The sequence below is a fragment of the Eleutherodactylus coqui genome, chromosome 5, assembly GCF_035609145.1.
Source record: "Eleutherodactylus coqui strain aEleCoq1 chromosome 5, aEleCoq1.hap1, whole genome shotgun sequence".
NCBI lineage: Eukaryota > Metazoa > Chordata > Amphibia > Anura > Eleutherodactylidae > Eleutherodactylus > Eleutherodactylus coqui.
This window is the reverse complement of record NC_089841.1, coordinates 59,185,645-59,300,379: the sequence shown is the minus strand read 5'-3', so window position 1 is coordinate 59,300,379 and position 114,735 is coordinate 59,185,645. Positions and strand designations below refer to the sequence as shown.

The 114,735-nt window shown below is 45.7% G+C and overlaps 3 protein-coding genes and 1 non-coding gene across 4 annotated transcripts; 1 reads left to right on the top strand and 3 right to left on the bottom strand.

Annotated features, from left to right (window-relative positions):
• The first annotated feature begins 6,719 nt into the window (after positions 1-6,719).
• KATNAL2 (katanin catalytic subunit A1 like 2) lies at positions 6,720-41,743 on the top strand. Its single transcript, XM_066602597.1, has 16 exons — positions 6,720-6,809; positions 16,814-16,884; positions 18,014-18,180; positions 21,363-21,408; positions 22,531-22,654; positions 24,377-24,472; positions 25,597-25,695; positions 26,267-26,344; positions 27,539-27,637; positions 27,728-27,791; positions 29,630-29,748; positions 30,066-30,157; positions 32,006-32,116; positions 34,921-35,083; positions 37,956-38,058; positions 41,293-41,743. The coding sequence occupies exons 1-16, from the start codon at positions 6,759-6,761 to the stop codon at positions 41,430-41,432; spliced, it is 1,623 nt and encodes a 540-aa protein (XP_066458694.1). The 5' UTR covers positions 6,720-6,758; the 3' UTR covers positions 41,433-41,743.
• Positions 41,744-43,646: 1,903 nt separating this feature from the next.
• On the bottom strand, positions 43,647-70,098 carry HDHD2 (haloacid dehalogenase like hydrolase domain containing 2). Its single transcript, XM_066602595.1, has 7 exons — positions 70,061-70,098; positions 63,903-64,004; positions 63,117-63,325; positions 55,546-55,630; positions 48,404-48,620; positions 45,760-45,823; positions 43,647-45,154 (listed from the first exon to the last, which is right to left on the bottom strand). The coding sequence occupies exons 2-7, from the start codon at positions 64,001-64,003 to the stop codon at positions 45,051-45,053; spliced, it is 780 nt and encodes a 259-aa protein (XP_066458692.1). The 5' UTR covers position 64,004; positions 70,061-70,098; the 3' UTR covers positions 43,647-45,050.
• Positions 61,418-61,524, bottom strand: LOC136630963 (U6 spliceosomal RNA). Its single transcript, XR_010792967.1, has one exon. It is a non-coding gene; the product is annotated as a U6 spliceosomal RNA (small nuclear RNA).
• Positions 70,099-75,242: 5,144 nt separating the features above from the next.
• Positions 75,243-82,786, bottom strand: IER3IP1 (immediate early response 3 interacting protein 1). Its single transcript, XM_066602596.1, has 3 exons — positions 82,633-82,786; positions 80,367-80,468; positions 75,243-77,537 (listed from the first exon to the last, which is right to left on the bottom strand). Exons 1-3 carry the CDS (start codon positions 82,721-82,723, stop codon positions 77,482-77,484), a joined length of 249 nt encoding a protein of 82 aa, XP_066458693.1. The 5' UTR covers positions 82,724-82,786; the 3' UTR covers positions 75,243-77,481.
• Between the last annotated feature and the right edge of the window lie 31,949 nt (positions 82,787-114,735).

The following is a 114,735-nucleotide window of genomic DNA, read 5'->3' as shown; positions in this document are numbered from 1 at the left end:
ACTTCTGCAACAATGTTGGGAAGAAATTTCTAAATACTATCTGAATGCAATTGTGAAAATAATGCCTCGATTGTGTAAAGCTGTTATGTCAGCTAGAGGGACCTACTTTGAAGAGTCAAAAATTTCTATTTATTTTGGTGAAACAAAGTTAATCCATTATTTTTACTCATTTTGTTTATTCGTTCTATGAAAAATTTGTTCTTGAAAAACTGAGATGTACTAAAACGTTTGCCTGGTGGTATATGCGTGACCAGCGGCTCTGTTCCCTTCCAGTCTACCACTGGGACATATGGCCATGGTGAGCATGGACCCAATATGGAAGTGCAAGGGTGTCTCAGGCACCATCAAATGAAGATTAATCACAGCCGTCGTCCTCCTTATTACAATATATGACTGTGAGCCGTGGACTTGGAGGATAGCAGGCAGAAGAAAACTTGCAGCTTTCGAGCTGTGGTGTTGGAGAAAACTTCTATGAATCCCCCCAGACAGCTAGGGTCACCAACAAAGCTGTCCTGGACCGTATCACCCCAGAGGTGTCCCTGGAAGACAAGATTACCAGACAGAGACTGACAGAGAAGTGTGGAGAGGACTGGCCTACAGAGTATCCAAGAGTCGAACACGACTGAACGGATAGAATTGGAAATTGGAATTATGTAAAGCTACCACTAGAGGACCACCCATATAGAACTGATGAAGCAGACATCATTGGACATGCTTACCACTAGATGGCAGCCGTCTACCACTTATGAATCACCTAGTCACATGTAAGTGCTTAGGACTACTGTTAGAGGGCGCTTTTGCATGATTATTGTCACATGTAATTGAATAAAACTATGAATAGATGTCACGGATGCATCACCTATCATGTGGAACTGTATAAAACTACCTCTAGGTGTCGGACATCATATATGAAGTAACGTATAAAATTCTGTCTTTCGTCAGGACTGCGCCCTCTCTATATGACACGCCCCTCTTCTGTCTTATGTAGAGCGGGACGTCAAATATCTCCTTCCTGTGCTGTGATATCTCTTTTATCCCCGCTACTGCAGTGATGTCAGTGGAGGTTATGCCCTCCCCAGGCTCGGTGTTCTCCATGCCCATCTTGCCCATATCACATCTTGTATCTAAGCTAGAGGTGGTACAACAGGGTACTAGAGCCTTCATGCCCACCCGTATCACATCTTGTATCTAAGCTAGAGGTGGTACAACAGGGTACTAGAGCCTCCATGCCCATCTGTTTCACATCTTGTATCCAAGCTACAGGTGGTACAACAGGGTACTAGAGCCTCCATACCCATCTGTTTCACATCTTGTATCCAAGCTACAGGTGGTACAACAGGGTACTAGAGCCTCCCTTCATTTTTCCGCAATAAATGACCCTTTAGCTCTGATATTGTAATCACTTATATCAACGTTACAATCACACAGAGAACGTTTCATTCGATTCCGACAACTCCTTTTAGGGGAGGGATTGGTTTCGACAATAAGTGTATAATCACTGCATGGAGGCAGTATTTAATCACCATATGGTGGTAATATTTGGTCCTAGTATTTGATAACTAAACATGTCTTCCTGCCATGGCCATACATGGACTCTACGCTCTCCCTGTGTGAACCCTTTACATGCCGCGATCTACACTGGTGTCTTTCTGCCATTGCAACCCATCGGCCCTCCGATCTCCCTGTGTGAACCCTTTACATGCCGCAATCTACACTTCAATTATAAAGTGATGGCATATCCTAGAGGTTGGACCCCCACCGATCATAACATGATAACATATACTTGAGGTCGGACTCCATTGATCATAAAGTTACAGCATGTCCTAATGATGTCATCACTTTATGAGAATGAAATGCCCTTTAATGTTTGAAGACATGGACAATTGTATTGGTGCAGGTAGAATGTATCAGCCTGGAGTCCCAGTTGGATTTTCAAAGTGCTTTCAAGTTCTGAGGTCTAATTATTATTATTATTATTTTTAATTACTGGCCCCAGAAAGCTTAAAGTATTCACACTTCTCAGCATAATCTCCCTCTTGATGTGCACATTTTTCACAACGTTGACACCATTATTACATTTTGAACTTTTCTTCAGGGATCTATTTCGCTTACTGGAAAATTGCTGAAGTAAGATTGGCACGATTGTAAAATGCGCAACCAAGGAAGGGCGTCCTTCATCCACGTTTCATCCATTGTGACAGTTGACAGAATGGAGGCAGCATTCATGCCCTCATGACTTGTCAAGGTCACCTGACACATTGCCACGCGCGCAGCCTTGTGATCTTTGGTCAACATTTGCTGTACCCACCTGAAGGAAACTTTCCTTATCTTCAGGTCTTCACACAAGATGGTGCGCACAGATCCTACAGAAATGTTGACTTTGCAGCCAATCTCTTCCACTCTTGACCAGGAGACCTCCATAACCACTCGCTCCACTCGTGCAATCATGTTGTCAGACCGGCTGGTGGGTGGCCAAGGCTCCTTTGCTTCGTTCTCATGATCTTTGGACTGTCGCACCCAGGAGCACACATTTTTTACGTCCATAACACCTTCATCGCATGTCTCACTCAACTAAGGGAGGAATGTCAATGGGTGTCATTCTACTCAATTGAAGAAAACAGATGATTGCACGCTGTTCTTCGAATATAGATGTCACCATTTTAATACTGAAGACGCTTCTAACTCTAGCCGCTGACCTTGTATTTGTTCTCGCCGCTTCCAATCTCCCTTGGTAAGAGATCAGGACGGCGCGGCCGTGTGACCGCAGATCCGCAGCCTCTCAGATCAGCAGAAAGGGCCTTAGTTTTGCTTAAAACATTTAAAGATTAATTGTGAGCTCTTCCCCGTAATGTTTATTCCTGGGAGTAAAATATAATCTTTAATAACCTCGCGGCGGCCATATGCCAGTATTTACCGAGCCTCCTCCAACTTTACAGCCAAGTTATTTACTACGGTTTAGCTGAGAAGGGTTTTAACTTCCAAGTGTAAAGTACTTAAAGCTGCAGAAGTCCGAGCTAAATGTAGCCGGGGGCGGCGGGCGATGTAATCTGATTTATAGCATGTACATATGTGAGATCTGATCTTCTCCTGCCAGCAGGGGACGGGGGCTCAGCCGCCCCACAACCCTCATCATCTCGCTGTGATCTTATGTGACAGATATGCCTCCTATATGTTGGTAATGGGGGGGTTCCCTGAAGCCCCTATTGAGTAATACAGCTGGTGGTGACTGCGTATAAGGGCCCTCTTACACAGGATGACTTGTCGGGTGCAGATGTCCAACAGGCCGTCCCCGTGATAATCATTCCTGGCCTTTTACACAGGAACCATCATTGCCAGTGAATGGAGGCAGAGCGGGACCGGGGATCGTTCTGGTCTGCCCGCCCGCCTCCATTCACAGTAAACAGGCAGTCATTCATAAGTGAACGACTGCCTGTTCACACGGCCGATCCGTTGTTTAGTTCTCTGTATGCAGAAGCTGAGCGATAAACAAGAAGCGAACAAATTCTAGTTTGTCGTTTAGTTGGGGCGTGCATTCGCACTGAGCGATAATCGTACAGATTGTCCCTGGGTGCCGGAACATCAGTTATGTTGAAGAAGGAAATAACTTTGAAAGCCCAACTTTCAATAACCAATTCCTGCGCTTATAGCGCCCTGCAACGCACCGGTATATCACCAAGTAGTTTATCAGCTGAGTCTAAAGTCGTATCAGCGGTGATCATTCTTGTTGCTTCACAACTTCCTGCGCAATATGCATTGAATAGAACCCATTGATTTCAATGTGTTTGTTCAGATGAGCGTATTTTGCACAGGCATTTCGTTTGCGCAAAAATATACACGGCATATTTCAGTTTTGTGTGTACTGCTTACAAAAATAGCCCATATTAAACTATTTAAACTTAATTGGCCATTGAAATCAATGGGAGCGTGCTTGCGTGTTTTTTTGCACAAATATGCAAAGCATGCGTGCGCAAAAAACACAATAAAAAAAAATACGCACAGGCAACGCCCATTGCGCAAATGCGCATCACCTACGCCCGTGTGAAGCCGGCTTAAACAGGCAGTCGCTCATAGATAAATGACTGCCTGTTCACACGATCCAATTGTCTTCAGTTTTTCTGTCTGCATAAAGTGAACAGCGAATGATAAGCAAACGATTATCATTCGCCGTCCATTCGGTGCATGCACTTAAACTGTGCAAATACATTGCGCTGAAGCGTGCGCAATTGTGCATATGGCCGTCTGAAGTCACGCTAAGTGAGTGGAGTTTGTTAAGACCCCATTCAAGTACATTGTATTGTATATTGTTGCTAAGGGCGGCTTCAGACGACCTTATTTGCGCACGGTTTTGCTCACATTTCGCCTGTGCAAAAAAGAAAAAGGAAAGGCTAGTGTGCACCCAATTCCAGGGGACTAATTAGGTTGTACAGCCTTTTTAATCACAGTGTGGGTGTGTCCTGCGCCAATGTGAACGGTCCCGGCGTGATTTTTACAGTGCTAAAAGTTGCGCTATTGCAAGCATATCTGCGCGTATTGCGCACGCAAATACACCCGTGCGAAGGTGCCCTGAATATTACAGATTATCAATGCTGATTTTTCCGTTTCCGAAAACCCCTAGTTAGGCCTTATTCACACATGGAGTTTTTCATAAGTATTTTGTGACAAAACGATAAACAGGTCCAAAATACAGAAGACGTGCAAATCTCTCCATTTCTAGTTTTGGCTCACAAAATGCTGATGAAAATTCGCCGTGTGAATAAGGCCTAGGGGTTTTCGGAAACGGAAAAATCAGCATTGAAATCTGTAATATTCACACGGGTGTATTTGCGCGCGCAATACGCAGAGAATTAAACCCATTGAATTTATTAGATTCGTTCACATTTCCGTATTTTGTCTGCACATTTCGGTCACGCAAAAAAAAGCAGAGTGCTCTACTTTTCAGCGCATTTGTGCACCAAAAGTCCCCATAAAACGCAATATGCAAGGAGATGCGTAATACGCAGTGTAATTCCGCTGGAAAAAGAACACATCTGGAACTCATTACACGAATTCGCCATTCAGCGAGGTTTCAAACTCTGCGCTGACTTTCATGGCTGCAAAATGGGACAAAATCATGGCCACGTGTTTAAGCCCTAAGATGTCAATTTTGATTTTGACATGGTTTTTATCCCCCCAGGGCTCCTGCACACGAACATATGCGCAAATACACTCGCGAGAGGATGACATCATTGGGCTCTGAATGGACTGCATTCCAGGGCGTTTTACTGCACATTTTTGCGCTGCCAGGCCCGCTCACATCGGCATGGGAGACACCCGCTCCGGTTTTGAACCCGGCTCAGCAGCCTAATTTGTCCCAGGTGTTCGCAATTAACACAGAGAAATCGCGCAGTTACGCACGTGATTTCGTGTAGACGGGATGCGCATGGATTCCGATTGAGGCTCGGGTGCACAAATTCACACATAAATACAGCGTGTTGTGTATTTTTTCACCCAACGGAAATGCGGACGCAAAATCGCTCAATGAAAAGGAATCTATTGAAATCAATGGGCTCCATTGACTGCAACTTGCGCAAGCAATTTTGCGTGTGTGAAAACGCGCACAAAATTGACTGTGTGCAGGAGCTCTCAATCAAAGAATTCTCACAGCGGAACCCGACCCCAGGCCCTGCAGGGACCAGTGGGGCGCTCACCTCTCCCGCGATTTGTTTTCTGTGTGTGATTTCACGCGGACCGTCTGCCTAGGATTGCGTTTTTTAATGTAATCCCATGGCAGCTTCCAGGGGTGGAAATTCTGTGGGAAATCCGGTAGCAGAATTTCCGCCCGTGTGCACGGGGCCAAAGAGGTGAAATCCACACATAAATTAACATGCTCGGCGCTTTTTCAAATGACCGTGTGTGCGAAAATGTTCGACACAGTGCAACATATTTACACACGAACAAGGTTGATTCGCGCGTGTTTTTGCACATATCATTGCACTTTTGCGCATGCAGGGTCAGTTCACACACGCGCACATAACACATTCTCCATGGATTTTATGCCTATTTAGCCTATAGAGGTCGAGATGTTTTCTTTTTTTCCACGTTTTGCACAGTGTTTCACGCTTCCCCTTACGTATGTGTGCGCCTCCCATAGATGTCTATGGGAGCCTTTGCTGCTTGTCCTGTAAAATCCTACAGCGATCCTACAGCCAAGTCCGCGGAGGAAAAATCCTTAAAAACTGCGTGCATAATGCGTAGTGAACATACGCTTGTGTCAGTCAACCTGAAAACGCACATATTGAACTCATTACACTAATTGGGCACAACAATGGCTGGAAGCATTTTTGCGTTTTTTTTGCGCGAGCAAATAGTACAGTAAAAACCGTCCTTTTATGCACAAATATGTAACGTCCATTCTGCCACCAGTGAGCACGCGTGAATACATATACAAAATACAGATCATCCCAGCCAAACAATCACGCCAGCTACGCCAACGGAAAAAGGAAAGAATTTTTCTTTAAGCGTGGAGGCGAAAAACAACAATTTTAAAAAAATCCTCAAGGGGTTAATGGCACACTTTTATTTATTTAGTTATTATAGAATGGAAAATATTTCAGCAATGAACGGGTTAATGTCCCCCTCAGTGGGGGATCCGTTCTCTGATTGGCTAGTTAGTCTCTCACATCTCCAGCATGCTTCGCTCCTATTGGTTAGCTGGCTTGTCGCTCTTCAGTGGGCTCCTCCCTGTCTATGAATGATTCCTAGTGCGGACAGCACACAACATGGAGCTCTCCTACCAGGCGCTCAGGACCGCCACCCAGACCCGAGAGGCGGTAAGACTGTGTGACTAGCCGGGGGCTGTCAGGGCAGGCTGAGACTTGTGGTCCCATATGTGGTCTGTGGGCTTATTTTTTTTTTTTAAGAAAACCCAGTGTCACGTTATGCTTTCTGTTTAGTTTCGTCTGGTTGTCATGGTGACGGCTCCCGCGGAGGCGCTGTGCGCATGCGCGTTGGTGTTACACGACCCTTGGAGGAGTCCCTGAGCTTGCGGCTCTGCCAGGACGTAGTGCAGTACGGCTGCGGCACCACTTGTGGCTTCACCTTAGTAATTTGCAGAAAAGCCTTTTTTCTTTATTTCTTTTTTTTTTTTTAATCAACTGTTTTGTTTCTGGCCGGATATTACATGGAAATGTGTAGGATAACAATGACCTATTAAAGGGGTGTCATGGCAACGGGACATTTTTCTTCAGTTTTCATCCTGAGATGGGGGACCGCTGCACCCCTTGCTTTAGTTTGATGCCGCAGCTGAGCAACGACTTCTCTCCTGCGATTCACACAGAACTAATGCGAATATGAACTGGGGCTCGTATGGACGCCCCAGCTACAGGGAAAAGTGTGAAAAAAAGACCATGTGAATGACCCCCAGAGGTCTTATATGACGTCATAGATTGTAAAAAAAAAATAGTTACATAAATAAGGGAAAAAATTACAGAATAAAATAAAAATATATAGAAAATAACCCAAAGCCGACACCAACCAAAGCTGTAGCCGTTTGCGCCCTGTAATCCCAAACCACACATATTATATATCACAACGCCCGAAACAAAATGAGGAACCGATCCCCATACTTTATTTTAGTGTAAATGTACTAATTTAATTAATTAAAAAAAAAATAACTATAAATGTTAAAATATATATTTTTTTAGCTTTTTACTCCCAATAAAACAAAAAAAAGGGGGAAAAGATATTTTAAAAAATCGCCCTGTGTGTCACGGGAAAAAAACTCAGCAAAAATCATTTTAGTGGCTGAAAGGGAAAAAAAAATAGGGCAGTAAAACCACCATATGGGTAAAATCCCTAAACAGGGTCTGGTCCTTAAGGGGTTAAAGACATTGCACGCACTCGCAGCCTGAGGTTCGTGCCGTTGGCTTTTTCCAGGGCAGCGCTGCCCCCCGCACTAAACAGACCACCAAGGGTCACTGACGACCTGGGGGCTGAAGAAGCCACAACCATGGCAGAGCAGCCAGATTAACCGGGGTGAAATGGCGATGCAGGAGGATCCAGCGACGCGGGGTGTTGTATTGATATGAGACGACCAGGATAGTCATTCGTTTAGTCGGCTTGGTAAATAAGGCCCGATGTGTATCCGGTCTTCTGGTCAGTGACGCTTGGGGCTCATTCACATGGCTGGGATTTTGGCACGTTTTACGCACACGGTTGTCTGAATAAGGCCTGGGGCTGGATTCACTAGAGCACATGCGTATTTGTGCGCAGAACTGCGTTTTTCTTACAGTCCTTTTTGTGTGCGCAACTTTTGGGCATTGGCACGCACCCAAAAAAAAAACCATGCAGTCACAGCCATTGCACAGCAAAATAGAACATGGGGCATATTTTATTGCGCGATGGCATTGTGAAAGAAGCCATTGAAATCAAATAGGTTCTATTCACTGTGTATCATGCGTGTAAATACGGCCGGAGGCCTTTTTCACACGGGCGATAAGATGGTGAGTAAAAACACAGAATTAGGCTCTTCAATGGTTTCCTTCACATTTACGATGTTTTCACTCATGCGAGGAAAAAAACATGGCGGCCTGCCCTATCTTTCTGCGTCCTATGTTTTTTTTTCCTATGGAGCCTTCTTTTTATCGCATTGCAAAGCACAAACTTACGATTTTCTTGCATTTGTGTTTTTCACATTAGAAAGTCCTGTTGACGTTCACGCTAAAAAATCACGTGAGAAAGTCGCAAGCGGCAGCGATGGTTTTGCGAGTAAAAGCATAGCTGACGCTCAAAAATAGCAGGAAAAAAGGCGCGATTTTCTCGCAGCGATATCGCCTGTGTCAACCTCTTTCGCACAAACGTCATTTTGACGCAGAGTAGGCGCGTCGAAAAATTGCATCCAAAAGAACCAACGGTTTCCTAAGGGCTCTTTAAGACAAAAAATTTTTGGGCGCGCCTAAAAAAAATCCCGCGTAAAAAGATAGGACTTATTTTTTTTATGCCAATGTTCCTCTCCGTCAAAAGATAGGATTGTTCTATCCTTTGTAGACTCCTATTGGAGGGCCGGCAAAGGCAGGGGGAGGGAGTTTAGCCGTGCCTAGCGCTGCTAGACACTAACAAGGGCCTCCCGCTGATAAACTCCCTCCCCACTGGCAAAAAAAAAAGGGAGGGAGGGGGAGGGAGTAAAACAGTGGGGAGCGCTGCTAACCAATGACAGGTGCCTCTAGTGAGGCATTTCATGTCATTGTACATTGTTCTGGCGGCCGAGGGGTTTCAGGGCTGCGATGTCATCGCACTGCAAGATGCTGCAGCCAGTTGGGTAAAATCATGAAAAATAGTTGTGACTATTCTTCGTTCACGCAATTTAGCGCTCCGGTAGCCTGATTTTTTTTTTTTTTTTAGTGCAGCTATCGGAGTGCTGAAATTACGTTCATGTGAATACAGTCTTAGGGCTCCTGTCCACGGGCATATTTTCACTGCCTCCCCTGCCGCGATAATCCAGCCGCAGGGAACGCAGTGAATGCTTTCCATAGCATTGATATGGAACGCACAGCCCCCCTGTCCAACAGCGGAGAATCCTAGCGATGCTCCACTCGTGGCCGGCAAATCACAGCATGCTGCAAATTGCCCCTGTTCTTCGCGGTCAGCCTATCTGTCAGATAGGCTCATTGTGGAGATCCGTCTGCCGGCTTCTGCTCCTGTGCGGTAGCTCCCGCAGCGGAGATCCACCCAGGCTATCGCATCGTCCGTGGACAGGGGGCCTTTTGGTCAGTGAAAAACTGACTTCTGTAATCAATTATTATTTTTTTTTTTTTTCCCATATTTTTTTTTTTCATTGGACCTTATTTTGTGGGTTTTTTTTCCTGCTCTGCACTTTATTGTCCCATTTTTATGTGGTCCCTATAGTAACCTGCGTTAAAAACACATCGCACTCACATGAATCCTCGCCGTCACCTCCTCTACTGCGCTAGGACTGCAGAGGCTTCTTTTGCCTTTTCACAAGGGTGGGGGGTGGGGGGGGTGAAGTTACTTGTCGTCTTGTTAGACGGTCGCCTGGTTACGAGAACGTGGTCTGTATTGTGTCGTGCGAACGCCGTGGGCCGCCGGTAATCCCTGACATTTGGAAGTGTCGTGTTTTTATTGATTCTACCATTAGAGACCAGTAACGTTCTAACAGTTACTTGTAAGCCAGAACATCAGGAACAAAGGATACAAGGTAATCGGCAAACACCGTGCAGGAATAGCGGACGTACACGGCTCATTGCCGGTATAAGTGCCAGCCCTGAACGTTTAGGGCAACCCCCAAAAAACGGCATCCAATGTCAATTTATTGCTGATTCAGCGGAACAGGAGCTGCACTGCAATGGGGTATTTCAGTGTAAGGGCGGGCTCACACGGCCGTAACTTCATCACGTATGACGCGGTGCATGATATTAATACTACTGCATACAAGTACATTTTATACAACAGTCTCTTCTCACTCTGTGGTAACCGTTTGGGGAAGACTCTTTCCTGTCCCAGCATGACTGTGTCCGCAGCAAACTTCATAAAGGCCTGAAGTGATGAGGAACTCAAGTGGCTGCACAGAGCTTGGACATCCACCACCTATGGACTGCAGATCATGGGCCAGACCTTCTTCTCCAACATCAGTACCTTGTGTAGCGCAGAGTGTTACGGCAGCAGAAATGCAACCTTAACACTCTTGCTCATTACCTGAAGGTTGTGGGTTCAATCCCTTCATGGTTCAGGTAGCCGGCTCAAGGTTGACTCAGCCTTTCATTCTTCTGAGGTCGATAAAATAAGTACCCAGCTTGAAAGTGCTGCGGAATAAGTTGTCGCTATATAAGTTGGCGTAAACAAGATTTAACCAGCGTAGTAGCTGACCGTATAAATATTCTTTTTGGTTGAACGGGCACGAAATCCCACAGACTCACTACAAAATCCTTCCCAGAGTGTGAAGGCTGCTGTAGGGGGTAGCAGAGTGTTATGAGCACTTTGTGGTTATTTGCGCTTTATTAATTTCACAGGAATTGGCATGCAGTAGTAAAACTGAATGGAGTAATATAATGCATGCATGATTTATATGAATGTGATCTTTTGGTGCCACCTAGTGGTTACTACAGGGAATGACAGGGAAAATGCTGTTTTGCATGGTTAATTCATGGATTGGCAGGGCAGGTATTATGTCCCTGGTAGAGGAAACAGGAAAAGAAGTCTTAGCCCAGGTTCTGAGTGTGCTGTGTCACAGAGAGTGAGCAAGTGTGGAGCGCTGCAAGACTGAGGCCTGGCAGAGGGAAGCTACTGCCGGGGAACTGTTGCTAAGTGCCGTCATAGGGGCCAGATGAGCAGCAAAGGACACTGTGCAGCCGCATGAGACAAGGGATAAATGAGTGACTGTGGGTGCTGTTTGTCTCTACAGAGGAGTCACAACTGGAGCAACGAGAAAATGCTGCAGTGTACTGCAACAGTGATAAACCAGAACCAGGAAAGTTAGTTAGATGTAAGTGAGGACGGTTCCTAATAAAAACAAAGTATGTGCACATTAGTAAGCAGGCCTGCTAGATAGAGACATATAGCGCAATACAATTGGATATGAGTGCATTTGTTGGCTATTATACCTTGCTGGAGATAAGACTGAGCTTTACTGGAACTTTGTACCAAAAGCACATCTGTTTGCCTTCTGCGGACAAAGTCCTCATAGAGTTTTGTTGTTAAATACAGACTGTGTGCGGCATACTGCCACCTCATGAGTTGGATCTTTTTGTGGAAACGTGATAGAGCTCGCTGTACAGAGAACGTGTTGATTCACCATAAATTGCCTAATGTAGACACTAAGTCTTGTGGTAGTTAGCTAGCTATAGTCGGGACTACACGGAACGTTCGTTATTCAACATTTACCCACTGTTTATTATCCCTGTCATTATAAGTTGTAGTAAAAGTCTCTTTGTTCGTATATCAGTTGACCGCTTCGTATCCTGAACCGTGTGTCTCCCGCAACGCTGTTATAACTGCAGAATAGGCCCAACTCCATATTAAGGCCCATCGTTAACGTCCATCAAGATCATAAAGGTGTGATAGTCAGGCATCCACATGCCTTTGGCCATACAGTATCCATAGGTCTGCATAGATGCTGTATACACATAACGGTAGGAGGTTTCTAATGAAGACAAGTTGCATTACTTCCATTGTGATAGGTTTTCTCAGTTAATAAGCACTGCTCAGTGACTGCTGCACTTAACGGCGTTAATTGCTTTTTTTTTTTTTCTTTCTACATTTCTCGCCCCATTCAGTCTATATTTTGTGTACTAATTATTTGTAGCAGTTTTGTTTAATGGATTCATTCTCCGTCATTAGTTTTTCTACATATTATCTTAGTTAACACTCAACGCCTTTTAACATCTATTTGCGGAGTAATAATTACAGCTCTCGTCACGCTGATTAAACAGTCTGATTATACAGTAGCTCAAATGGGTTCCTTACAGTTATGGCAAAACGGAGATCGGAGCTGAAAGGATTCCTGTCGCCGACTGCAGCTAGAATAAAAACTTCTGAGAAGTAGAAGCCCCGGAGTTGTATGCTTTACTCAGCCGTTTGTTCTGCATGGGTTGGGAGGGGTATTCTTTCTTCTTGTGGAGAGCACCAAATAGGCACTAGGAGACTCATAGTCCGTACAATGCTCCTCTGGGAAATTGGGTATGCAAATGGATAATTGTATAATAGCTTGGGAGCACCACCTATGGGAAACTCACTTTCCAATAAGTCAACAAGTCAGACATTGCCTTATAGGGAAGTTAACTTTCAATAGGTGGCATTGTAAAAGCTCTATAGCATCTCCCATTAGCCTGACCAGGGTAGAGCATTCCAGAGAAGTCGTGCATCTCAGGGAAAATCTTGGAGACAGAAGTGGTTTGGACTACAGCAGAACTAAAGCCCCAGTTACACGCAATGATTATCGCTCAAAATCCATTCGACCTATGACTTTTGAGTAATTATCGTTGTGTGTAAACGCTTTCATCTTTCACTCTTCGGCTGAATGAAGATTTTTAGTTGAGCATAAAATCCACCTTTTAGCCGGAGAGAGAGATAGCAGGGACCGTATGCTGTGTTCTCCATGGGGAACGCTGATTTCATTGTATTTATCTGACAGCACACGGCAGCCCATGTGAAGACAATGCAGCTGAGTGCAAAGTCCAGACCAAATGCTAGAATTTGCAAACAGCTGCTGGAGGCTCATTTACATGCAAATGAAGCTGATAAAGTTCTAATGGACATTAGTGCCCATTAGTACTTTATGCAAAATGATCGCTACGGCTGTCAATCTTTTAATAGTTTGAAAGATTGTCTTTGTGTGTAAATGAGCCTTTAGTATAAAGGCCCATTTATACGGAGCAATGATCGCTCAAAGATCATTCAAACGCCAGTTTGAGTGACAACTTTAAGTGATCATTTTGCATAAACTATTAAATGGCTACTTAATAGCTTACTAGCGTGCAAATGAAGCTTTTAGCTGAATGCAGTTAATAGCCCGAGGGCTCTTATCGCCATTCAGCTCCTTTGTTCTCTGACGGGAAACAATGCTATCAGCACTACCCGCGGAGGACTCGGCGTGCGGTCCACGATGATTTTTAGGTTGGCCTGAATTTAACAATCAGCCAGCAGCGCACGATGGCTGTGTGTTTAGACGCAACGATTATCGCTCAAATGATCGCTTTTTAGCGATTCTTTTTTTTCTTTTTTCAGCGATCGTCAGTCTGTGTAAATGGGCCTTATGCTATTAGCAGAACGGAGAACACAGACAGGGTGGTAGACAGAAAAGATGAAGGAGATCTAGGGAGGTGCAGCATCGTAGAGAGATTTATGGTTGACAGAGATGACTATAAGGGCTCCTTCACACGGACGTACTTGCGTGTGCAATGCACAGAGAATAGAATCCATTGATTTCAATGGGTCCCTTCCTATTACACTTTTTTTTGCTCGGTGGGAAAAAAACTCAGCATGTTCTATTTTTGTGCACATTTGCGAACCAAAGGTCCCCATAAAAATCTACAGGAGGTGCACAATTGTGCGCTCAATATGTGTGCAAAATCACGCTACGCAATTCTGTGAAAATACGAACACCTCTGGACCTCATTAGGCTAAATAGCCTTTTAAGTCGGGGAGTGTTGGTGTCTGGTGTGCAAATAACCCTGCGCTGCGTGTGCAAAAAGGACAGTAAAATGTGCCAATATGCGCGCAAATTACCTCGTTAATAGCTCAAATACGTTGCACTGAAGCGTGCATAATTGCGCATACGCTCCTGTGAAGCCACCCTGAAGGTGCATTTAGACGTAACTATTAAATCGTTAAAATGAGTCAAAGTGAATGATAATCGTTCGATTTAATTAAACGCGAGCCAGCGACTGAATGATTAACGAGAATCATTCACTTTTCGCATGTCCAGTTTAAGCTAGCATAAAATCATTGTTGTCTTGTTCACTCGTCGTTGCGCTTATGATGGTTTCGCATCGGCGTTGGACCTCCGGGCCGGAGGTTCTATCACAGATCCAGCTCATAGCACAGGAAGGAGAAGCGCTTCATGCATGCGAACCTAGGAGGTGAGTGAGGAGACTTCTAAGGCCATGCAAGCTCCTCTGGGAAATCTATGTAAATAAGGAAGATGGAACAATACCTCTGCAGCGCTACCTATTGGTTAGCAGCAATAGGTGGCGCTGCAGAGGTATTGTTCCATCTTCCTTATTTGCATACATAGGAATGAGGAACACTGAATGAGAAGTGACCGATTCTCAATGATGATCCGCCTGTCTAAACGGGCTGGACGAGTGCAAACGAGTTAGCGGCGACGTCACTTGCTCATTAAACGAGAATCTGGCCGTCTAAAAGGGGCATACATTGTATTCCATGGTGGATGGGCAACCAGTGCAGTGACCGATCAGTGTAGATGTCTAGTAAAAGAAACTGAGAGGGAGACGGGAAGTTTGGGTTGTCAATGAGGGTTGGAATATATAATTTGCACAGTGGCTGTCACTCAGCTTTTCTGTATTCCTGAAAGGCAAATCTACTGAGTTATGCCTCCATAAACCCTTCTATCCCATATCGCTCCTTGACCAGGCGCGTTCTTCATTCTGGCGTCTAGGTAAGGCTTCTTTCACACAAGCGCATATTGGCCGGCGTTTTAACGGCCGACCAGTATACGCTTCCATCTGGGGCGTAGCAGCTCGTGAACGGGTGCACAAATCAAACGTTTGTGCGCCCGTTCACACAGCATGGGGCCTGGTGCATATGCACCGAGCTCACCATGTCGTCACCCATTTCCACTCCCTCCCCATTGCAGGCTCACCTCTTGTCTCCTCCCCGCTCGTTCTTTGCAATGGGAAGACGAGGCAGGGGGTGGAGCTAAGTGGCGGCCCACCCCGCCTCCTCCCATTGACAGCTATGCACATGGGGCGGGGGGGAGGTTGGTAGCTTAGCTCCACCTATGTCCCACCCCTTGTCCATGGCCATCAATGGGAGGAGGCGGGACGGGATGGCGCTTAGCTCTGCCCTCACCCCGCCCCCTTCCATTGTACAGAACGAGCGGGGAGGAGAAGAGAGGTGAGCCTGCACGGGGAGGGAGGGAGTTTAGCAGCCATGCCCATGCAGCGGCAGACGTATTCCGGCTCAAAAGATAGTTCCAGGACTATCTTTTGGGTCCGACGTAAAAACACCCAGCGCTATATTGGCAATGCCGGGTGCTTTTACGGCTCAGTAAGGCCTTAGTCACACGGGCGTTTTTTTGCGCGATTTGCGCATGCGTCCGGCGTTTGTTTTTTTTTGTTTTTTTTTTTAAAACCATTGCTTTGCAATGGTATCGGACACATGAGCGCTTTTTATGCGCTCGTCGGATAAATTATAGAACAGAAATCGCAGATCGCTCCTATCTGCGATTCCTGTTCTCTTCTCTATATGCACTCAATGGGGCCGGCGGCAGCAGCGCCGACCCCATTGAGAACATATAGAAGACAAATCATTCTTCTCTGCCACAGCTGTAACAGAGAAGAACGATGTTTGCCCATTGAATTCAATGGAGCCGGCAATACAGCCAGTTCCATTGAAAGCAATGGGCTGCCGGCGAGCGCAGGATGAATTGTCGGGAAGGGCTTAAATATATAAGCCCTTCCCTGCAATTCATCCAGAAAAGTGTTAAAATAAAAAATATATATATACTCACCTGCTCCCGGCAGCCGGAGTTCCGCGCGGCCGGCCTGCAGTGGGTGTGAAGGGGGTGTGAGTCAGACCTGCCCCCTGATTGGCTCAGCGCTGAGTCTGACTCACACCCCCTTCACACCCACTGCAGGCCGGCTGCGCGGAACTCCGGCTGCCGGGAGCAGGTGAGTATGTATATATTTTTTATTTTAACACTTTTCTGGATGAATTGCAGGGAAGGGCTTATATATTTAAGCCCTTCCCGACAATTCATCCTGCGCTCGCCGGCAGCCCATTGCTTTCAATGGAGCTGGCTGTATTGCCGGTTCCATTGAATGCAATGCGCTGGACAGCTCCAGCCCGTTTCTAATGAAACGCGGCTAGGAGCAGATTTTCGGGCACCGGTCACGCGATTTGCGGATGCGCATCCGTCATGCGATCCGCAAATCCCGCGAAAAAACGCCCGTCTGACTAAGGCCTAATACACTTGTGTGATCTGATGCATTGGAATCCAATGCATCAGATCACAACGCATATCAGCCGGCCGTGAAAAAGGCCAGTCGATATGCGCTTGTGTGAAAGAAGCTTAAGTTGGATGAGGTGTGTTTTTCTCTCCTGGACCCTGTTATATAACTATGGATCTGTGTTCTTCTAGGATGAACAGCGGACTGAGGCGCGGAGGAAGAACCTGCTCATACTCATCATGCATTACATGCTGGAGGAGGGGTGAGTATTCGGCGTTATTCACACAGCGGAATTTGCTGCCAGTTCTGTACCAAATCCGTGTGTTTTCTGCATCGTTTTTCTTTCAATGTGAATCCATTGTGTCGTGGGAAAAACAAAGCTTTGCCATCAGTCCGTGGTTTCTGTGTGCAGATCTGTGGCAGTGTAAAATGCAAATCTGTACAGTATTTTTTGAAAACCCAGATTATGTCATGTGAACACGGCCTTAGGCCTATTTATACGGAAGATTTTGCCACAGATTTGGAGCAGAATCTGTGTCATTCTGCACCATTTCCACATCCTAAGGCTGGGTTCACACGGGACTTATTTGCCGCGGAATTTCTGTGCGGCAAATCCGCCTGCGGCTACTTATCCCGAGATTAGCCAGCCATGTGAATGAGATTTTGCAAAAAATCTCGTCCACACGGGACAGCCAATCCGTCGCGGCAAAGCCGGGCGGAACCGGCGATGCAGCACGGAATTGACATCCACAGCATCTCAATTATTATTTTTTTTTTCTCCGTTGCGGCCTCACTCCTCTCTATGGGGAGAAAGCCGCAATGGAATGCCGGCGGCCGAACCGTTCCAAAACCCGCAGTAAATTGCTGTGGGTTTTGAAGCTGCGGCTCTACCGCTGAAATCTCGCAGCTTTTCGGTACAGCCAGGCCACGGGATTTCCGTCCCGTGGGAACCCAGCCTAAAGTCTTCCATTGACTGTAGTGAAATTCTGTACCGTAGCCAACACAGCACTGATTTTTTTAATTTATTTATTTATTTTTTTAAATCTGCATATGGAAAAAAAAAATCTCATGTCACTCCTGATAGCGGATTAGTACCACTTAAAGGGGTTAAATCTACATGCGGATCTACAGTAAACTCAATCGCAAATCCACAAACTTTGAGGTGGAATCCACCATGTAAACGTGACCAATCGGGGTGACAACCAATATGGCTGCCATGTCAGGAGTTTCCACCTAACCTTATATTTTTTATAGCTTTAATTTTCTATATCAGCATGTAAATCAGCAGCTGCATCACTCCGTATGTATCATAACCCGTGGAGATATTCTAAGTCAGTGTTCTACAGCACCTTCTAATATAGAACTCTATTGTCTGATTTCATTGTTTCCAGTTACGTTGACTCGGCGAACGCTCTGGAACACGAAACCAAATTACACCTGAGAAGATTTGAAGTGTGCGATAACATCGACTTGGAAACCATCCTTATGGAGTATGAAAGCTACTATTATATTAAATTCCAGAAATACCCCAAGATCACCAAGAAGGTTGTGGATAACGGTGAGTTCTGTGGATGAGGACTACAATGGCTGGGCTCATGCTCAATAAGTGATGCACTGTTTGTCAGCCCCTAGGAAAAGTTGCCATTTTGCTGCAAAACTAGCCATGCAGTTACATCTTTTTTCTACTGGCAAGATTAACAAAATCTGTAATTCTGGCATGTTTTTTATTTTTATTTTCCACTGCATTCTCTGAGCAGTATAAATAATGTATTGAAGTAATTCTACAGGCCAGTACGATTATGCCAATATGAAATTGTAATAGTTTTTTTTTCTTTTTCATGACTTTTTCACACTTTAAAAAGAAAAAAAGATAATAAAAGTTTAAATCACCCCCCCTTTTGCCATATCTATAATAAAATCTAAATCATAAAAGAAAAATACATATTTTGTATCGTCGCGTCCGTAAATGTCCGATCTATCAAAATAGTGCATTATTTACTCCACACGGTGAACGTAGTCCGAAAAAAAAAAATAAAGAACGCCACAAATGCACTTTTTCAGTCACCCTGTCTCCCAGAAAAATGCAATAAATGCAATAAAAAAGTCGTATGTATTCCGAATTAGCGCTAACGTAAACTACAGGACATCCCGCAAAAAATGAACCCTTGCTCAAGTACGTTGACGGAAAAATAAAAAAGTTATTGTGCGCAGAAGATGCAGCAGAAAATAATTTAAAAAAATTAAATGTCTTTGAAAAAAAAATACAAGTACTATAGCAAAAAAAAAAAAAAACTATACAAGTTTGGTATGGTAGTAATCGTACTGACCCATAGAATAAAGTTATCATGTCATTTTTGTTGCAGTTTGTGCGCTGTAGAAACAAAACGCACTTAAAGATGGCGGAATGTAATTTTTTATTTTTTTTTCATTTTACTCCACTTAGAACTTTGTAAAAGTTTTTTTAACTACATTATATGGTACTTTAAATCGCACCATTGAAAAATACAACTTGTCCCGCAAAAAATGACTTCATACAGCGACGTTGATGGATAAATAAAGGAGTTATGATTTTTTAAACGGGGGGAGGAAAAAAAGAAATGGGGGGAAAAAAGAAAAAAAGGGGTCGTGTCCTTAACCCCTTGAGTGGCACGCCCGGAAATTTTCCGGGACGAGCTCCACTGCCCATAGCGATAAAGCCCGGAAGATTTCCGGGCTATGTATCACTATGGGAGCTGCAGCGCACAATGCCACAAGCTGTGACAGTGTGCTCTGCCTGCACAGACCCACAGAGAACAAAGCAAGGGCTTTGAAAAACCAGCAGAAGATATTGCCGATCTGCTGGCAATCTCCCTGCTTTGTTTACAGGTTGCCATAGAGACCATCGGCTTGTCAGAAGCAAGCCGATGGTCTCTGTGGCAGGGAGAGCTGGTGCTTGGCTGTCAGAGGACAGCTAGGTACCAGCTCTTACAGCAGAGATCAGAGAAAACCTCCGATCTCTGCTGTGTTAACCCTTTACATGCTGCAGTCTATGTGACTGCAGCATGTAAAGGGCTGTCACTGCAGCATGTAAAGGGCTGTCACCATCGGACCCCCGGAATGTGATCAGGGGGTCCTGATGGGTCCCTGTGGAAGTCCCCTAAAGGGACAAAAAAAAAAAAAAATTAAAATAAAAAAAAAAGTTAAAAATTATAAAAAAATTTATAAAAACACTTGTCTCCCTTTACTTTGTAAAAAATCAAAAATACAATCACACATGTGGTATCCATGCGTCGTAATGACCCAGAGAAGGAAGTTAATACATTATTTAACCCCTTAATGACATGGCCCCTTTATTTCTTTTTTCCCCATTTCTTTTTTTCCTCCCCCCTGTTTAAAAAATCACAAGTTGTCCCGCAAAAAACAAGCCCTTATATGGCCATCTCAATGGAAAAATGAAAAAGTTATGGCTCTTGAGACGCAACTGCAAAATTAGTTGAAATGCAATGATTAGACCATTTTAAAAAACCTGCCCTGGTGGGCACGACAGGGTGGTAGGAAACCCGCCACTCAAGGGGTTAAGGGGTTAAATAATGTACTAACTTCCTTCTCTGGGTCATTACAACGCAGGGATACCACATGTATAATTTTATTTTTAATTTTTTACAAAGTAAAGGAAGACAAGTGGTTTTATTTATTTAATAATTTTTAAACTTTTTTTTATTTTTGTCCCTTTAGGGGACTTCCACGGAGACCCATCAGGACCCCCTGATCACATTCCGGGGGTCCGATGGTGACAGCACTTTACATGCTGCAGTCGCATAGACTGCAGCATTTAAAGGGTTAACACAGCAGAGATGGGAGGTTTTCTCTGATCTCTGCTGTAAGAGCTGGTGCCTGGCTGTCCTCTGACAGCCAAGCACCAGCTCTCCCTGCCACAGAGACCATCGGCTTGCTTCTGACAAGCCAATGGTCTCTATGGCAACCTGTAAACAAAGCAGTGCAGGACTTTGAATTTAGAAGCGGGAGATTGCTGGCAGATCGGCAATATCTTCCTGCTTCTGTTTTTCAAAGTCCTGCACTGTTCTGTGTGGGTCTGTGCAGGCAGAGCACACTGCCACAGCTTGTGGCATTGTGTTCTGCAGCTCCCATAGTGAAACATAGCCCGGAAATCTTCCGGGCTTTATCACTATGGGCAGTGGAGCTCGTCCTGGAAGATTTCCGGGCGTGCCACTCAAGGGGTTAAAGGGAACCTGTCAGCACTTTTCAGCCCCATAACCTACATTATGGGGTTCAAAAGGTGGAGGGACTGTGAGTCAGGGAAGCTGTTTTATTATACTCGCTGGATCCTCCGTTCCAGTGCTGTACCCTCGAAAAATTAGCACACGCACACATAGTGACTCTTTTCAGAAAGTTATGTACACACTCCGGTAGAGATCAATGATAGAGCTGCATGCACATAGCCTTCTTAAAAGACTCGCGCTGTGTGCCCGTCATGATTTCTCGGGAACACATGGAATAAGGGACCCAGTGAGTATAAAAAAAAAACAAACAACTCTCTGGGCTCCCTGTTCCCTTTGAACCCCATAACGTAGTAATGTCCCGATAACAATAGTAACTCTTCAGCTCCTCTACTGTTATCAGGAGTATACAAATGTGGAAGAAGTGTACCCTACCGATTTGATCAGATGATATAGAATATGCTGCCGTCTAGTGAAGTGTATATATTTATACATCAATCTCATAATTATTTTTATCTTGTAGATGGAAAGCTGTACCCGAAGCCTCGAAGTGCTGGAAAACTGAGAAGGTAAATCTGCTTGTCAATCAGTCCTGTATGACAGAAAGAGCTATATCTTCTCACCCTGTATTTGTATTATAAAGCTACCTTGACCACAGATATATAGTGAATGTGTATGTACCGTGTTTCCCCCCCTAAAATTAGGCCTACCCTAAGAATAAGCCTTAGCCTATTTTTTTGAGGATTTTCAGGGAGGCTTGAAATATAAGCCCTTCCTTGAAAATAAGCCCTAGCTAAATTACATTAAAAAAAAAGAAATACATTACCTAGCAGGCACGGTTCAGGTCCTTCCCGCTGCTCTCCAGAGTTCCAACGTGGTTCCCGCAGTCCTCAGCCGGCCACACAAGATCACTTCCTGGTTACGGGATTCATAAATCTCACCTCCACGAAGTAGTAGCTGTGATTTGTTATTTGAGTGCTGCACTGATTCGCTGAGCATGCTTGAAGAACCAATCACAGCCATCATTTCAAGGAGGCGGAATTTATGAATTGGCTGAGCCGCCAATAAAACATACACAGGGGATGGATGAAAACATAGAAACACCATACAAAATGCATGGGATTTAACCATTTGCACTGAGCTGCCCCTTTGACCCCTGCTTGGCTGAGAGCTTTCAACCCGAATTTGTGTTTACTTCACATCTGGCCCTGCTCTGGGTGGTTTTGGGAGCCAGCTGGTAACAGCAGCTAATTGGCTCCAATCCCTGACCAATGGAGCCTTGTTGCTCGGGCAGATGTTCACTTCAGCCCAGAAGAATCTGTGTTATATTACCTCCACTTAAATTACATGGGATTATAAATCATATTTCAATACAACACGTAAAGACCGATTTTAAGGCATGCATTTTGTACGGTGTCTTCATATTTTTGTCCACTTCCCTGTATATATCCCATCAAAGGCAGAATACTCTGTGCTGCCTGATATCTAGATGTCCTGTGCTGCCTGATATCTAGATGGGAACTTGGCCTTTCCACTCATGTGCTAATAGTAAGGAGTAGGGTCCTCCAAACAGCACAGGGTATTTCAGGAGAGGAGTAATCCCCAACCTCACAGTAATAATACAAACCTCCTCTCAGACTTTACAGTGCTATAGTAAATTGGATATAAACATTTCTCCGTTCTTTCCGCAGAACAGCCAGTAACTCTTCCCAGGGACTTCCAAGAATCAACAACCATAATATCGTCCAACGCCCCGTGTCCAGAACATACCCAAGGACGGCGGAGAGGGCATCAAACAGAGATAACTGCAGACAGGTGCGGGCATGTAAAATCACAAGGGGGCGCTCTGTAGATCTGTCCCTCTAAGGTGTGTTCATCACTCTGTGCCTTTATTAGGGCTGACATTTCACTCCGTCTTTATTGTTGGTGCCGTCTCTGAAGCGCAAAGAACTACTAGGAGAAAGCAAACAATTCAGATTGGATTTTTTAAGGAATTTTTACAATCAATCTGCAGCTTCCATGTAATTAAAGGGGTTTTCTGAACAGCCATACACATTCGTGGCAGTGGGAGAGAAGTGGCATCAAAAAAGATTTTTAAAAACCCCTCCTAAGCACACGCTGCAGCTCTGTCCTCGCTGCCGGTCTTTGTATACATTTAAGTGCTGCAGTGGTGTGTGTGTGTGTGTGTGTGTGTGTGTGTGTGTGTGTGTGTGTGTGTGTGTGTGTGTGTGTGTGTGTGTGTGTGTGTGCGCCCCCACTGCAGCCAACCGCCTCCCTGTATGGGGTACCATCAGTGACATCCTGTGAGCATATCTATAGGTTTGGTCATAGGCTTATATACGGGATGTCACTAGGCCGGGAGCCAGCGGTTTCATCACTGGTCATATGACTCACTGCCACAACGACAACTATGCCATTGCCAGACAGATAAGTACCGTATATACCGGCGTATAAGGCGACGGGGCGTATAAGACGACCCCCCAACTTTCACCTTATACGCCGGGAATACAGTGGAGCAAAAAAAAAAATCATTACTCACCTCCCCCGGCGTTCTGCGGCGCTGCTGCAGGATGTCACTCCCTCCTGGTCCCCGGCGAAGCATTGCTTTCTGGACGCAGGGCTTGAAATCCCCGCCTCCAGAAAACACACGTGCCTTCAGCCAATCACAGCCATTCAATGATGTCATTGAATGGCTGTGATTGGCTGACGGCGTGTGTTAGCTAATCACAGTATTAGCTTTCTGGAGGCGGGGATTTCAAGCCCTGCGTCCAGAAAGCAATGCTCTGCCGGGGACCAGGAGGGAGCGACAGCCTGCAGCAGCGCCGCAGAACGCCGGGGGAGGTCAGTAATGATTTTTTTTTTTGACACTTTCTTTTTTTTGTATTACCGGCGTATAAGACGACCCCCGACTTCAGAGCAGATTTTTCGGGGTTCAAAAGTCGTCTTATACGCCAGTATATACGGTATATTACAAAAGGGCTCTGACCAAAATAAAAATTAAATGGGTAAGCCCTTGAATTTTTTAAAGTCAGTTTGTAAATCCATTACTTATCCTGTACTGATACTGAGTTACAAAAAGAGAGTGTAGGAACTCGTGGTGTGAAGGCGCAACACTCTAAGCTAGTAGAAGATTAAGGTCCAATATGCGATAGCGACAGCACTTCTTTATTATTATTTAACAACATAAAAAACCAGCAAGTGAAAACGCGTTTCGGGGACGAGCCCCTTCGTCAGTTCAGCTGGATTAAACACGACAGGATGCCTTGGGGTGACACAATTCAAAAGGTTTTTGGATGTGCCAGAGGTCCTGTATGTGGCAGGGAGACAGTGAGGGAAGAAGTGCTTCAACTCTTCCTGTGGGTTATATGTGTGAACAGTATCATATAGATGTAATATGGTGTACAAAGGGGGACAAACTAATCCTAACAACAAACATGCTAGATCATAGTCTAGAAGTTAAGCATAGACCTTTCTGAATATTTTTTTTTATTATCGTACATTTTCTGGTTGTTAAGCTAGTTCTGTCCTGTTTTGCAGGAGAATGGTAATCACAGTCCTCCGGAGGTCCCAGAATTTGGATTGAATGTTTCTGCTCTAAATAAAAATGGGGGAGAAGGTGTTCCACAAAAAAGGGTCAGTACAAATTCCCAGAAACAAACCAGTCTGCTAAACCAACAAACACAGGAAGACCATAAACCCCATAATCTAAAAAAGAAATGATCTGATTTATATTCTCAGTTCTAATGCTGGACACGTCACCAGTATTCGAGTGGTGGCGGTCTAACTGCCGTGTCCCAGGCTGGACTCTAGAACAGAGTGATATGGCAGCCTGTTCTAGTCAATAGTCTGATATTATGAGGTAACCTAAAGGACGATCCTCATCTGAGCCCTTAAAAAGGGGTATTGTGGCCTTTTTCTAACTAATGACCTACCGTTTGAATAGATCACCAGTGGTTGATGGATGGGGGTCCACCGTTCAGGATCCCCGTCCATCGGCTGATCGTCCGGCCTTCTGTCACTACAGGATGTCCTCCTGAGCGGACAGTGAAGGAAGTTGGAACGTCGGCTTCACTCCCATTAAAATCAACGAGAGTTCTGCGCTTCTATTTCAGTTTTTGCTCCTTGTTACTTACTTCCGGTCCTGATTGTTACAGGAGTGGAAAGTGCAATAGAAGCGCGGCACTACCGTTGATTTCAGTAGGAGTGAAGCTGGCGCTCCCACTTCCTGCTCCTGTCTGCTGATGACAACATCTGGCCTGCTGCACTTACAGCAGGCTGAATATCAGCTGATAAATGGGGATCTCGAGCTGAGGACTTGTCATCAATCACTGATGCCCTTTGCAGTCAATAGGTCAACGGTTGAAAAAAAAAAAAAAAAGGCCAGAATACACATTTATAGAGCTTGTCCATTTGCAGACTATTGATAGGCCACAGGCCCTCATTGCTGGGGCTCCAGGACCCCTGATCATTAGCTGTTCACAAAGCTTCAGTGCTCATACACTGAGCTGTCTGCAGGAAGCAGACAGCTCCATTCCCACTGCAGTGGCCAAGGTTGGTATTGCAGGCAAAGGAGCAGTCTTCTTCCTGCATAAATCAACTTGGCGCACAAGCACAGCGGTCTAGAAAACAGTTGATTGATAGGCATTATGCGCGTTAGACCCTCGCTGATCTACTATTGATTGCCTATTCTGTGGAAAATATGTAAACGGAGAGAGGGCATTTTTTTACTGTTTTTATGTTTTGTTTAATTTGCACAGGGCCAAATAATTGACTTTCGTGGAATGATCCAAGACGCCATAAAGGGCGCATCTAATGAAATCACTATGAATACTCTGAACTACAATCCCGACCCTTCAGTAAGTTGAATAAGCAAAATTTAGGCAGGGTGGTATAGTACATATTCGAGGCGGATGTGGTAAAAACTCTTATAACATCAAATTATAGATTATTCTGGCCAATTAATAGGACTTGTCCTCTGCAATGTCTTATTTTATGGTTGGAAAGTAACATATGGTTTTAGACCCACTATCACTAAAGGCCCCTTGATGCCCACTACATGTGTGTCATCTGCTCCCTACAAAGCTTCATCACCTCTTGAACACGAGACTCAGACTGATTTCCCAGTTTCATAATAAATGATGTTTTTTGAGTGTTTGGGTAAATAAAACAACTGCAGAAAACCCAACTAACACGAGAACAGACAGTATTTCCCTGGTCGGTTTGTGTGCCTGTCACATGACCAGGTCAGACTTTTAAATAAAAGAACCAACCTATGAGCATTTCTATTCAATGAATGCAAGCAGAGATTTTGAAAATAGTAAGGAAATGTTACATAAGTATTTTTAGCAAAACTGAAAAAATTTTATTTGTTGAAGCCAGAATATGACTTTATTTGTTCTTCATAGTTCAGGACTTTTTATTTCTCAGGAAAGATTACTCAAGCCGGTCAGCGCTTTTCTTGGTGCCAATAATGAAATGAGAGAACTGGCTGCGGTGATAAGTCGGGTGAGATTCTTCTTATTCTCTATTTAGTGTGTGTGTGTATGTGTGTGTTAACTGAACCCCCACTTTATTGGAGCTCCCGACCCTTTTACAATTGGAGCTTCCCTGTATGGAAATGATCCCTCTAACCCCGAAGTGCAGCATAAAATCACGCGACGAGTTGATCGGTTTCAATGTCAATCCACATCAGATGGGAAAATCCACTGCTAACCACGTGGGGTTTTCTCGTGCAGCGGAGTGGTGAGTATACCGAGAATGGTGTGCTTGAGGAAAAGCATCCAGTGAAACACTTCATCCACGAAAGGGGTCCTTCGAGTGTATCAGGATTAATTCTGATGAACAGCTGTTTGGTACACTGAAGCAAATTGCAGCCAACTACAATGCTGGAGCTTCAAATAACATGCCCAAATGCACAACTCCTTGTCCCTTAGCACGGATGGGCTATAACCCGGTCTAATGAATCCAGATTGCACCATGCTGATGGAAGGTCAGAATTTGGCACAAGCAGCATGAATCAGTGACCCCTTCCTGTCAGCTGTCAACAGTTCAGACTCTAAAAAAAGTGGCTATTCTATTTGTGTGTGCATGTATAATAAATATATAACATATCTGATATATATTACACACATTATATAAAATAAATATATATCTCAGCCCGGTGCAACAGTAATCTGGTTTTGTCAGACCAAGTAATGTTTTTCCACTGCTCAATGATACCGTTTTTGTGCTCTTTAGCCCCCTGAAGCCTTGCCTTTCTGTTAGGCACGATGGCACTGGAACTGGTTGTCTGCTGTTATAGCTCATCCGTTATATACTCTGCTTTGCCTAATGCAGGGTCTGGGGGGTGGAACATGACATATGGATTCAAAGAGCACCAAAGACAGACGTCATGCCTTCCCCTTCCTTACGCTCTGCGCTAGGTATAATGCAATGTAGTCATTTTGCCTGAAGTTTCCCTGTAAGAAGTAAGTGAGTATTTCCACTTTAGACAGGATGTACTATAAATGTCTGATAATTGCAGGAGCCTCCTCTAACGCAGATGTCAAACCTGCATCTATCAGACATTTATGAATGGCCATGGTGTGACTACTACTTTCATATCTCTTTGTGCAGCCTTTGCAGACAACCTCCGCAGTACTAGGATGATTGTGTAGTCGAAAGTATTAAATCATTTTTTTTTTTTTTTTTAATTTTCAGGACATTTATCTTCAAAACCCTAATGTAAGGTGGGACGACATCATCGGACTCGATGCAGCTAAGCGATTAGTGAAGGAGGCAGTGGTGTATCCTATTAGGGTGAGACAAGACACAATCTAGTTTTACTAATGGCAAGCAATTATAATATCATTAACTTAAGATGCCCTTTGTTTATGATCTTGTCCATAGTATCCGCAGCTTTTTACTGGAATTCTGTCTCCTTGGAAGGGACTCTTGCTCTATGGGCCGCCGGGTAAAGTATAAGTTGTTCATTGGCATATAATGATTGAACACCTTGCAGCACCCCCACAGGAAAAAATGCAGATCTAGCCAACTTTAATCCTTTGCAATCCAATTTTGGATTTAGGGTTTCCTAGGGGGCTTGCTCTTTCTGCCATTATACAATGGCACCATCTTCTGGCTTGAGCCAGTACTGTGGTATGGGACATGCTGGAGAGGCCCCCGACAACAGAGCGTCCGGCAGTATACAGTAAGAATACCTTGCCGGACGTCTTCCGACATCAGAGCTGCACAGGCTTCAATCAGAATGTCTTCAGACGTCAGACAGTGGATTGGAAACGGTTAATGGGATCTGACCAATGTAAGGTTTATGGAATGTCATAAACAGTAGATTGTCTGCTTGTCCCACAATGACTCGCTGCATCTGCACATGGTTTGCTGTTTCTGAATGTGACAATTGTTGATAAATACTGGGCCTTTTAGGAAGAATCACAAGCCTAAACCCCCTTAAACCCTATGCCTTCATTGTATAGCATGCCCTAAAACACTAACGTGACAAAGGGATTGCTTGTATAACAGAAAGTTATTAAGGGTTCATTCACACTAATGCTATGGATTCCATATTCATGCACCTTTATGGAAGCAGAAAAACTGATTCCCCAGCTGAACAGATCCATCTTATGACAGAACCGAATGGCGCCAAATGGACTCTATTGACTATAATGGAGTCCATTTGGTTTCTGTCCATCTATCCAACATTTTCACAGATGGAATAGCACAGCAGCTGATGTGATGATGATAATGTCAACACTGCTTAAATTAGGTATGTAATTCTTAAAGGGAATGTGTCCTATAATGTTTAAATCACGTTTACATTTTTTAAAGAATTGGATGTTCTTTCAGTTTTCCATGTCGATGATCTATAATTTACAAAAAATCCTGAAATCTTGAAGTTCTCACACTGACCTCTGAACCTCATAACAGTCTGACACTTCCTGTTCTGTGGAGAAAACCTCTCAGCCGTTATCTCTTTATCATCCCAGGCAGGATTACAATGAGAGGTGACACTTTTATATATAGCTAAAGGCTAAAGGCCCATTTAAACACAACGATTATCACTCAAAATTCGCTCAAAAGCAGTCTTTTGAGCGATAATCGTTGCGTGTAAATGGGCCTTTAGCTATATATAAAAGTGTCACCTCTCATTGTAATCCTGCGCCCATCGTGCAGATTTCATTAAGCCGTCGCTCATCGTTGTCTTTTTAGCGTGCTGAAAGACGTCGATGAGCCCTATCAGGGATTCATAGCGGGATACAGCTGATACTATTGTTTCAGCGGTATCCCGCTCCCTGATGACAGGCTGGGTATGAAGAACAGAGCGGTCTAGCTCTGTGCTCCATACCCCACACGGAGCGCTCGGCTGTATAACAGCTGGGCTCTCCGTGCAGAAGACAAGCAGGGACATCCCGCTTGTCTTCTGCATCCTCCGCTCCCAGCGCTCGGTTGTATAACAGCCGGGCGCTGGAGCGGGGGAACAGCTGTATGCAGAAGACAAGCCCACAGCACTCTCCCATAGAAGTTAATGGGGTCGGCTTATGTCTATTGTATCTATGACCTATGTGAAAATTGTAAAGCATCTCTCTGACTGCACCTCAGACAAGATGGGCGCTGCCATAGTCCTGTACAGACAATAGTATAAATAGGATAAATATACAATCAGAAAACAAGACTGATATGGAAAATGTTTTATTAGTAAAAAAAAAAAAATCTAGGTCATACATCTCCTTTAAATCTGGGAGCCTAATATTTGTAATTTCATTTTATAGGTATATTTTGTGTGTTGTGTTTTAGGCACCGGAAAGACCTTGCTGGCTAAAGCCGTGGCCACAGAATGTAACACCACGTTTTTCAACATTTCTGCCTCTACAATTGTTAGCAAGTGGAGAGGGGATTCTGAGAAACTCGTCCGGGTAGGAATGGAGCCCTCCATAAATCGTGCTGCTCTTCTTCATATTTGGCAATACAGAAATATATGCTGTTGTAACAGTATATTCACAGTGCTGTACATATAGTTATAAGTCCCTGCACCAGGACCTAGCAATCTAACCCTGTATTTTGTCTGACCCCGTGTTCTGTAGCTTATACACACTAGGAAGAGTTAACCTATTTGTATGCTTCGCGGTGTGGCAGGAACTCACTAGACCATAAAACACAACACATTTACGATACAAAACTGCATTAACTTGCCTCTGATTTACTAAAGTATCTGGAGATTTTTTTTGTTTAGGTGTTATTTGAACTTGCCCGATACCACGCTCCGTCCACCATTTTCCTTGATGAACTTGAATCTGTGATGAGTCAGAGAGGAGCAGGACCAGGGTAAGGAGTCCTAGGGTGCCTACACACAGGCCGTAAATGCTGTCTGCAGCGGAATCTGCAGTGCAAGCTATGTGGACAAGATTTAAAGGGATTTTCCAGGCTTTTATTATTGATGACTTATCCTTTCCTGAAAACCCCCCCTCTTCTCTCCATCTGTTTGCAATAGAAGGGGGTGGAGCTAAACTCCGTCCCTTCCATTGCTGACTGTGGGGAGGGGGCGGGAGCTTAGCTCCATCCCCGCTCCGCCCCCTCCCATTACACACAGTCGGACAGGAGGAGAGAGAAGCTGAGCCGGGAGGGGAGGCCTAACACCATTGCGGGCTCGAGGTGTATGCTCCAGGACCATGCTGTTTGAACGGGTGCATAAACGTTAGATTTGTGCGCCTGTTCACACATTTTTACGGACGCGTGAAAGAGCCACAAGGCGCATACAAAACACTGAAGCTTTTCATCAGAAAGGTTTTCAACAGAGGCCTAAATTTTTCAAGAGGTTTCATGCGTGACTGGGAAGTATGAGAAATTTATAGCACAGATAACACTCTGGCCTGGTGACCCCCAATCTGCCCTAACACTAATTCAGAGACCATAAAACTTTCACATCTTTATCAGTGAACTATTTAAGTATTTATTTCTTTACTCCTCCTGGTAAAAAAAAATGTAAGTGTAAATTAATCACATCCATGTCTGTGCCTTGTCATATGTATGTGTGTGTATATAAATGTATGCTTCTTTGGAACTATTTCATTAAGCCTGAGGAAGAACCCTGAGTAGATCCGAAAGCTCGCTATTACATCATGTATTTTTATTAGCCATTAAAAGGTATCACATCTACAAGATTACTTGGTTTCTCTTACTGAGAACAATCACCTTGAACTTCAATATGTACATCTCTACTGACCCAAAAGCATAAGAAGAGTTCCAGTATGCTGAAAACCATATAAATAAGCCACAGATGTTTTGGGATTCTGTTCTGTAAAGCGATGAAACAAACGGGGAACTTTTGGGGTTTACGGATCAGTAGTATGTCTGAAGGAGGAAGCATGTTCGCTAGCTTAACATCGGCCCATTGCCTGACCAATGTCAGTTCGAGGAAGGGCCCACCCACGCTCCAACATGCCCCCTCCCTCACAGTCAATAGCAACATCACTCAGACAGGGCTGCTATGGCTGCATGATGACTCAAATTTGCCTCATACTTGATAGTAACAATCAAAGCCAAGCAGACACCATTTCCCTTCTCCAGGCACTGCTTTTATCTTGCCTGAAGGCTCATACCTACTTTTGTCGCCTAGGGCCCTGCTCCCTTCTCTCTGCTGGCCCCTTGAATCGCCCTCTTGGCTCAAAACAAAGGGTTGTAAATTCTACCCCCACTGATGTGTGAGCCATCTTCCCTGCTTAGTCGAAGTGTCCCTCATGTTTCCCCTCACCTTGCTATTCCAGCTGACACCATGCCTAACGCTACTTGTACCCTAAGCCAAGCCTAGTGAGCCCGCAGTGCCCCCTATAGCTCCTCGCATCTACTGTTCTCTCCGGTCCTTTTCCTAGCAGGTCATAAGAGCCAAAGGAGCATCTACGAAGTACTAAAGACGCCTGTCATGAAAGGACTGAATAATTCTGGGACTGCGGTGGTTATTAAAAGTGGCATTTTGTGACAAGTTTGGAAAAACTACTTGCTATATTAGTTGTGTTGAGCCATATAAATAGTCCTCATTTGCTGTTTTGTTTTTGTTTTTTAAATTCCCTGAAATTTGGTGGGATTGAATAATTTTCATTGCAACCATCTATTTATCTGAACTGTTTGTGTCGCACACTCACAAAACCTTTTCCATCTCCCATTTTCTGCTGGCAGAGGCGAGCACGAGGGAAGCCGCAGGATGAAGACAGAACTGCTGGTTCAGATGGACGGCTTGTCCCGATCGGATGACCTTGTATTTGTTCTCGCCGCTTCCAATCTCCCTTGGTAAGAGATCAGGACGGCGCGGCCGTGTGACCGCAGATCTGCAGCCTCTCAGATCAGCAGAAAGGGCCTTAGTTTTGCTTAAAACATTTAAAGATTAATTGTGAGCTCTTCCCCGTAATGTTTATTCCTGGGAGTAAAATATAATCTTTAATAACCTCGCGGCGGCCATATGCCAGTATTTACCGAGCCTCCTCCAACTTTACAGCCAAGTTATTTACTACGGTTTAGCTGAGAAGGGTTTTAACTTCCAAGTGTAAAGTACTTAAAGCTGCAGAAGTCCGAGCTAAATGTAGCCGGGGGCGGCGGGCGATGTAATCTGATTTATAGCATGTACATATGTGAGATCTGATCTTCTCCTGCCAGCAGGGGACGGGGGCTCAGCCGCCCCACAACCCTCATCATCTCGCTGTAATCTTATGTGACAGATATGCCTCCTATAAGCTCCGGGAGGATGCCATTTCTAAATACAGACTTGATCTTCTGCTAACAACTTTACAGAAATTCACTCTGAGAACCGTTACGAAAGATTTTGAGCATCAGCATTTCTAACATTTTTCTGCCCCCTGCTCTGTTTAAAAATTAAAACCATTTTTTATTGATACATCCAGACTTTTGACTATTCTGCTGGCCACGGTTCTATACATGTACAAAAAACGGAATAGCGCAATTCTGACTTCATGGATATAATAGTGCAAGGTCATCGCTAAGAGCTGTTGCCCCTTAGTCCAGAGCAGTGTTTTCTAACCCCTTAAAGGGGTATTTCGGGCACGTATTATTGATGACCGAATACACTTCCGCTTCTGACCGCACTGAGGAGTCAGAAGTGTAATAGGAGGCAACCCTGATTTCAGTGGGAGTGAACATCTATTACACTTCCGACTGACCAGTGATGTGGAAATGCGGCCCCACTTTTTCAATAATACTATTCAATATACCATATAACACAATGGAAAACTTTAAAAAAATTTCTAAGAGAGGAGTGAAGGTGATCTTGTGGGGAAGATGCTGTTTTTATGGTGTACACACTACGGAAAAAATGACATAACTTAATTCTGTGGGTCAGAACTATTATGATGTTACCAGATTTTAGGGTTTTTTTCTTTTTTGCTGTAATACTCTTAAAAAATCTTTGAAAAGAAAAAATTTCTGCCACTATCTTCCAACCTCTGTAACTTTTTTCTATATTTTTTTGTTATTGTTGATATAGCTGTGTGGGCTTATGTGTTTTTTTGTTTTTGTTTTTTTTTGTACCATATTGAAGTGCGTGTGACTTTTTGATAACATTTTTTTCATGTAGCTTGGGTGACCAAGAAAAGTGCAATTCTGGCATTGTTTTATTTTTCTTTTTCTGACTATATTCACTGTGCTGATAAATAAAAGTTACTTTAATAGATTGGACTTTTACGGATGCGGTGATACTAAATGGGTTTTTTTAAATTACATTATAAATACAAGAAAAGGGAGGAGTTAAAATTTTAATATCCTTGATTTTTACAAAAATAAAACTTTCCTTTTAAGTCCCCATAGTAGACTTGAACTTGTGATCATTTATAGCATATACTGCAATACTACGGTATTGCAGCATCTATTATTTCTGCCAGCATTCTATTAGGACAGGCCATAGGCTCGTTTTAATAGGTAGAAAGCCCCTGGTTGCACCTCGTGTTACACCTTCTGTATATGGAGTAGGCTCTACTTCAAATCCGGCTCCATACAATCCTGCACTAAGAGGTCGAATTTGCTTGTGTGAATAGATCCTAATACTACATATATAGCACAGATAATATTAATACAGTATATTGATCAGCAGAGAGCAAGGGACGGAGGACTGCGGCTGTGACTTCTGTCTGTGGTTGGGGACACTACTTGTAACTGAGCGCTCTGCATTCTACATGGAATTGACTGGACTGCTTGTGATTGTTACTTTGTCACAAGCCTGCCAGTAAAAACAAAGGGTGAAATTTATTATCTGCTGTGCAGGACTTTTCAGTCATCAAGAATTTCCAAATTTTTGCACAAATGGGGTTTTAATCAAAGATGTTAAACTTTTTGCCGTTTTATGTTTCTCATTCCAATTTTCTAGTGGCGAGAGGGGGCGGGGTTTTACTTGAGTAATGTTTTTAGGCAGATTTAAGAATTGCGACTTTTCAAAATTGCCAAATTTCTTACAGTGTCACTCTAGACATATTTAAAGGGGTATACCAGTTGTAAAGTGAATTTTCAAAAATTCCAGATATGAAAGGTGTTTGCGCACAGCTGGTTATGGGTATAAATTGAGCAGCCATTACCTTCTTATTCTGCTCTCCATTTCTGATGTTTACCTGCATCACTATTTTCCAAGATGACTGCAGCTTGAAACTATATTTCACACAATTCACCACTCTGTGCGTCCTTCCTGTGTGTGATCCCGCTAAGCGCTGCCCTACTATTGGTCAGCAATCCAATCCTGAGAGCTTAATAGGGGGGAAAAAGCCGTCCTTTGTTGTTCCTACTAAGTGAGCCCGACCCGTAGTGCTGGACTGCCTACAGGACGTATCCATGGCAACTTGGGAATAAACACTTCCCATGTGTCGGGAGAAGGTGATGGTTTATAGAGCTACAGACACAAAATCCAAAGCAGAAGCACATTATAAACTTTAATAACCTTTGATTGGCGTTCATTTCACAGCAACTTTGCGGAATCAGAATATCCCTTTAAAGACGCAACAAATTTATTGTATCGTTGCAAACAATGGCAACGCGGCCTCCCGAAAATCTGATTTAAAAAAACCTACATAATAAATTCCCTCCATGTCTTATGTTAGGGAGCTGGATTATGCCATGTTAAGGCGGCTGGAGAAGAGGATTTTGGTGGATTTACCCAGTAAAGAAGCACGAGAGTCCATGATCCAGCACTGGCTGCCACCAGTGAGCAATACTGGAGGAGTGGAACTGAGAACTGAGCTGGAATACAGCGTGTTGGGAGAGGTAAATACATAATATCTACAACTCCTGTAGTCCGAACCAGAGGGACTGTAGTCACAAAGGAGAACTTCACCCCCAAAAAGCACAAATTCATGTCATCCCTCTCCTGGGACAGGGAGATTTACAGGAGAATTACAGATGTTCTCTGCTTCTGCCTCCCCCCCCCCCCTCTGCCCCCCCTCCGCTGTACACACTTACTGAAAACGACCGCTGTAGATTTAGTATTCCCGGCTAAACTTCAAATGGCTGTAACTCCGGTTCTGTAGGGGCTATGGATATGCTTCTGGTGTCATTTTAAAACCAGGACTCTTAGCTTTAAAATGACACTGTGTCAGTAGCCCTGATAGAACTGGAGCTACAGCTGTTTAAATAGAACGAACTCTGTTCATTCAAAACTGTAATATCCTTTTCTTTCAGAATGAACAGAGCTAGTCCTAAACTCCAGGGGGTTAGGTCTCTTCAGGATAGGTCACCAATAGTTGACTGATGGGGTTCCATCGTTCTGGATCCCTGCTGTCAGTGCAGCGGGGCCAGACGTCCACATCGGTGGTCAGGGGCAGAAGTGTAATACACAGTTTAACTCCCATCGAAATCAATGGAAGGGGATAGCTTCTATTACACGTCAGATCCTCACTGTGATCAGTGGAGGAAGTGTAATAGAAGGCATCGCTCCCATTGATTGTAGTAGGAGTGAAGCTGTCGATTTCACTTCCAACCCTGACCACGGATGCGGACTTCCAGCCCGCTGTGGCAGACCCCAGCGCATCATCTGTTGAGGACCTATCCACCAAGGCTAGGTCATCAATAGTGAATGCCTGGAACACCCCTTTTAAATAGTTTCCATTATATTTTACTACTATTCAACAATAAAAGCATTAAAAAAAAAATTGTATTTGCACGGTCGCATTCAAAGACACATTTATATCTTTCCATTGACTGAACTGTAAAAAGGGCTTATTTTTTTGTGGTAAGAGTTGTAGTTTTTACTATCACTATTTTGGGGTACATCTGACTTTTCGATCACCTTTATTTTCTTTGTAAGGCAGATAAGCAAAAAAAAAAAACCTTTTAGCCTTTAAAGGGGTATTCCCAAAATTGACTTTTATCATATATCCATAGGATACGTTATAAATATCTGATTGGTTGGGGTCTCAGCCGTGAGATCCCCACCAATCCCAATAAGGGGGTTCCTTGTTCACCTTCTCGCCTGACTGCAACCACATGGAGAGTGAATGGCACAGCGATTGCACATTTGCGATGCTACTCCATTAATTTCAGTGGAGCTGACGGAAATAGGAGAGCGCTGGTACACTCCTATCTCCAACAGTAGCATTGAAGATGAATTGAGCGGCACTGTCCATGCTTGACTGATGCTGCATTCACTCTTTTCACTGCTGGGGGTGCATTCAGCTCTAAGTGAGGGGGGCACGTGTTCCCCCCTTCCCACTTTCCCTTTCAGATTGGTGGGGATCTAATCAGTGACACACCCACCAATCAAAGTTATTAGCTATCCTAGGTGAAATTTTTGGGAATACCCCTTTAACTTTATTTTTTTCAGCAATCAGCATGCAGGATAAATAAGAATCATTGCATAGCTTGGGTTATTACGAACACGGAGATAACAATTATCTTTTATTTCCTCCATAACAAACGCATTTCATAAGGAAAAAAAGTGTCTTCTTTTACACTTATTAGTCTCATAAGGGGACATAAAATGTGATGTTTCGTTCTTCTTACGTAGTGCAGTGGCCTTTGTTACACCTCTGATTGTCACGGCAGCTCATCGCGAGGGCTGTTTGGGATAAAGAGGGAACCCTCTGTAAATCACTTTGTTACTCACCATGGCATTTAAGTAGTTAACTGGTCAGGATCATTCATGGACAGCAGGCAAGAAACCTTAAAATAGTGAGAAATGGAGATACAAAGTACAGCAGAAAGTTGCAAAATCCTCTTTAAGGTTTTCCAGCACTGCATTATCGATGACCTACCCTAAGGATAGGTAATCCATAGCTGATGGACCAAGGTCCACCATTTGGGATCCCCAGCTCTAAGTGCTGCTGTAATTCCAGTCTATACCAAGCACAGCACTGTACATTGTATACTGGTAGTGCCCGGTATTGGATCCCATTCACTTGAATGAAACTAAGCCACTCTGAGCCCATGTGACCGATGTAAGTGACAATGTCACAGGTATGAGAATCAGTCAGCTGCTTGATTAGGATCCCGAAAGGGGGACCCTGGCAATCAACTAATGAAAAGGTATACTGATGATAGGTCATCAATAGTGCAGTGCCGGAAAGCCCCTCTAACATTGTGGCTACTGCGATTAAGGCCTCATTCACACAAGTGATGCGCTTTTCGGCCAACCGCATCGCAGGTGAAAAAACGCATGATTGGGAGAAAGTCGCGGCTAAGTCTCGCGTTTACTCGCCCATTCACACGGCCAGGTGCAGCGTATAGATGCTGCAGCCCAGAATTCTGTTGGCCGGGGAGAAATTTGCTAAACTCTCCAAACCCTTTGCCGGCAGCTCCCATAGGCTTCTATGGGAGCTTCAGGCTGATCGCGGCCTATAGATAGGGTAAGACCTATCTTTTCTGGTTACTTGCAAAATCAGCCACCGGATTCTGCAGCGTTTGTGCTATCTTTTCTGGTCTGACGATTTTATGCGGTTAAGCATCGTCCATCTGAACGAATGCATTTGAAATCCAATGATTCAGATGGTCGCGATTTTCACCCAGCGTTTATCACGGCAAAATAAAACATCTGTGTGAAGACCTGTTATGCCATACGGCACGGTTTCTACCAGTCATTGGTGCAGTAATATGTACAATATAGTGCAGGACAATTATTACTTACTCTTCCGCCTTTGTGTAGGAGACTGAAGGTTACTCAGGATCAGATATTAAGCTGGTGTGTAAAGAAGCCGCCATGAGGCCGGTGAGGAAAGTGTTCCACGCACTAGAAAATCACCAACAAGGTAAGAGGAATCAGAGGCATAACTTTAAGCTGCTGGGCCCCAGTGCAGAATCTAGAACTGGGCCCCCAACTATAAAGCTTCATTGATAGTATTGGTTTGCAATATGGGAAAGAGAGACTTTGAGCCCCTTAGAGTTCCTGGGCCGCAGTGCGACCGCACCCTCCGCACCCCATATACTTACACCGCTGAGGGGAATCATTGACAACATTTTTGCTTTTTAATTTTTCTTTTCCCTCTTTCAAACAACTTTTTTATGTTTCGACGTCGCTGTCTGAGGGCTTTTCTTTGCGGGGCGAGTTGTATTTTTCAATGGTACCATTTATATGCCATAGAATTTTTAAGTGGAGTTAAATGTAAAAACACTTGGGACCATTTTTGGGTGGTCTTGTTTTTACAGCGTACACACTGCGGCAAAAATAACCACTTTATTCTGTGGGTCAGCATGATTACGACGCTGACTAACCTTTTCTGTCGATGCAGTTGTGTGAAGGCTTGTTCGGGAGACGACCTATGGTTTCTATTATTACCATTTTGTGGTACATGTGACTTTTTGTTTTGCTTTTTCTAAAAAAAAATTTGGGACAAGGTTACCAAAAAACGCAATTCTGAAGTTGTAAACATTTTTTTCTGACAGCGTTTGAACAGCACCCCAAAGGGAAGAGTGGGGAGGGCATTTGGGACAATTTAAATGCTTGTCTAGATATTTAAATACCGCTGTCAGAGACATTTCAATAGTTAACAACCACGATTGGCGTTATCTCTAGAGATGAGCGAGTATACTCTGTAAGGCACATTACTTGAGCGAGTAGTGCCTTAGCCAAGTATCTCCCCGCTCGTCTCTAAAGACTCGGGGGCCGGCGCCGGTGACAGGTGAGTTGCGACGGGGAGCGGGGGGGGAGAGAGAGATCTCCTCTCCGTTTCTCCCCGCCGCTCCCCGCCCCCCGAATCTTTAGAGACGAGTCGGGAGATACTCGGCTAAGGCACTACTCGCTCGAGTAATGTGCCTTAGGGCTCGTTCAGACGAGTGTGTTTTGGTGCGTGCATACACACGCAAAAAAACACGCTTGTATTTACAACACTGCATTCCCTGTGGTGTGTGCACATGTCCGTACTTTGCGTGTGCGTGCCTGCAAAGATAGGACATGCGTGCACCATAGGGAATGCACGCATTGTTTTCAATGGAGCCGCGGCTGCTGCCGGCGGCTCCATTGAAAACAATGACGTGCTGGCTCCTTTCATTCCTTTTCAGGGAAGGACTTTACATATAAGACCTTCCCTGAAAAAGAAAGATTTTAGTGTAAAAAAAAATTAAAAATGCAGCCATTCTCTTCAATGCAGCCGCTTCTGCTGCCGGCGGCTCCATTGAAGACAACGGTCTGCTGGCACCACCAAATTTTTTTTCAGGGAAGAGCTTAACATATAGGCTCTTAACTGAAAAGGAAAAATTTTGGTGAAAAAAAAAAATAAAAAAATGCAGCCATTCACTTCAATGGAGCCGCTGCTGCTGGCGGCGGCTCCATTGAAGACAATGGTCTGTGGCACACCTGAATTGTTTTTCAGGGAAGGGCTTTACATATAAGCCCTTCTCTGGAAATCAGCTGCAGGGGCACAGCGGCATCTTCTCCTGCTGTCCCCTGCACTGTGGTGCTGAACTGCTCATCTATCAGCAGCAGGGGATTTAAAATCCCGGGCTGCTGAAAGAGCTGAATGTGATTGGCTGAGGTTAGCCAATCACAGGCAGCTCTCCCCGAATGAATGACAGGTGAGAGCTGCCTGTGATTGGCTGAGCACCTCAGCCAATTACATTCAGCTCTTTCAGCAGGCGGGGATTTTAAATCCCCGGCTGCTAATAGATCAGCTGTTCAGCAACGCAGTGCAGGGGACAGCAGGAGAAGACGCGGCTGTGCCGCGGCAGCTGAAGGGAGGTGAGTACCTATTTTTTTTTCTTTTTTTTACTATTTTAAAAGGCTTTTCAGGGAAGGGCTTATGAAGCCCTTCCCTGCAAAGCCACTAACAGCTGCCGGGGCTCAGCGGGGGCTTCTGCCGCTGTCCCCGCCTCTGTAGCGCTGCTGAGCTATCAGCAGCTGGGGATTTAAAATCCCCTCCTGCTGGTAGCTCTGATTGTGATTGGCTGAGGCAATTCAGCCAACCACAACCAGAGCTACCAGCAGGCGGGGATTTTAAATCCCCGGCTGCTGATAGCTCAGAACTACAGAGCCTGGGACAGCGCTAGAAGTCGCGGCTGAGCCCCGGCAGCCGAAGGGAGGTGAGAATTGTTTTTTTTTTTTTTTTTATATTTTGCACTATTTTAAATGGCTTTTCAGGGAAGGGCTTATGAAGCCCTTCCCTGAAAAGCCATTGACAGGATGCTGGCAGCAGGATTCTCTACCACAGCTGTCATGTGTGACAGCTGCGGTTAAGAATTGAAGAATTCCTTTTGCTGCATCTGCCACAGATGTGGCAGATGTAGCAGCAGGGAATTCTTTTAACTAGCGGGGGTGAAGGATACATCTGCCGCATGCGGCAGATGTGTTCTTCATGCCCACGGGGGTCACAGCAGCGGCGGACAGGTAAGTTTTTTTTTAATTCTTTTTTTGTTTTGCACTAAAATGTTTTTTTTCAGGGAAGGGCTTATATGTAAAGCCCTTCCCTGGAAAAGAATGCAGAGGACCGGCAGAGCATTGTTTTCAATGGAGCCGCCGGCAGCCGCGGCTCCATTGACAACAAGCACGCAGCTGTGTTCACGCGTGCTTTTGCTCGTACCTAAGTGCGGACGTATGTACGCACCTAAGTACGCACCAAAACACGCTCGTCTGAACGAGCCCTTAGCGAGTATACTCTCTCATCTCTAGTTATCTCAAATCCTGGCTACTGTGACCATATGTAGAGAAAAACCTAAGGCCAGGGAAAAATTTCTAAAACCCCTTAAAGGGGTTGTCCTACAAGACTAAGTATACCCTGCCCACAGGATAGGTGATAACTAAGCTAATCAAACTGCAAGGGCCACCGCCAATTGGTAGAACGGGGGTCCAGAGCATCCCAAAATGAATGGAATGATAGTTGCACACATGCACCACCGTTCCATTTATTTCTATGGGACTGTGGGAGATGTTCCAGCGCCTTGCTATCTGCGGTGGTCCCATTAAGACTTCAAAAAAACTCATCTACATGCTGCAGAGAAAATGAACACCACACAGCTACAGATTTGCTCAGTAGGTCTGTCACTTCTTCCAGGGACACGGGACTTGCCCATCATTCGATTGGACACAGTGACCACATTCGATTTTCTGGATGTTTTAGCACACACAAAGCCATCAGCAAAAAGTCTGGCCGAAAAATATAGCGCCTGGCAGAAAGAGTTTGAGTCTGTGTGAGAGAACGACGGAGACGCCAACGGAAACCACTACTGCTGCACCTCGCAGAGAACAAACTGCCCTCAGAGCTGGAGCCCAACGGGGAATTTTGCACTAAATGAACTATTTAATAAAAAAAAATAAAACATTTTCCTGATAAATCAGAGTTGGTATGCCAGCTGGAAATGAGTTGCAGCTGGATTTGGTCCCAGACTGCCACAAGATTTCATGGCAGAGGTATAAAATGTGGCTGCACACATGCATGTTAACCCTTTCCAATTCAATTTGTATCCTCGTTTTCCTAGGGGGCTTACTCTTTTTCTGCCGTTATACAACAGCGCTATCTGCTGGCTAAAGCCAGTACTGTAGGAGGTGACACGTTGGGTAGGCTCCGACAGCAAAGTGGCTGTCAATATACAGTAAGAGAACCCTGACGGAAGTCTTCCAACATTGGTGCTGTACAGGCTTAAATCATAATGTCTTAAGACGTCAGACAGTGGATTGGAAAGGGTTAAATGATTCATGTAGAAATTTGAAATGAAGGTTGTGCCCACTACATGACCCCCTTTAAGTGCCCATTTAAGGGTCACAACCTGCAATGCTTTATTCACAAGAATGTTTTTACGCAGCTATTTAACCGTGTTTTCACGCCAGCTGAAAATCGCGACCATCTAAGGCATTGGCTTCCAATGCATTCGTTCACATGGGCGATTTTGCAGCGTAAAAACGTTGCGACAGAAAAAAAAATAGCACATACGTGACCGAAATCGGTGATAGAAATTATACGCTCCTGGAAAAGGTAGGTCTGGATCTGTTTTTCGACTGATATACGCTGGCAGATCTTATAGACGCCTATGGGAGCTGAAAAAATAGGGAAGGGGAAGCAGTTTAGCAGCGTCCAATGCAGGGCAAAGATTGCAGGTGCCTCTATTTAAACATTTGAAGTCATTCCGAGGATTTATGCCGAGCGAGGGATGTCTGACATCTGAAGACTTTATGATTTAAGGCTGTACAGCTCCGATGTTGGAAGACGTCCGTCGGGGTTCTCTTCCTGTATATTGCCAGCCTATCTGCTGTTGGAGCCTATCCAACGTGTCACCTCATGCAGTACTGGCTTTAGCCAGCAGATAGCGCCGTTATATAACGGCAGAAAAAGAGTAGGCTCCCTAGGAAAACCAGGTTACAAATTGGATTGGAAAGGATTAAAACCACCAGACTTGAGTCCAGTTGAGAGTATTTGGCATGAATTGGACCACAGAGTGAAGGAAAAGCGGCCAACAAGTGCACAACACCTCTGGCAGCTCATTCAGGACTGTTGGAAAAGCATTTCAGCTGACTACCTCATGTAGCCGATTGAGAAAATGCCAGGAGTGTGCAAAGCTGTCATCAAAGCAAAAGGCGACTACTTTGAAGAATCTAAAATATAAAACATATCCTACTTTAACATTTTGTTTCCTATTTAATTCCACGTGTTCCTTCAGAGTTTTTAATATGAATCTACAATATATATAAAAAAAAAAATAGCACAAACTGAAAAGGTGTGTCCAAACTTTTGACTATATGAAAAAAAAGTGTTGGTGCCGTGTTAGAAAGTAAAGGAAAGTAATTGTTTCCAGCAAGAGAAAACAGGTAATCTTGTAGATATGATACCTTTTATTGGCTAACAAAAATACATGAGGTTATAGCAAGCTTTCGGATTCTTCTCATCTACCCTTCATTAGGCTATGAGACAGGTTTGGATGGGACATAAATATAGCATACAAATACAGAGTGGGGGGGGGGGGGGGCACCGCTATTGATCTAAATAACTGTTTACGCACACAAATTTGAGACTTAGAATAACACCAGACAAACTGAGCAAAGAGAAATACTTAATCAGTCCACTGAGCTGAAAAATGTGACAATTCTAAGGTGTCTGTTATCTATACTTTATAAGCTGAACATAGAAGGAGATGGAAACACTACCTCTGCAGCACCACCTATTGGATGGCAACATTTTTACAATCAATTTCTGAATTTTTATGGTAAAAAAAATCCTCAGCTCAGTGCATCTGTATGCTATATTTGTGTCCTATCGAAACCTTTTTCATTAGCCTGATGAAGGGTCAATAAGAAGAACCCGAAAGCTCGCTGTAACATCATGTATTTTGTTAGCCATTAAAAGGTATATCTACAAGATTACCTGGTTTCTCAAACTTTTGACTGGCACTGTATATATTGTACCTTGTCCAGGCAGTGAGGAGAAGGAGGAGGCAAATGACACGGGCATTCTCTCTCTCTTTGATGTGCTTGAATTCCGGTGTCATGCATCGCCCTGTTAGGCCCTGTGCTAGGCATAACACAGCATATTAGGTTTTATGAAGCATTCCTTCAAACAACAAAAAGCCCTGGCATCTAAATATGATGAAAATCAGCAGCAGCCACTTCACACATTGCTTCTGGATTGTTTTCTGCTTCATTTAATTTTTAAACATACCGCTTGTAATCTACTGATAAACCTCTAAGGATGTACATTTCAGAGTGTAAATTCAAGTTTCTATCTCAGAATTTATTTCAGTAGATGAGAGAGAAGGAGGAGACATGAATTACTACCTCACTGCTGAGACATAAGAAATTTCTAGCTAATGAAGTCCTGTGATTACAGCAGTATCAGCACGGATTCAAGCAAGCTGTCTCTCCTCTGCAGTGCGAAAGGGTAGTTAGGAGAAGAACAAAGTGTTATGTGAACAGGTAGGCTTGTAACCGGAGTGGCCATGGCCGGGCTACAGCTCCACTATTTGTAACATGGCAGAGTGTCCCAAAACATGTATGTATACACACTTCAATAATGGTTATCTATGCCCTTTTTTTAAAATCTGAACTTGAAATATGGCAGCAATATGTAGTATTATATTGTCTCCAAAGATGCTTGATTGCTAAAGCCACCATGTGACCGACAGGAAAAATAAAATGGTTGAGGCATACTTGGATTTTGAACACCAATGTTGTTCGTGCTTCAGTTTGTGTCTAGATGTAAATGGTGATCACCTAATGCGATTGCAGAAGTCAAACATATCTTACAGCTATGTGTTGATATCTATACAAATCTAGTACTAAAGCCTGTGTGCAAATATTTTTCATGTTGAAGTGTGTATACATTTTTGGGACACCCCTGTATGATAAAGTAGGAGAAAACTTGAATTATTTCCTCACTGCTGTTATAAATAAGAACTTGCTAGCTAATGAAGTCCTGTGATTATAGCAGCATCAGCGGCCTTTCCTTCTCTGCAATGTAAAAGGGATTTAGGAGTACAACAAAATGTTACATGAGCTAGATGGCTTGTAGTTTGAGTGACCAGGACTAGGCTGCTGTTCCACTATTTAACACGAAAAACAATGATAACTTCCTGTTAGTGAATTAGGAAGGAGGAGGACAGGGCTGAAGCACCCATGAGTGTAAAGACTTCACCTGGGTGCTGTACATGAGGTGTAAAAGCACGAGGGAGTGTTTATTTTTCAGTGAAGAACCACTTTAATGCCACGCAGCCTTTGTCCACCGCCAAGTGCGTATGTGAAATGACAATCAAAAAAAACCCTCTTGAACTGAAGCCATGTCTCTGAATTAGTTGTGACTACGGACAGAGTAGACTCATCACATTCTCACAGCAGGTTCTTCAGGATGTGGTCCACGGCCTCAGGAAAACTGGCGCAGGTCAGATGAGGCGCGGGATTGATTTTGGCCTCATCGCCTGCCCTGTACTTTCCTGTTAAGGATAGAAGATAATATTCAAGTTACTTTACATCATGTGCTCTACCAGATAACGCCAAATTACACTTCCCATCGGAGCTTGTCACAAAAGACTACAGCTCTGGCGGCATCACCCCATCTAAAGCTTTTGCTGAAATGTCCCTTCCTCTTATAACCTGCAGTCAGGGGACATGGCAGCCCTCCGACTACGCCCTCCACCTCAGGCCCTGATCTGCCGGCCATGCAATCTCTCTGGGGCCTCATCTTGCTGCTATAGTGGATATTGCTCTCCTGCCCGAACCCTAGAGTAGGTCCATCATAGGAGGATTCAGTGGAGAGTGTATGTCAATACCAATGCTACCAGTCCTAGAGTGGCGCTGGATGACTCGTGTCTCAACAAAAGCTTCCCCCTCACATTAGTGTAATTTATATCTTGTCTAAGAAATCTGACTTCCTGGCAGGCGCGTGCTTGCACACAATTGCTGCAGTGTAAAGCATGCGGGAGGCCTATAGGGTCAAACTAAGACTCCGATGGAAGAAGAGGTGGATTACAAAAGACTCCATTTAGATGTAGCCTTGTTCTTATGAAGCAGTCGTAAAAAGCATTTGATAGATACGTACCAGTTTTCACTAGTATCCCCAACATGCCAGTGTCCTGCGCACCCCCAATATCATCCCGGCAGTCCTGTATGAGAGGGAAGAAACATCCTAATATATAAAAAATATATATATTTCTGCAGATAAATAGTAAGTCTCGTCTCAGCAGAGGTCCACAGAGGCCAACTGGAAAAACCATACCCAGTATTGGATATGGGCCCAATCATAACGGACCGGAATGAAAGTCAAAATCAGACTTGTCATGATGATACAATGTCAGGTCAATATGGCGCATCATCACGCACTTGTGTAGGCCTGAGCATGGCTGCCGGATCTTAACCTGGCCAGACAGCTGACTCCATAAATCGGCTCGTTCACCATTAGTAGGCTTGGATAAGAGGTTATTACCAAGTGAGTCCACAAGAGGGCAGTGCAGCATTTCAAATGCTTTGACAAGGTAGTATACACACACAAATATAGCAGATTTCACAGAATTCTGGCTGCACAATGCACACTGAAATTCATAAACCAGATAGAGAACAATGTAAGTGAATGGGATTTTAACGAACTCTATTCATTCGCAGCGGAAAATAGTCACGCTGCAGATCTGATGAGCTGGAGCATGCTCTGTTGCAGAAAAAAAAAGTGATGGATTTTCAACGTGGATTTAATTTACTGCAATAAAAAGAGAAATGTACGTCCGTGTGCGGATTGTGGTGTGGAGACGTTATGATACATCGTTCATACCCTTGGATGGTCCACAGTATCATAATGCATTACCAGCAGGTTTACACAATAGCGCAGGTCAATCTACTGTTCTTCGTTGCCCAGTAAGTTGTAGTATTCCAGAAGAGTAAAGCGCTTTCACACGGTTGGAATTTTTCCGGATTCTCTACTATATGCTGCGGTAATATCTGCACGCTGGAAAGAAAACCTGCTGACGACTCCACATCAAAATCTGCAATCAGACTTGTGTATTTTGGTGCAGAATTTGCAGCTGTGGATTAATGTGTGGATCTGCAGTACGAAATGTGGAAAATTCCGCTTGTGTGAAGGGTCTCTACAGGGCTTATTCACAAGGGCATATATTTTTTGTGCGGGTGTTGCCCATGTAAAAAAAAACAACAACAAAAAAAAAACCGGTTACATCCTATTTTAGTCCCTTTTAATGGACCAGAATCGCCCATTCAAGTCAATGGGTGATGATTGTGCAAAGCTAACTGTAAAAACTGTAGATGAAGGACATCCATGAGTGCTCCGTTTTTTTGACTTTTTTTTCCTATTTTTCGTGAGTTAAAAAAAAAAAAAATGGCTGACACACGGATCATGCATGGACAAAAAAGACAGAAGCAAGCAAAATGTAGGGATGTAACATGTGCATTAACATCGGTCCTTTTTTTGTTATTTTACGCACCAGAATCAGACACACTCCTCTGAATAAGGCCTTAAAAGGAACATGGCACCAGGTTTCACCCTCCTACATTGTTGGCAGGCCACTATTGGTCATGAAGAAACCCCCCAAACATGTGGCTATTATTGCTCATCAGCCCGGCATATCTTACAAATTGGAGTTTTAAAAAGTCCTGTATTGTATACAAATGACTTTTAGAGAGTCCGGTGGGCGTTCCTAGGCTGTGCCAACCACCTGAAGAGTTTGTTGGAAGCCAGAAGCAGCCCCCTCACTTCGACTGCTGTGTATTAAGACCCCCTTCGTCAACCACAAGCAGTTCTTAGTCTCACATATGGGCCGCACATCCTGCAACTGGCGCTTACATGGTTTGTTTCGCTGTGCTGCCGGCAGACCCATCGGACTCCCCTCTGCACGCGCCTCTTGCTCTAATGTCCGCAATATCAGCTTCTTCTTGTGGATTACGTATGGGACATCATCTATGCCAGTGATAGGCAGAGGGGATGGCTTACAAAGAATTCTTTGGGTGATTGGCACGTTCTGGGCATGAACGGAGTGGAAGGAAGTCATTGGCATAAAGCGCAGAAGTTTTAAAAACTATTTCAAAAGTTCTGTGAGGCTAATGAACAATAATAGCCACATGTTAGAGGCATTTCTTCATGACTCATAGTGTCCTGCAAATACTTGAGAAGCGTCACACCTAGTGCCAGGTTCTCAGTAAGTGGCAAACCCAGTTCTGCTATTTCTCCAGGTAGAAGAACAATTTCATACAAGTTATCAGCAAGGGAGTTGTCCTTAAAAGGGGTTGTACCAAGATTGCACTGTGGAGACTCCCGCCAAGCTAGAGATCGGGGCTCCCATGATCCCCGGCCTCCTCACTACAGGGTTACTGCACCTTTCGCAGTGACGATGAGACTGAATGGAGTGCTGGCCGTGCAAGAGCACCATTCACTTTCAATGGGGCTGCAGAGATACACCAGAGCGGCACCCACTTGGGTATTTCCATCAGCCTCATTGAAATGAATGGAGCGCTGACCACAATTACTTGTCTAACGCTCCCCTTCATGCCGACGTCACTGCAGGGGAAGAAACCACCCCGCAGTACAGGCACAAGGAGTCTAGTTCTGGAGATCCGTGGGGGTTTCGATTTAGTGTCTCAGACTACCACCAATGCATAGTGTCCATCTGGAAGACAGAGAAGCGGTACGGCCATCTTGCTTTGGCCAGGACCAGAGGATTGCTTTAAACTATGTCACTTACATCCCCTATCATGACAGCTTCTTCTGGGCAGCAGCCTGTGCCCCTCAGGGCTTCAAGGAAAAAAGTCTTTGCAGGTTTCCCCACCACTGTGGCTTTTGTGTCTGTTGCATATTCCAAAGCTGTGACGAATGGTCCGGGACCCAACGCTAAGCCGTCTTTCTTCTTGTAATACCTGGCCTTGTGTATGGCTATGATGGGAGCGCCATCCAGCACCAGTCTGGAAAGGAATGATGGAGAAGGTTAAAGGGGCATTGCCGAGGCAAATATATTTCATAGTCTTCTAGGCTAAAATCGGATATTGGCAGTAATGCTTTATTCTCCCTGCAGTGGGCGCTAAAGGAAAAATCAAACACTTGCTGCCAGATTACTCAACAGACCATAGCTTATAACTGGGGGTTTTAGCAGTCAAGGACCCGTCTAACAGGAAGGCATTGTGCAAACTAGACGTTATAAGAATCACAGATGGACATCCTGGGAGCTGCAGGGTTGAAGCAGAAGCCTGATAAGATGGCAGCGCCCGAGAATACAGACATTGTACGCGCTAATCTTTATGATCCCGGCGCACATCAGATCTCACAATACAGCTGAGATAAAAACCATGTGCCTATCTGCTCAATTACGTGCAGCAACTCATGTAGATCAGTAGCTGCCAACTGTCTGTATATACACTGGTAGAGTCTGAGATTAGTAGCGCATGGTACCTAAGAAAACACAACAAGTGAATATAGATATAGCAACTCCAGTGAAATAATGAACCCCCACACTTAGGTAAAAAAAAGATAAAAGTATGAAAACTGCCGCAAAAGGAAAAATGAAAATCGTATTCCCCCTCACTTGAGAAACAAATCTTCTTTCCCTTTGCACCACTTCTGCCCCGCGCCTCCCTTTCACCCTCATTTATAATACTAGTAATTATTAGGAAATAATAGTACCAGTGTTTCTGGTGGCGCAATGCGCCACACAGCTCTGCTACATGCACGTTACACACACAGCACTGCTACATACATTGTTCATCCCATACAACAGGGATCAGAAGCAGCACCGCAGAGATGAAGGCTCCGCCATGCTCCGTCCCCGATCACATGACGGTGATCCTCATCCCGAGTGAATGACTTACATGCTCAACCCCTGATCACATGACAGTGACATCATCACGTCCTGCATCCTTGTGCAGATTACGGCTGGACTACAACCCCTCTGCGGCCTTAGTTGCTATGGAATACTAACGAACACCTAGCCGGACAGCAGCCATGCCCTTACAGGACCTGTGATGATGTGGCCATCATGTGATCGGGGGTAGAACATGTAACTCCCTCACTGGGAATGAAGGACCTTTGATGACATCACCATCATGTGATCAGGGGCGGAGCATGCAAGTCACTCACAAACCCACTCACGCACGGACGGACGGACAGGTCGTCATTAATAGTTTGATATGTTACGTGCCATTTTTAACTTGAAACATAAGGACTACTGGAAAGTTTAGTTCTACAGCATCAGAAGTTGCTGCTTCTCCTTCTATTTAGGCTTCTATAGAAACTAGCTGCAGGCTGAGAGTTAACTGCATGAAAGTAAAGATGAGATGTTAACAAGTAAATGCAGCAGTTTTATTGTCTACCAGGAGATAAAATGGATGAAATTGCTTCAATAATATGTTTTACTAATTTTAGTGTCAATAAATCTAAATTTGGTCAACGTTACATTATTCCATCCCACAGAGTCCAGTAAAAAAAGTATATGTTACGCTATACTTTTTTAAAAATATGGTAGCCTATGGATGACGGATGGCATTCTATGGTATCTATCACAAGCATCCGTTAAATGTATACATCATGAGCTTTTCATGACTTATCAATTAAAAGGTTGCTGTTTTAGCCTATGGGTAATGGATGTGTAAAATAGATGTCTAACAGTGGCATCCAAATGATATATTGGCATCTGTTTAATGGACAAGTCCTGAAAAGCTATTAAAAACTTATGATGTACAACCCCAAATCTAATTACCGTATATACTCGGGTATTAGCCGACCCGAGTACAAGCCGAGTCAATAGGTTTACCGTTTTTTTTTGTGGTAAAACCTATTGACTTGAGTATAAGCCTAGCTATACTCAAGTAAATACTAGGTAAAGAAAAAATGCAATACTCACCTCCCAGCCTGCGTCTGTGTCCCCGGCACGATGGTCTCCCCGGCGGTGCGGCAAGCTGCTTGAGACTTCTCCCTGCTCGGCTTTGAATTCCCCCTCCGTCAGTGCTGTGTAAGTAAACTCTGTGATTGGATCGAGCGCCAGCCAATCACAGCCGACGCTCAAAAAAACAATCACAGCCATTCAGTGATGTCATTCATTGAATGGCTGTAAACGATCGAGCGCTTACTTACACAGCGATGACGGCGGGGAATTCAAAGCCGAGCAGAGAGATGACAGCGGGGACAATTCTCAAGCAGCTTGCAGCACCGCCTGGGAGACCATTGCGCCGGGGACACAGACGCTGGCTGGGAGGTGAGTATTGCGGTTTTGTTTTTTATTTGTTTTTTTTACCTCACTCGAGTATAAGCCGAGGGGGGCTTTTTCAGCAAAAAAAAAATGTGCTGAAAAACTCGGCTTATACTCGAGTATATACGGTAAGTTGGGGCGCTGTGTAAAATGTAAATAAATTATGGAAAACAAAAAAGCAATGATTTGGAGATCTCATTTAACCATATTTTATTCACAGTACAACATAGAACATATCGGAAGGGGAACGGAAAACATTTTTCCATTTCATTTTAAAAAAACGAACTCCTATTTAAATTGATGGCAGCGACACATCTCACAAAAGTGGGCCAGGACTATGTCTACCATTGTGTAGCATCCCCTCTTCTGTTTACAACAGTCTGTAAGCATTTGCGAAGAGAGGAAACCAAATTTGGGGGATGAATGTTGTCCCATTCTTGTCTGATGTAGGATTCTAGCTGCTCCAACAGTTCTGGGTCGTTTTTGTCTGATTTGTTTCATAATGTGCCAAATGTTTATTATTGATGAAAGGTCCAAACTGCAGGCGGCCAGTTCAGCATACGCCATACTGTAGTGATGGATGCAGTATGTGGTTTAGCCTTGTCTTGCTGAAATATGCAAGGCCTTCCCTGAAAGTGATGTTCTTTGGACGGGACCATATGTTGTTCTAAAACCCCTATATACGGCTCAGCATTGATAGTGCCTTTCAAGAGGTATAAGCTGCTCGTGCCATAGGCAATAATGCAAACCCATACCATCAGAGAGGCAGGCTTTTGAACTGTGCACTGATAACAAGCTAGATGGTCCCTCTCATCTTGAGTCCGCAGGACCCGACGTCCATGGTTTCAAAAAAGCAATAAAGTTTTGATTCATCGGACCACAGAACAGTTTTCCATTTTGCCTCAGTCCATTTTAAATGAGCTTTGGCCCAGAGAAGACGCCGGCGTTTCTGGATTGTGTTGCTATATGCCTTCTTCTTTGCATGATACAGCTTTAACTTGCATTCGTGGATTGCACGGCGAACTCTGTTCACAGATGATGATTTCTGGAAGTATTGCTGACCCCATGCAGTGATTTGAGTTGTAGATTCACGCCTGTTTTAAATGCAGTACCGCCTGAGGATCCATAGATCTTCAGCATCCAATATTGACCATCGGTCTTGTCCCTTGTGCATAAGAATTTCTACAGATTCTTTGAATCTTTTGATGATATTATGTACTGTGTATGATGGGATATTCCAAGTCTTCACTATTTTACATTTTGGAGCATTTTTCTGAAATTGTGCCACAATTTTTAGATGCAGTTATTCACAGATAGGTGAACCTCTGACCATCTTTGCTTCTAAGAGACTCCGCCTCTCTAACGTGCTCTTTTTATACACAGTCATGTGACTTAGTAGAAAATTGACCCTCCAGCTGTTTTTATATTAGTAGCACTTATTTTTTTAGCCTCGTTTCACCTTTCCAAACTTTTCTGAGATGTGTTGCTGCCATCAATTTTTAAATGAGTTAATTTTTTAATGAAATGGATAAATGTCTCCCGTTCACCTTCTGATATATGTTATATTGTAAATAAAATATGGTTATATGTAGAGATGAGCGAACGTACTCGGTAAAGCACTACTCGTCCGAGTACCTCCCCGCTCGTCCTGAAAGATTCGGGGAGCGCCGCTGCTGACAGGTGAGTTGCGGCGGGGAGCAGGGGAGAGCGGGCGGGAGAGAAGGAGAGAAAGATCTCCCCTCCGTTCCTCCCCGCTCTCCCCTGCAGCTCCCCGCTCCGCGGCGCTCCCCGAATCTTTCAGGACGAGCGGGGAGGTACTCGGATAAAGCACATTACTCGGACGAGTAGTGCTTTACCGAGTACGTTCGCTCATCTCTAGTTATATGAGATTTCCAAATCATTGCATTCTTTTTGCTTTACAACCATTTACATTTTACACAGCGTCCCAACTTTTTTGGAATTGGGGTTGTATATTAAAAGGTAAAGTTCCCTGGTGCAAGCACCGAGTCATGACTGACTCCCAGGGTGACGTTTTTGTTGAAGACTGTTTTTGCGGGGTGGTTTGCCATTGCCTTCCTCAGTCATCTTTTACCTTCAGCTAGCTGGGTACTCATTTTACAGACCTCGGAAGGATGGAAGACTGAGTCAACCTTGAGTCGGCTACCTGAACCAAACGGGGATCGAACCTGCAACCCTGTATTTCTATTGCTCTAACACTCTGTGCTACACGCGGCCCATATTAAAAGGATCCTATATTAGAGTACTTATACACTGAGCATCTATCGTTCAGATAAATGCTCAGAAAAAGTATTACTTTTACACAAGGCGATGATTGTTCATTAGTTCGCCGACATGTTACTTTTAGGTGAAAATCCCCATGCTAATATGTTCGCAAGTTGTTTAATTACCAAAAATACAAACGACTGTGACTTTATGCCAGAAGACTTTCCATCAACCAGCGACTATTTTTTAGATAAGCTGGAATGAAAGGACTAGCGACTAGTGAGCAAGATATAGTTCATGACCGTGTTGGTGGTCGGGTTTACACAGAATCGTTTACACTCTTTCAAGCAATTATTTGTCCGTCTCGTCAGAAAGGTAGGGCACCAATAAGGTGATGGAGGAAGCATGGAGGTTATTACACAGGTAGATGGCAGTAAGACCATTGACCCGGGCAAGACTGGGGTTCACTCTGCCCTCATAGAGGAAGGAAAAGATGTGCATGATGCAGCATATAAATTATAGACCATGGCAATGTAACTGCGAACAAGGTTTTATCTCACCTGCAGATATGGGGATGATAAGATAAGAGCAGCAGGCAGATTAGATAGAACTAGGCCTGATGTCCCTGCCCTGCATACTGATGACCTCCCTTACTACACACTGTACGGGCACACTAAGAAGTGTGTAGTTAGTCAAGAAGAAAGCATTTGCGGTTATGACAATAAAAAAATGAAAACAAAAAAGTGGTAAAAAAATAAAGCGGTTTGTGCCAAGAAGTTAACGCTTCCTCATATTTAGGTATACATACATCATAGAGCAGAACCCTCTGCACAGGGCCCCCTTCTTTCCTAGACCGAAGAGCCAATCTGTAAGAGGGGCTCCCCTCCAGTGGTCCTTGGATATACCAACTGCTATTCATCTATAATATTATATGTCCACTGCAGGGAAGATGCCTGGCTGGCTATGGCTACTTCACTCAGCCGTTGGCCAACAAGAATCGGGGCGATTAGCTATTTGCCCCACTCTGATAAGGAGTTGGGTATGTATGGCCACAGCTCAGTCCGTTATGACATCACTGTAGGTTGGAGAAGCATCCCTGCAGTGACGAATAAAATGGTACACAGGACCCCCGTTTTTGGGATTCTCAGCATGAGACCTCCACTGACCAGCTGAGTAAAAGAAGTTCAGAATCGTACAGGCAGTAGGATATACAACATCGATTACAAAGCAAGACACAAAGTCTCACACTTGATGGTCAATAAAGGATCTGTCAGTTAGAGAACTTTATAACATCATCTCATTAATTGGTTCCACCTCTAAAGCTAAACACTCACACGGGCGAGCACGATATCATTCCATGAAACCCGGCCTAATGTTGCGCATTTTACCTGCAGATGCAATGCACATGCACATGCAGAAACGCCTTGCATCACTTCAGAAAAGCAAATAAAAGAAAAAAAGAAGCATGCCCTATTCTGCTGAGATTCTTAGACCAGAATCCTCCATTCAATTCGATGGGTGCATAAAAAAAAACAAAAAAACGTAACGTACCTCGGATGGCATGCGAATGCGTTCCCTTTTTTTAACATGTACCTATTGACTTCTGTGAGCGTTTTAAATTACATCAGTTGGGCTATCTTCCATTTTTTCAAGCACATGAAAAACAGATTGCGTTCGGATGACATTCGCGTGTTAAACGCACAAACTAGTATAAAATGCACATCTTACATGTAAAGAGCAAAATCTGTTTGTTTGTGTTGTATATAAATCCACAGTTCTGTCCGATTTGAGTGACATGTCGCATGAGCGTTCTTCAGCCCCAGGCGACGAATACTGGCGGAATTAAAAATCGAAAGCTCATCGACTTCTTCTGTCATGTTGGTTGCTAATAACAACCAATCACAGCTCAGCTTTCATTTCTTATACTGCGGAGGTTAAATGAAAGCTGCGCTGTGCTTGTGATTTTCTTTTGGACAGCTTTCATAAGGCCTCATGTCCACGGGCGGATTGGATTCTGCATGGAGGAGCCCGCAGCGGAATCCGCCCCTGCCTTCCGGCCGAGGTTTGTGGATGTGTGCAGAAGAACAGTACGTTTTTTTTTAACTCCTGCTTTCCCATGGAATCCGCGGCCTGTCCACAGTGAACCCTTAACCGTTCAACTATTCCAGAAAGGCCTCAGTAACTCACTCAGCTCTGCTACATCTGTCCCCTTTAAGTGAAAAAAAAAATGAAGTAAAGCGTCTGTACAGCTGACAGATAATTGGGGCATGGCCGTCGTCTTTATGTGTGTTCCTTATTAAAGTCGCAGCGCGGATGGAGCCGCTTTCCGCACGTTAGCGAGTCCCTCTGGAGCAAGGAGGATTAATCTGTTAAGAAGTAACCAGCCAATTACACGAGCCATAAAACGCAATCAGGCCAGGACTCACCTGAAGGCCTGATTCATGCGCTGGTAGTTGAAGTGTTCTGGAGCTAATCCTATCAGCACCGCGTTGGGACTGTCGGTGGCGATTCCTGCGAGCGGAGAAGAGAGAGGTCACAGCCGGAAGACTCCGCCATAATTGAATTGTACGCTGCGTCTAGAATTTAGTCATGCTTCGATACGAAGCCCAAGGAGGAAATTCTCATCAATGCAAAACCTTTAATTCTCGCTATTAAAATACCTGTCCTCTCTTCTATCTGTACGGCCGCCATTACATGACAGGATGCGGCAGAGGTTCGGGAACGCTTTCCTTCCCGCTTCTCAGATGAATTTACCCCGTTTACAGATTTATGGGATGGATTTTTTTTGCCGTGTGTAGATTTGCCCCTAAATGGTAACTGAAGCGCATTCTCCATACGTGTGCCGCCCGGACTAGATTCCGACAGCACATCGATTCACAGTAGTCAAGGTTCCCAATTCTCAGAGTTTTTCCAGGTGGACGCACGGGTTGTATGAAAAAATAAAATAAAAGAATTAGTATATTTACGCTTAAATGACAGGAATTAGGTCCTACCTGTTAATTCCTTTTCTTGAAGTCATCCTGACAGCATACACTTGGAGGTTGCCTGCTGGACACCTGTTGGGACAGGAAGCGGAAACTACAAAAGGCAACTCCCACCACCGGCTGACCAGTGTGTGCCAAATAACTACAGTGACCCGGCTTTGCTTAACCAATCATTTCTAATATGGAAATCATAGTACAATACGTTACTTCATGTAAAATATAACCGAAGGGGAGGGAAAAGCCCCTATGCTGTCAGGATGACTTCAAGAAAAGGAATTAACAGGTAGGACCTAATTCCTGTCTTCCCCTCGTTATCCTGACAGCATACACATGGAGGAATACCAACGACCAAGGGCTTTAGGGAGGGACCACTGCCTGTAGCACCTTCCGCCCAAAGGCCATATCCCGGTTGGCCCCCAAATCCAGGCGATAGTGTTTAACGAAAGTATGTGTGCTCGACCCGTGGCGGCTCTGCAGATCTGGTCGGTTGTCGCCTGGGCTCTCTCCGCCCAGGAACAGGCGACCGCCCTAGTGGAATGGGCTCTAACGTCGCCCGGGAGTGGGATCCCCTGGGATCTGTACGCCTCTTCTATGGCCCTCCTGACCCAACGCGCTAAGGAGTCCTTAGTAGCGGCCCCTCCTCTGCGTGGACCTTGAAATTGAATGAAGAGGTTGTTAGACTTCCTGAAGGAATGTGTGAATTCCAAATACTTCAGGACTGCTCGTCTAACATCTAAATTATGGAACCTCTGTTCCGTGGTATTACGGGGTTCCTGGCAGAAGGAGGGAAGTACTATACGCTGTTCTCTGTGAAAGTCTGTGAGAACTTTTGGTTGAAAGAAGGGGTCAGGCCTGAACTCTATTTTATCTGGGAAGGTGGTCATGTATGGGGTCCTAATCGAGAGGGATTGGATCTCCCCGATCCGTTTGGCGGATGTGATGGCCACTAAAAAGGCAACTTTGTGGGGGAGGATCTTTACTGATAGATCTTCCAGGGGCTCAAAGGGGTGTGCGCAGAGGGCCTGCAAAACAAGGTTCAGGTCCAATGGGGGCATGGTTTCTCTTATAAAGGGATGGAGTCTGACTGCCCCTTTCAGATATTTCTTAATTAGCCTATGGTCGCCTAAGGGGAAGTCGAAGAAGGCCCCAAGGGCGGCCACCTGGACCTTAAGGGTACCAGGTCTTAGCCCCATGTCCAAACCATCCTGTAGGAACTCCAATATTTTGTTAATGTCGGGCTGTTGGAGGTCATGTATACTATGCCCCAACCACCTAGAGAAGGTATCCCACACCCTGGAGTATATTTTTCAGGTGGATGTTTTGAGGCTCTCACATAACGTAGTGGTCACCCCCTCTGATAGGCCCCGGCTCAGGTATTTTACCCGCTCAACTTCCAGGCCGCCAGTCTGAACTGTCGGACCTTTGGGCATATCAGGGGACCCTGCTGAAGGAGGTCGTCTCTCTGCGGCAGATGTAGAGGCGATCCTGTGTCGAGAGAGCGGCCAGGAGCGGGAACCAGGGTCTCTTGGGCCAGAATGGGGCCACCAGGATAACGGAGCCTGGGGACTCCTGAATTTTCCTTAGGACTCGAGGAATCAGGGGGATAGGTGGGAAGGCGTATGCAAGGTCCCAATCCCAGGCCTGGGATAGTGCATCTATTCCCAGGGAGCCCCCGTCTGCTCCCATGGAGAAAAACCGGGGACACTTGGTGTTCTCCCGAGAGGTGAACAAGTCCACCTTGGGTGTCCCCCATCTCTCTAAATTTAGCTGGAACGCGTGTGGATGTAGAGTCCACTCCCCGGGGTCTATCTTCCTGCGGCTGAGATGGTCCGCCATGGAGTTCTCTGAGCCCCTTACGTGGTACGCTGTGACGGAAGGTGTCCGCTGCTCTATCCACCCGAGAACTTTTGCCGCCAGGTCTTGGAGTCGGGGGTTCCGCGTGGATCCCTGGTGGCGGATGAGGGACACAGTTGTTATGTTATCTGAAAAGATCTTAAAGGGGTTGTCCCGCGCCGAAACGTTTTTTTTTTTTTCAACCCCCCCCCCCGTTCGGCGCGAGACAACCCCGATGCAGGGGTTAAAAAAGAACACCGGACAGCGCTTACCTGAATCCCCGCGCTCCGGTGACTTCTTACTTACCCGGTGGACCGCAGGGCTTCTGTGCGGTCCATTGCCGATTCCAGCCTCCTGATTGGCTGGAATCGGCACGTGACGGGGCGGAGCTACACGGAGCTACACGGAGCCCCATTGAGAAAGCAGAAGACCCGGACTGCGCAAGCGCGTCTAATTTGGCCATTAGACGGCGAAAATTAGACGGCAACCATGGAGACGAGGACGCCAGCAACGGAGCAGGTAAGTGAATAACTTCTGTATGGCTCATAATTAATGCACAATGTACATTACAAAGTGCATTAATATGGCCATACAGAAGTGTATAGACCCACTTGCTGCCGCGGGACAACCCCTTTAATGTGTCTACCCCTGATCTCTGTCTCGAGGCCCCGAATGGCCTTCCAGACAGCGCAAAGTTCTTTGTAGTTGGAGGATTGAGCAGCTTCCTCCCGGTTCCAGCCCCCTTGGACGTAATGATGGCCTAAGTGGGCCCCCCAACCAGTTGCACTTGCGTCAGTAAAGATGGATACTGGGGATGCGGGGTACCAAGCCGTGGCTCTGGCAAGGTTAGAGATAGACATCCACCATTCCATGGAGGATTTTATCTTGTAGGTAAGGACGACTTTCCGATCCAGGGAGGCGGGGGATTTATCCCAGTTGTTTAGGATAAAGTCTTGGAGGGTTTTACAATGTAACTGGGCCCAAGGGACTACCTGATGCAAGAGGTCATGAGGCCGAGGACCCTCATGCCTCTCCTAAGGGAGACTTTAGTGGTTAGAGAAAGTGCCCGACACTCATCCTGGATCGTTTTTTGCCTTTCTAGGGGAAGGGATGAGCACTGATGGTGTGAGTCCAGAATCACTCCCAGAAATTTTATTTATTTATTTTTTTTCTTTCTGCTCGGGCAGAAGACTGGATTTAGAGGAGTTGATGATCCAGCCTAATGACTCGAACAGACGGAGTGTGAGGTTGACCTGGAACTGGAGTTCTGAAGCCGATCCTGTTATGATCAGGAAATCGTCGAGGTATGGGACAATCAACACCTTGTCAGTGCCGCCACCATCTCTAACACCAGTTTGGAGAACACCCGGGGTGCGGAGAAAATCCCGAACGGCAGGCACGTAAATTGAAAGTGAGAGACAGAGCCATCTATCACCAGGGCAAACCGCAGAAACCGCTGGGAATCTATGTGTATACGGACATGGTAATATGTGTCCTTTAAGTCCACGGTGGCCATGACACTATCCGGCGCAATTAAGGGGATTGCTTACCGCACCGATTCCATTTTAAATCTTTGATACGTGATAGATTTATTCAGGAATTTCAGATTAATTATAGTTCTATAGGATCCATTGTTTTTTGATTAGGAACAAGGGGGAGTAGCACCCCTTGAATAATCCTTCTGCGGGAACCCGAGTGATGGCCCCTAGGGACAACAGCTCTTGCACCCCCAACTAGAGGGCCTGAGCAGACGCAGGTGACTGGCAGGGGGTGACTATGAACTTCCGGGGAGGAAATTTCAATTTTGTAGCCATCCGAGACTAGGCGTAAGGCCCAGGGATTGGAGGTCGCCTCGTTCCATCTAAGGGCGAACCCTTTCAGTCTACCCCCTACTTGTAGGATCCGGGAAGGCAGATTCTCACCCTTTCCGCCTTTGGGATAGGACCAGCGTCCGGTTTTCCCTTTCCCCTTGTATGCTCTAGAGGGAACAAAAGGAGGAGGATAGGAGGAGGAAGCCGCTTAAACGATTTCTCCGATGGTAGTCCCTGGCTCTTATCCGATGCCTTCTCTAGGAGAGTATCCAAGGAAGGCCCGAAGATTCTGTGTTCTTGGGAGGGCAGGGAACAGAGTCTATTCTTGGAGGCGTTATCTCCTGTCCAGGCCTTAACCCAGACAGCCCTCCTGCTGTGTTCGAGAGGGCTGCTGAACAGGCCCTGAACCTCACTGACTCCATAGAGGCGTCTGCCAGGAAGCCGGCTGCCTCTGGAGGAGGGGAAGGCAGCTGGAGATGTCCTCCCTAGAGCCCCTCTGAGAAATCAGCGTCTGGAGTTGGTCTAACCAGACTGACATAGATCTCGCCACAGATGTGGCCGTGATGTTGGCTTTGACGGTCAGGGCCGCGGTCTCCCAGGCCTTTTCCATCGCAGAATCCACTCTGGTGTCTAGTGGATCCCGCAGTTGGGAAATGTCCTCAAAGGGGAGGGCTGCTTTTTGAGACCCTGGCGACCGCCAGATCCCCCTTAGGGACGGTTTCTAGGAACTCGATATCTTCTGGTGTGAAGACCATCCGATCCTTGAATTCCTTGGACAGGAAGAATTTCTGATCTCCCTGTTTCCACTCTGTCAGGATCAGCTGTTTTAAAGTGTCATTAACTGGAAATGACGGTTTTGGCTGTGGTAGGAGTCCCCGGAACAGGCAATCCTGAAAGGATGGCTGCTGCGGCACCTCTTCCTCCACCTGCATGGTGCGCCGGACTGCAGTTAACAGCTGACCCAAGTCCGCCGATGAAAAGAAATACTTCCTTGTATCCTTCATGGGCGGCATGAATTCTGAAGGAGAATCGTCTAGGACCTCCTCAGAGTCTGACTCTTCCATTCGTGCCCGGGCGGCAGAGAAAGAGAGGAGAGCGAGGCTTCAATCTCCTCGCGGATCATGGATCGGATGTCCGACATGCCCGAGGAGCCCTCTTTGCGGATCACCTTCTCCGTAGGGTTCGCGCATAGTGGCTTGGTGTGGCCCTCTTCTAGCCGCCGCAAGCCAACTGGACATTTGCGCACTCGCTTTTTGGCCTCTCTAACCTTTTGTGCATCTCTGTCCTAAGAGACGGAGACAGCAAAAAGGACTTCCAGCACCAGATCCTGATGTCTCAATCCTCCCTCCCCGGTACTCCCAAAGCAGTCTACTCACCAGCAGGCTGCTTTCAGTGTCCTCTCTGGCTGACATCTTCAGTAAGGTGCAGCCAGGAGAGATGCAGAGGAATCCAGTCCTTTTAAATTTTCAAATTTGGCGCCGACACGCCCCCTTTAAGTGAGGCCCCGCCCCCCGTGATGCGGCCGCGCTGACGTCACGCCGCCGTGCCGGACCCGGGGGATACACCGCATACACTGGGACACCGCCAACGAGCACACTCGTGGGGACGCACGCCGACCAGTACACATGTGGGGACGCCGACCGGACCCGCCGCCTAGGAGACACACATGGCGCTATATGGAACGCTTCACGAATTTGCATGTCATCCTTGCGCAGGGGCCATGCTAATCTTCTCTGTATCGTTCCAATTTTAGTATATGTGCTGCCGAAGCGAGCACTTTTTTTTTTTTTTTTTTTTTCCAGCGCTGCTGGCATACCTCTCTAGACGTGGATCCCTGGAGACACCGGCGTCCGAGCCTGCAGGTACCGGGGCTGCTTCCTACCGGTACGACAACGCCACTGGGCAGCGTACCAGGGGAGGATTTTCCCACTGGGGGAACATTGCTGGGTAGATCCTGCGGGTGAGGGTCCCCTCGTAGGGTCTCACCCGCGCAAGCCCTGCCAGCCCGAACAGAGAGTCGTCCCCCCACGGGCGGACAGGCTGCATGGGAGTCTTCTTTCTTCATTCACCTCCAGGATACACCTGGAGGCCCGCTTGGACTGTCCTGTAGGGACAGGAAGACACTGGTGAGCCGGTGGTGGGAGTTGCCTTTTGTAGTTTCCGCTTCCTGTCCCAACAGGTGTCCAGCAGGCAACCTCCATGTGTATGCTGTCAGGATGACGAGGGGAAAAAGTATTAGAACGGGTTCCTTATTTTGTTTTGGACGTTTTGAGATATAATTTGTATCGTTTTGGATTGCAGGGCGCAGACAGTTTTGGTTGGCAGAGGGCAATTTTCTTATATTATTATTTTAATTTTGCTCAATTTTTTTTAAACTTATTTTTGTAACTTTTTTAACCATCTATGTACCATGATGTCACATCAGACCTCTGGGGGCCATTTAAATTGTGGGTTTTTTTTTCTAATATTTCACTCTTTCCCACTGTAGCTGGGGCATCTATAGGAGCCGCATCCATAGGAGCCCCAGTTAAAGGGGAAAGCATTCCCCTGTAGTGACAGTAGTCACTATTAGAGCTGATCTGTGTCTACTAAGACCCTGCATATCTGCTGTGGTATGGGGCACCCAGCAGTCATGTGATTGCTGGGTCGAATAGCAGAAATAACACTTCCACTTTCAACCTTCACTACATAGTGTTCATTGAGCGCTATGTAGCCTGCAAGACAGGTGGTTACGAACCGCTTTTACCTTCTCCTCTGGGTCCTCGGCTGTGACCAACAGTCAAGGATCCAACCTGCTACACTGCAGGAGATTTAATCCCATGCCGTATTTTTGCTATCGGGTGGGGTTAAAGCCCAGGACCAAGCACTGTAAATTTACGGTGCTTGATCCTTAATGGGTTAAACGCTCATGTGAATGTGCCCTAAGGACTCCTTCACATGAGTGTATTTGCGGCAGCATCTTGTGGAGCTCCACGAATCATCCTTCTCCTGGCTCTGCCTCCTCCCCTCTGATGTTCTAAAGTGCTGCTGTCAGCCCATTGGCACCACCACAACACAATTGCTGAGTTCTGCTACTGTATTTATGCTATGAGCTTGGTTCTGGGCAGTATTTATTTTATGAGTTTAATTTTGGTACTGTATGTACTGAGGCTAGTTCTGGTATTGCATTTATGTACTGAGCTTGGCTCAGGGGCTGTATTTATGTTATGAGCTTGGTTCTGGTATTGTATCTATGTACTGAGCTTGGTCCTGGTTCTGTTTTTATTCACTGAGCTGTTCTAGTGTTGGATCACACTGCTTAGGCAGCCATACTTTTGTGATCCAGCTTTACCAAAAGCAAATATAACTACAAAATGGCTGAATAATTACCTTCAAAATCCGGCAGTGCGCTATTGTCCACCAGCAACATGGGACGGACATTTTTTAGCTCCAGCAGGTTCCTCGCTGCAGTCAGAGATGTGAAGATCTCGTCCTCACTGATGTCAAACTGCAGCCTCCTAAGTCTCTCCAGCAGCGTCCTCTTACATTCCTTAGTTGTATTGGTGACAAACCGTATGGTGACCGGAGCGCTCCGCAATCTAGGCCAAAGAACATGGCAACATCACAGGATTACAAAAATATGGCCATTTTCTTTCAGAAACAGCTGCACGCCTGTCCAGTGGTTGTGTATGGTACTGCAGCTCAGCTCCAGTGAAGAAAATGGGCTGAGCGGCAATACCACACACAACCTGTGCACAAGTGTGGCACTGTTTTTGTAAGAAAACCACCATGTTTTTTTAATCCCTGTAACATAATATAACTTTACAATGGATGTTGAGTAACTTTGCAAATACTTTACTATTCTTGTGCCAGTTTTGAGTAACGGCATTTCTTCTCCGTTCACATTCAAAGCCCCTTTCAAAAAAGTTTGTGGCTGCCATTGGTGTATCTGAATTCAATATACAGTCATGTGACCTAAAAGCTAAGCTCTGATTGGTCAGCTGTCATCTCAGCCCCCACAATGCACTGCTCCTCAGCAACAAGAAAGCAGCTCAATTCTGAATGCGCCTTAGATTTAATTGGAGAAGAAAACATTATATAACTCAAAAGTAGAAAAGCAAAGAATTTAACGAGCAGCTGGACATTTTAGGTAGTTACATAGTGAGACCCCCTTACCTCTTCAGAGCCTCCTGAGCTCCAGGTATTGCAGTGTCCTCAATATGTAGGGTGCCACTGAGATCTACCAGCACAGCCTTAAGGGCACGTCGGGCAGCCATGCTACAAGATTAAGGGACAGATTTATACTTTATTTTTTTAGTTTTAATACGTATAATATTCCCATATATTACCCACATTATACCCAAATAACAGTACAGTACTACAAATAATGCAACTATTCCGTGCCCAAATATAAGAAGCAGCCATAACACTCCCGTATACATTAGTGCCAGTCAGTGTATATATACTCACATACCAAGACTCCTGGGATAGCCGTATGTAGGTTGGTTATGAAGTGGGGTCACCTCATGGAACAGCTTGGGACCGCCCACATCTGTATAAGTGGGAGGGGTTATCTTGTGACGGTGAACACCGGCCGGCGTGCTCATAGCAAGGCGACGGCGTCTGAACGAGGCGTGATAGTGGGAGCCAGACGGCTGGGAAGTTGTAGTTCCGAAGTTATGCAGACATTTAACATTCCTTGATCTGCAGTGTCATGTATGAACTGGGAATAAGTCATAGAAGACATTACCACCCGCAGTGGACAAAGCAATGGCCGCCCATGGGTGCTTAATGGTAGTGACCGGTCGGGTCTGGCTAGAATTGTCCATGCGAACAAACAAGTGACTGGCAGAAATCACATCCACATTCAGTGCAGGAGGCCCCGCGCACACATCCCGCAGTGCAGTGCAGGAGGCCCCGCGCACACATCCCTCAGTGCAGTGCAGGAGGCCCCGCGCACACATCCCTCAGTGCAGTGCAGGAGGCCCCGCGCACACATCCCTCAGTGCAGTGCAGGAGGCCCCGCGCACACATCCCGCAGTGCAGTGCAGGAGGCCCCGCGCACACATCCCGCAGTGCAGTGCAGGAGGCCCCGCGCACACATTCCGCAGTGCAGTGCAGGAGGCCCCGCGCACACATCCCGCAGCGCGGTGCAGGAGGCCCCGCGCACACATCCCGCAGCGCAGTGCAGGAGGCCCCGCGCACACATCCCGCAGCGCAGTGCAGGAGGCCCCGCGCACACATCCCGCAGCGCAGTGCAGGAGGCCCCGCGCACACATCCCGCAGCGCAGTGCAGGAGGCCCCGCGCACATATCCCGCAGCGCAGTGCAGGAGGCCCCGCGCACACATCCCGCAGCGCAGTGCAGGAGGCCCCGCGCACACATCCCGCAGCGCAGTGCAGGAGGCCCCGCGCACACATCCCGCAGCGCAGTGCAGGAGGCCCCGCGCACACATCCCGCAGCGCAGTGCAGGAGGCCCCGCGCACACATCCCGCAGCGCAGTGCAGGAGGCCCCGCGCACACATCCTGCAGGTCATTGCTTGGTTCTTTAGCTTTCATTGGATATGGAAGTAGAAGACCCACCAGAGGCCTCTGTTATCACCATGATACTGGAAACAGCACCTCAGCTCGGCTTGTGAGGTTACTAACTGGACCCTAGAGGAATTGTCAACATGAGTCACGGTAGAAGTTGTTTTAGACTGATGGTAGGGTTTATGTGTGTTGCAGACCCCATGAATCCATGGACCCCAGTTGTCAACAAAGCACTGTGCAGGCTGGTGGTGGTTCCATACTGGTGTGGGGTGCATTCTCATGGTATGGATTGGGTCCCCTGGTCTGCCTAAATAAGTCATTGATCGAGAGCCACTACGTTTCATTGCTTGGTGAGCATTTGTAGCCCTTCATGTACCCCACAATGATAGGATAATCCAGCAGAATAATACACCATGCCATTGGGTCAAAGCTGTCCAGAATTGTTTCGAAAAGTATTCTGGAGAGTTCCTACGAATGGTCTGGCTGCATGTTCACCTGACATGAGTCCAATCAAGCATTTATGGGATGTGGTGGAGAGGTCCATTGGCACCTGAGATCCTGCACCGAAAATACCACGGAGCACGGGTGGCCGAAAGAGATCATTGGCCCGCTCTACCTCCATTCACTGGACAACTACTGCTCGTGTGAAAGCTCAGCAGCGATAAGTCTTTGGACGACTGTCACCCTTATGGCCTTTTCAGACACACATATTGCGTATTTGCGCTCCTCCCATTGACTTCTATGCAGAAAGATAGAGCAGGTCCTAATTTTTGTGCATGACATCGATGGGTTCCATTCTCTGCGTATTGTACGTGTATAGTTTATGCACGCAAATCCTCCAATTGAAGAAGCCCTTACACCGAGCGAGAACTCGCTTACTAGTGATCTTGTTCCAGTGAATTGAATCAAAGAAACAAGCAACTACTGAGCCCAGTATCCTACAGGGGTCACGCGGGCCAGCTATGGCTAAAAAGAAAAAAAATAAATAAAAAAAAATAAAAAAAAATAAAAAAAAAAAATTCTCTCCTTTGAGTGTTTTTTTGGCTGATCATTGTCCCGTGTAAAGCCAACCAAAAAGGTGCTTTTAGATGTAACAAATAACATTCAAAAAATCATTCAAACGAGCGAAAGTGAATGATCAACATTCACTCTAAACACAAGCCAAAGATCAAACGCCGACAGATATAATTACTCACTTTTCATTCGTTGTTCATTTTATGCAGTCATATAAACCGTTGTTGCTCATTCACTAAACGTTCAGTTTAAACACCAATCATTCAATCTCTCTCATTCACTTATACAGCAAATGTGAAAGACTGAATGATTCTCGACGATGTATCTGCCTGTCTAAACAGGCTGCACAAGAGCAAACGAGCTAGCAGCGATATCATTCGCTCGTTCGAACGATATAATTGGCTCGTCTAAAAGGACACTAAAGGTTCGTTTAGAAGGATTGATTACTCTGCTCAACAGCATTTGTGCATCTGGCGTGCGATATATCAATTCTTATGGATTTTTGGGTGTAGAATCCAAATTTACCTTTACAGTCAGCTTAAAAACCATCACTGGATTGTGGGCTTGTCATTCTGTGTAAACGCTCCCGACTCAGCGCTTTACATAGGAGCTGAAGTGCTGAGCGAGAAGCCCGCGGTTTAGCGGTAAAGTCTTTCAGTGTAAACACTCTGCATGAGTGCCGCTGACCTTAGCGGTGACGTCAGCACTTGTGCAGTCGTTTACCCGACTTTTGGCTTGTGTAAAAGAGCCATAAGAGGGCCCTTAAGCCCCATTTACACGCAAAGATGATCACTCAAAATTTGTTCAAAAGTTAGGGAGAATAACAGTTTGAGCGATCATTTTGCATAAGCTGCTAATGGGGACTAATGCCCATTAGCAGCTTATTAGCTTCATTTGTATGTAAGTGAGCCTCCCTGAGCTGTATGCAGATAACAGCAGGTGGTCTGTTATCTGCATACATCCCCTTTGTTCTGCCATGGGACTGCAGCTGAAAACAATGTTATCAGCGCTCCCATGGAGAATCACAGCATGCGCTCCCTGCCATCAGCTCTCCGGCCGAACTATGGATTTTAAACTCAACTAAAAATCCTTGTTCGAATTAAAAGCAAACGACGGTAGCATTTATACGCAACAATTATCGCTCAAAAGCCACCGTTTGAGCGAATTTCGAGCGATCATCGTTGCATGTAAATGGGGTTTTAGAATGGACATGTAGCAGGACAAGATAACAGGCTACCTCCATTTTTATTGTGAGGGGGCTGAATGCAATTAATCTTTTTCCCTCAAACAATGACTACACATTCTTTTCTGACAAGGATCTGATACAAAGTATCCCTGTGATTGTTACATTGTTTCTTCCTCCATTGCTGGACATTAATTAGATTCCTTTGTTGTCCAGATAAGAAACCTTTCCCTGTAATTTGTGCAGAGATTCTTGTGACTATCTTATCAGCGCTGATTAGGAGCCCCAGTTATCTGTCTGCGTCATCTTCCTTATCTTCAGTGTGACCTTGAGAGGCTGCACAGAGCATAAAGGGTTAATAAGCTGTCACCCATCAGCCATTGTGACAAGTGCCTTATCGCCAAAGCTTAAAGAATGTCAAGGTGAAGGCTGCATTCTTGTCCTTGAGAGCATGTGATCCCGATGCCAATCTCACCGCACCCGCCGCCTACAGAGACTTCCATCCTGTTGGTATTTGATGTCGCTACATTCTTGGACCAGATCATTAGGTGCGCAAAATTGTATTCGAAATAAGATGCATTGTAGCTCGTGGGGTCTTAGGAGGTTTCATTTTTTAGGATTATTGCAGAAATTACATTACAGCCCTATTGTGCCACCAAACACTCACATACGGCACGTAAGTGTGCACTGTGAGCTCACAAGATCATATAGCACAATACGGGCTCATTCACATGGACATATGCCATTTTGGTCCGTGAGAAGTGGACTGATTTCACTGCCTGTGTACGTTGCATGCATTTTGTTGCACATGTATTTTTCTTTATATCTGTGTAAGGGCTCACTCAGACAAGCGTTTTTCTTTGCGCACCTATGTACGCAAAAAAAAAACCACAGCAAGACCACAGCTCCGTGCCCATTGCTTTCAACCCCTGCAATGATTTTCGGGGAAGGGCTTTGAAATGTAAGCCCTTCCCTGAAAATCATCCCTAGCTGCTGGAAAAAAAATACATCACCTCTCCGCTGCTGTCGGGGCTCTGGTGCGTCTTCTAACTGGCCTCCCCGACACTCTTCTGAAGCTTCTTCTCCTTCCGGGGATTTAAATATCCCCGCCTCCTGAAAGGTCTGTGTCTGATTGGCTGAGTGCTCAGCCATTCATTGAATGACAGCTGAACGCTGCATATGATTGGTCATAGTGCTCAGCTAATCATTGAATTCAACGAAAATTGCCCACCAGTAGTCTGGCGCAACTGAAAGAAATAGACCTTAATTTTTTTTTTTCATTAAATGGGTATTCTGGTTACGGGAAGTTTTTTTCCCACCACTGAATGGGTGAAGACTGATAGATCATTAGGGGTCTGACTGCTGGGCCCCCCACTGATCCAAGCAATAAGGGTTCCATTTTTCCCGTCCTCCTCACATCTGGGTGGCTTCTCCCACCCGCTGAAAAATCTGGTAAACCTTTTTGAAAAACACAGCGCACACTTAAGACTCTGGTGACGACCGCACTCAGGGTATATCATAGGGACAGAAAAAGACAAAGACTTTAGTGTAATCTCCCATTGATTTCAGTGGGCTTTTCAGAATTCTGTTAGTTTCAGCTCATTTCCGTCTGGTTTCGTTTTTTTCACTGAAATATTAGTGTAGTCTGCTGCGCTTTTTTCCATCCAAAACGCAGAAACCTGACAGAACGTAGCCCGTTTTTGTTTTTTTTAACATTTTAAATGGAGACCAGATGCAACTAGAAAGCCTTCTGTCTGTATCCATTTGGGCTCATTCACATTCCGTTCTAGCATTTTATCCGCTTAGGCCGCTCTCACATTAACCACTTCTTACAGCGCTGAGCGCGGCGTTTCAAGTACCGTGCTACACACCTCCATTGATTTCAATGGGGCCTCGCCGACCAGCATTCAAATGTGGCGTTTCTAATACTGCGATATTCGAACACTGTCTGTTCTATTTAATGGGTTTTAGCGTTAAACGCACCTCATCACCCATTGTCATGATGGGTGCATAAAAAAAAAATCGCTGTCAAATGTGTTCGAAACTTCTGTAAAACGCAGCCTTTGGACCGCGGTGTTTTACTGATGGTATATACGCGAGTGGCCTTAAGACTCATTCACACAGCGTATTGTGCAAGCAACATGCAGTGAATAGCGCATTGGTTTCAAGGAGTTTTTTCACTTGCCCTTTTTTTCATGCGATGTACGATCATGTGATAAATGCATGGCATGTCCTATCTTGGCGCGCATCACACATTGTAGACGCCAACTGAAATCAATGGGCATATTAAATTTGCACAATTTTGTGTTTTCACAATCGGTGTGATTTTGTGTATTTATTGCAACTCCTAGGCTGATCCAACACTCCCCAATTTATGCTTTGCAGAGTATGGATCATCAACTAACAAGATAATGGAACTACAAGTCCCAGAATGCTGCCTTCTAGATCTTGCATTTTTTACCCATCCCTTCCCATTTCTCTTTTTTTTAATGCAATCAGCAAATGCACTGGAATAAATACACCTGCATGTTATAAAGTAGCAGTGCAAACTGATAATGCATGGAAGCGAAGCTGGACGGCACACAAGTCATACAACTGTGCCTTACCTCCTCCCCTCTGCCACTGGAGCCCGTGTGCTGGCAATACGCAGGTGTCCTTAATAAAGCCTGTTCTCTTGTAATGATGCTTTACCACTTTCTACAATCAGGCAATCATTAGGGCAGCCTAATTCAAAGAGGCCCCAGGGCCTTGTGATACAGGAAGTTACTGCTGTGCGTTCCACGCCTCCATGCTGCAGTCATTGCTGTGTATATGGGGAAGGGAAGCGTGGAACGCATAGATTAATAACAAGCTATGTCTATTCAGAAAGTGTAGAACTACTATTACCAGCATTCCCTGTGAGGAAACACGGGTATTTTTAGCTTTACACCTCTTGGAGAGCCATAGAATTTGCATCAGTGACATGATAGTTCAATAATATAGTATACACCTAATATATATTATACACCGAGCAGGAGAGGTGGATAACACCAGACATCTCATTACAATGGCGTTCGCTCATTTGACTGCTATTACACGAGCGGCAGCGGCTGACGCTAGTCCTCACGGTTTCCAGACAATTACTGGGCTAACCCTGCAAACGCAGCCCAGCAATCATGTAATAGCACCCTTAGGCCTCCATCACATGAGAATATGCAAATTTGTGCGCACATAACGTTACATTTTGGCCGAACGAGCAGTACTTTTTTGTGCGCACTGATTTAAATGGCTAATTCACCTAATGAGTTCTAGAGGTGTTCCTTTTCAAGCGGAATTACGCTTTTCCCTCTGTATTGAGTGCGCATTTACACCCTCCCACCCATTGACATCTAATGGGCCCTTTAATGCGCAAATGCACGGAAAAGTAGAAAATGCTGCGTTTTTTTGCGTGACTGAAATGCGCAGGAAAACAAACACGTGAATGAACTCATTGAAATAAATGGGTTCTATCCTTTGCGTATTGCGAGCGCAAATACCTCCGTGTGAATCCGGTCTTAGGGTCCATTTAGAAGAGCAGATATCTCGTTGGAACGAGCAAATACAATCAGAGTTCGCTCGGGCTCGCTGCTCATACCGGCAGATGCATCGTTGGCTCGCTCAAACGAGAAATTGATCACATTCGCTGTATGAGTGACCGGGAACGACTGAAGGATCGGTAGTTAAACCGTACGATTAGTGAACGAGCCGACGACGGGTTTTATGCCAGTATAAAGATAAACGATGAATGAAAAGTGAACAATTATCGTTTGTCGTTCGGTCATTAGATATGTTTAGACTAAACAATTAGCGTTCCCTCTCGCTGCATGTTCTATTTTTCTGCAGGTCCGCAGAAACCCTGCCGATTTTTTCCAAAGGGTGAGAAAAAATGGTGCTTTTTTGCATGCATATAGGCGTGTTCTACTTTGATCTTTAGGCCTGCAGGGCAGGCTCACTTGCGCACGGCAAACGAACACACCGATTGGAATGGTTAATTAGTTCCATGTGCGTTCCTTTTCTGGTGGAATTACGTAGTGTTTCACACATCTCAAGTATTGCGCACCCCATATAGACTTGTATGTGGGACCGTTGGTGCGCAAACGGGCAGAAAATGAAGAGAATTCCATCATTTTTTGTGCTGCCAAAAAATGCGCATGCAAAATTCGTGCGTGTGAACAAATCAATTGAAATGAATGAATTCTATTCACTGCATATTGCGTACGCGTGTGTGAAGGAGCCCTACGTACTACAGAGGATACCTCTCATCATGACAGACCAATCACAGGCTTATAATTTATCTAATTTTAGCAGAATTACCTGGCTTTGCACAGGTCTATTTTGTATAAGGGTAGTTTCATCACGAGAAAGTCGCAATAGAAACACCGCAATAGCGCCAATTTCCTCCACTGCATGTCCTGCACTCCTCAGCCACCGACAGAACAGCATGGGATTCATAAATCCTGCCTCAAGTAAACGATGGCTCTGATTGGTTACAGCTATTGCGTTGGTTCAGCGAGCGCTGCATTGATTGGCTGAGAGCAGTGCTCGCTGAACCAGTCAGAGCCATCGCTTCCTGGAGGCGGGATTTATGAACCCTGCAACCAGCAAGTGATATTCTGTAATCGGCCGATGAGTGCAGGACTTCGGAGAGCAGCAGGAGCGACCCGGACCGCAGCTGTTAGGCAATGTATTTTTTTTTTTTTTTAAATGTAGTCTAGCTAGGGCTTATTTTCAGGGAAACAGTATATATACGAGATAGATTCTTCCTATATACATACATATACATTTTTGTACTTGACAAATGAGCAGGTAAGCCCAGAAACGCGTTGCACACCCTACTTTTGTTGAATTTTTGGTGTTCCTTTTGGTTTTTATTTTGAATGCTTTTTTCTTGTCCTTATTTTGAAAATGTATGCTGCCCCAGGTATTTAATAAAATGCATCTCCTCTATGATGAATACTGACTGGCTCTCTTGGACTGGCTTTACACATCACCTGACTACAGGGAGGTGTCTTTTTGGATTTTCATAGCTTTCCTTCAAACGTAAGTGACTATTTTGCCTGCAATGTTTTTGCATATGTCTTACTTCAGTGTATTGGGCTAGACGTCTGAGCGCAGGGGACTTTTTATTATTCTTCATTTTGGTTTCCTCAATACATACATATATGTATGAGGCTAAATTCACATGGGCGAGAGCGATATGGGGCCATGAACCCCGCCCCCATGTCGCGCTCCCCATCTGTGTGAATTCCCCGGGCATGCAAGGCGGTTTCATGTCAAAACAGCCTTGCATCACTTCGGCGATGAAGGGAACCTCCGCCACAGCTAGGTTAGCGGAATTTCTCTCACTGTCTGTAATGGGAGACATCGCATCATGTACACCTAGCACTGCAGCAAGATAGAACATGCCGCAATTTGTTTCCAGCAAAGCATTGCATCACTCATGTGTATGACCCCACGCAAAAGAATGGGGCTCATATTTGTGTATCTCACAACACACAAATCTCACACAATTTTCTCGCCCGTGTGAAGCCGGCCTGAGGTGTATATTTAGATGTGTTCATTTACTCCAGTACACAGAGCCCCTGTACAGGAGCTATATTCTCCTCAGTATATACACCTATAGGTGAGGTATAGTCTCCTCGCTATAAATACGTACATGTGTGAGGTGTATATTTAGATATTTAGGTTGGCTGCAGTACAGAGAGCCCCTGTGCCAGTCATGGTTTGGAGGACAGCAGGGTCTGAGCAGTTACCCAGCAACCAGTACAGTTATTAGATTGGTTTATTACTAAGTACACAGAGAGGGTCCTAACCAATCAGAGGCTGTATTCAAATCCTGACATTTAGTTAGAGTCTTAGCCAATCAGAGAGCAGTGAGGAAAGCACTGAGGCATCACAGGTACTGGTGCATCTTGTCTCCACCAGCAGACTTACAAACAACACCCACAACTTGATTGGCTGGGCAGGAGAATGAATGCCCATCATCTCCGCTCCCGCCTCATGTCACTCACCCATCTGCTGCTCTCCCTTGTTTCCTTCCCAGCTGCTGCGCTGTCAGTCTCCTTGCTGCCCTCCCATCTGCGCTGCAAACAGTGCTCCGGTCCTCCTCCTGTGCCCCTCTCCGTTGCAGGGACAGTGACAGTGGGGACGGCAGCTACGGTGGAGGGGGTTGGGGGGAAAAGACCGCAGCTGGGAACTTACATGGACGACAGCAAAGGCAGCAAGGAAAGTGCCAGCGGGACCGGCGTCTGGCGATAGCAGCAGGGAGACCAGAGCGGAGAGTTGACATGTCAGTCAGCGCAACGTCGGGGGCTACGAGCCAGGCAATCAAAGGTTGGGGGGGAAGGGGGGGGGGGTGCAGTTTGCCTTCCCCCTTTCTCCTGGACAGCCAATCAAGCTGTGGGTGTTTGTGGGTGTGCAGTTTGTCTCCACCCATTCTTCTGATCGAGACAAAATGCACCAGTACCGGCGTCACCTTCATGCCTTCTCTTTTATACTGTGCCTTAGTCTGCTGGTGAGTTTCTGCATCCGATTTTTGCAAATATGGCGCAAAGGGTAGATTCTAGAGCTGAAACCTGGTAATAATAATCTTTATTTATCTAGCGCCAACATATTCTGCAGCGCTTACAGAACAGGGGGAATAGAAACAAAACCTTGTTTACATGTAGTAATCAGTTGATGGGAGACAGTAGGGGTGAGGGTCCTGCTCCAAGGAGCTTACATACTACAAATAATGGGGTGATACAGAAGGTAAAGGGGCTGGAGATGTGCACGGTATGGCGAGGTGGAGAGTGCAGGATGCCATACCCATAGATAATGGACTTAAGCCATATAGTGGTTGAATCGGTATGACTGCAGGGGGCGGTTGATGGCGGCTAGCAGGGAGTGCAGTCAGTAGGACAGGGAGCATGTTATCAAGTGGGGTACAGAGGGGTTTGGTTTAGGGGATATGGTATGCCTCCCTAAAGAGGTGCATTTTTAGAGCACACCTGAAGTTTAGTGTGTCAGTGATTGCCTGGGTAGTCCGTTCCAGAGAACTGGTGCAGCTCTGGAGAAGTCTTGGAGGTGGGAATGAGAGGTTCGTGTTAAAGGGGCGCCTAATCGGATTTTGTTAGAGGGGAGGGCATCGGCTGGGTGGTGGATTGAGATGAGGTAAGCAAAATAGGACAAAAGCCAGGAGCAGTGCTCTGAGCTCCCGCCCCCTCTCTGCCCCTCTGCACTATTTGCAATGGGGAGAGGCAGGACGGGGGCGGGGCTAATTCCCAGAACTTAGTCCCACCCCCATGCCACCTCCTTTCATTGCAAATAGTGCAGTGGGGCAGAGAGGGGGTGGAGAGGAGGCAGGAGCTCAGTTCCTGCTCCTGGCTCTTCCATCCTCCACCCCCCTGCAGACGAGGACGACGTATATCGGCTCGGCGTGAAAACCGAGCCGATATACGTTCGTGTGAATCCAGCCTAAGGGTGTATTTACAAGAGCGACCGCCATGTAGGTCAGTGAAAATCTGACCTACATCACACTCATTAACATTTAACGTTTGGAGTTAAAAATGCGCAGTTCACAGATGCACCTGGAAAATAAAAACACAAAAAGGCTTATTCATCCTCAGGATGAGCGAATTCTTTTCACTTTCAGAGGATTAAGAAATTGCACAATGATTTTTTGTAAAAGTCTGCAATCTCCTTCGGTCCACCAATAAGCGGATCTGCACTGTAGTCACTTCACACTTGCAGCAGCGCCTTTGTTGAATAACCCAACAGAGTTCAGACAAGTTTGAGACACATTTTTATTCTTCTTCTTCCAAGATGGACATATAAAAACAGGATGAAATACAAAGTCAGTTTGCTGCTGTAGTTTGGATAGAGGAACACCCTGTAATGAAGGCGTTTATACCCTTTACATTCAATTCACCATCCACATAGTCTGGTCTCTACAAAAGTCAGTGGTGGCCACCTTTTATACCTCAGAGGAACATCCCTCAATACCGAGAGGCAATTTGCAGGGCGGGCGTCATAAAGACTGATCCAGCAATATCTCAATATTGGTGTGCTATAATTCCCGTGGGACCGCTATGCTGTGGCCACCTTCAATGTGTGGCCGCCCTGGACTCGGTCACCTAACAATGCTTCCGGTGTCTCACAAACACCTTACAACTCACAGTACAGAAGCATGTGTGGCTCACGGAGCCTGCAGAAAGCAACACATGAGCAAATCACAAGACAATGCAAATTTTTGGTTACTTCTGCAATGAGTGTGTCAGCCTTAACTGGACCGTCTAACGGCTCCCTATGCTTGTATCATAGCAGAAGGACAACTCTCCAAGTAGGCCTTCTCATAGGCCATCTTACCAGTAGTTACGTTTCTGTACTTCAGTCATGGCAGTGGTCCCACGAGGCTTAGTGAGATGCTCCTCTTCAACTTTGCAATTGGGGTTCTCTCTCTTACAGGGGCCACAACATCAAACTAAAGTCTGTGTTCTGGGGCCTCAGGGTCTTGTGTGCCATACCATTGTGTAGAGCATCCATGCCTTCCTATTCAAGGACACTGTTATTTCACTATAGGACACCAGTATTGGGATATATAGCGCTCAATTCGTCTTTCTGATGCCACCATGTATAAATCCATGGAAAAATTTACAGGCTTGGGACCTTCCCAACACACACAACCCACAAAGTAAGATCATATTTACAGAGCCGATTAGAGTCGAGCTTCTCGGGCATGACTCACATTGCACAGAACATGGACCTGCACATTTGCTTGTACTATTCTCAAACACAAGACTTGCACGAAAATAGGACAGGCTGGGACTTTTCCGTCTGGCAGCATTGCTGTGAGAGAAATTGCCCATGCATCTAGACCCATTGGAAAAATGGTATCTATTTTTGTGCGTCTCAGAAAGCACAGCAACCTGTGTGAAAATATCAGCCTTGTAAATACGGATGGACATTGGCCATATTCCGTGTTTAATGGGTCGCCCAGGAAACAATTAGTCTCCACATCTTAGTGCTCTGTAGACAACGGTAGATTCATCAACAAGCACCGTGTACTTTTGGCCTATACCCCATGCATCAAGGCCCCAGCTTATAGAACCCCACCGATGTATCAAAAGATAGCTAGAATTGTAGGCGCTCTTTATAATCAGGCAGAGCTGTCCAAGGTGGACAAGTCCTATAGGCAGCGGGTCCTTCAGGTCTCAGGTGCTTCCATCCTGTTCCTCCATGGCTTGGAACGTACATTGGTTTTATGGCAAATATTCACTTGTGCCATCTCTTCTATAGCGGTGATGTGTTCATTGCAGCCTGGTCAACCATATTGTTGGCTATGCCCTCTAAGAAAGCTCTGCCCGATTTTAGCTTTCTTGAGGTACAGCACTGCATTATTAAGGCCATTTGATGGTGGCTTATGACATGCAATGGCCAGTAACAATCCCATAAACCAAGGAAAGATGGTACACTGATGACCTAAGACTACAGGGAGGTGACAAAAATGTGTACAGGCTGGAGACCAACTGCAAATGTCCATGATGGCTTTGAAAAGAATAAATGAAACCACTGACTGGTGGGGTGCAACCTGTGGCTCTTTAACTGTAGCCAAAAACTACTCCTCTAAGCATGCTCAGAGTTGTAGCTTCGCAAACCTCTGGAGAGCCACGGGTTGTAAACCACTGCCACAGATTATAAATGGTACGAAGAGACTTCCCGTTGATTTGGTCACGGTCATCAGAAGACATAATTTATTACAAGTCTGAACCAATCCCTACAAGATGGACATACAGGAGTGTGGTAGATGCCAATCATTCTATCAGCGGTGGACACAGACACATGGAGATCCCACTGATCAGTCTTCAGCATGGGTGCATATTGTTAGGAGAATTTACAAAAATGCATCACATCAGTTTTTGGAAACGCTCCAGAGTCCTCATAGCTCAACATTGGGGAGGTGGGAATATTGAGTCTGAGATGGTGGAGCCATAAGTGTGGTTGGTCTTCCCAAGAGGTGGCAAACAAATCGTTATCCGAATAAAAGCAGCAGCACAATTGTTATCGAGTTGATGATTATCAGAGGAACTGCAAAAACAGAAAGAGAAAGTGCTTCAGTCTTAAAGCAAAGGTGTCATCGGAAAGTGACAGATTGTTTAAAGGGATATTCTGGGAATGTAGCTCCTCATGATAGACCAACAATAGTTGATCAGCATTGGTCTGCTGCTCAGGATCCCAGGCGATCAGCTGATCTCAGTCCCCGCACTCACTGCAATGGACTGGATGTTCACAGCTCCGTCCGCATACAAGTGTAGTAGAAGACTTCACTCACTTTGAAATCAATGGGAGCTACACCTTCTATTGCATTTCCAGCTCAGACTACAATGCGGATATAAGGCTCCCCCTGCAGTAAGTGCAGGGGCTAAGAGCAGCTGGGCCCCAGGGTTCCCAAGTGGCAGACTTCCACCGATTAACTATTTATGACGTATGCTGAGGATAGCTCACCAATACTGTAAGGGGTTAAATACCCAGAACAGACCTTTAAACTTTTATGTTTCACATTATTAGACATTTATTAGTGTTTTATTTTTGAGTTCACCACATCATTATCTATATTACAAAATAATCCTAAAAAACTTGCTGTTATAACACTGACCACTAAGCCTAAAGGCCCTTATGCACGAGACGACTGTAGGGCAAACGCTGCTAGACACTAGTCCCGTGTATACTCGCTCCCGTGCTGTTACACAGGAGAGAGTATCCCTGGAACGCTCACAGCGCGGCCAGCATGGAGTCAGGGCGGCTAGAGCAGAGTTCTCTCCCAGCTCCTCTCCATTTACTGTAAGCAGCGGCTGCTGTAAACTGAAGTTCATGCAAGATAGACATCCCCATAGTCATGTACAGAAAATAAAAACACTTACAAAAATTAAATTCAAAAAGTTACAGTATCTTGTCTTGACAAGAAAAAAAACAAAACAGTAGGCCAGATATAAAAAACGGTTCTACTATTCGCCACTGGTAAATCATGGCAGCTAAATACTAACAATGTGGCTGTGGATCACCCAGAAAGCCCCATCCATGTTTATTATACTATAAACTGCTGCAGAATCCGCACCATGACTACCACGGCTGGAACCAGACAGAGCGCTTTCACATACTGGAATTGGCTGCAGGTTTCAAAATGATTTAAAGGGTTATTCTGGCAATGGGACTATTTTTTTCTCCCGTTTGCACCAATCCATTGGATAAACTGCTAAGATCAGTGGGGTCTGACCACTGGGACCCTCACTGATCCTGAGAATGGGGATCCCATGTCCTCTCTATTTCACAGTTTAAGATACATTGTCCAATTTCTGTAGTGAAGTGCAGAATGAAGACGTTGGTTGCCCTTGTGCAGCAGCTCCATTCCTCTCAATGGAGCAGGCAGGCACATCGTTCCAATTTGGTAATCTATCTTGAACTGTGAAATAGGGGGGACACGGGTCCCCATTCTCAGAATTGGTGTGAGTCCCAATAGTCATACTCCCACCGATCTATCAGTTTGCACCCATCAAGTGGATGAGTGAAAACGGAGAATAGCATCTAATGGCCAGAATAGCCAAGTCTACATGAATACATTTGGAGTTTCGAAGCGGCACATTCCGCGGCAGGTTGCGTAAATATTCCAGTTCGTATCAAAGCACCACAAAGGTTCAGAATCCTTCAAATGGACAGAAAAAGACTCCTATAACATAAGTCTTCTGAATTTAGCACATTTTTTATGGACAGAACTAGAGATGAGCGAGCATACGCAATAAGGCAAACTACTCGAGCGAGTAGTGCCTTATTCGAGTACCTGCCCGCTCGTCTCTAAAGATTCGGGTGCCGTCAGGGGGCGGGGAGGAACGGAGGGGAGATCTCTCTCTCCCTCTCTCCCCTCCGCAACTCACCTGTCACCCGTGCCGGCAGCCGAATCTTTAGAGACGAGCGGGCAGGTACTCGAATAAGGCACTACTCGCTCAAGTAGTTTGCCTTATCGAGTATGCTCGCTCATCTCTAGACAGAACACCTAAGGGCTCACACAAGTCTATTTCTGCTGCACATAATGCGCAAAGCACGCAGTATTCAGACCCCATTGATTTGCATTGGAGTAATCAAAGATATGTTGGCACATAATACATGTATTCTAGCCTATGGGTGTATAAAATATGCAGTAAATATGTACGTTACATGCGTATTCGCTGCATATTTTAACTGGTGCTAAGAAACCTGAGGGACAGTTCTCACATCCTTTAGGACCGTCTCCTTTTTTTGGTAAAATACGAAGTATATATGCAGGCAATATGTGTGCGAAAAAAAAACAAAAAAACACATACGTGTTAAATATGCTGCAAAGATGTTTGTCCACCGTTACTAAAAATGCTATGCATTTTGCACAACAAGTACACAATGCTCATGCGAGTGAGCCCTAAGGGTACGTCCACACAGTGGATTTTGGTGCGGATCCACACTTAAATCTGCAACATATTTTGCGCTGTGGATTTTGGTATGGAAGCTCACCCTAATCAGCACCATTTGATGCGGATTCACAGCATCATTTCACCATTTCAATTGAAGGGGTAAAGCCTGCTGTGATTCCATGGAAAAATCTGCCCCACTTCTGCTATTTGTGCACATAACCCAAGACCAGCCCTCAGGGTTCATGCATACTGCGATGGGCACACACTGTACTTCTGCATGCATCATGTGCCCATTTGTATCATGGCACGCTCCACCATGCAATATGGAGAGTCCCCTACTGGCATTGCTTCCAGCAGAAAATACAGTGGTACATGAAAGAATCAGCGTGCCATCTACATATGCCAACTCCCCTGGGTACAACAATCAGGGTGCTCACCTCTGAGGCACTACTCTCTCCATTAGGCAGCGGACACTTACCTCTCATCACTGTCCGTACGGAGCGCACGAGGTTCATCATCTGTGACTTGACTCCAGGATCTTCTCCAAAACCTCCGATCCCCTGATCAGGCCCCCATCCGACTGAAGATGAGAGACAGAAGAGTCAGCACAACAGGCCACATTACAGACAACAGCTGCATCAGTGCTGCGATACAGCAGCAGTGACAGCGGCACAACACGACCGGCTTTGGGTGTATTACGGGGCATTTCACTCAAGGCACAGCCCTTATTTCGGCTGGTAGTTTGTGTACGACTGTCTCCATTTGCAGGAGTCTAGTGTTTATTGATGACTCGTGTCCATTTGGTGCAGCTTTTGATGCGGAAGTCACCCCCCTATTGAGAAGAGGCGGACTCCGCAAGCGTAAATGGCGATAAAATTGACATGCCGCAGATTTAAATTCCGTACCGCATGTCAATTGCTGCGGCCTGTGGATGAGATTTTGAAAATCTCAACCATTCTGCTGCTAGTGCAAATGCAGCGGATTTTCCGTGAGGAGGGTCCGCCCCGCAAATCCACCTTGTGTGAACGTGGCGCAAATTTTGCCCTCTCGATGGTCAAAATCTGTGTGTGGAATCTCGGGTGAAATATGATATTATGCATCAGAATTCTGCCCATTGACAGGGACCATCTGTACGCGGATCCACGCCAAAAGCCATGGCAGAAAGCTACGGATTCCGAGAATTCTGCGGAAGAGCGCGTCCTCCTGGCAAGCATGTACTGGGTGACTGGTTCATTCGTGAAATGTCAGCTGCAATTTTGGTCCGAGTTTCGAGGATGCCAACCAACCATTTGACGACGAGCAAGCAGACTGGAACGACAGTGACATTGGGAGTAAATCAGGGAGGGCGGATAAAGATGTCAGCGGCCGCAGTCCGGGACATCCGTAGCTACATACCAGAGGGCAGCTAAGCAAGCGTAGCTGAAACCCTACCGCGTCACAATTAAGACGCTGCAGTTGCGCCATATGATGAAGCGTATGAAGTACATGGAGCGGTTCCAGCGCAATTTAGGCCAACATCAAATTATGGTTTGACATGACGTGGTTCACTGATAGAGCATGGTTCCATCTGTGCGGCCATGTGCCATCTGTGCGGCCATGTGAATAGTCAACGCACACGGATTTGGGCCACAACTAACCTGCGGGAAATCTACTGCATCCTGTAAAGGTTGGCGTGTGGTGTGCCCCGTCCCGCCGCTGGATCATTGGCCAGATCTTCACCATCAATACCGAACGTTACCCGACAATATTCACAAGCTTTTTGGGTACATTATTTTTAGTCTAGTGGCTACATTTTTATGCAATTAAAGGTTTTGGCCAATTCTAAGGAGAATGGACTTAAAGGGGTTTTTCAGGCTCAGAATAGGTCATCAATAGCTAATTATCTGGGACCGATCGCTCAGGATCTCCCACGATCAGCTGATTGTCCAGCCCGCTGTCAACATAGCGGAGCCAGACGTCATCACACGGGGCAACTTGTCTCACGTCCAGCCAGAGACGAAACTCCTTCAAGGAAAGGTTCATCAGGAATGGTCTGTGGCCACCGAGATGACCAGACCAAACACCGGCGGCCCGTTTCCTGTGGGGCCACTCAAACGCCGTGCGCATTGCCCCACTGAAGAATTACTTTAGGTGTGAAATCGCCATGGGCATGTTACAGCGCATTTTCGACAACCTGGAGCGCTGGGTTCATAAGTGCTTTTGAGGTCGGCGTAGGCCACTTCCAACATCTTCTGCGATGACTCCAAGCTCACGGACAACCAAGGTAAGCATCAGTATTCGCTCTTGTACGTTATTATTGGCTTGTGCGTCAAGTGAAACACCCTGTAACTTGTATAACAGACCTGGCATATTGCAAGAAAAGGGAGGTGGGGAGTAGCTTTCCATTGACAGCCCTGAACCAATGGAGCTTACAGTCTGAATCTTATAACAACCTATGATTCTAGGTGTGTGAAACTACAAGTCTCAGCATGCAGTGACATCTGTAAATGCTGAATGTTTACTTCAAAACAGCTAGGGAGTCACAGATTGGAAAGCCACTCTATAGGTGTGGTGAAACTACAACTCCCAGAATGCTTTGATAGCCTCACGTTGCTGCTCTAAGCCTAGTGATCTGGCAAGGCATTCTGGGAGTTGTAGTTTCTCCAGCAGCTCCTCGCCTAGTGCCTGTGTGGCAGTGGACTATGCCCGCCCTCCATGCATCCTCTGATGGCTCTCCGCCACCTGCCGTCCCCCGGTTCTCTTACTCTTGCTCAGAAAGCGCTCCTCATGCAGTACCGCCACGGCGTTCACACACAGCAGAGCGGCCTGCAGCAGCGAGTACAGAGTGAACGCCATCTTGTTGGTGGACTCCCGGTGTGACGTGGCGGCGACTAGTGAAGAGCGCAGGCATCAGCTGGGACGGATGGAAGAGAGGGACAAACGAGACAGAAACGCGAAGGCGCTACAAGGATTGGCTGTTGTAGACGTATGTGATCACATATTGAATGCCGCCTTACGTAATAGTTATGTCCTTTATTAATTCACTAAGTACTGGTGACTCATGAAATATACACACTTTATATTATTCCCCATGTGAGTTTTCTTTCCATGTGCCATTGATTAAAAAAGAACAAAAAACCCCAGCATTTTCTATTTTCCTGCACCAAAAGTCCCCATAGAAGTCAATGGGGATGCACAAATGCGAGCAAAATACCCAAGGAAGTGTGTGAAACGCTGCAGAATTGCGCAGGAAAAAGAACCCCACTGCATCTAATTAAACTAATTAGCCATTTAAATTAGCATTGGTTTTTTTGTGATTCACACATGCTTTGCGCACAAAAAAGTACAGTAAAATACGCAGATGCGTGCGCAAAAAAAGCATAATTCATTCCGCAAAAATGCTATGCTCATGTGTGCACAAATACACATACGCCCGTGTAACACGAGCCTCCAACCCTGCGCCTCCATGCATTCCTGTAGTCCAGGGCGTAGTGTAGGATCTACTTTGTGATGATGATTATCAACTAATTGTTCCATTTACAGGTTGCGGCGCAGGGACGTATTTTTGGGTACATTACTTTTACAGTGACTACATTTGTCATGTGATTAAAGGGGTTTTCCAGTGAAATACTATTGATGACCTATCCTCAGGAAAGGTCATCAATAGTTGATCGGCCGGGGTCCGTCGATCAGCTGAGCGGGTCAGTGCCGCAAATACAGAGGTTGGAGGGGAAGCGTCTGCGCCAACGTCTGTGTAGTGGCCGGTGCTTGTAACTGCAGGCATGACTCTCATTGAAATCAACGTTGCACAGTGCACAGACTGAGTGCAATTCTTTTTTTTTGTGGGTCAGTACGATTATGACAGTATCAAAATGATATATATTTTTTAGTTTTTTCCAGTTTCGCGCAATAAAACCCCTTTCTTGGAAAATAATATGTTTTTCACAGCACTGCTTACAAAGACCATAAACTTTATTTTTCCATGGATGGAGCTGTGTGAGAACTTGAGATTTGCATGATGAGCTGTAGTTTTTATTGGGATCATTGTGGGATCATTGTCGCGCAACTTTGTAGCACCTTGTGCGAAGATTTTCGGGGTGAGGCTTGGAATATAAACTCAACCCCCGAAAATAAGCTCTGTGTGCATCAAAAGAAAAAAAAGAATATATCATCTCTCAGGCGCTGTCAGGCTCCGACACACGTCTCCTCTTCAGCCCCGGTCTTTAGTCTTCTGCCAGCCCTTCGTAGATTGGAGATTTATGACAAAGCTTTTTTTCCATTTGCTTTTTCTTTTTAGCAGGTTCAGCTGAGATTACACACCTGAATTTGGGTCCTCAGCGAAGCAAAGTTTTAGCGAAGTTTGAACTAAATCGGGGCTCTACCATTTTATTTAACTGAAAACGACTTATTTTGTTACATAGAATCATAGAACCCTAGAATGGTAGAGTTGGAAGGGACCTCCAGCGTCATCGGGTCCAACTAGTGTAGAATTGCATCCTGCCTTCTGGACCTGGACCCCAATTAAAAAAATTAAAAACTAAAATTTTAATTGACATGAGTATTCACAGTCTTTGGTATGACAATTTAATTTTAGCTTTGGGGGCTCTCATTTCTCTTGATCAGCTGTTAGATGTTTCTACATCTTGATTGGAGTCATCTGTGGTAAATTTGGTTGATTGCACATAATTTGTGAAGACAACCCCTCCCCTCTCTATATGAAGTTGTACAGCTCACAATGCATATCAGAGCCAAAACCAGGCCCTGCGGAGGGAAGAATTGCCTGTAGAGCTCAAAGACAGTATTGTGTGAAGGCACAGATCTGGAGAAGACTACAAAACATTTTCTGCTGCACTGTAAGTACCCAAGACTACAGTGGCCTCCATAATTCTTAAATGGAAGAAGCTTGAAACAACCAAGACTCTTCCTAGAGCTGCCAACCCACCAAACTAAGTAATCGGGGGAGAAGGGCCTTGTAAGAGAGATGACCAAGAACCTATTGGTCACTCTGGCTGAGCTCCAGAGATCCTGTGTGCAGATGGAAGAAACTTCCAGAAGGTCAACCATCACTGCAGCCTCCATCAATCTGGGCTTTATGGCTGAGTGGCCAGAAAGAAGCCTCTCCTCAGTAAAAGACGCATGGAAGCCGCCTGGAGTTTACCAAAAAACACCTAAAGGACTCACAGACTAAGAAACAAGATTCTCTGGTCTGATGAAACAAAGATTGAACTTTTTGGCCTCAATTCTAAGTGTTATGTCTGGAGGAAACCAGGCGCCGCCTATCACTTGCCCAACACCATCCCTACAGTGAAGCATGGTGATGGCAGTGTAGTGGCCTGGAGTTAACGGGGCCCTTCATAATGTATGCATGCATTTGTCTTGTGCTTTGCATTGTCAGTGTCTTTCATGTTGTATGAAGATGATACAAATTGCATAACTGCAGCACTGAATGAGTTAACTGTCTACATGAGATGTCATTGGGGTACTGTAACAAAGTCCATCAATTGCACACGGTCCAACAGCATAATGACATCATCTCTCATAGCTCAATACTTCCCTGATACTGCAGCTTGAAAGGAATTTTCTGGTAGAATAATTGACTTTGACTTGAAACTCAGTCCCGACTCGTCCAAGTCCTCTTGGATACTGGATGCAGACATGGCGGAAACTTGACACAGAGATTTAAATTCTCTCCCAACACGCCAGAAGAAACAATGACTCTTTGCGGTAACGCAAGTACGTAGATGCGACACAGAGGCATTTTTATCCTGTTCGTGATGCCAAAAGAAGAGGTGAGTCCTGCAGTGACCGATACACAAGGCTTACACTGAGGAGCTGGTGAGGGTAGAGATGGCACTTGTCATGGTGGCTCTGCCAAACCCCTTCCCTGAGGGACGCATGTAACCTTGGCTAAGGCACCGCTAGGGACAGCGGTTACCTGTATAGTGTAGTGGACTGAAGAAGTTGTCACTCATGATGCCACTGTTCCTTCAAACCATTGATTCTCCGGCGGTAGAAATAATAGAGTCCACACACTGTTAACTTTGGATACCTCAATCACTGGGAACGGACAGTGACTGGAACTTTTACTTCTTGTTCGCACAAAATACAACTTCAAACGCCAGTTCAGGAAGACAGTTTAGAAGACGGTCAGGGAGGAGTACATGGGCTGAAACTAGGCCTACAGTTGAGCTTTCTGTTTGACTCCGCTCCAGGACACACACACTCCGGGATAAAAGAGAACACCGAGGAAGGGGGGGGGGGGGCAACAACACTCCGCAGACACTCATTTGAGATTAGTAGTTTGGATTCTGCACGGCGACTCCTCTCTCCATTTACTCTTTAGATGGGGATTCTGGAAATATGGACATCAGGATACCTCTCTTCAGCTTCCATTCCCTTCACCACATGAGGGTTGAAGGTACCCTTGTGTGGCCGGCACTTTCTCTCTCCAGGCACCCAGAAGAACAGAAAAGACTCACTCCTTGCACTCACATATACAGATAGTTCCCGACCTGCGAACATTCGACTTATGAATTTCGCTAGATACGAGCTATCTGTCCTGCACAGTATGATGTAATGCTATGGCATTACATCATACTGTGCAGGGACCGGGCAGGCTTCTATCAAGCCGGATAGAAGCCTGTCCGGTCAGATCGCGGTTGCTAGGCAGCCGGGGGCCTTCTGAAAGGCCCTAGGGCTGTCTATGCAGAGCGCCTATCAAGCCGTGCGCTTGATGGGCACTCTGCATAGGCAGCCCTGGGGCCTTTTTAGGAGCTCCCCGGCTGCCTAGCAACCACACAGCGACCCGCGATCTCATCGTGGGACGCTGTACGGACCCCCTGAACGTCGGGTGCAGGCTGTTTCTTTCAGCTGGCACCCGGCGGCAGCAGTTCCGACGAGCCGCGCCGCTCGTCAGAACTGTTAACACTCTAAATACCGCTGTCAGAGCGGTATTTAAAGTGTTAACAGTTCTGACAAGCGGTGCGGCTCGTCGGAACTGCTGCCGCCAGGTGCCAGCCGGAAGAACAGCCGGCACCCGACGTTGTATGGAGCAGGATCCACCCGCGATCCTGCTCCATACAAACATTAGTTCGGACTTGCGAACAAAATGGACTTGCGAACAGGTTCCTGGAACGGAACCTGTTCGCAAGTCGGGGACTATCTGTATAGTGCAACATCATGTGACTAGACAAAATTGTTACATTTTCCAGACACATCCAAGCCACTTTCAAACACTTAGGCCTCCTTCCCACGAACGGATTTCCGCCGCGTAATTCGCGGCGAAAATCCGCTGCGTTGCCCGCAGCTATTAGGTTCTATTGAACCTAATAGCTCCATGCTCACGATGCGTAATTCCACCGCGGAATTACGCACCGCGATTTCTCCCGTCCTCACCCGCAGCATGCTCTATTTTCTGCGGGCGAGGACGGGCTGTACGCACTGACGGCTTCCATTGAAGTCAATGGAAGCCGTCCATTCACGCTATCTCCCGCTGTAACCAGCGGGAGATAGCGTGAAAAAACGCTTTCCCGCCCACCGCCGCGCGTCATATGACGTCATATGACGCGCCCGGCCGCGTCACGTGACACGGCCGGCCGCGGCACGTGACACGGCTGGTGACGTGCGGCGGTGGGCGGTGACGGGCGGTGACGCGCGGTGACGCGGCGGCGGTGGGCGGGGAAGCGATTTCACGCTATCTCCCGCAGGTAAGTATAGGGGCTCTGGGGGGCGCCGTGACGGGCTTCACTGCGTAATATTACGCTGCGGAGCCCGTCACGCTCGTGGGAAGGAGGCCTTAACCTCTCACATGCTGCAGCTGTGCAATACACATAACTAGACAAGACACTTTGCACAGTGCATCCACACTGAAAACATGACATGTATGACAACTATGGAGGGGCCACTTATATGTGTTTCGGGCCACTACAGTTTCTATGGGGCTGGCGGCAACTTTGCACCATGTGCTAGGTATACACAATGTGGTGCAAAGTCTCCTATTGAAAACAATGGGAGAAACTCTGCGATCCCCTGCTGTAGCTGTCAGCCGCGGCAGAGGATTGCTTCTTCCCTGAAGTAATGCGAGGTGGTTTTGAAATAAAAACGCCTCACATCTGAGAGGAATTCACATGTAGGTGAGCGCAATATGGGGCTGTGATTCACGGTCCCATATCGCGCTTGTCTGTGTGAAGTTAGCCTTAGGTAGAGTGAGTTTGGCTCCAGTTTCCTGACGTGGGGCCGTCCTTATCAAGATGCTTACTCCGCTTATAGGCAGCTTTCCCCCTTGGTATAGACCAGGGTCAGAAGTTTCCTTGTTGTTGGTATTACCATGTACTTGTATTATATTCTTGCCTAATAAAACCATTATGTGTTTGGTATATAATACTTATGTCCAAATATTTACTGTTCAGTTAGGGGTTATGTACGTTCCCGCAGGTAAGGTGAATAAGCCCTGTAATGAATATAATGATATGTTTTTGTCATTAAAAAAAATTAATACTTACCTACCGCTCCCCCGTCAGTCTTCTTACCGCATCTTCTACTCACCTATCTTCTCCAGTCCCCTGGGTCACCTCAGCACAAGCCGATGGAGCCTCTTCTTCTTGTTATGGAGCGTTCTTTCTCTGTAGTTTTCTTCCTGCAGGTCAATATATGGTACATCACTAGTGAATTAACATACACTGCCAAGGAAGGAATGCCGATCTATTGCCAAGGCATTGCATGTGCGCTGTCTCACCAAGAGTGTTCATATACTGCAAAGAGATGGCGCACATGCGTATATTGCCCTGCAGGAAGGAGAATGCCGGCAATGGACTCTTCGTTAGCGGAAGAAGAAGAATCGGCTGGCTGGAGGTGAGGTGATCCGGGGAACTGCAGGAGCCAGGAGAAGATCGGCAAGGAGAAGATGCGGTAAGAAGACTGACAGGGAAGAAATAGATAACTATTGATTTTTGGTTTTCTAATGGCAATACTCATTTAAGGGGTGAAATTACATTATTTTTATTTCTATATTACATATGATATAAATTGTAATACATTTAAATTGCCTAGCCCCGTCCTTTGGAGAGACATGCGGGAAAACAGCTACTTGGGTTTTTGTGCAATCACTGTCTGTTCAACCACTTTGCGGGAAGCCCTACAGATATGTCCTTGCCTATTCTAACACACTGTTCTTTTATGTTTTGTATAATGGGACATAAATCAGTTTACAACGTTATTAAGATTTAAAATATAATAAAAAAATCATGATGCCGTTCCTCATCTGGCTGATGTCCACATGGTAACTCATGGAGATGGTGAATAACACAGGTGGAAAGTATTGGAGTGAGTCACCATCATCTGAGCACGTGTTGCACAAGGATCCAGTTCTGAATGGACTCTGTACTGTTTGACATTTGAAAGACTTCCAGCCCAGCAACAACCAAACTTTGCCAGATGTACAGTGCTTCCCCTAAAATAAGACCTACCCCCCAAAATAAGCCCTGCCTTAATTTTCAGGAGGGAGGGGGTCTTGAATTATAAGCCCTACCCCAAAAATAAGCACTACATGAAAAAAATCAATACATTACCTAGCAGGCGCCGTCCGGGTCCCTCTCACTGGTCTCCGCAGTTTCGGCAGGCTTCCTTGCAGTTCTCAGTCGCCAACAGAAGAGCGCTTGCTGGTAACGGGGTTTGGCTCAACCAATCACTGCAGCGCTCGATGAACCAATCACAGCCATCACATTGAATGGCTGTGATTAGTTCATCGAGCACTGGATTCACTGGCCTATATTTTACAGTATGTAATAATTAAAAGCTGCAGTATCCCTAAGGGCCACCAGGGAACATCACAGCACACTACTTATGCAATAGAACAGTGGCCAATAGTCCTATTAGCTAGGTTTTTGGGCAAAAAGTAGGTGACCCACTGAGTCCAGGGATATGTTATACTAACCTTCCCTATTGTTTTTCTGGTGTGAGTGCTGAAAGTTGCTGCTAAGTAGTCCACCCATTATAAAGTTAGACTGGCCGGACTACTTATTGTAGCGCTCAATGATTATTGCTGGGATGACCTGTTGGGTATCTGTGCCCGATAGGTTGCTCTGTGTAAAAGCACCTTTATATAGAATACTAGAGTGACGGCAATGATAAAATCAAGATATGAAGAGCTTATCTGATAGGGGATCTGTTACCTGCATGAACTGAAGATGATTCAGAGATTAAATATGTCACAAACTGTTCTGCATCCGTCATCTCACCAGCCGTTTACCGTTTTATTACACGACAATTGTACAAAGGGTTCGGCTCGTTTTATTTCCAGTTGATATTTAATTCCTTTGCTGCTCGCACCCAAGCCTTGAAGGAAACTCCGTCACAGAAGGAAAATGTAAAGTTTCGTCATTTTTTTATCTACCACCAAATACAACATGAAACTAAGAAGCGCCGTAAGATTGGGGTCACATGGGGTGGGTTTGGCGCGGCATTTACAGTAGCAGAAAAGTGGATGAGATTTTAAAAATCTCATCGACAAGCTGCGGAGGAAAACTCGCCCAAAACCCGTGCGGAAATTGACGTATGGTGTGGAATTTAATTCCGCAGCATTTCATCTATTCTCAAGGAGGGGGTGAATTCTGCACAGTAATATGCAATAAAACCCAATTCAAAACCCGCACCAAATGGTGCGGGTATAGAGGCAGGCTTTGCGCGGCTGATCTGCAGTGGAATGCCCGCTGCGGGCATTCTGCTGCAAATCAGCCCCCTTGTGGCCCTAGCCTAAGGGCTCACATGACCCCATTTGCATTTAGCATGGACAATCTTGTGTGGCAATGTCTGCATGGGGGGTGGAGTTGGTGACAATGCAGCAGCTGACTTAGTCAATTTAAAAGTCTGAATAACTTTATTTTCTTGAATGTTCAGCAATAAAATGAAAACTAACCACTGGTAATTCATACACTTTGTGCTAGAAACATAACAAACACTTACCCGTCAAGGGCTAACTAAACAGTAGTTTTCTCACTGACTACTAACATAGTATCCCAGCGCCACTACATGTACCCAACTGGATATCAGTCTGGAGGCGTCCTTCCCCATCAGACTCGTGGCGTTATCACAGCCTGGTCTCCCACAGACGTCAGGCTTTCAGCCTCCCTGTCAGGGAGTAGCTCCAGCTCTCTCAGAGCCTGGCTTGGCTCTGGCTTTCAGCAGCAGCAGTGCTGCTCTGGTATTAGTTCTGCCCTGCTTTTAGCAAGGGACTGAATATATCTGGAGATTTTAGCTCCTCCAGACACATCTGTACAACTGTCCCTGCTGATTAGCACGCCTTTCAATATACAGAAGGCCAGTTCACAGCTGCCTGCAGGCCATTTTGTGAACCGCCTTGCCACACTTGTTATCTAGTTTAGTGGGCGACAGTGCACTGTGAACATTTGAGAATGGGACTCCCAAAGGTTTACGCATGAATGAAGCATCAGTTGAATATGCCTCCCTCATCTCAATCCATCAACCAGCCCGGGCTCTCCACTCTGCTAATGAAACCAGACTGAGTGCCCCTTTAATTCGAACTTCTCATTCCCGCCTTCAAGACTTCTCCAGAGCAGCACCGGTCCTCTGGAACGCACTACCAAAGGCTACCCGAGCAATCCAGGACTCGCAGAACTTCAGGCGTGCTCTAAAAACACACCTCTTCAGGGAGGCATGCCGAATTCCCTAAACAAACCCCTCTGTACTCCGCCTGATAACATGCTCCCTGACCTACTGACTGCAATCCCTGCTAGCCATCATAAACCGCCCCTGCAGTCATACTGTTTCTGCCGTCACACGGCTAAATGTCTGACCATGTCTATGTGTATAACATCGCTCACACTTCGCCATACCGTGCACATCTCCAGCCCCTTTACCTTCTGTATCTCCCCACTATTCGTAGTATGTAAGCTCGTTGGAGCAGGACCCGCACCCCTATTGTATCAATCAACTGATTACTATATGTAACCGTGGTTCTGTAATTTTTGTATTTTGTCCTTCTGTATTCCCCCTGTCTATGTAAGCGCTGCGGAATATGTCGTCGCTATACAAATAAAGTTTATTATTATTATTATTAATAATATGCTCTCTGCCACTGCATTTATTGCAGTGTGCTGGAGATAGCTGGGCACTTGAATGTGGGTATCTCCAGCAGTCCCTTTGAAATGAATGCAGTAGTGATGTGTCAAACTATAATATAGTTCAATATAAGTACTTAGGTCATCTAGTACTTAGGCCACCTTTGGTTACACCTTATATGTTGATGATCCTTTGAAAGGAATTTGGCCCCTGATGAGCTTACTCCAGAGTGAAACGCGTTGGGCTACTGAATATAACAAAATCACAAATAGAATAAATGTCATTTCCGGATGGTGGTGATTAGAGATGAGCGAACACCAAAATGTTCGGGTGTTCGTTATTCGTAACGAACTTCCCGTGATGCTCGAGGGTTCGTTTCGAACAACGAACCCCATTGAAGTCAATGGGCGACCAGAACATTTTTGTATTTCGCCGATGCTCGCTAAGGTTTTCATGTGTGAAAATCTGGGCAATTCAGGAAAGTGATGGGAATGACACAGAAACGGATAGGGCAGGCGAGGGGCTACATGTTGGGCTGCATCTCAAGTTCACAGGTCCCACTATTAAGCCACAATACCGGCAAGAGTGGGCCCCCCCCCCTCCCAACAACTTTTACTTCTGAAAAGCCCTCATTAGCATGGCATACCTTTGCTAAGCACCACACTACCTCCAACAAAGCACAATCACTGCCTGCATGACACTCCACTGACACTTCTCCTGGGTTACATGCTGCCCAACCGCCCCCCCTCCCCCCCACAGCGCACACCAAACTGTCCCTGCGCAGCCTTCAGCTGCCCTCATGCCACACCACGCTCATGTCTATTTAGAATTGCGTCTGCCATGACGAGGGACCGCAGGCACACACTGCAGAGGTTGGCACGGCTAGGCAGCGACCCTCTTTAAAAGTGGCGGAGCGATAGCCCACAATGCTGTACAGAAGCAATGAGAAATAGAATCCTGTGCCACCGCCATCAGGAGCTGCACACGTGGGCATAGCAATGGGGAACCTATGTGCCACACACTATTCATTCTGTCAAGGTGTCTGCATGCCCCAGTCAGACTGGTAATATGCACCTTAACAGTAACCGCGTTGGTGGTAATGTGGTGGTGACTGCGGACCTAGTAGCACGGTTGTATTTTGTTGGTTTTCGGAATGTGGCCAGGATTAAGTAGGCCGTGGCGGGGGGATGGTGGGGGGGCTCTCTTGTAGTGTCGGTAAAGGTGAAATTCTTGGACTGCCACCAGACGAACCAATGCAAAGGCATTTGCCAACAATGTTTTCCCTGTTGGAGGAGGAGGGGGATGTTTTTGAGGCACTACGTGTCCTCTCCACGTGTCCGTTCCATGTCAGCAATAGTAGCACTCAGGACAGGCCCCATTAACAATTCTGAAGCAGCAGTATAGCGGGAGCGCAGTCTTCGTTCCATGTAAGCAATAGTAGCACTCAAGACAGGCCCCAGTAACAATTCTGAAGCAGCAGTATAGCGGGAGCGCAGTCTTCGTTCCATGTAAGCAATAGTAGCACTCAAGACAGGCCCCAGTAACAATTCTGAAGCAGCAGTATAGCGGGAGCGCAGTCTTCGTTCCATGTAAGCAATAGTAGCACTCAAGACAGGCCCCAGTAACAATTCTGAAGCAGCAGTATAGCGGGAGCGCAGTCTTCGTTCCATGTAAGCAATAGTAGCACTCAAGACAGGCCCCAGTAACAATTCTGAAGCAGCAGTATAGCGGGAGCGCAGTCTTCGTTCCATGTAAGCAATGGTTAATGTGGCTTAAGTGGTAACTAGGCCTGGAGGCAGCCCAGTGTAATGAAAAATTGGTTCAAGTTAAAGTTCCAACGCTTTTAAGCGCATTGAAACTTATAAAAATTGTTCTGAAAAATTATTTGAGTGAGCCTTGTGGCCCTAAGAAAAATTGCCCGTTCAGCGTGATTACGTGAGGTTTCAGGAGGAGGAGCAGGAGGAGGAGGAGGAGGAATATTAGACACAGATTGATGAAGCAGAAATGTCCCCGTTTTGGATGGTGAGAGAGAACGTAGCTTCCATCCGCGGGTGCAGCCTACGTATTGCTTACGTATCGCTGCTGTCCGCTGGTGGAGAACAGAAGTCTGGGGAAATCCAGCCTTTGTTCATCTTGATGAGTGTTAGCCTGTCGGCACTGTCGGTTGACAAGCGGCTACGCTTATCTGTGATGATTCCCCCAGCCGCACTAAACACCCTTTCCGACAAGACGCTAGCCGCAGGACAAGCAAGCACCTCAAGGGCATATAGGGCTAGTTCAGGCCACGTGTCCAGCTTCGACACCCAGTAGTTGTAGGGGGCAGAGGCGTCACCAAGGATGGTCGTGCGATCCGCTACGTACTCCCTCACCATCCTTTTACAGTGCTCCCGCCGACTCAGCCGTGACTGGGGAGCGGTGACACAGTCTTGGTGGGGAGCCATAAAGCTGGCCAGGCCCTTAAAGACTGTTGCACTGCCTGGGATGTACATGCTGCTCGATCTACGCACATCCCCTGCTACCTTGCCCTCGGTACTGCGCCTTCTGCCACTAGCGCTGTCGGCTGGGAATTTTACCATCAGCTTGTCCGCAAGGGTCCTGTGGTATAGCAACACTCTCGAACCCCTTTCCTCTTCGGGAATCAGAGTGGGCAGGTTCTCCTTATACCGTGGATCGAGCAGTGTGTACACCCAGTAATCCGTCGTGGCCAGAATGCGTGCAACGCGAGGGTCACGAGAAAGGCATCCTAACATGAAGTCAGCCATGTGTGCCAGGGTACCTGTACGCAACACATGGCTGTCCTCACTAGGAAGATCACTTTCAGGATCCTCCTCCTCCTCCTCCTCCTCAGGCCATACACGCTGAAAGGATGACAGGCAATCAGCCGGTGTACCGTCAGCAGCGGCCCAAGCTGTCTCTTCCCCCTCCTCCTCATCCTCCTCATGCTCCTCCTCCTCCTCCTGTACGCGCTGAGAAATAGACAGGAGGGTGCCCTGACTATCCAGCGGCATACTGTCTTCCCCCGCCCCCGTTTCCGAGCGCAAAGCAGCTGCCTTTATGGTTTGCAGGGAATTTCTCAAGATGCATAGCAGAGGAATGGTGACGCTAATGATTGTAGCATCGCCGCTCACCACCTGGGTAGACTCCTCAAAATTACCAAGGACATGGCAGATGTCTGCCAACCAGGCCCACTCTTCTGAAAGGAATTGAGGAGGCTGACTCCCACTGCGCCGCCCATGTTGGAGTTGGTATTCGACTATAGCTCTCCGTTGTTCATAGAGCCTGGCCAACATGTGGAGCGTAGAGTTCCACCGTGTGGGCACGTCGCACAGCAGTCGGTGCACTGGCAGCTTAAAGTGATGTTGCAGGGTGCGCAGGGTGGCAGCGTCCGTGTGGGACTTGCGGAAATGTGCGCAGAGCCGGCGCGCCTTTACGAGCAGGTCTGACAAGCGTGGGTAGCTTTTCAGAAAGCGCTGAACCACCAAATTAAAGACGTGGGCCAGGCATGGCACGTGCGTGAGGCTGCCGAGCTGCAGAGCCGCCACCAGGTTACGGCCGTTGTCACACACGACCATGCCCGGTTGGAGGCTCAGCGGCGCAAGCCAGCGGTCGGTCTGCTGTGTCAGACCCTGCAGCAGTTCGTGGGCCGTGTGCCTCTTATCGCCTAAGCTGAGTAGTTTCAGCACGGCCTGCTGACGCTTGCCCACCGCTGTGCTGCCACACCGCGCGACACCGACTGCTGGCGACATGCTGCTGCTAACACATCTTGATTGCGAGACAGAGGAGGAGGAGGAGGAGGAGGGTGCTTTAGTGGAGGAAGCATACACCTCCGCAGATACCAGCACCGAGCTGGGGCCCGCAATTCTGGGGGTGGGTAGGACGTGAGCGGTCCCAGGCTCTGACTCTGTCCCAGCCTCCACTAAATTCACCCAATGTGCCGTCAGGGAGATGTAGTGGCCCTGCCCGCCTGTGCTTGTCCACGTGTCCGTAGTTAAGTGGACCGTGGCAGTAACCGCGTTGGTGAGGGCGCGTACAATGTTGCGGGAGACGTGGTCGTGCAGGGCTGGGACGGCACATCGGGAAAAGTAGTGGCGACTGGGAACTGAGTAGCGCGGGGCCGCCGCCTCCATGATACTTTTGAAGGACTCCATTTCCACAACCCTATACGGCAGCATCTCAAGGCTGATGAATTTTGCGATGCGGACGGTTAACGTTTGAGCGTGCGGGTGCGTGGCGGCGTACTTGCGCTTGCGCTCGAACACTTGCGCAAGCGACGGCTGGACGGTGCGCTGAACTACACTGCTGGATGGGGCCGAGGACAGCGGAGATGAGGGTGTGGGTGCAGGCCATGAGGCGGTAGTGCCTGTGTCCTGAGAGGGGGGTTGCATCTCAGTGGCAGGTTGGGGCACAGGGGGAGAGGCAGGGGTGCAAACCGGAGGCGCTGAACGGCCTTCGTCCCACCTTGTGGGGTGCTTGGCCATCATATGCCTGCGCATGGTGGTGGTGGTGAGGCTGTTGGTGTTGGCTCCCCGGCTGAGCTTTGCGCAACAAAGGTTGCACACCACTGTTCGTCGGTCGTCAGGCGTCTCTGTGAAAAACTGCCAGACCTTAGAGCACCTCGGCCTCTGCAGGGTGGCATGGCGCGAGGGGGCGCTTTGGGAAACACTTGGTGGATTATTCGGTCTGGCCCTGCCTCTACCCCTGGCCCTGGCCACCGCACTGCCTCTTGCAACCTGCCCTGCTGATGCCCTTGACTCCCCCTCTGAAGACCTGTCCTCCTGAGTAAGCGTTGCACACCAGGTGGGGTCAGTCACCTCATCGTCCTGCTGCTCTTCCTCCGAATCCTCTGTGCGCTGCTCCCTCGGACTTACTGCCCTTACTACTACCTCACTGCAAGACAACTGTGTATGATCGTCATCGTCCTCCTCACCCACAGAAAGTTGTTGAGACAGTTGGCGGAAGTCCCCAGCCTCATCCCCCGGACCCCGGGAACTTTCGAATGGTTGGGCATCAGTGACTATAAACTCCTCTGGTGGGAGAGGAACCGCTGCTGCCCAATCTGAGCAGGGGCCCGAGAACAGTTCCTGGGAGTCTTCCCGCTCCTGAGCAGGTGTCATTGTAGTGGAGTGAGGAGGCTGGGAGGAAGGAGGAGCAGCAGACAGAGGATTCGGATTTGCAGCAGTGGACGGCGCAGAACTGCGTGTTGACGATAGGTTGCTCGAAGCACTTTCTGCCATCCAGGACAGGACCTGCTCACACTGCTCATTTTCTAATAACCGTCTCCCGCGTGGACCCATTAATTGGGCGATGAATGTGGGGACGCCAGAAACGTGCCTCTCTCCTAATCGCGCAGCAGTCGGCTGCGACACACCGGGATCAGGAGCTCGGCCTGTGCCCACACCCTGACTTGGCCCTCCGCGTCCTCGGCCGCGTCCACGTCCTCTAGGCCTACCCCTACCCCTCAGCATGCTGTATTACCAGTGATTTGATTTTACAGGCAGGAAATAAATTGGCGCAAGACTGCAGGCCAAATATAATTTTTGCCCTTTTTGGAAAACGAAAGGCCCCACTGCCTCTAGTGAATGAATAATCTAAGTTTAATAACTGTGCTGTGTCCCTGCTAATGTGTCACAGAACGTGAGGGTAGCAGAGTTATTATAACTCTGGCAGAGCAGGTATTTTTTTTCCCAATTAAGGAAAGCAAATGGCGAAGCCAGCAGTAAAGCGTAGCTGGGTGCGTATGATTTAGCAATGTTTTTCACGCAGCTCACACGTGTCCACAGGCGTTAGGACGGACAGAGGCTGGACAAATAGATTTGTTTTCAGTTTTTTCCCACCAAAAGGCAGCACTGCGTATATTCAATGAACATGAGAAGTTTAATAACTGTGCTGTGTCCCTGCTTATGTGTCACAGAACGTGAGGGTAGCAGAGTTATTATAACTCTGGCAGAGCAGGTATTTTTTTTCCCAATTAAGGAAAGCAAATGGCGAAGCCAGCAGTAAAGCGTAGCTGGGTGCGTATGATTTAGCAATGTTTTTCACGCAGCTCACACGTGTCCACAGGCGTTAGGACGGACAGAGGCTGGACAAATAGATTTGTTTTCAGTTTTTTCCCACCAAAAGGCAGCACTGCGTATATTCAATGAACATGAGAAGTTTAATAACTGTGCTGTGTCCCTGCTTATGTGTCACAGAACGTGAGGGTAGCAGAGTTATTATAACTCTGGCAGAGCAGGTATTTTTTTTCCCAATTAAGGAAAGCAAATGGCAAAGCCAGCAGTAAAGCGTAGCTGGGTGCGTATGATTTAGCAATGTTTTTCACGCAGCTCACACGTGTCCACAGGCGTTAGGACGGACAGAGGCTGGACAAATAGATTTGTTTTCAGTTTTTTCCCACCAAAAGGCAGCACTGCGTATATTCAATGAACATGAGAAGTTTAATAACTGTGCTGTGTCCCTGCTTATGTGTCACAGAACGTGAGGGTAGCAGAGTTATTATAACTCTGGCAGAGCAGGTATTTTTTTTCCCAATTAAGGAAAGCAAATGGCAAAGCCAGCAGTAAAGCGTAGCTGGGTGCGTATGATTTAGCAATGTTTTTCACGCAGCTCACACGTGTCCACCGCCCGTAAGGACGGACACAGGCTGGACAAATAGATTTGTTTCCACTTGTTTTTCCACCAAAAGGCAGCACTGCGTATATTCTATGAATAATAACTGTGTTGTGGCCCTGCCTATACAATTCTTTCCCTGCAGTATCAATGGAGGGTGGAATGCTCTGCAGAGGCGATTTTGAGAAGCCCAAAGAAAATGCAGCACAGCTAACAGCAGCCTGAACAGTACTGCACACGGATAAATATGGCCCTAGAAAGGACCGTTGAGGTTCTTGAAGGCTACACTCACTCCTAACACTCTCCCTGCCTATGCAGCACTTCTGTCCCTAATGCCAGGTGCAACGCTCTGCAGAGCCGATTTTGAGAAAAAAAAAATGCCACTGCTAACAGCAGCCAACACACAGCTATCAGTGGCCCTAATAAGGACCTTTGGGGGGTCTTGAAGCCTACACTAACTACCAATTCTTTCCCTACAGCAGCTCCGGTATAAACAGCACTGTCCCTCATCTAACTCACACCGCATCTGAGGCGAGCCGCGGGAGGGGCCGACTTTTATATTAGGCGAACACCTGATCTCGCCAGCCACTCACAGCAGGGGGGTGGTATAGGGCTTAAACGTTGCAGGGGGAAGTTGTAATGCCTTCCCTGTGTTTCAATTGGCCAGAAAAGCGCGCTAACGTCTTAGGGAAGGAAGTGAAAGTAACCAGAACACCGCATGGTGTTCGTTACGAATAACGAACATCCCGAACACCCTAATATTCGCACGAATATCAAGCTCGGACGAACGCGTTCGCTCATCTCTAGTGGTGATGATTCTTTTTGAAATATCAGTGTAAAACAATCTGAACTTTTGAATGGAATAAACGTCATCTCTGTTCCACTCTTAAATATTGGTGGCTTCTCTTTTTCAACTATATGATAAATTGAGGCTCTACCTATGAGAAAGTCTGGTCACATAACCTGACAAATTTACAATTTATCCTCCACTTGGGATTTATTCTCACAAGTACACTTATATGTATGTTTGTCTGTTCATAGATTCAACCGCTGCTCCATTCATCCACAGATCCTCGGTACTTTGATTCTTGAGTTTGGTGGAGGTGGGATCCCCTTGGGAAGATAGATGAAGAGGCAAGGGAATCTGAACAATGACAGCCTCTGAGTAGCAAAGTGGCAGTACAATCTTTCCAACTTGGCACAAAGTGTTTAGAACTTGGCAACACAGTAATGGCCTACAGGCCCACGCGGAATCGATGTACGGTCTCTCTTCGTGCACAGAGGGCCTGTCATAGCTCTGGGGCATAAACATACGGCACACAGGAAATCTACACTCACAGTGTCTTTAATTTGAGACTGCCAGCCTTTCAACAATACAGCAGGTAACTGATTGGAGTACATTCTTTTTCTAAGGCCAAGAGGCTCCAGGGTTCTCTATAGCTTACATTCTTTGGCTGCACCCAATCTCTCGCCAACATCTAGTACTTGCTTTCATATTTTACAAGAGCGTCTTACTCTGCAGCAGCGGCTCAGCCAACACAGCGGCTCACTCGATTACAGCAGCTAACTTCACTTAGCGGTTCACTTTACAACAGCGTCCAACTTCACTTAACACCATTACCCTACATGGCCATGTATAACACACGTGGGCCATTTATACCATCAGCAAACACATTCCTGCAAGGTCAGCCGTATCTACCATTGGTCGCAGACTCATGTGGCCGAACAAGGCTATAGCCTTATTTTATCAGAATTCAGATCTTCTAATATAGAATGTTTTACTAATATCTTATTCTATGCTTATCAGGCTGAATCTCCTCTCTAATTAATTATATATTTATTTAAACTATCTTCCTTTCTGCTAAACAGATGTGTCTAGAAATAGAATTGTAACTTCCTCTTATATTCTGTTAATAATATTTTACTTAAGTATGGCCTCATGTCCACGGCGTGCGCGGATTACTCACATGGATTTCCGCAGCTTTTCTGTGGATGGAATTGTTTTTTTCTGGGAGGATGTACATGGATGCACTATGGATCGTCCGAGCGTGAAAAAAATCACAAGTCCAAAGTGACTGCCTTGACCCTCCTCCCCACCTCCCTACTTGGTCTCCAAGCAACCTGAGAGGTATCTGCCTACAAATTCATAATGCGTTCGCAATTGAATTGCGGATGCATTGCGGATTGCTTCCATAGAGATCAATGGAGCCCATCCACGTGGAATCAACAGTAAAATGGAGCATGCTGTGATTTCTTTACTGCTCAAAAAATACAAAAAAACAAATCCGCATGTGGAGGTGCGGAAGCTTGAACTGCCGATCTTCCGCGCGGGTGCAGATCGTGCGTGGGGGTGATACGGAAGGGACAGGGGCAGGCGGCGGAGCAAGGGGGAACATGGCAATGCGACGATAACGTAATATACACGAACAGGGTGGGGTAGTACAGGAGGTATGGGGCAGGAAGTGTTCATGATGGGCGAAAGTCGAAAGCCATAGAGAGGGGCAGGGGGCATATTGTGGGAGTGGGGGACTAGATCAGGAGGTTTGGTATCCTCTTTGAAAAGGTACGTCTTTAATACGAGCCTTAGGGGGCTTTCCATGTAACTCATATGACTGAAGAATATTTGTCTCTATAAGACTATTCTTGGCATACTGAACCTATATCTGGAATTCCCCCTTAGGCCTCATGTCCACGGCCTTAAAATCTGCAGCGTTTCTCCCGCACGCAGATCCGCGCCCCATAGGGATGCATTGGACACCCGCAGGTAGTTAAATACCTGCGGATGTCATTTTTTCCGTCAGGTGCGGATCCGCGTGCCGGAAAAAAAATGCGGCATGCTCCATTTTAGTGCGGGTCTCCCGCGGGGACGGCTCCCGCAAGCTTCTATTGAAGCCTATGAAAGACGTCCGGATCCACAGAACACCCGTACCAGAATGAAAACTCACCTGTCTGGACGCTGCGGATCTTCCCTCCATCGCGGCCGGATCTTCTTTCTTCGTCCCGGTGGATGTGTCCGGCGCATGCGCGCGGCACGCTTCCAGCGTGCCGAGCACATCCGCCGGGCCGAAGACAGAAGATCCGGCCGCGAAGGAAGGAAGATCCGCATTGTCCGGGGCAGGTGAGTTTATTCTGATTTTTAGCCTCATGTCCGCGGGGCAGCAGGGACCCTCTACGGATTCTACATGGAGAATCCGCGGCAGGCCTGATTTTCCCCGTGGACATGAGGCCTAAGAGATATTGGTCAAGAATTATCTTTTACATTTTATCAATACATAGACATATACGATAGTATGTTTCCGTTGCAGGTGCAAAATAAGTTATTGTACTTTATGATCTAATGACTTTCTGTGAAACTGCTTGAGGCGACCACATTAATGGAAAACCCCTAGAATTGTTTGCCCCTATTTCCATTATGTCATTTTGGCTATATAAACCGTGGACTTTGTATTAATAAATTAAGACTTCCTTTGATACCATAAATTGTTTGGTGCCTCTGTGTAATTCTCCCAAGCTCATATCCTTACCTTTAAATTAGTCTAATTTGGAACCAAACAAAGAGAATAGTAATTGATAGTTTGTTGATAACAAGTGTGCAATAAAAAAAAAAAGAATACTCTCCTAGTCTGGTTGGTTCGGCTCCCTGTCTAGCGCTGTAGTATCTGACTTTTGGAACCTGAAGGAAGAGGTGGGCAGTCATATGTGGTTCAGTGTGCAGGTGATTGTTCAGCCAATCATAGGCTTCAATGACAATGGAAAAATGTTCTGGAGGTCCCAGCAATTGGGCCTCCTCAGATCAGCTAGTAGGGGATAGGGGATATGTTCATTTGGTGGTATAACGCCTTTAAACATTGTATAATGAAAGATTCTACAGCCTTTTTTTTATTCCTTACCATTTTCAATATATCTTCTGTTGTTAATGAATGGAAGCAATCCTGATTACATGTGCAGTGAGCAGAAGGGTGCAGACATAGCCTGAGTGGATGTACTAACTCTAGCATGGTCAACATTCTTGGTTCTCCATCTATGATGGCTACTTGTGCAGTAGAAGGATTGAAATAAACCTCTGTACGGTTAAGAGGATTGTCAGATCGTGATGCCAGTACCTTTTAAGGGTGAACTCGTGTACGTGTTCAGAGAATAATGAGACAAATCCACGGTGCTTTAGGGTAAACCAAAGGCACACAGTTTACTCAACACTTAAAAACGATTTGCTTGAACAATGCACACTTTGCAGATTTTCAGCACAGTAATAACTTTTACAGTCTCTCTGTTGGTAAGAGAAGCATACAACGACTACTACATTCTCGCTTGCTTTTGAGAAATGAACCCGCCAGTCTCAGTTATCAGGGGGTGTACCCCAGAAGGTTACTGGTAACAGTATGGAAGGACTAGTGCCGGGCCCACTACACTTCCACTTTTTCTTAGTCTCATGAGGAAATTTACACTCACAGTTGAGAAGTCTTTTCCTTTCTGTTCTCTACTCCTTGCAGTGGCTTGCTCCAGTCACTTTCCTTCACCTCCTGACCTTCGGTAACGGCTTAGTTGCTGCAGCTTCTCTCTCTACCTCCTCTCTCCTCCATCTCCAACGACTCACTCCCCTTCACTTCCTGTAGTTTCCCATACTTTTTCTCTCTTCTCTGACTCACTTCCTCTTCCACCCTGCTCACTTTTCCGGGCTTGACTTGTCTTTTCCCAGTCCACCAATCAAGGAATTTACCAGCAAGCAGCCAATCAGAACGAGCGGTTGCTGGGCAGACTATCTTATAGCCCAATAGTACAGAGAAAGACAGCGTCTTTCTCCCGCAGGATACCTCCTATGTCTCCCTAGGAGCTCATAGCAAGGTACCTGGGACTTATCAACTGTTTGACTACCCTGTAGGACCCTCCGAGTCACTACACGTTTAAAGACTGAAAACCCATTCTAAGGACTCATGTTCATGGGCGGGTCACTTCAATTGAATCAGTCGAAAATGGAGAATACTGCAATTTTTCCTTCGCTTGCAGAAACCGCAATTGGTTTCCGCAGCAAATATCCGCCCATGAGCAGGAGGCCTAACTAAGGGCCCATCCATATGTATATGAGAAACATATGTGAAAAAAATTGTATGCGTGGTATGATCCATTTTTATAAGAAAAAGTGTATGTTTTTCGCTGTAAACTTTTTTTCTAATAAAGTTGCACAGTTCAATACTGTGGACATGAGGCCTTAGGATCAGTTCAGGGTTTCCGTCTCTTTGCTACATTCTTGGAGGAGAGAAACTGATGTTGATCGTGGCTGTTGCCAGCAGGTGTTAGCGATGAGAAACAGCCGGCACTCACATTGTATGGAGCAGGATCGGCTCCCAAACCATCTGCATGCAAACCCTGAACGTGCAAGACGTAATGTACATCCTGCATCGTTAAGCGTTTTCCCATTTTTGAAATAAAAAATGAAAGCAAAATAATAGTTGACAGTTGACATCGCTGCATCCGTAAAGTACCAATCTATTCAAATAACGCATTATTTATTCCCCACGGTAAATGCCATCAGAAACAAAATATACAAATGCCAGAATTACACTTTTTTTGGTTATCCCGTCTCCAAGATAAAATTTTATAAAAAGTGTTTAAAAAGTCACATGTAGCCCAAAATGATACCAATTAAAGCTACAGGTTCTGATGGCGACAAGAAGCAATTAAAAAAAGAAATTTTATTGCTTAAAAGCAGGACAACAAAAAAATCTTTGGTATTGCCTTAATTACACCGATCCACAGAATTAAGTTATCATATACGCTGTAAAAAGACATACCAAAAATGGTGCTTTTTTTTTCATTTCACCCCCCTTAGAAATTTTTTTAACTTTTTCAGTTCATTTTATATGTTAAATGATACCAATGAAAAATAGAACCCGTCCCACAAAAAACAAGCCCTCATGTAGCGATGCTGACCTAAAAATAATAAAATGATGACTTTTTGAAAGTCGGTAGGAGAAAACAAAAATGGCTGTGTCCTCAAGGGGTTAAAATGGGGGAGGAACTGATATGTAAAATCTAGTACAAAGTTGCAGAACTTTTCTTCATACAGTGGTAGAGCATAAAACCGGACAACTCCTTCAAAACAGAACATCATAAAACTCAACCATAAAAAGAAGTGTAAGTGGAAAACTCGCCCTGCCGTTTTATCGTCACGGATCAGTATTTGTAGATTTATTGAATTGATAGTATTGATGGGTGACGCAGATAACAGGAGACCTTTGGTACATTCTAAGTCTTTTATTTCATGTATTCTGTTCTGTAGCCTAGCTGCTCCATGAGAAGTTAAAATATACTTGCTACCTGCACATATGAAGCCAGCCATATTATTGTGGGGTCACTTTGTTAACACCCCTAGAAATTTCAGAATTAATTGATAACTGGGTGTCAACTATTCCCCTTGTCCCTTCACAGACTGCCACTGTCCGCACACCCAGTTGTCTATTTATTCATACCTAATTCTATTGACTGTACATGACTATGGGGGAGACCATCTTGCCTAAGCTGCAGTTAACTTATTCCGCAGTGCTTTCAAGTAATTTACTTATTACCCCCCACCCAAGCTGGGTACTTATTTTACTGACCTCAGAAGGATGGAAGGCTGAGTCAACCTTGAGCTGGCTACCTGAACCAAGCAGGGATTGAACTTGCAACCTTTAGGTTGTGAGCAAGAGCTTAGGACTGCATTTCTGTTGTCTTTGCACTCTGTGCAACTTCCTCATGACTCGTAGATACAATAAGCAGGCAAACTCATTGATCTCTCTGGGATACGCCGCCTGCATACAAACAGGTGGAATTCTGCATGCGGGGCGGATGACCGTGGCAAGCTGCCACCAGACGTGCAGTACGGATTTATTTTTTGAATGTTTCTTTTTCCTGCGCCGTCACTATCCGCAATGTCAATTGTAGATGGGCTGCGGGTCGGACGACTTCCATTGACTTCCATTGACTTCAATGGAAGCCATCTGTGAGACGCCGCACAAAAATAGAGCATGTTGCGATTTTTCCTCCACTCACGGAAATCACAATTTGTTTCCACGAGTGTGCAGGAAGAAGTGCTTTTCCATAGCATGCTATTAACGGTCTTTGCTGCAGAAACACGGTGCAGACGCCGACCATGGATTCCGCATTGCAAATCCGTTCGTGTGCAGGCAGCCATAGTGTTCTGGTCATGTTCTGTGACCTACGCAGAGAGGTAGAGGAAGTGAGCTGTGACCGTCACCTATTGGAATGGTATCTGTCAGGACAGTGTCTGGGATATGGGGGTCCCTGAGAAATACCGCAACCCCTGTCCCTGCCTACTTGCCCCCCTGGGCTAACCCCCAGGGCGACAACTGGGCGGCGGTCCCTACCCTCACTAGGGAAGCGGGACACGGGAAGACAAACAGACACTGAAGACAAACAAACGGTAGAATGGTCAGACAATCCGGGTCGGCAACAGGAGGGTACGCAGTACAGAGGGGAAGGCAAAAACGTAGTCAAAGTCCAAAAGCAGAAGTCAGAAAAGCCGGGGTCACAGGAGCAGTCAGAATAAACGCGGGTGCAGCTGGAGAACCAAACTAACACTGGCAAGGGCTGGAAGGAAAACACACACATTTAAATGCTATCAGAGCTCCCGCCCCAGCAGCTGATTGGGGCGGGGAGCCTGACAGCAGCAGGGCCCATCAAGGAGGTGCTGGGGACACGCACCCAGCCTTGCAGAACAGACCATTACCAGGGAAGCTTGCTTGGTAGTCAAGTAAATAGGGAAGCACCTGCTGCCTCCCTAGCAACCCGGCGGCGACCAGTTTTACAGCGGCCCGGGGAGATCACTAGAACCGGGGCTCCCCTACGCCGCACTGCTGTAACCCGGGTGGCAGGACCGGTGGTGTGGGCACGGCGGCCCCAAGAGTTGCTGGTTCTGACAGTATCAACTCTCAGTGTAATCCTGGTGCAGCGTGTTAAGGCAACAGAAATGCAGTCCTAAGCTCTCGCTCATGACCTGAAGGTTGTGAGTTCAATCACCGCGTGGTTCAGGTAGCCGGCTCAAGGTTGACTCATCCTTTCGAGGTCGGTAAAATGAGTACCCAGCTTACCTGAAACCGCTGCGGAATAAGTTGGTGCTATACAAATTAAAAGATTTATTTATTTTCTCCTGCCTATGAGCATCATGAGACGACTGCTGAGAAGTTTTCTCTACTGAACTGGAAAGTGTCAGAGTATTATTAGGCTTTGCAGCAAGTGTACAGGGAGGGGGAGGAGGTGAGATGTATTCATCTCTTTATAGATGCAGAATACTAGAGCATCAGTCGCAGCCATGATTATATTACATTTGTGAAGTGCTGATCTTTTTCTCACAGTGATTGTAACAGGATGCCCATTATTTTTATGTGAGACTATTTTCCTTGGAAACCCCACTTCCTTATGACCTATCAGTCTCCGCCTTCCTAATCAGTCCCTCGTCTTCATAAGCTGCTTTATTTCCAGTTGTGCTTATTTTCTTTGCACTAGTTCTTGTTTTGACAAAGATAAATGTGCACAAAAGTGATTTGACACCCAGAAAAAATATATATAAAAAAATAGGACTTGGCCCATTTTTGGGCTTGCTGTCCAATGATATATTTACAAAACCTGGAAAACAGGAAATGGCAGCGATATGATTTATTGCATAACGTCTCCGCATTGCAACATTGTTGCCAACCATTCATGAATTGCCCTCGTACATATCACACTCATAGATATTTTTTAATTTCATATAGCTTTATGGCTTCACACTACAATTAATGTACACACTAGATAATTTAGAACACATAAAGCACATATACATTATGCCTGTAGGGCAGGCAATACAAGGGATACAATCTATACGACAGAATGTACAAGTATATATAATACACAGTTATGTTACACGTTATTGCATAGACCCGTGTTCTAAGAGGTATTAAATGAGGTGATCAATACCACTTTATCATACAATATCCATTCTATAGGGAGTGACTGCCAAGTTTTGGAGCATACATCTCAATGGACAGTTTTAGTTTTTCTGATATCAAGTTATATGTCAAATATTATCATCCTATCCAACAAAGTCAGGCGGATATACTGCTGTACAAATGCTTCAGCAGCACAGGGCTTCAGGACAAGGTACACAATAGGGTTAGTAGTACCTGGACATTGCTGCTGGGAGGTTATTGTGCTGCTGGAGGGGTGTAATATAATGGTACAGATGCAGCAAAGCTTAATATGACTTTTGAAAAAGTTTATGATAACTTTTTGTGTAGTACTAGTGTGGCTTGTGTCCTGAATGTGAATGGCGATTGTGTGGCAGGTATCCTGTGTTAGGACCATATTGCATGTGCACTAAGTGTCTGGTGTACATGCCGTGCATGAGGGGGGCTCATACACACTTCTTGCACAGGAACACTCTACAGTTAGTTTCCACCCCTGAACTAAACATATGAAGCCCCCATTCCCAATATCCTGGGAGTTTTACTCTAAAGAGTTACTCAGTGTCAACATGGATCTATTACAATGATCGCTATGGAAACCTTTGGGGGGCAAATTTTTGTTTTTACTTGATATATTTTGAGATGACACGCTTTTATGCATTGGTGTGTAATTAAAGATTATGCACCGTTTGCCTTCTGCAGCTTCTACCTATCACTGTATATAGAAACTGCAGTCTAAGCCTTCATAGGAGATCTGTTAGTGAGGCTGGACTGGCAACTTTTAGTTTTCCTCTGCTTTTCCTGCTCCTGCACATTCTTATCAGCTAATTTATGACCTTAACAAAGTTTATCTTTCTTGTGGTCATAAATTAGCTAATAAAAAGTGCAGGAGAGATTAGGACTGAAAATGGAGCTGACAGTCCAGCCTCACTGTCGGATCTCCCACTGAGACTAAGGTGCATTTACACACACCGATGATCACTCAAAATTCATCAGAAGCTGACAGTTTTAAACGATCATTTTGTATTAGGTACTAATAGGCTAATCAGCCCATTAGAAGCTAACTAGCTTCATTTCCATGTATTTAGAGAACAGCGGTTGGTCTGTTCTCTAAATACATCACTATTGTTCTCCAGGGGGACAGCTGCTGAAAGAATGTTATCAGCGCTGCCTGCGGATAACTTCGCATGCGGCCCATCTTATCAATCCCGATGGATTTTAGGCTGAGCTGAACTTGCCGATGGGCGAAAAGTGCACGATGGGCACACATTTACACACAATTATCGCTTAAAAGATGGCTTTTTAGCAAATTCTGAGCGATCATCGTTGTGTGTAAAAGGGCTTTTAAGAGCCCAACAGCCGTCCCAAGGACTATTGCTTTTGTGCTTCCACAAAGGAGCGATAGTCATTCAGTGACTGGACAACCCCTTTAAGTAAAAGCAAAGTTATCCATAGCCTTTAAATTCCCCTTTTTTTTGTCATGACTAGAACCTATTTTGACCTATTCCCAAGATTATGGCGTTTTCCTACATTTCTGTGAACACCGATCCTAATCTTATAGTCTTGACAACTAGATTCTTCCATTAATGTATCTGATGACCAATCTTCATACATGTTGACGCCAATGAATCGGATGTGAGCAATGGGCCTTCAGTGACTTTCTTCAGAGTCTATGTGTTCAAGTAGATTTATAGATGTGACGAGGGAGATGTAGAGCAGAGCTTCCCTTGATAGCTTCACTCTTCCAGTCGGGATCTCCGAAGGCGCTGCACCCTTCTCATTAATATAGCTGATGTATACCGGTCCCCGGAGGTCAGCCGTAGAGATGCTGTCATTGGGGGTCCGCGTTAGGCTGATACTGGACACCGCACCTTCCTCAGAGTAGTTAGCATTATAAAATCCAGCTGGAGACCATTGCCTGGCCAAGGAAAGAGATAAAGTTGAGGCAATGTAGGTCATGAAAATGATATTTTGTATCTTATCTATACACTAATTGGCATATTTTGGGCTGCTACAACAGTACACATTCCCATGGCATGTTTGAGACTCAACAGGATTGTATTAAAGGGGGTTTCTGATATATTTAATTATTGGTGGCAATGTGGGAGAATGTGGGTGTGACATAGAGCTAAAAAAAATACTCACCTCCCCGCTACCGTGCTGACTCCCCCGCCACAGCCCCTGTCCTCCAGTGCCTTGTTTTGGGGTACACGGGGCCCAATACTATATACAAACTCAGAAAACCTCTTTAAATGTTTTATCAGTGGGTTCTAACCCCTGGGACCTCAAAGTATAACTTTATCTTTATTTTTATACAGCGCCATACATGTCCTTGTGGCCAGGACTGGTGCTGCAGCTCAGCAAACTTCAAGGGCATAGTTCAGAGCTGCAGTACTAAACAGAGCCACATGGATGAGGGTAGTGCTGTGTTAGACATTTCAGTGAAAGAGTCACTGCGAACCCTTCTTTGAGCTAATTGGTCTGATTACATCTAAGACTAGGTTATTGATGCAATTTCCTAGAAGACCCATTTAAAGGTCTTCACAAAGAGAATTACTTATAGAATACTACACCTCTCCGGACATGTCTGCATCAATAAATACTTGCATTCCCTAGGAAATAATAGTATCTGAGCTTTTCTTTTTTCTAGGATTTTGCATTATGCAATTCCTCTGCTATTACTCCTGGAAATGTATGACTACATTGACAAGTGGGTACCATCATTCCTCTTTTCAATGAAGTGTGTCCCTATACACTCCATGTGCATTATCCAGTTGGCACTGACAGTGCCAGAGCCTGTAGGGACTCCCACTCTATTGAGGGAGTCAAGAGGAGTAGCTGTTGGACAAACCAAGGTATGGATAGGAGCAGCTTTAACAGATTGCCACAGAGAACGAAAACAGATGTCACCTATGATTGCTAGAGGTAACTGCACTGTAATCACTATCACTAGGTACAACTGCTAGCTGCCCATTATTTTGTGGTATATTTAGTACTCTGAAGGGGTCACTGAGGGGCTCTATTACTTTGAGGCAGGGGCGTAACTATAGAGGGTGCAGGGGATGCGGTTGCACCCGGGCCCAGGAGCCTTAGGGGCCCCATAAGGCCTCTCTTCTCCATATAGGGAGCCCAGTACTATGAATAAAGCATTATAGTTGGGGACCTTGTTACAGGTTTTGCATTGGGGCCCAGAAGCTTCAAGTTATGCCTCTGCGCAGCATGGTTTAGGTATTGGTACGGATACGGATACAGATAGAGGGGGCACCCCAGCTAACCATGTGCATCAGGGCCCCTGAGCCTTTAGTTACGCCCCTGCTTCGAGGGGATTTATAACAGGCACTACTACTGAGGGGATACAAAGGGTGTGGCTTAGCCTAAAAGGGGTGTGGCCTAACAAAAACATTTGTTGTTTCAAAGATGAGGAGATATGGAAAATGATTGTAATTATGATTTGGGAAATTACAGGATGAAAGAATTGGAGGACATCACATGGTATTTGATGCACATCAGTTGTATGTTATTTTATTTTATTTTTTTAAATGGTTAATTTTTTTTAATTGGTTCTTTAATTGGGCCCCCAGAATACTCGGTGTCAGCAGATATTGTGAGCTCTCAAGTATAAGTCTTAGGTAGGATACAAGATGTGAGCATCAAATAAGGGACATGACCTCCAAGAATCCATAATAAGATCTCACCTCTTCAGTACAAGCACTATGAAGATCAATCCACACACCATCATGATCGCTGCAGCCAACGCCACCATAACTATCTCATATGTCGAGTTAGAAGGACCTGCAAAGAGAATAAATAAAGTTTTTAGTTGGACTATTTGTTACTGTTAATGGTACCATTTAATGAGCCATATGATGTATTGAACAACTTTTAAGCACTTTTAAGTGAGCTGAAAAAAAATGCATCCCCCCCCCCCCACTTTACTACAGAAACAGGAGCCTACATCTTCAACTGTGAAATAGGAGGAACACAGGTTTCCCATTCTCAGGATCAGTGGGCATTCCAGCGTTTGAAAAGAGAGCATTTCGGACGTTCTTTTTTTCTGACGACATTCACCGTGTGGAGTGATTAATGTGTAACTTTGATAGATCAGCCTTTTGCGAACGCAGCGATATCAAATATGTATTTTTGTTTAATTATTTAAATTATTTTATTATAAATGGGCAAAAGGTTTTCTTTTAAACTTTTTTTTACTTTTTTTTTATTAATTAGTAAAAGTTTATTAATCTTATTTTAACTCTTTTCCTTAGTCCCCACAGGGCACAACAACTTACGATGCTTTGATCACTCCTGCAGTATGATGAAATGCCATAGCATTACATTATACTGCGATCGGACAGACATTCTATCAAGCCACCCCACAGAAGGCCCCCAGCTGCCATGACACCCGCATGGCTTCCTGCGATCTCATCACTGGGGGCCGTACCCTCTAAAATCAGCCGGGGGATTCAAATGCCGCTGTCAGAATTGCCGATGTATGGAGGGAGATCGCTGCGTGAACTCTCTTCATACATACCCATACAAACTCATGTTAAACAGTAGTCAGTACTCTACTGCCATTATTTACAGTGAATTTGGTTGCTTGTGTATTGGAATGGGGTAGAGGCGAAGTGACAAAAAGTGTGGATATAAGATATTGCAGGTTCTGCCAGCCTAGTATAGTGATCTAAACCGCGTCTGCGAATTTGGAAAAGAAGCAAAAAAAAGTAGGATTCAGAAGTGACCTATAGTCGATATAGTCTTATAGAGCCAAATAATGGTTTTGTAGAATTGAGCCAATGGCATAAAATCCAAATGTTGCCTGTATTTTATAAAATCAAACCAGCAATGTACACGTTTCAAGGAACGCAGACCTCTTCTTCAGACAGCTGGGTAATTTATTCAAAGCTGGATCATCTTGTCCCAGAATGAGAGAAACGGAAGAAAGGATCATTGTCCACTCAAGTTTCTTCTGGCCCTTGGGTCAAACCTACAAACCATTTTTTGGCTCCACCTATGTTTACTTGGACTCCATAGAGTTTTACAAACTCGTTAGCTCTATAAGACTACATCGGCTATCGGTCGCTTCTGAATCCTATTTTTTTTTTCACTTTTTAGAGCACTGGTTCCCCAGCATACTAGGCTGGCGAACCTGTTTTATCTTATATCTACACTTTTTGCCAGTTCACCTCTACCCCATTCCAATATACAAGCACACTAACTCCCATTGCTCTCTCGTCTGGGAGCTCTGCCCACTTTTTTCCCCACGTCTATATTATTTAAAGTGATCCTCATTTGCCCCATATAAAGTTCAGCTCTTCTAGTAGGAGTTTCCTGACATATTCTTAGTTGCATTTTCCATGCTCCATAAAGAGCTTACAACATATCAAAGGGATCTGATTGTTTGTTACCGTGTTGGAGCCCTGTAATTATCTTCTTATGAAATTGGCCCTAAATTTGTAATTATCAAACTACTAACGACAACCTGTCTGTCCGTGCGTGAGTGAGTGGGTTTGTGAGCGACTTACATGACGTCATGTCATTTGATAAGGGGAGGACCATGTAACTCCCTCATTGGCAATGAAGGACCTTTGATGATGTCACCGTCATGTGATCAGGGGCAGAGCATGACAGTGACGTCATCACAGATCCTTCATCTCCAGTGCAGTGCTGCTTCTGATCCCTGTTGTATGGGACAAACAATGCATGTAGCAGAGCTGTGTGTGTAACGTGCATGTAGCAGAGCTGTGTGGCGAATTGGGCACCAAAAACACTGGTACTATATTTTCCTAAGAATTACTAGTAAATTACTAAAGGGTCAGGCTGCGGCTGCAAAAATGGATGAGGGGCCCTACAGCTGAGTGGACATCTCATCTACATTTTTATAAAAACCTTCAGTATCTCATAAGTACCTAGATCCTTCGCTGAGCGATTTTCGGTTTCCATCAGAGACATCCTGTAAAATAACCATATAGGTTGTTAGAAACTCACATATATTATATACAGGCTGTATAAAATGTGGATTAAGGCTGTATTGACATGGAAAAGTATGATGTAGGTCAGTGAAAAACTAACCGTTTTACCTGCACCTCACCACTGTTTGCAATGAAAGGGGGGGATGGGGCAGAGCTTAGCTTCTGCAGTAAATCTTAGCTCCGCCCCATCCCACCCCTCCCATTGCAAACAGGGGCAGGAGCTCAACACACTAGCTTCCACCCCACCTCGCCTCTTCCCCTTGCAGAGAGGGGCAGTGTATATCAGCCGGGCGTGAAAACCTGGCCTATATACGTCCATGTGATATATGTCCATTTTTTACACACGTGTTGGTGTATATCAACATACTATTTCTGCCTGCAGGGCATGTTCTTCTGTGTGCGGGACACAAACACTCACTGATTTAATGGCTAGTTCATCTAATGAGTTCCAGATATGTTCTTTTTCCAGCGGAATTATGGAGTACTTCACACATGTCCTTGCATATTGCGCGTCTCCACTGACTTCTCTAGGGACATTTGATGGGCAAATATGCAAAAAGATAAAACATGTTCCACCTTTTTTTCTGCAACTCAAAATACGGAAATGTGAACGAACCCATTGACATCAATGAATCTTATTCTCTGTGTATTGTGTATGCCTATCATTTGTCTGAGTATACCCTAAGGGCACCTTCACATGGGCATATTTGCGCATGTGCAGAGAATAGAACCCAATGGATTCACACACATTTCTTTTTTTTGCGCATGCATAGGAGCTGCTCTTAGAAGTCTATGGGATGTGTGCAATGCATGCATAGATGCGCAATACGTACAAAAAGTATTGGCAAAAAGTACAGTAAAATACGCAGATACGTGCATAAAAAAAGCCTTGTACATAGCACAAATACATTGCGCTAAGGCGTGCGCAAAAATGCATGCGCCAATCTGAAGCAGCCCAAAGGGTGAATTGGGGTAACTGCAATGTACGGCTGTTTGCATCATTTAGGTCAATCTACTTTAGCTCAGCAGAATTGTGAATGCAGCTCCGGAGTATAATACAGGATATACTGTAACTCTCTCTATAAACTGTAAAGTAGTGGACAGATTTTTCTACAACGACTGATTTTAGTAGAAGAATGTAAGATATGTTGAGCATATTGCCATCACTGCGGTGTACCGTGCAATGGACGCCTGATAAGGACTTTTCTTCTTTGGTTGGATGCAGGGCATAATGGAAAACACAAGATAACCTAACTAGAAATGGTTTACAGCATCATTTTTT

Excerpts from the sequence above, each read along its gene's own strand:
- KATNAL2 (XM_066602597.1), top strand. The coding sequence starts at position 6,759 with ATGGAGCTCTCCTACCAGGCGCTCAGGACCGCCACCCAGACCCGAGAG. Across the intron at positions 30,158-32,005 it reads CAGAGAGGAGCAGGACCAGG|AGGCGAGCACGAGGGAAGCC; the intron begins GTAAGGAGTCCT and ends TTCTGCTGGCAG. Across the intron at positions 32,117-34,920 it reads GCCGCTTCCAATCTCCCTTG|GGAGCTGGATTATGCCATGT; the intron begins GTAAGAGATCAG and ends GTCTTATGTTAG.
- HDHD2 (XM_066602595.1), bottom strand. The coding sequence starts at position 64,003 with ATGGCTGCCCGACGTGCCCTTAAGGCTGTGCTGGTAGATCTCAGTGGC. Across the intron at positions 45,824-48,403 it reads AAGCTGTCATGATAGGGGAT|GACTGCCGGGATGATATTGG; the intron begins GTAAGTGACATA and ends CCTCTCATACAG. Across the intron at positions 45,155-45,759 it reads GGGGATACTAGTGAAAACTG|GAAAGTACAGGGCAGGCGAT; the intron begins GTACGTATCTAT and ends TATCCTTAACAG.
- IER3IP1 (XM_066602596.1), bottom strand. The coding sequence starts at position 82,723 with ATGGCGTTCACTCTGTACTCGCTGCTGCAGGCCGCTCTGCTGTGTGTG. Across the intron at positions 80,469-82,632 it reads GGAGCGCTTTCTGAGCAAGA|TCGGATGGGGGCCTGATCAG; the intron begins GTAAGAGAACCG and ends TCTCATCTTCAG. Across the intron at positions 77,538-80,366 it reads CGTACGGACAGTGATGAGAG|TTCCTCTGATAATCATCAAC; the intron begins GTAAGTGTCCGC and ends CTGTTTTTGCAG.